Below are 114871 nucleotides of genomic sequence, written 5' to 3'. Positions count from 1 at the left end.
TGATCTATATGAACTTCAGCAAAAGCATTTGACAAGGTTCCTTATGGTAGATTGGTTAGTAAGTTTAGATCACGTGGAATACAGCAAGTATTAGCCATTTGGATACAGAACTGGCTCGAAGGAGCCAGTGGTGGAGGATTGCTTTTCAAACTGGAGGGCTGTGACCAGCAGTGTGTCACAAGGATCGGTGCTGGGTCCACTGCTTTTCATCATTTACATAAATGATTGGGATGTGAATACAGGAGGTATGGTTAGTAAGTTTGCAGATGACATCAAAATTGGGGTGGAAAGCAAAGAAGATTACCTCAGTCTACAATGGGACCTTGAGCAAATGGGCCAGTGGGTTGAGGAGTGGCAAATGAAGTTTAATTTAGATAAATGTGAGGTGCTGCATTTTGGAAAGGCAAATTAGGGCAGGACTTATACATTTAATGGTAAGATCCTGGGGAGTGTTGCTGAACAAAGAGACTTTAGGAGTGCAGGTTCATAGTTCCTTGAAAGTGGTGTCGCAGGTGGACAGGATAGTGATGAATATGTTTGGTATGCTTGCTTTTATTGGTCAGTGCATTGAGTATACGAGTTGGGAGGCTATTTGCAGATGTACAGGATATTGGTTAGACCACTTAGAGAGTTATAGAACATAGAACAATACAGCACAGTATAGGCCCTTCAGCCCGCAATGTTGTGCGGAGCATTTATCTTAATCTAAGATAAACCTAACCTGCCCACCCCTCAATTTACTGCCGTCCATGTAGTTGTCCAGCAGTTGCTTAAATTTCCCTAATGTCATTGACTCTACTACCACCGCTGGCAGTGCATTCCACTCACCCACCACTCTCTGTGTAAAGAACCTTCCTCTAATCACCTTAAAATTATGACCCCTAGTGACAGCCATTTCTGTGCTGGGAAAAGGTCTCTGGCTGGATTAGAGTGGTGCTGGAAAAGCACAGCAGGTCAGGCAGCATCCAAGGAACAGGAAAATCGACATTTCGGGCAAAAGCCCTTCATCACCACTAATTTCCCCAAATTCCCAAGTCTTCATGTCTTCCTCCATGGTAAACACAGAGGAGAAATATTCATTGAGAACCTCACCCATCTCTTGCAGTTCTACACATACATGTCCACTTTCGTCCTTGAGGGCCATATTGTCTCTTTACTTATTCTTTTTCCTTTAAAATATTTAAAATATCTCTTTGGATTCACCCTAATCTTCTCAGCAAAGGCTATCTCATGTCCCCTTTTTCCCCTGACTTCCTTCTTCAGTAAACTCCTGTATTCCCTGTAAACCTCCCAGGATTCCTTTGATCCCAACCGCCTGTACCTGAGCTACACCTTTTTTCTGGTCAAAGTCTCAAGATCTCTTGTCATCCAGGGTTTCTATTCCTGTTAACCTTGTCCTTCACCCTCACAGGAACATATAGATCTTGAACTCTTGTTATCTCACTTTCAAAGGCCTCCCACTTGCCAGAGATCTGTTTGCCTGCAAACAAACTACTCCAATCAACCACTGCAAGCTCCTGTCTAGTTCCATCAAAAGTTGCCTTAGAATTTGAACCTGTGGACCAGTTTTGTCTCTCTCCATAGCTATTTTAAAATTAATTGAATATGGTCACTGGTCCCAAAGTGCTCCCCCACTGTCATCTCCATCACCTGTCCTGCCCTATTTCCCAAGAGTAGATCAAGTTCTGCCCCTTCTCGAGTAGGACCCTCTATATACTGATTGAGGAAACTTTCCTGAACGCATTTAAAAAATTCCACCCCATTTATGCCCTTAATGCTTTGGCAGTCTCAGTCTATGTTAGGAAATTAAAATCCCCTATGACAACCATATTGCTCCTGCAAGTCTCCTGAATCTCTCTGCATATTTATTCCGCTATTTCCCATTGACTATTTTGGGGCTTATAGTACAACCCCAATAACGTCACCATCCCCTCCTTATTTCTTAGTTCCACCCACTTTTGGAATACTGCATTCAATTTTGGTCTCCCTGCTGTAGGAAGGATGCTGTGAAACTTGAAAAGGTTCAGAAAAGATTTACAAGGATGTTGCCAGGTTTGTAGGATTTGAGCTATAGAGAGAGGCTGAATATTCTGGGGTATTTTCCCTGGAGTATCGGAAGCTGAGGGGTAACCTTATAGAATCATGAGGGGCATGGATAGGGTGAATAGCCAAGGTGTTTTCCCTGAGGTGGGTGAGTCCGAAACTAGAGGGCAAAGGTTTATGATGAGAGGGGAAAAATATAAAAGGGACCTAAGGAGCAACTTTATCGCACACAAGGTGGTGTAAGTATGGAATGAACTGCTCGAGGAAATGGTGGAGGTTGGTACAATTACAATATTTAAAAGGTACCTGTATGGGTATATGAATAGGAAGAGTTGAGAGGAAAATGGGCCAAATAGGACTAGATTAATTTAAGCTATCTGGTCAGCATGGATGAGTTGGACCAAAGGGTCAGTTTCCATGCTGTACAGCTCTACGCATCTACTGCAGGACAGCTTCCTGTGACTGTCGAGAAGCACGGAGCAATCTGGCTTCAATGTAGCATTCGGCAACATTCAGGCTTGCTCCTCTCACAGCTGCCACCAGGTCACCAAATCCTCTGTCCATTCGCCCTTCACTTAAGGATGCAGCAACATTCCTTGTCCAATCCAACAACGTACCATCTCGGTAAAAAATATTCTGTTCGACTTTCAGAGACGTTTCAGCAACAGAGGTGATAACAAGTTCAGGTTTTTATGTCATGTATCAAATCAGTCAGTAAGGCTTTAGATGTCACAATGTGTCTATCATTTACACGGTGCTCCCATGTAGTGCCCTTCCCAAACAAGTGCTAATACTTGAATTCAACCCTAGCGCAATTAATCTCTGTCTAAATCTGGGACAGCATCCAGCCCTGAAATTTTCCAGGAACTCTGCGCATCTTTAGGAATGACTTCTTACATATTTCCAGTGATAAATTTCCATGTGAAATCCTTGAAGGGGAACGTGTATTGAGGAGACGCCACAGTCCTATATCACCAATGAAGTGCAGTCTCTTATGAAATATATGGAAAAGCAACAGCGATTTTATCCACAGGATAGTCCCACAAACAGATAAGTAAGCTGTTTTAATGAAATATGGTAAGAGCAATGGCATGTTGGTTTCTTGAGGACAGTTTAGAGAAAATATACAATTTTAAATCATGACAGACAGTCTACTCACAGCAACTTCAATTTGACTATTTTAGGGAATGGATCTATAAATAAAACAATAATGAAGAGAATTCTACTTTGTTTACCATTGATTTGGAGATGCTGGTGTTGGAATGGGGTGTACAAAGTAAAAAAAATCACACAACACCAGGTTATAGTCCAACAGGTTTAATTGGAAGCACTAGCTTTCAGAGCACTGCTCCTTCACAACCACCTGAGAATGTGTCTCTGAAGTTGATAGTGGTGTTGTTTCTATTGGCATTCTGGGGTTTGCTCCTCCTGTTGGTGGACTACTGTTATTTCTAGCAGTTATTATTTCCAGTTTAATCACCAAAAGAGTGAAAAGTAATAAGTGTATAATGTTCAATTTGAAAATCGCTTTTTAACAATCCTTAGTAACGTCTGTGTTAAAGGAATCTGCATTAGGACTCCATTCCTCCACTCCCTCCATTCAAATGCTACCACATTGAAGAATTATTTACATAAGAGTATTAAAACAAAGGAACAACTGACTGATTTAACGACATTTTTAGATATATTTTTTCCAATTACAATTTTATTTCCCTTTCTCTGAATTTCCCACTCACAATCTCTCATTGAACCTATGCCTTCAGCCATTTTTATTGGTAACAATTTTAATTATTTGTAAAACGAATTAAATAAATTTTAACCAAAGTACTTAAAGATTTATTAAATTTGAAGCACAAAATACTTAATTGGGAAACTACAATTCTACAAATTTAAAAAATGAATCAATGAATACCTTTTTAAAAAATCTTTTCACCAAGATAACTGTCATGCTAAATTCTAGGTACATGTTATTCATATGTACAGTATAGTTACATTAACAGCTTCAAATATCTGATAGATGTACTTTGCCTTCTTTCATAAACCTATAAATAACAAACAGCATATCTCCCAAAATGCTTTTTGATTTAATGGATAGGCAAACTTTGCTTGAATGGACAATGCTTCCAGTAACCATTTGCTGCAGAGAGATACACTGTTGGAGGGTTCATTTGATTAGTTTTCTGCAAGTGTATTTCAAGCTGCATTTCTGGGAGTCTGCATTTCTGGAAGATCAGCCAACTGACATCTTGTCAGAGAACAGAATCCTCCAAGCAGAAAAATACACAGCTGTCTTTACAGAGATGAGGAGAACATTTTCCTCAAAAAGATCTTGAGTCTTTGGAATACCCTCAAAAGACAGTGTAAGCAGAGTCTGGATATTTTTAAAGGCAGATTCTTGATAAACAAGGGGGAGAAATGTTATCAGGAATAGACAGAAATTTGGAGTAATTATATTAGCCATTATCTTATTGAATGGCAGAGGTTAAAGGGGCCAGAGGTCTACTGTTCCTAATTTTTATCTTTATATGTTGTTCAAACTTTTTTTTGTTAACATCATTAACATAGCTTATATAATGATGACTAGACTATTGTAGGAACAATAAATAGAGTGCCACCTGTGATGTTCTGCTGAAAGCAATCAGTTCTGAGAATTTTTAGGAAGAGAAAAATGCTTCTTAACCCCAGAGATGTCAGTCTTTACCTCAAAGCTTTCAACTGAGTCTCAGTTTCCTTCATCTCAACCTTTCACTACTTCTATCCTGAAAACTCTGACCTCTCAACCCAAGTATGCCTCTACAATCACTATGAACCTTTGCCAAATTGCATCCATTTGAGTCTGAGTATTTTTGTCCAAATTTAAACATTAAATTTCAATATGTTAGAGAAGATTGGAAACATTTGGCACTTTATAATATTAAGGATGGAATAATTTCGCAAAAACAAGCAACAAAAGAAGAGACAACAATTTAATTAGAATAATGTATTGTTTTATAATATATGTATTGTCAGATTGATACTTTGCAACATTTGTTACAGTTATAATATTTGAAGCACAGGTTAGACTCAGTGTTGACGTCAATCATTTATCAATTAAGTTTTTACTATGTTAGGGGAGGGCACATATGTTCAAATAACTCAAAACAAGAAGCATCACCAGGTGAAATATTATGGTTAGATACAAAGTATCCTTTGTCTCCTCAATGAGATTCAATTCTGACATCATGAAAGCATCACAAACATTATCAAAGTTACATTTTTCCAATTCCCATGTGAACCTTCCATATGAAATTTACAATTTAGTACATACTTACTATATAACCAGAAGTTTTGTATTGTGGACAATATCACTACAAAATTAAATAACTCAAACTTTAATAGGAGACTGAAAAGACTTTAATTCAGCTGTCTGGGATGGATTGAAATCTAGGTCCCAGAGGCAAAAGCAGTAATACCTTCAGCAAATACATTGAATCGAAGATTATCCCTTAATCTTTCTGTGAAAGTAAAATTATGAGGTGGCAACTTTTGCATCATTTCTGCAAGATTAGATTAGATTCCCTACAGTGTGGAAACAAGCCCTTTGGCCCAACAAGTCCACACCGGCCCTCTGAAGAGTAATCCACCCAGACCTATTACCCTCTGACTAACGCACCTAACACTATGGCCAATTTAGCATAGCCAATCCACCTAACCTGTACATCATTTGGACTGTGGGAGGAAACCGGAGTACCCGGAGGAAACCCACGCAGACACTGGGAGAATGTGCAAACTCTACACAGACATTCGCTTGAGGCTGGGATCAAACCTGGGTCACTGGCACTGTGAGGCAGCAGTGCTAACCACTGAGCCACCGTGCCACCCCAATAAGGCACCACTGTATCATTCTCTAGCTATTGGTTCTCTTTCAATCCCAATGTGGATAATGAGACAAAAAAAGTTAAATATCATGGATAGTCACAGGTGAGGTGCCGGAAGACTGGAGGTTGGCTAATGTGGTGCCACTGTTTAAGAAAGGTGGTAAAGACAAGCCAGGGAACTATAGACCAGTGAGCCTGACGTCGGTGGTGGACAAGTTTTTGGAGGGGATCCTGAGGGACAGGATGTACATGTATTTGGAAAGGCAAGGACTGATTAGGAATCTGAAACCAAAAGAGAAAATGCTGAAAATCTCAGCAGGTCTGGCAGCATCAGTAAGAAGAGAAAAGAGCTCACGTTTCGAGTGTCACAGGGTCAGTTAGACTCAAAACGTCAGCTGTTTTCTCTCCTTACAGATGCTGCCAGACCTGCTGAGATTTTCCAGCATTTTCTCTTTTGGTTTCAGATTCCAGCATCTGCAGTAATTTGCTTTTATCGGACTGATTAGGGATAGTCAGCATGCCTGTGCGTGGGAAATCATGTCCCACAAACTTGATTGAGTTTTTTGAGGAAGTAACAAGGAGGATTGATGAGGGCAGAGCGGTAGATGTGATCCATATGGACTTCAGTAAGGTGTTCGACAAGGTTCCCCATGGGAGACTGATTAGCAAGGTTAGATCTCATGGAATACAGGGAGAACTATCTATTTGGATACAGAACTGGCTCAAAGGTAGAAGACAGAGGGTGGTGGTGGTGGAGGGTTGTTTTTCAGACTGGAGGCCTGTGACCAGTGGAGTGCCACAAGGATCGGTGCTGGGACCTCTACTTTTTGTCATTTACATAAATTATTTGGATGCGAGCATAAGAGGTACAGTTAGTAAGTTTGCAGATGACACCAAAATTGGAGGTGTAGTGAACAGCGAAGAGGGTTACCTCAGATTATAACAGGATCTTGACCAGATGGGTCAATGGGCTGAGAAGTGGCAGATGAAGTTTAATTCAGATAAATGCAAGGTGCTGCATTTTGGGAAAGCAAATCTTAGCAGGACTTAAACACTTAATGGTAAGGTCCTAGGGAGTGTTGCTGAACAAAGAGACCTTGGAGTGTAGGTTCATAGCTGCTTGAAAGTAGAGTCGCAGGTAGATAGGATAGTGAAGAAGGTGTTTGGTATGCTTTCCTTTATTGGTCAGAGTATTGAGTACAGGAGTTGGGAGGTCATGTTGCGGCTGTACAGGACGTTGGTTAGGCCACTATTGGAATATTGCATGCAATTCTGGTCTCCTTCCTATCGGAAAGATGTTGTGAAACTTGAAAGGGTTCAGAAAAGATTTACAAAGATGTTGCTAGGGTTGGAGGATTGGAGCTATAGGGTGAGACTGAACAGGCTGGGGCTGTTTTCCCTGGAGTGTCAGAGGCTGAGAGGTTATAGAGGTTTACAAAATTAAGAGGGGCATGGATAGGGTAAATAGGCAAAGTCTTTTCCCTGGGGTCGGGAGTCCAGAACTAGAGGACATTGGTGTAGGGTGAGAGGGGAAAGATATAAAAGAGACCTACAGGGCAACTTTTTCACTCAGAGGGTGGAAGTGTATGGAATGAGCTGCCAGAGGAAGTAGTGGAGGCTGGTACAATTGCAACATTTAAGAGGCATTTGGATGGGTATATGAATGAGAAGGGTTTGGAGGGATATGGGCCAGGTCCTGGGAGGTGGGACTAGACTGGGTTGGGATATCTAGTCGGCATGGACAGGTTGGACCGAAGGGTCTGTTTCCATGCTGTATATCTCTATGACTCTATGACTTGCTGTCAAACTGACCTCAAAGGAAATACAGGTGAGACCATCTGAGATAACCATATTTCCAATCCATACACCCTTGAGTAGGCTCTCCAGTAACAGCAGAGCTTCTAGGTAATCGTGTTATGCATTTTATTAACTATGATTGAAAATAAAATTGAACAGGGTGTATAAAGGGCAGGTAATCCAACAATTTTCATTTGACACATCCCTGCCAAACTTGAAAGTTCCAGTGGTTGGGAATAAGAAGCTTTCACAGCCAGGAGAAGCCACGAATGAAGGTTTATTACTAGTATTCAGTGCAGATTGTTTTGAGGTAATAGAAATATTTAAGGTACCCTGCCAACAGCCCTTTTGATGCAAGCATAAGGATGGTACATTAAGTGCAGCTGCTTCAGTTATTATAAACTTGCAAAGGCCCAACACCTGTTCTTTGTTCAGTGATGTTTGTTACAAAATAAAGACTGAGGGGTGACATTTTGGGGGTTTATAAAATCATGAGGTGAATGGATTGGGTGAATAGCCAAGGTCTTTTTCCTAGGGTAGGAGAATCCACAATTAGAAGGCATAGGACTAAGGTGAGAGGGGAAAGATGTAAAAAGGACCTGAAGGGTAACGTTTTCACACAGAGGGTGGTGTGAGTATGAAACAAGCTGCCAGAGGAAGTGGTGGAGGCTGGTACAATTACATCATTTAAAAGGCATCTGGGTGGGTATATGAATAGAAACAGTTTATAGGGAAATGGGCCAAATGCAGACAAATGGGACTAGATTTATTTAAGATATCTGGTTGGCATGGACAGGTTGGACTGTTTCTGTGCAATACATCTGTATGATTCTATGCTCACTATATTGTAGAAGATGGTGAGACTATCAATGCCGTTGGGACAACTGAAAAGGCTATGCGGAGCAGAGACAGGAATAAGCATTCCCCCAGCTGTGGTCTCATGAGGCAGGGAAAATATTCACAGAATAAAATATAGGCAAAACAGGACAGGGTCCAGAAAGGATTTAAAGGATGTTGCAGGGGTTGGAGGGTTTGAACTATAGGGAGAAGCTGAACAGTTTGGGACTATTTTCCATGGAGTGTTGGAGGCTGAGACGTGACTTTATAGAAGTTTATAAAATCATGAGGGGCATGGATAGGCATAGATAGCCAAACTCTATTCCTCAGGGGTCTGGGAAACCAAACCTAGAGACCACAGATTTAAGATGAGGGGGGAAAGATATAAAAGGATCATGGAATAGAATCCCCACAATGTGGAAACAGGCCATCAAGGCCACACCGACCCTCCGAAGAGCATCCCACCCAGACCCACCCTATCCCTATAATACATTCCCCATAGCTAATCCACCTAGCCTGCACATCCATGGACACTATGGACAATTTATCATAGCCATTCCACATAACCTATACACCCTTGGATGGTGGAAAGAAACCGGAGCACCCAGAGGATACCCACACAGGCACAGACGGTCGCCTGAGGCTGGAATCAAACCCAAGTCCCTGGCATTGTGAGGCAGCAGTGCTAACCACTGAGCCACCATGCCAGCTTGATCTAAAGGACAACTTTTTCATGCAGAGGGTGGTGCATGTATGGAATGAGCTGCCAGAGGTGGTGATGGTGGAGGCTGGTACAATGACAACATTTAAAAGGTATCTGGATGGGCACATGAATAATTTACTCAGCTTGGAATCTGTTATCAATATGGCATGTCTGCCTTGTCTCCCCATTCCCTGGATACTTCCTATTCATCTGCAACTTCCTGGTCTACTTCCATCACTGTCTGCTTCCTCATGAAGGGCACAGACTACTACAATGATGGCAAACATTCTTCAATGGGGTATATTGCATTGCACCACCTTAATGGTCCAAAGATCTGAATCTAATTTTGAGAAGGCCAGTTGATCACCCACGCAGAGGTACATGCACATCATAAGGCACCTCAGCAGCACTCCGCAGATTCGTAATTGGTACTACCATTCAAACCTTCTGGGAATAGCCTTTGACTCCCAGCAATCAGTTCTATAGGAAATGTGTGGCATTAAACACTTCAACCACTTCTGAATGCTCACTAAGTATTACACATTAACCTGGAGATTTTGTCCATTTTGGTCACCAATCAACCTCACATTAATGGAATGTAAACCTTTTATGTTGGCAGCCAATTGGCTAACCTTTGGGTGCTCTAAAGCACCATTTTATTAGTCATTCTCAGAATGTGATTGTTGTTTGCTAGGTCAGCATTACCCACTCCTAATTGCCCTTGAGAAGGTAGTGGTCAGCTGCCCTTCTTGCACTTTTACAGGCCATGTGTGTCAGGACAGACATCCAGGAATTTGACCCAGCAACAGTGAAGGAATGATATTATTCCAAGTTAGGATGATATGTGATTTGGAGAGGAACTTGCAAGTGTTTGTGTTCCTATGATGGCATTGACCTTGTACTTCTATGTGGTAGGGGTTGTAGGTTATTGAAGGAGCCTTGGTGAGTTAATACGGTGCATCTCGTAGATGGGATACACTGCTGCCATTGCGCATCACTGGTTTAAGGAATGAATGTTGAAGTTGATGGATGAGGTGCCACTCAAGCAGACTGCATTGTCCTGGATAGTGTTGAGGTTCCTAATTGTTGTTGTGTTTGATCTCTAGCCCTTGACCCTGAGGGAATCCTGTTCTACCAACAAATTTCGCTGCCCTAACTGCCTGGCTGTCTGCATCCAAATGGATCCTCACAAATTATTGGAAAATTCTGAATAAGACATCTGTGACATCTCATATACTCTTGTGAGCTGCTGACTGGAAGAGACCTCAAAGGTCCTTAGCCAAACCCTGAAACAAGCCTCTGGTAAAGTAGTTCAGGGTCATAGTGACCTTCAAGGCATGGATTGTCCTCTAGTCTTTGCAGTGCCTGTTCTCCTTTAACAGCTGCTATATAGAATACACCACATTCAAAGGGCCCTCCCGAATTCCCTCTTGGTCAGGTGAAGCACCATCTCTATATTCTGTTTCAAACCAATGCTCATCATCACCGTGGAGCCAGGTTTCCTGGATCTTTCCCCTCTGCAAGTTAGTATACTGCCCATGTCTGCTGTTACTGCTCCTATATCCTTCTATTCTAGATCCTCTTTGGCTGCAGAATGGTTAGGAGAAGGACAGGTTTTCCATTTGATCAGAATCAGGTGGTCTGCAAATACAGGGCATTGATCTATCTAGTCAACATATGTTTTGACAGTTTCCCTCTAAATCTCCTGTTAAACCTCTGCGGATTCCTGGACCTAATATTTGTCCTCCTGTTGCCTTGCTATCATAGACCTACCAGTCACTACTCTGCATTGAGAAGATACAGGTAGTTCTTCTATAACGTGGTGAATGCATTCTTGTGCAACCCAGCACTATAGAAAAATCACATTTTAGAAACAGCACTTAAAGTGTTGGCGATGTAATCACGTTACAGCCAACACACATTTTGAAAGTACACACTTCAGAAACAATGCCCCCATTCGTCAATCGCGTGACAGCAAATTCACATTCATGAAACGCATGCTATAGCAGAACAACCTGTATCATGAAACTGGTGATTCCAGTATTGGAGACTGTTGCAATTGCCACATAAGCCCCTTAAGGCTTGCAGCTGACTCCTTCCTTCATGTCCTCATCCATAACACCAAGAACTGGAAGTCAATCCAAAACAGAGTGTGTCTCCAGACTCACATGGAATGTCGTTCTAAGAGGCCTGGAGAAATGCTGGTATATCAAGAGTTTTTTTAAAATTTATTCATCTAGGCAATATGCTATTCATATGCAGTCAGAAAACAGAATGCATGTATTTCTCAGTTCAGGAGAACTGAGTTAGGTAGGAACTCTGACAAGCCAGCCTTTCAATGAGATGCAAATTCACACAGGTTTGTTTCACAAGACATACTGTTGACCCCTCTTTTAAGGTTTGGAGGACTTACTTGCATGGTTTATCCCATGGTCAGGATTCTGAAATTGGCCTCCTGCCCAGTTACATTCCTCTGGCCATTTTCAGCACTCTCTGGGACTTCATGTTTCTACAGCATTTCAGGTTCATGATCCTTCATTTGATGCTCCATGTCTTGCTGGCTAAGCCTATTTGCCCCATGCACTGACGAGCACAACCATCAGCCCTTAAAGAGTCATTTAGTTTTAAACTTGAATTCTTAGGGGGCCAGCCAACTGGACTGCTTTCATGTCCACAGGAAAGTGGGGCCACTACTAGCCTGTGTGAACCTCACCATTATCTCCAAACTGGTAGCCAGTAATCTCTCATCATACCATGAATGCAGTTTAAATCAACTCAGGTCACTCAGCAAGAACTGGTGCTCTGCTAGCTGCCTGCCTGCAAAGTTAAATAAGATCTCTGTTGTTGTATCAAGATAGGAAAGGCATAATACAGGTCCCAATATTAGACACAATATGGAGAGAAAAAACCCAGAATTTTCTGGAAAAGTTCAATATCTGTGAAGAGAAATTAACATTTCAGGTCCAGTATGCTTTCCTCAGAAATGATGGTAGCTAGGAAAATGTCAGTTCATATGTCTTTTGGTTTTTACAACATGGAGAGAAATGGACAACTCAATTACACCTCAAAATTGTACTTTTCCAGATTTGGATCTCTATATTCCATGAGAGCTCCTTCCTGAAACAGATGGGTGCTCTTTCCAGGAACCAGCCAAGATGGCAGTTGAACTGAGGATGTAAGTAACACTAAATCGTTGTCAAACATCTATCAACATATGCCAGCCTGGAGACCCTTAAAGCCTATGTGAGAATTTTAATCCTATTTAGTGTAGTCCTTGTGTATCTGTTAGCAACTTATGAAGTAAGTGTCACTCATTGGCTACACTGCAGCTTCATGTAACCTGACCTGTCTCCAAGTGCTAATTGCTCTGAATATGCACATCTGGAGATGAATTAAAGATTAAATGATTGAATACATTTACTTGCTGACTGGATACTAGTTTCTCTACAAAGTCTGAATAAACTAATAGGAAGTGACTAGTTCTGTGGGTTTATGTTACAAATTTGCACTCCCAACTTGGAGCTTTTATAGAATCAAACATTACAGAAGAGGCTGTTTGGCCCATTGAGTCTGCACCAATAAGAAGATCCACCAAAATGCTACACGAGTGCCACTTCCCAGCACTTGGTCCATTGTCTTGAGTGTTATGACATTTCAAGTGTAATCCAAGTATTTTTTAAAGATTGTGAGGTTTCCCATTCTAACTACCCTCCCATGCAGTGCATTTCAGATCCCCACCACCTTCTGCGTGAAAAATGTTTTCCTTAAATACCCTTCTGCCTTTCACCTTAAAACTGTGTCCTATTGTTGTGACCTTTCAAATTAGAGGAACAGCTTCTTTCTATCCATGCTGGCCTAAACCCTGCATAATCGCACACTCTGTTCTCAAGAAAACAACCCAAGCTTATCTAGCCTCTTTTCATCGTCAAATTGCTTCATCCCATGCAATATCGTAGTGAATCTCAATTGTACCCTCCTCCAGTGCAATCACATCCTTCCTATATTGGGGTGACAAGAATACTCACAATACTCTAGCTGTGGTCTAAGCAAAGACCTGTACAGCTCCAGTATAATCTCCTTACTCTTATAAACTATGCCTCAAGTGAAAAGGCAACTGTCCTGTATGCTTTCTTGACTACTCTATTAACCTGCCCTGCTATCTCAGGGATCTGAGGAAAGGCATCCATTATCCCTCTGTTCCTCAGAGTTTCCTAGGGTCTTGAGGACACTGTTTGCAAGGAACTTACATCAGGAAATCGTATCTGACTTTGTATTTGATACCATTTTTGAATATTATGATCTAAAAGCTTACGCTAACACTTAAAATCTGATTGCTAAAACTCCAAATTTTTATAGCCAATACTTGTTTAACTGTCATATGGATTAGATCTTGAAGAATCTAAGGATAACTGGTGGTAATTTTCTATTCAACCTCTAGGTAGTATTGATGTTGAATAAATTGCCCCAAATCAATTGTTTAAAATAGACAAGCCCCATAACTGGCAGGCAATCCACTCCACATTATTACTGCACAGGGAGATGGGTAGAAAGATACCGCCACAAATTTATAAATAAAACAGCATGTTTAGACCAGTTTAAATTTTACTGCTGCCAAGGTGTCACTGACTTCATGTACATAATTGGCAGGGAAGACATTCGACTATCTGGCTGTTAACTCTCAACAATATACCCTGAAATTCTTTTGTACTGTGGTTCAAAGCATACTTCCAATGATATTGGGACACATTGTATTACAAAGTTATCATCTATTCAGTTTTCTTCAAGGACATAACTTTGATTTGTTACCTTTACGTTAACTGTATAGATTCCCAGTGTCCTTACTAAAAATTAAGGCAAATTGTCATAGCTTTTATTTTATCTCAGCAAATGATTATAAATACATATTTTAAAATTCAGTTTGCGATACCCACTGTACGATAAGTTCACTTTGGGCTTCAATAAGTTGTGATAAATTACAATTAATTTATGTTCAAGTTGCCTGATATGTTTTGGCTGGTTGAAGATTCTGTGAAAAGAGAAATTATTTCTAATGTTAATGTTAAATTTACAAGTCTAGAAAGTAAACTGCCATAATGAGCACCAGTACTTACTGAAATATTTGCATATGTTGAAGATTCATACCTCAAACAGTGCCATTAATCATTAAGATTATAAAATATCTTTGTACAGAATTTGAAGGTACGTGCCAAAGCTTTCAACTTACGTTGAATAAATGTCATGGGGGACTTCAACTTTCCAAATATTGACTGGGAACACTACAGTACGAGTACTATAGATGGGTCAGTTTTTGTCCAGTGTGTGCAGGAGGGCTTCCTGACACAGTATGTAGACAAGGGGAGAAGCCACATTAGATTTGGTACTGGGTAATGAGCCCGGCCAGGTGTTAGACTTGGAAGTAGGTGAGCACTTTGGTGATAGCAATCACAATTCTGACATGTTTACTTTAGTGATAGAAAGGAATAGGTGTATACCACTGGGCAAGAGTTACAGCTGGGGGAAATGCAATTACAGTGCGATTAGGCAAGATTTAGGAAGCATAGGATGGGGAAGGAAACTGCAGGGAATGGGCACATTAGAAATGTGGAGCTTGTTCAAGGAAAAGCTCCTGTGTGTCCTAGATAAGTATGTACCTGTCAGGCAGGGAGGAAGCTGTAGAGCACGGGAGCCATGGTTTACGAAGGAAGTGGAATCTCTAGTCAAGAGGAAGAAGAAGGCTCATGTGAGGATGAGATGTGAAGGCTCAGTTTGGGCGCTTGAGGGTTACAAGGTAGCCAGGAAGGACCTAAAGACAGACCTCAGAAGAGCCAGGAGGAGACATGAGAAGTTGTTGGCGGATAGGATCAGGGTAGACCCCAAGGCTTTCTATAGGTATTTAAGGAATAAAAGAATGACGAGAGTAAGATTAGGGCCAATCAAGGATAGTAGTGGGAAGTTATGTGTGAAGTCAGAGGAGATAGGGGAAGCATTTCATAAATATTTTTCGACAGTATTCACTCTGGAAAACGACAATGTTGTCGAGGAGAATACTGAGATACAGGCCACTAGACTAGGTGTGATTGAGGTTCACAAGGAAGAGATATTAGAAATCCTGCAGAGTGTGAAAATAGATAAGACCCCTGGGCCGGTTGGGATTTATCCTAGGATCTTCTGGGAAGCCAGGGAGGAGATTCCCGAGCCTTTGGCATTGATCTTTAAATCGTCATTGTCTACAGGAATAGTGCCAGAAGACTGGAGCATAGCAAATGTGGTTCCTCTTATCAAGAAGAGGAGTAGAGACAACCCAGGTAATTATAGACCAGTGAGCCTTACTTCAGTTGTTGGTAAAGTGTTGGAAAAGGTTATAAGAGATAGGATTAATAATCATTTGGAAAAGCATAATGTGATTAGGGATAGTCAGCACAGTTTTGTGAAGGGTAGGTCATGCCTCACAAACCTCATTGAGTTCTTTGAGAAGGTGACCAAACAGGTAGATTAGAGTAAACCGGTTGATGTGGTGTATATGGATTTCAGCAAAGGGTTCGATAAGGTTCCCCACAGAAGGCTATTGTACAAAATGCAGAAGAATGGGATTGTGGGAGATATAGCAGTTTGGATCAGTAATTGGCTTGTTGAAAGAAGACAGAGGGTGGTGGTTAATGGGAAATGTTCATCCTGGAGTCCAGTTACCAGTGGTGTACCGCAAGGGTTGGTGTTGGGTCCACTGCTGTTCGTCATTTTTATAAACGACCTGAATGAGGGCGTAGAAGGGTGGGTTAGTAAATTTGCAGATGACACTAAGGTCGGTGGAGTTGTGGATAGTGACAAAGGATGTTGTAGATTACAGAGAGACATAGATAAGCTGCTGAGCTGGGCTGAGAGGTGGCAAATGGAGTTCAATGCGGACAAGTGTGAGGTGATTCACTTTGATCGGAGTAACCGCAATGCAAAGTACTGGGCTAATGGTAAGATTCTTGGTAGTGTAGATGAGCAGAGAGATCTCGGTGTCCAGGTACACAGATCCTTGAAAGTTTCCACCCAGGTTACAGGGTTGTTAAGAAGGCATACAGTGTTTTAGCTTTTATTAATAGAGGAATCGAGTTCCGGAACCATGAGGTTATGCTACAGCACTATTCTGGTGCAGCCGCACTTGGGAGTATTGTGTACAGTTCTGGTCACGCATTATAAGAAGGATGTGGAAGCTTTGGAAAGGGTGCAGAGGAGATTTACTAGGATGTTGCCTGGTATGGAGGGAAGGTCTTACGAGGAAAGGCTGAGGGACTTGAGGCTGTTTTCGTTAGAGAGAAGAAGGTTGAGAGGTGACTTAATAGACATATAAGATAATCACCCTATAGATAGGGTGGACAGGGAGAGCCTTTTTCCAAGTATGGTGACGGCGAGCACGAGGGGGCATAGCTTTAAATTGAGGGGTGATAGATATAGGACAGATGTCAGAGGTAGTTTCTTTACTCAGAGAGTAGTAAGGGTATGGAATGCTTTGCTGCAACGGTAGTAGATTCGCCAACTTTAAGTACATTTAAGTCGTCATTGGACAAGCATATGGACGTACATGGAATAGTGTAGGTTAGATGGGCTTCAGATTGGTATGACAGGTCGGCGCAACACTGAGGCCGAAGGGCCTGTATTGCGCTGAAATGTTCTATGTGGTACTGAAGTATTATTTAACATAGTAAACAATCATGTTGTACAGTTATGTGAGAGCTTGGTGTGGACCAATAGTGATTTAGAAGTAGTTGACATACAATTCTGGTCACTGCATTATAAGAAGGATGTGGAAGCTTTGGAAAGGATGCAGAGGAGATTTACTAGGATGTTGCCTGGTATGGAGGGAAGGTCTTATGAGGAAAGGCTGAGGGACTTGAGGCTGTTTTCGTTAAAGAGAAGAAGGTTGAGAGGTGACTTAAGAGACATATAAGATAATCAGAGGGTTAGATAGGGTGGACAGGGAGAGCCTTTTTTCAAGTATGGTGATGGTGAGCATTAATAGTACCCGTGGCCTTGATAATCTTTTTAAGATGTGCTATCCTTCTCTGCATTTGTTCACAGGTAATGGAAATAATTTAAATATCTATAAGACTGGCCACCATCTTCTGCTAGGAGTGTGGCTGCTCTGCTTCCTGGGAAGATATCCTAACAGATGGTAAAGTTGACAACCACCTCACAAAGCAGAATCTATCTTTGTCAGTCATCAAGCAAGCTTGTTTGCAGTGTTGTTTACTTTTCAGTTATTCAGAGGCAAAATGTCTTACCTTCAGATTTCTTTTCCCTTGAGTGTGGCAGCTGCGTTTTTCTGTCCATTCAGCCTTTGCAGGGGTTGTCAAATATTTTAATTACCTGTGCTCATTAGAATGGCCATGATGTTTTTGCTCTCTCGTGTGTGTATTTCAGTGGCTACATCCTGCCAATTTCTCTTGCAACAAATTTTTAAAGACTCATTGCATATCCTACCCTCGCTGAGGTTTTGCCCACACCATACAACATAGGCAGGGACCTTGTTAGTCGTAGATAGGTGGAAAAATGCGGGATATTCTCACAGCCTGGCTATTGGTTGAAACAGCTTATGGGGTACAGATTGCTAATTTGCTACCTGACGCTTTGCCTATATATTTACTTCTCAAATCGCTTCTTTTGTTAATTAAATCTAGTATTGTCAGCAAGTATAAATAAAAGTAGCAACATGAATATATCACAATGGAAATGAATATCAATGGCTGTGGTTAACTGCTCCAATCCAGGTTTACACATCTGTGCCACTGCCGGTAATAAATTTCTAACTACCTCTTTTACAGGCTCACTGCTCTCTGGGTGAAGGAATTTCTCCTCATCTCTGTTCTAAGTGGCCTATTCCTTATCCTTAGACTGTGACCCCTGATTCTGGACTTGTTGGTCATCAGGAATATCCTTCCTGTATTAAAATTGTATAGGTTTCTATAAAATTCTTCTAACCTTCCGTGAATATAGCCCTAACCAATCCAGTCTTTCTTTATACGTCAGTTCTGCCATTCCAGGAATCAGTCTAGTAAACCTTCACTGCATACCTTCAGAGCTAGAACATTCCTCCTCAAATAAAGAGACCAAAACTGAACAGCATACTCCAAGTGTGGTCTTATCAGAGTCTTGTATAATTGCAGCAAGATATCTTGCTCCTGTACTTGAATCTCTGATTATGGAGTCCAACATACTGTTTGCCTTCTTCACCTTCTGCTGCACCTGCGAGCTTACTTTCAGCAACCAATATATACGAACATCCATGTGTTGTTACATTTCAGCATGGGTTCATCAAGGGGAGGTCATGCTGAAAATCTGCTGAAATTCTTTGAGGAAGTAGCGAGCAGATTAGACCAAGAAGAGCCAATGGATATTATCAATCTGGACTTCAAGAAGGCCTTTGACCAGGTGCTGCACTGGAGGCTACATAGTAAGATATGGCCCATGGTGTTCGAGGCAAGGTGCTAGCATAGATAGATGCTTGGTGGTCTGGCAGAAAGCTGAGAGTTTTGATAAAAGGGTTTTTCTCAGGATGGCAGCTGGTGACAAGTGGTGTTCCATGAGTGTTGGGACCACAGCCTTTCACTTTATACATTAATGATCTAGATGAAGGAACTGAGGGTATTCTGGCTAAGTTTGCAGATGATACAAAGATAGGTAGAGGCACAGGTAGTATAGAGGAGGTGGGGAGGCTGCAGAAGGATTTGAACAGGTTAGGAGAGTTGGCAAAGAAGCGGCAGATGAAATACAACAAGGGAAAGTGTGAGATCATGCACTTTGGTAAGAAGAATAGAGGCATTGACTATTTTCTAAGTGGAGAGAAAATTCAGAAGTCTGAAGTGCAAAGAGTCTTGGGAGTTCTAGTCCAGCATTCTCTCGAGAAACTTGCAGGTTGAGTCAGTAGTTAGGAAGGCAAATGCAATGAAGGCATTTATTTTGAGAGGACTTGAATATAAAAGCAGGGATGTATTTCTGAAGTTCTATAAGGCTCTTGTCAGACCACACTTGGAGTATTGTGTGCAGTTTTGGGTCCCGTATCTAAAGAAGAATGTACTGGCTCTGGAGCATGTTCAGAGGAGGTTCACGAGAATGGTCCCGGGATTGAAAAGCTTAACATATGAGAAACTTTTGAGGATTCTGTGTTTATACTCAGTGGAGTTTAGAAGGGTGGGAAGGAATCTAATTGAAACATACAGAATACTGAATGGCCAGGACGGAGTGGATGTTGGAAGGATGTTTCCATTGGTAGGAGAGACTAGGACCCGAGGGCATAGCATTAGAGTAAAGGGTAGACCTTTTAGAATGGAGCTAAGGAGAAACTTCTTCAGCCAGAGAGTGGTGAATCTATGGAATTCATTGCCACAGAAGGCTGTGGAGGCCAGGTCATTGGGTATATTTAAGACTGAGATAGATAGATTCTTGAGTATCAAGGGGATTAAGGCTTATGGGAAGAAAGCGGGAGAATGACGATGGGAAACATATCAGCCATGATTGAATGGTGGAGCAGACTCGATTGGCTGAATGGCCTAATTTCTGCTCCTCTGTCTTATGGTCTAGTTTCTCCTTTCCAAATCAATCATCAATTAAATAATAATCTGCCTTCCCATTTTTGCAATCAAAATAGATAACCTCACACTTATCCACAGTATAGTTCATCTGTCTTGCCTTTACCCACACATTCAACTTGTCCAAATCATATTGAGGCATCTCTGCATCCTCCTAACAGTTCACCTTCCTAACCAGCTTTGTGTCCACTGCAAACATGGAGATATCACATTTAGTTCCTTCATCTAAGATGTTGGTGTATGTTGTGAATTGCTGGGGTCCAAGCACTGATCCCCATGGTAGGATCTAGATATTGACTCCTGTTTTGGAAAAGGATTTGACTCTTTGTTTCTTGTCTGCCAACTAATTACCTGGAGGTAGAATATTTATTGCTGCAGTCTGCACTCTGCTACTGTTCTGTCTGTTAGCCTCCATTCTACGAGCTTCTATTCTGCTTGACTCCATTCTGTCCACCTCACGTGCTCTCAAAATCAGTGATTCCTCTCTGTTTAGTGCTTCTAGGTATTTGGAAAAAGACCAGGAAACCTGTTGATGGAGAAAAAGTGGAATAAGGATTCTGATCCAGAGCACAAAATCTATCATTTTTGACTAAATAATAAATAAACACACATGCGTTTCAAACACATTTATAATCCAGCAATTGATTTTTTAAAAATATGGGCTATGTAGAAGATAGCTACGAGCTGCTTGGCCCCTGAATAGATCACAGTAAGGAAGACAATGGAACGTTGGCCATAAAAAGCAATGGATTTTCTCTTGAAGAGAACAGGCTGAGGGGGCAATGTAATAGAAGTGTTTATAATCATGAATAGATTTGTTAGAATAAATAAAGAGAATAGTTACAAGTGTGGGAAGAATAAAACTAGAGACTATTAACATACCTAATCACCAAGAAATCAAAATGGGAATAGCAGAAAAAAGTGGAAAACTATGTAGATTCATTTAAGGCTATGCCAAATAAATATGAAGGTGAGGGGAATGGAGTGTTACGCTGATAACAGCAATGAAGGAGAAGCTCAAACAGATGACTTGGAATTTGAAATCATACTGATAATGATACTGATAGTGTTTGTTGTCATCATCTCTTTAAAACTAACAGCTAATTCTGGAGTCCGTATATGTGCAGTTAATCATTAAAATCCAAATGTTGCTATCAGTGATCCTATGCTTCGTCACAAGGTGCACTGTTAAAATCCTGCAGACTGCAATCTAAGTAGAAGTATCTGAACTGATGAGAACTACCTCTTTAGCACTGTTAGTCTTATGTAAACATTGTCAAAAAGTAACATTTTGTTTAATGATTTATTAATCGAGTTATTTAGAAGCATTCTAAGTTTATGATTACAGCAGAAAAATAACTTACACTAACCACTCTGCATAGTTCTGTTACATACTTTCAACACTAACAGTGCACCCAAATTAACAATTGACCCAGCTCTCACCAGAAATATGCATACCTGATGCTATTTGGACATGAAACCACTCTTGTAGCATTAAAAGTACAAATGCTAAGAATCCATATCTTGTGCCACAACAATATGTAGGTCACCGTAATAAACAAACCAGGCTAATAAGATCATCAAAATGGAAATGCAATGAGAAGATTGTTTCAGTAATTTCTTTTTACCTTCTGGCTGTGCCCTGAATCCTGCCAAGAAAATTTAAAGAAAAATGAAGAAATTTAGTTTAAAAATTTAATAAAAGTTTGTGTTACTTTTCAGGTAATTTCAAATATCATATGTTGTGTTTTGTTTAAAGCAAATTTCTATGGCAGACCAAAGCTATTACAAGCTGCAATTTGTGCCTGTCCACCTTCTATGGTACCTTGCATAGGTCTAATAAACATGTTTGTTAAGGTATTCAATGCACCATGGTTTCAGAGTTTTGGGGACAAGTTATGGTTGGGAAATGAATGCCCTAGAGTTCTAATGCTGGGGCAAGTTTGATTAGTTTTCACTTCAGGTTCCTCACCTGATGACCACCTTGACTGAGAGGCTTGGCAGCTTGTCGATCAGGTATAACTGAAGTCTGGGTGCTTTAGTGATGGTGTGGGGGAGAGGGTGACCACCACGATCTAAGTTAAAAATCACACAACAGCAGGCTATAGTCTTAACAGGTTTATTTGGAAGTACAAGCTTTCAGAGCACTGCTCCTTCATCAGGTAGCTGTGGAACAGGATCATAAGACACTGAATTTATAGCAAAAGATCCTAGTGTCACACAAGTGATGCAATATATTGAACAAACCTAGATTGCTGTTAAGTCTTTCATCTTTTAGAATGGGTTGCAGGTTTCAATTCATTAATATGTAAATCCCAAAACTTCTTTCAAGTCACACTCGCGAGATAACTTAAGGTTCTCTAAAAACAGGTGACATCTCAGTTCAGACAGTGCATTAAAGGAATGAGGTTAGAGACTGTATGTATTCCAGTCTTGAGTCAGACTAGGTCTATTTCCAAAGTAGGGATTTATAAAATGTCAAATGGATTGACTGCCTAAAGATTGTGTGTTTTTTGAACAAAATAGATTGTATCCAAACCCTCTATCCCATCCACAATCTCTCCCATCACTAAAGCACCCAGACTCCAGTTATACCTGATCAACAAGCTCCCAAGTTTCTCAGTCAAGATGATCTTCAGGTGAGGAACCTGAAGGGAAAAGTAATCAAACTTGCCTCAGTTAGAACTCGAAGGCATTCAATTCTCAACGATAACTTGTCCCCAACACTCTGAAACCATGCTGCAGAACAGGGTAACAGATTTAAAGTTGACTGGAGCATCTATTGCTAGAAAACTGACTAAGCAAATGCACTTCTGCAGAATTACACATTGCAAGAGTAAAGGTTGACCTCAAGGATGGTCAGTTAGACTGGGCTCCCCACGGAGTTTCCAAAAACACAAGGTCTGAAGAACAGCTCTCACTGAAAGCTGGTTCATTTTAGTTTTGTTATCCAGTGACAAGAATGGAAAATGGATAAGGAAAAATTCCACCTTTAATGAAAACCCCTGAGATCTTTTAGAAGAGATATGGCAGAGGAGGTTGGTCATACTGGAGACGAGGGAATCTTCTCTGTGCAATGGACATGGCAGAAGGAGGTGCACTCAGTCAGAATTCTCTCCTGTAATCTGACATTTTGGAAGAAGACTAGAAGGATGTCTTTGAGCATCAGCAGGACCTTCATCGTAATTTTTACAATTCTGTATAGCCATCTCATGCATTTGACAAATGTTGTATTCCTAACCTCATTCAGCTGCACCTGTCCAACCTCCCTGCATCTTCAAATCATGTTGGTGTAATAGACCACCATAAAATAACTAAAGCTGCCATGGCTGCACACAGAATACCAGGCATCCATTTGGTTGAGGTTCAAGACCAACTATATATTAAGGAATGTCTTTTCCTATTCATGCTCAAGCAACTGATCTCTATCAAATTAATGTCTTAACTGAAGCACCAAAGAACAGGATCATAACCACATATACATTGATCCTGCAGTTTCACCTTTGTCCCTTCCCTCTATCATGGGTGCCAAATACTTCTTCCAAATGAAATAACAACTTCTACTGCTTTCAATTTAACATACTTTATTTCTGTTTCCAGTACAGTTTTCTCTATGTCAGGGAGACTAACTGCAGATGGGGGGATCACTTCATTGTAGTGAAATTGAAAGTCATCACAGACGTGGAGGATGACTGGCTGCTCTCTCATTAGAGTTCAACCTGAGGGTCACCATGCCTCAGATAAGAGGCAAGGGTGAGAAGACAACTTTCATAATGGCTTCAGCCAGTATAGAAGTTGAGTATTCCTGTACACTTGCATGCTCAATCCCAAGCTTCCAGTGGAATGCTGTTTTAATTCTCTGCTCTGTTCTCACTCTTATGTCCTTAGCTTCCTATATTGCTCCAGTGAAACCAAACCGAAGCTTCAGCATGTCCTGAGCTCTTGATCAAATACCTTACATTCTTCTAGTTTCAATGTCAAGTTCAACAATTTCAGGTCACAATCTCTGCTCCCATTTTATACAGGTTGGAAGTACTAAGAATAGTCCTGATCTAAATGTTTAAACATAGCCCCTTTGGACCCATCATTATTACTATACTTGTCTCATTTCCATCCTTCATGCTTTGTAGTCTTATTCCCCTTTGTTATTCAGTCATTTCAACTGGCCACTCTATTGCAGGCCTTTCTCACTGCTCTTTTGTTTCATTGTCGCTACATTTGTTTCTCCCAGATCATTCTTTTTAAAAAAGGTTGGTTAATCTTGAAATTCTTTCACTTCACAATGAAAGGTCATCTACTTGAAAAGTTGGCCTTGGTATTATCCCCTCCATGACAGGCATTGGTGGGAGGGGGCATTGGATAAGCATTAAAAGTCGAAAAACTCAGTATGAATCTCCAACTCGCAGCATATTGCATTTTGTCACCATTTTGTTGTGCAAGAGCTCCATCATGAGGTGAGGATGCACCTCATTAACACATTCATTTCAGATCTCAGAGGGCAATCCGGAGCCTGATTTAAATTTACCTGTTACTGGCCTAGCTTACAAGATTTGGGAAACCCAAAAGAGAAATGGAACTATAAGCACAGAAAGGTAAAGCCCTTGAACAGCAACCTTTGTGGGTCAGGAGGAACAGGTACATTTCGGCTTGTCCTCTGTACTTCCGACTGTATACTGTTCTGACTACACTGTATTTCGCAGCTACACCAAATCCTTGAAACCTCGCCTTTCCCTTCCTAAATGTCCTTGGCTGTGGCACCTTACCACTGGTTTTCCCTTCCAGCAGTTGGACTGTGGCTCAATTTGGCAGGTGTGATGATGCTGTCACTTTAAAAAGGTTATTTTGTCTTGGGTTTTTCTGAAGAGAGGTTTTAAATGCTGAGGTGATGAAGTGGCTATGGGAGACAACCAAAGTCATAGTCAGAAGAGTCCTTTAGGTTTTTTTTAAAATAGCTGTAACAATGGAAGGGGAGTGGCCAGTTCTCACAGTTCCAGGTTTCTAGTTTTTTAACTCTAGCAATCAGAAGCTGTTTAAGTCCAAAAAGAGGTGGAGTTTTAGTAAAATGATTCCCTAGCTGCTATGTTCTCTAAAATCACTCTTGATGTTGTTTTCTCCTGGAGAATTCTAAGATCTGTACCTGAATTTACCTTGCTCCCTTGTGGGATGTTTATATTGGAACAGTTAATTAGTAACAGGTACTGTATCTATTATTTGGTTATGTTTTCCAATTGTTAAATTATTCTAAGTTCCTCTTTCTTTTGTTTGTATTTTAACTATAGTGTTTAAATAAATTGTATTTTGTTTAATGTTAAGTAGTTTGATCTGTTGCATGACATCTGGAACACGTATTTCACATTGACCTTTAAAATAAGAAACAGTTAGGGCCTACGCTACTTCTTAAAATATTTTGAGGGGTCTGGTTGGGTCCATAAAAAATTGGGAGCTTTTGTCAAGATATAATTCTATAATTCCAATTTGGATTTAGGATTATTGGACTCAAAGGTGGTGAGTGGTAGGTGTTATTGTGTTTTGTTTTGTTGAATTTGGTTGGTTTAAACAGGGAGTGCTTTGTGTACTAATAGCTCTATCAGTCACTAAGAGTTTTCTGGGGTGGAAGAAGTGACTTTGGGAGTCTTACAAAGAGTGAGCAAGGCAAAGCTGTTGGAATTGGCAGACAAGCTGGAGTTGGGTTGCCTTTGACTTTGAGAAAAGGAAAGGTAAATACAGCAATGGCTCAGCATTTAAATTTGACGAGAAATGTCATCAGGATCTTTGGAAATAGCTGCAATTCAATTGCAGATGAAACAACTTTAACATGAAAAGGAACTGAAACAGTTTGAATTATGATTAAAAGTAGAGGAAAGAGAAAAGGAAAGAATAGCCCTGGCAGAACAAAACAAAAACGAAAGGATGGACTTTGCAGAAAAAAGAGAAAAAGAGAAGAAAAACAGAAAGAGAAACATTTAAACTCCAGAAGTTGGCAATTGGAGAGGAAAGTTGACTTAAAAGGGTGGAGGTGAAGGCAGAAGGTAGGCTTAGTGAGGAGGATCATGATGATGAGTAAATGCATCATAGCCAAAGGCCTGGTGGGTATCTGTTTAAATATGCCAAAGTATTGCCTAAATTTGAGGAGAAGGATGTAGAAATCTTTTTATTTCATTTGAGGAAGTGACTAAACAAATGTGGCCAGTGACTACATGGCTTTTGTTGATCCAAACAAAATTGGTAGGTAGAGGTAGAGGAAATATCTGGAGAATATGAGGAGGGGGAAAATATCATCTTAAGTGCATTTGAGGCTAGTGCTAGAAGCCTACAGTCAGTGTTTCAGGAACCTAAAAAGGGTACCTGGTTAAACGTCCATTGAGTTTGAAAGGATCAAACAAAGTAATTTTGATAGGTGGATAAGGGCATTAAAATAGATTAAATACATGACGCTCTTAGAGAAACAATTATTTTGGAGGAGTTCAAAAATTCACTTCCTGAAATAGTGAGAATGCATGTGGAAGAGCTGAGAGTTAAAACAACAAGATTACTAGCTGAAATGGCTGATGATTATGAGTTGGTTCATAAATCCAAAGTTGGCTTCTAACATCAATTTCAATCTGTGAGGGATAGAAATTGGGGAAAAAGGAAATCCTCAGGTGGTAAGGGAACGGTAGGTATCCTTTATTGAAGATAATAAAGATAGTTTACTACAGGATAAAAAGGAGTAAAAAGGCTCAGGTGGTTTCACTGCAATAAAGTAGACCACATGATATTGCAGTGTTGGTAGTTTAGAAAAGCACTAGGAAGATGGATGTAAGAAAACAGGATAAACCAGTGAATTAAGGTTTACTTGCATAGGCCAGGAGCAGCAGGTAAAGAAATTACAATTTTAAGAGATATGGGAGCATGTCGATATTTAGAGTCATAGAGTCATAGAGATGTACAGCATGGAAACAGACCCTTCGGTCCAACCCGTTCAAAACGACCAGACATCCCAACCCAACCTCGTCCCACCTGCCAGCACCCGGCCCATATCCCTCCAAACCCTTCCTATTTAAATACCCATCCAAATGCTTTTTAAATGTTGCAATTGTACCAGAGATGAGGAGATATGTAATTCAGAAAGACCATTGCCAGAAAAAGTGCTAATATGTGGAATTCATGGAAAGACAAGAACTTCTCAATTATATAAAGTGAGGTTGGAGTGTCTGGTGAAAAGTGGAGAAGTGATGGTGGAAATACTGGAGGAACTCAGTTCCAGGAATACATTTAGCCCTTGGTAATGATATAGCTGGATCACAGCTGCCCACTGTGGTTGAAAGGCCAATAGAAAATCAGGAACTGAGCTAATTCAGGAAGTATATCCTGGGATATTTCCTGACTGTGTGATAACAAGGTTGAAACAAGAGAAAACAATCATTTGTTTGATTAAATGGTTGAGAAAAAACAAGAACGGGTGGAGGACAAAGTGGAGATTTCAGAAATTAACTGAGTTACAACCGAAAGATGAAAACTGAAGCAATTCTGTATCAAAAAGCATACATAGAAGAAGAATCTGAGTGTATTTCAGAATGTTACTATCTTAAAAATGATGTCTTGATGAGGAAATAGAGACCATCACATTGTATTACCAGTGAGTTACATAAAGGAAATGTTGCAGGTAGCACATGGATTACCGTAGAGTCATAGAATCATACAGCATGGAAACAGACGCTTCGGTCCAGCCAGTCCATGCTGACCATAATCTCAAACTAAACTAGTCCCACCTACCTGTGCTTGGCCCATATCCCTCCAAACATTTCTTATTCATGCACTTATCTAAATGTTTAAACATTGTAACTGTACTCACGTCCAGCACTTCCTCTGGAAGTTCATTCCACACATGAACCACTCTCTATGTAAAAAAATGGCCCCATGTCTTGTTAAAATCTTTCCCCTGTCACCATGAAAATTTGCCTCCTAGCTTTGAAATCAACTGCTCTAGGGAAAAGGCATCCATAATTCATGTGTAGGCTAGACCAGATGAAGATGGCACATTATTGGGTTTGTACAACGGTTGACAAAGTGACCATGTTGTCATTAGGCCAGCTTTCAATTCTAGAATTTCATTGAATTCAAATTTTCAGTGTCTGCCCTGGTGGGATCCAAACTCATGTCTCCAAAGAAAAAAGGCATGGGGGGCTCTGGATTTCTAGACAAGATTACCACAACATCACCACATCCCAGCATTCCTGGAACAGTAATCCACATTGCCTCCTTCACATAAGACAGTAAACTCCTCTGATACAAGGCTGGTCTCATGGAATCATGCAGCACAGAATGAGGTCAGTCAGCCCACTGTGCCCTGTAAAAGTGCTTCCCAATCAGTCCACCTGCTCATAATCCTGCAAGCTATTCTATTTCTCCAATTCCCTTTTGAAAATTACTGTTCAAATGCCATTTCAAGCAGTGCACTCCAGTAGGAGGACATTTAAGGGTAAGAAAAACTCAAGCCAAAATACAAAAACATTTTTACTGGCCTGGACTGCATAAGGATGTAGCTAAATTTTGTCAGGTCATTAGAAAACCTCAGGCAGTGATAAACCAGCACCTTTAATACTCATTCCTGCATTTGAGGAACCTTTTACAAGGGTCTTAATTGATTGCATAGGATTCCTACCTAAAACAAAAAGTGGGAATCAGTATTTGTTGATAATAATGGATTTGTCCATTAGATTTCCAGAGGCGATTCCATTACGCAATATCTTAGCTAAAAGGATTGTTGAAGATTAGTGGGCGGCACGGTGGCACAGTGGTTAGCACTGTTGCCTCACAGCGCCAGAGACCCGGGTTCAATTCCCGACTCAGGCGACTGACTGTGTGGAGTTTGCACGTTCTCCCCGTGTCTGCGTGGGTTTCCTCCAGGTGCTCCGGTTTCCTCCCACAGTCCAAAGATGTGCAGGGTCAAGTGAATTGGCCATGCTAAATTGCCCATAGTGTTAGGTAAGGGGTAAATATAGGGGTATGGGTGGGTTGCGCTTCGGCGGGTCGGTGTGGACTTGTTGGGCCGACGGGCCTGTTTCCACATTGTAATGTAATGTAATCTAATCTAATCTAATTTACTCAAATTTTTTATGAGATACGGATTATCCACAGAGATACAACCAGATCAGGGGTAAAATTTTACATCAAAATTTTTTAAGAAAGGTATGGATAGCTTAGGAATAAAACAATTCAAATCCATTGTGTACCATCCAGAATTACAGTGCCCATTAGACCATGTTGAGGGCTTATAGTCAACATTATCCAGATGATTGCAATAAAGGAATTCCATTTGTACTTTTTAATGTTAGGGATACATCAAATGAATTAACCAAATTCAGTCCATCTGAATTAGTTTTGGGGCATGAGATGAGAAGACCACTAAAATTAATTAAGGAGAAATTGGTGAATCAGAGTTCAGAGACCACATATTTTAAGGAATGGTTAAATAGAAAATGGGAGTTAGCTAGATCACATTTAAAAATAGCATAGCATATGATGAAACAGGAAACAGACCAGAAATAAAGAGTTTGCAATTTTGCTAATGGAGATAATGTGTTAGTGTTACTTCCAGTGATAGATGAACCTTTAAAATCAAGGTTTAGTGGACCTTATCAAATTGAAAAAAGATTGAGTGAGATGAATTATTTGGTAAGAACTCCAGGTTGAAAGAAATCTCAAAAGGTATTTTGATAGGGAAGAAAAGCAAAGGGAGAATGTGTTACTGGTTACAACACAGAATAAAGAACCAAGTTCTGAGAATTCTGCATTGGACATTCTTCAAACTAAACTGGACAATGAGGGAGTTCTCAAAAATTAGGATAAATTATTGAGTTACCTTCCAGAGGAAAATTGAAATGACTTGGAAGAGTTATTACCATCACATGACATATGTGGGAATAAGCTTGGAAATACTAATTTAGTTATGCATGATGTAGATCCAGGAAATGCTGTTCCAATTAAGCAACATCCTTATAGACTTAACCCTCTAAGGTTGGTACAGGTTCAGAAAGAATTTGAACGCATGCTCAAAGACAGCATAATTAAACTGAGTTGCAGCGACTAGAGTTCACCCACAGTAATGGTGCCAGAACCAGATGTTCTCAACTGAACCTGCCTGCACCACACTTCCAGGCAGTGTATTCCAGACCCTAGATACTTGCTATGTGAAAAGGTTCTCACCTCACATTTGTTCTATTTACAAAATGCTTTAAAACTGTGCCCTCTGGTTCCTCATACCTTTACGAGCAGGAACAATTTGTTTATTATCTAGTCTGTCCAATCCTCTTATGACTGAAAAGTTCTATCAAATCTCCTCTTAACCTTCTCCACTCCAAGGAAAACAGTCTCCAATCTGTCCTTATAACTGAAGTGTGTCATGAAACCTTTCTCCTATACATCTCCTGCACTCTTTCCATACACGGATATCCTTCCTATAATGTGCCACTAAGAACTGTATACAACTATGCTTTAGCTGAGGTTTAATCAGTGACCTATATAAATTGATCTTAACTTCCACTTTCTTGTACGCCATACCCCTATCAGCATAGCTTAGAATACTGTTTGTTTTATAAGGGCTCTCTTTACCTTTAATGACAGGCACATATACATCTAGATCTCTCTGTTTTTGTATATACTTTAAAATAGTGCTGTTATTTAACACATTATTTCCCTCTCAATATGTGCTGTCTGACCTGATCGGTTTCAGCACTTCCTGGCTTCATTTCCTGTTGATCCTGTGTTGGTTTATCACTTTCACCCTTTAAGGACAATTGACTTCCACTGGACCTGCTCTCAGGATCAAGAGAAGCTGGCTGAAGTGTACCAGATTTTTGATCCTGAACACTCTGCAAAAATAAAATCAATCAGTTATCTTCAGTGAGTTACTCTATTCTGGACAGGAGTGGAGAAAATAAATAGATAAAGGTTAGCAGCTCACGAATATACTGAAAAATTACATATAATAAACTGAGAGCTTTCACTGTAGAACCTAATTATTCCCTCATAGCCATTATTTATATATTGTTACTTTCTCATTATTCCACATTTCTTCTGTTCATACATCATGTGGAAATTGGGCCTACTAGTTATTTCCAGGCTTTCTACCCCACATTTCTTCAGCTAATTTTAGCAACAGATTGCTGAGATGGGACTGTTAGATCATGTTATGGGAGTGGAAGTAGGCAGTTGTGATGGGTTGATCCATGTTGGAAAGCTCTTCTTGCTATCATGTAGCAAACCACAGAGGCAGTATTCTGGTTTAGCTGTACACAGGTACCTGACAAGACGGAATTGAAGGCTTGAGAATAAAGTTTACATCAGGTAACAAGGGCTGTGGTTCAGTCTTCCCTATATTCAGATAGAGGAAATCTCCACTTATTCAGGGTTGGATGTTGAATAGTTAATCAATAACAGTGGAACAGGATGTAACTGGAGAAACAAAATAAATCTATGTTTTCCTTATCCATTTCTTTCTCAGCATGCTAATTGCATTTACACTTCTTTGCAAGCAGTTTTGGCTGCTCGTCACTCTGTTCAAAGAAAATATATACAACCCCGACACTGTGCCCATTTGTACTGCTGCATATTTGAAAGTATTACTCTGAGTTTATTTTCTACGATCACTATTTATCCATTGTCTCAACATCAAGTGTTAGGGGAAAAATAATAATAAGGATAGAATTGTCAACTAAATGTCAACATGTCATCCTTCAGTTATTTTGCCACTGAGTTGCACACATTGCAATCGCATATACTTGCACCAAGATTTAATTGATTTACGAAAACTGAAATTTATTTTGATGGTCCAATTGAGAGCACAAAAATTCTGTTTAATGCTTCTTTTCTCCTTCTATAAATTCTCCACTTTAAGGGATAAGAAGGAAACCTGTGTCCCAGTTGCTATATTTTGTACCTGGCATATGTGGATGGTGGCGAAGGAAACACTTCTAAGCTTTTCCTGATCTCCTTGAGAAGATTCCTGACCTTTCCCTCGTCCCTAACTGGACCACATAATTTTGAGCTGAACATATGAGTAAGGATGCTAAAACCTGCAGGCAGTGCTATATGTCAATGCTACATCATAATGTGCTGGTGATGTTACCCAATTCCTTTGTGAACACATCAAAGTCATATGTTTTAAATGTTCATGTGTCTAAATAGTGTACTGAAATCAAAGTTTCCACTTTATGATTTAAAGTTAGAACTACAGAGGCATGTGTTCTTTTCCTCTGTCCAGAAGTCAGTTTGATTCAGAAACTTGGTCTTGTATCAGGATCTGGGACAGGAACAAGTAGGGATACTGCAACTTAGGGTAGCGAAAGCAGATGGGGAAGTGGGGGAGGAGAGTCTGAGGGGAGATGGGGCGGGGGGTTGGTGTGCATGGTCAGAATCCTGATGAGGTGATGGTAATCACTATCTGGGGAGTGAATTCAGTGCTGTGATGTGCAGTGATTGGTAACTCCTGGACATAGTAATCTGGGGTGCAATACATGGAGGAGAAAGTGAGGTCTGCAGATGCTGGAGATCAGAGATGGAAATGTGTTGCTGGAAAAGCGCAGCAGGTCAGGCAGCATCTAGGGAACAGGAGAATCGACGTTTCAGGCATTAGCCCTTCTTCAGGAATGAGGAAAATTGGTCCAGCAGGCTAAGATAAAAGATAGGGAGGAGGGACTTGGGGGAGGGGCGTCGGAAATGTGATAGGTGGAAAGAGGTAAGCAATCTTCATTGGGGTGAAGAAGGGCCTTAGTTTATGACACCAGAAGTTCTGATCACAGAGCTTTCTTTAGATCGGTAGAGGAAGTCTGATAGTGCAAAGGGAGGAAGATAAGTACGGTGAAGCACTCAGGCCCTCTTAGTTCACAAGAAGCACTGCGAAAAATGCTTACTTTCCCACAAAGGGGTCCCTTTAACTGCCAGATTTCTTAAACATAGTTGAAGTTAATTACTGTATAAGGCTTTCGGGCTCTTTACAACAGTAAAATTGTCAGTCTATCTTCCGGAAACTGGTTTTGCCCACTTCGCTATGCCAACTCCATTGAAAACCATATTATGTTCCAGATTTTTAAAATGTTAACATCCCATCCATCTAAAAACAACTCTTCTTTTTTGAGATTAGATTTACCTTCAGCTGAATTAAGCTCTTTTCTGTATTTTTACTTTGCATTATTTCTTGTCCCCTTTTGTTCTCTATGCTTTCAACAGCAATACTGCGTCGGAAACCAGAAAATTGAGGCCATAGTTTGAAGAGGATATCAAAAACTGCCATCTGTGAAGTGAAATGTAATTAATATTATGATTAACTATTTCTAAGAAACTGACACATTTATAGATTTCAAAAGTTTAAATGATCAAATCAATGATTAGATTAGATTACAGTGTGGAAACAGGCCCTTTGGCCCAACAAGTCCACACCGACCCGCCGAAGCGCAACCCACCCATACCCCTACATTTACCCCTTACCTAACACTACGGGCAATTTAGCATGGCCAATTCACCTGACCTGCACATCTTTGGATTGTGGGAGGAAACCGGAGCACCCGGAGGAAACCCACGCAGACACGGGGAGAATGTGCAAACTCCACACAGTCAGTCGCCTGAGGCGGGAATTGAACCCGGGTCTCCGGCGCTGTGAGGCAGCAGTGCTAACCACTGTGCCACCGTGCCGCCCAAATGAATTGAGAATATGTGCAGCTAGACTTCTCAATGAGCATTATGTCAGCCTTTTAGAATTTTATGAATAAGTGATTTAAAAAAGATAGACATTGGTAGTAGTAAACTTGGATTTATCAAAAGATCTGCAGCGTAAACTCCTTCCCAAAATGGGGAGTCAGGGGCGAAAGTGGAAAGTACTGAAGCCAAAGTTACTCACAATGCACAAATTGGACTCTATATCAGAAATATGATTTCAAAATTTGCAAGAGATATCAAAAGGTTGGTATAGTTAATGCAGAGGAATACGTCAGCAACTTTAGGGTGATATTAATAAATTACAGAATATTTATGTCATTGGCAACTGCTCTTTAATATAAGTAAATGTGAAGTAGTACATTTTGGTAGTAAGAATAAGGAAACAATATACTCCTTGAAAAGCTAGTGTCTAAGTGATGTCGAGGAGCAAAGGTATTTCCAGATACAGTCACACAAGTCAGTAAAAAACCAACAAATGTTGATAAAGACACAAAAAAGCAAACAATGTACTGGAGCACATTTCTAGTGGAAAATAATTAGAAAGCAGAGAAAGTATGTTAAATTGGCATAAAACCTTGATTAGATCGTACTTGGAGCATTACGAATGTTTCAGATTTTCATTTTACAAGAATAATATAAAGGTATTGGAAATGGTGCAAAAATGATTCAATAGGATGATGCCAGAGCTAAGAGATTAAAACCATCTACACAGATTGAACAGGTTGGGCTCTTTCCCTAGAAAAGAACATTCTGAACAGTGTTGTGTTTAAAAAGGGTCATAGGTTATACATGAAAAGGGCATGACCATTTAAGCAAAAAGACCAAACTGAGTTCTATAAATATTAGTAAACGCTATAAGACAAACAAGAGAAAAACTTCTTTATGGGTAGATGTGAGGATCTGCAAAGGTAAAAAACAACGATGGAAGTTGTGTACAGCCTCTTAGCAGTAATTAGGATGTAGAAAAGAAAAGCCAGTAATCATGAGGTCTTCAATATACAGGTGGCATGGGAAAAGAAGGTTGGTAGTTGATCTTAAGAAAAGGAATTCATGGAAAAAGACTGTCTGCAAGATTTTTTGGAGCTTGTGTACATTCCACTACGAAACAGGCAATTCTGGATTTGGTGATGTGTAATGAGGCAGATTTGATTAGGAAGCTTAAGGTGAAGGAACCCCTGGGGACACTGACCGTAATATGATAGAATTCACACTGCAGAATTAAAGGGAGAAGCTGGAATCAAATGTAATGGTATTACAATTGAGTAAAGGTAGCTACAAAGACACAAGGGAGGAAGTGGCCAGAGTTGTGCTACCTGACCTGCTGCGCTTTTCCAGCAACACATTTTTCAGCTCTGATCTCCAGCATCTGCAGTCCTCACTTTCTCCTGGAAGGGTAGCCTGGCAGGGAAAACTGTGGAGCAGCAATGGCAGGGGTTTCTGAGGGTAATTCAGGAAGCACAGCAGGAAGAAGAAATATGCTGTGGAGAAGGAAAGGCAATCATGGCTGACACAGGAAGTCAGGGACAGAATAAATGAAAATAAAAGCATATAATGTGGTAACGATTAGTGGGAAGTCAAAGGATAAACTAAAAGAGCAATGGGAGATGGGGAAAGAGAGAAGAAATAAGAGGGTAAGTTGCTAGTAATATAAAAAGTAGATTGCAAGATTGTTTCTCAGCTATCTAAACAGAAGGAGAAAGGCAAGAGTGGACATTGAGCTGTTAGAAAATGATACTGTAGAAATAGTAAGGAGGAACAAAGAAATGGTGATGGAACTGAATACGCACTTTACATCAGTGTTCACAGTGGAAAATACCAGTAATATACCAGAACTTCAAAAGAGTCAGGGGTGGAGGGGAATGTACTGGCCATTGCTAAGGAGAATATGCTGGGGAACCGGAAAGGTCTTAAGATGAATAAATCACTGGACCAGAGTTCAAAAGGAAATGGCTTAGGAGATTGTCGAGGCATTGGTGGTGATCTTCCAGAAATCACTGGAATCGGGGAGGGTACCAGAGGTCTGAAAATGCTAATACAGCACACCTGTTTAAGAAAGGAGGGAGACAGAAGTTGGGAAATTATATGCCAATTAGCCTGAACTTGGTCATTGGTAAGATATTAGAGTCCATTATTAAGGATGTGACTGCAGAGGACTTGGAAGTGAGAATAATGCTGAGTCATTAGGGTTTCATCAAGGGGAGGTCATGCCTGACAAATCTGTTAGAATTCTTTGAGGAGGTATTTAACAAGTTAGACAAAGGACAGCCAGTGGAAGTGATGGATTTGGCTTTCCAGAAGGCCTTTGACAAGATGCTGCACAGAAGGCTGTGAAATAAGATAAGAACCCACAGTGTTAGGGTCAAGGTACTGGCAAGGATAGAGGATTGGCTGACTGGCAGAAGGCAAAGCATGGGGTAAGGGTTCTTTTTCAGGATGGGAACTGCTGACTAGTTCTGCAGGGGTCAGTGTTGGAATCACAATTATTCACAGTATACTTTAATGATCTGGATGAAGAAACTGAGGGCATTGTTGCTCAGTTTGCAAATGATATAAAGAAGGTTAGAAGAATACATAGCGTCGAGGAAGGAGAGAGAGAGAGACTGTAGAAGACTTGGACAGGCTAGGAGAGAGGGCAACAAAATTGCAGTTGGAATACAATGTGGTATAGTGTGAGATTATGTGCTTTTGTAGGACGAATAGATGTATAGACCATTTTCTAAATCAATGCTTTGGAAGTGTGAAGCACAAGGGGAGTTGGGAGTCCTAGTTTAGGATTCTCTTCAGGTTAACATGCAGTTTCAGTTGACAGTTAGGAAAGCAACTGCAATGTTAGCATTCATTTCAAAATGGATAGAATACAAGAGCAGACATGTATTGCTGAGGTTATGTAAGGCTCTGACAGAATGTATTTGGAATATTGTGAGCAGTCTTGGACCCTGTATCTAAGGAAGAGTGTGCTGGCATTGGAGGGGGCCCAGAGGAGATTTACAAGAAGGATCCAGGGGTTGACATTTTGTCATATGAGGAGCAGACTCTGGATCAGTACTTGATGGAGTTTAGATGGATGAGGAGGGATGTCATTGAACCAGGAACCTGACAGCACTGGATAGAGCAGATGTGGAGAAGATGTTTCCACCAGTAAGAGGGACTAAGATCCAAGGGAACAAATTCAGAGTGAAGGGACCTCCATTTAGAACTGAGATTAGGTGAACTTCTTCAGCCAGCGGGTGGTGAATTTATGGTACTCAGTGCTGCATAGGTTTGTGGAGGCGAAGTAACTGAGTGTATTTAAGACAGAGATAGATAGATTCTTGATTAGTGAGGGGGTCAAGGGCTACTGGGAGGAGGCAAGATAATAGGATTGAGAAATATATCAGCTAAGATTGAATTGCTGAGCAGACTCAATAGGCTGAGTGGCCCAATTGTGCTTCTAAAGAAGGATCCGGGGGTTGACGTTGGTAGGTGGCACGGTGGCACAGTGATTAGCACTGCTGCCTCACAGCGCCTGAGACCCGGGTTCAATTCCCGTCTCAGGCGACTGACTGTGTGGAGTTTGCACGTTCTCCCCGTGTCTGCGTGGGTTTCCTCCGGGTGCTCCGGTTTCCTCCCACAGTCCAAAGATGTGCAGGTCAGGTGAATTGGCCATGCTAAATTGCCCGTAGTGTTAGGTAAGGGGTAAATGTAGGGGTATGGGTGGGTTGCGCTTCGGCGGGTCGGTGTGGACTTGTTGGGCCGAAGGGCCTGTTTCCACGCTGTAATGTAATCTAATCTAAATCTTATGGTCTTAACACAGAGAGTGGTTATAATGAGGATCTCCTTACTACATGAAATTATTGAAGAGTTGACGTTGATGTATGTAAGGGGTAGTTGGATAAATATTCAAATGAGGAAGAATGAAAATAGGAGGCACGGTGGCTCAATGGTTAGCATTGCTGCCTCACACAGTGCCAGGGACCTGGATTCAATTCCATCCTTGGGCGACTGTCTACATGGAGTTTGCACATTCTCCCCGTGTCTGTGTGGGTTTCCACCAGGTTCTCCAGTTTCCTCCCACAATCCAAAGATGAGCAAGTTAGGTGGATTGGCCATCCTAAATTGTCCATAGTGTCCAGGGATGTATAGGTTAGGTACATTAGCCATGGGCAATGCATGGATAGGGGAGGAGGAAGGATTAGATTACTTACAATGTGGAAACAGGCCCTTCAGCCCAACAAGTCTACACTGCCGAAACGCAACCCATTCCCCTACATTTACCCCTTCTCCTACCACTATGGGCAATTTAGCGTGGCCAATCCACCTAACCTGCACATTTTTGGATTGTGGGAGGAAACCGGAGCATCCAGAGTAAACCCACACAGACACGGGGAGAATGTGCAAACTCCACACAGAGAGTCACCTGAGGCAGGAATTGAACCTGGGTCTCTGGTGTTGTGAGGCAGCAGTGCTAACCATTGTGCCACCATGCCGTGTGTGGTATGCTCTTCAGACAGTCGGTGTGGACTTGTTGGACCAAATAGCCTGTTTCCACACAATGGGGATTCTATGAGAATATGTTGATGGTGTGGGATGAAGTTGAGGATGGGTTCATGTGGGGTAAAAGCATTCGCATGAGCTTATAAAGCTCAAAAGCTTATTTTTGTACTGTAAGCACTTTGTAATGTTGTAAAAAATGTCTTTTTCCTTTTGACTTACCTACATTGCACAAATAAAATGGTTTCCCATTGGGAACCAAATAGTATCAATATACTATGACATGTAGAAGTTTTGGCATCAGTGAGCTAGGTGTGAACAAAAGCTACACAACTAAAGACTAAATGGACTACCCTGCATTACAGTTTATGAATGATCCAAAATGCTGTTTAGCCTTTTTTCTGGGCTCCTTCACATTCCTTTTTGTACCTGTGCTTCTCTGAAGATATATGGACCCTGCTGATCCTTTTGACTAATAATTCTGTTTGCCTGTTCTTCAGGAATATCAATTTGCACAGCTGGTGGAATATTGGAATTGATAAAACAGTTGATAATGACCATGATCTTATTCTGAATGGTTTCCACAGTTGCATGGGAATGGCATAAGTCCTGGAGGAAAAATAAACACAGAAAAGGGGTCTGTACTCTCTCTATGTCAGACAGCTGCAGATGATAAAAGCATGCACATGCACACACATGCAAACAAAAATTAATAGGGCTAGATTTTACAAAAGGCTGCAGTCTCCATGCTCCCATTCTTTGGCAAAAAAGTCAAGGTGGGGAGCCTCAACATGAGCCTGATGGCTGTCCCATAGCAATTTAACAGTGGGGCAATGTAAATTGCTTTAAGTCCCACCTTGGAGAGTTGCCAACAAATCACATATGGGAGATCTCTGCAGTACCTGCAGTACCAGACAGGAGTGCCAGTCACTGCTTGGCTACAGGCAGATGCACCAAGCTGAGACGTCCATATAAGTCTAGAGCTAGGGGTCTCAGTGTGGGGGCAGGTTGGAAGGTAAGTTGAGTGGTCAGTCTCAATTGGCCACTGACATGGATTAAAGGGAGTTGACCCAGGAGCCCAACATAATAACACACACAAACACATATACTCCAAAACTAAAGATGCGGGGATTCCTGCCAGTTGCAGGCAATACCTCACCCAGCCATGAGGAATACCTTTCCACCCACCTTAAAACCACCCACAGACAATGTGAAATGTAATCCATGTACACAATTATCTCAGCACACTAGTTTTTTCAGCAATATTCTTTGTTCAAGTAATTTTGTGTGGGTTAGACATCTGACTCGTTTGGAAGTAGTTTTGAATTGTTACTTAATTCTTTTAAAATCATTCTTCATTTTCTAGTATTTTGTTTACCTTGTATTTTTGAACCTCAAGCCAAAAAAGTACATTATTCTCCATCAGTTGTCCTTTTGTTGATACAAACTTCCGAAATTGAAGTGCCGTTACTGGATTTAACAAAGCTTTACGGAATGCTATGATTTCTTTTGATGAGGCAGTCCATTTGTTATCCATGTGCTGTTGGAAATATAAATATTCATAATCACTTACATAATTCACAGTTTCACAAATCATTCGAAAAGAACAGCCATTCTGTAAACATTTTGCTGCCGGTATTTTCAAACCTGTGCAGTTTCCGTATTAAGATTCAATGAACTCTTGGAAACCGATTCAATAGCATTTGGAAAGAAGCAACATTGTGGCTTTAAAAAGATGAGATTGTAGCCAATGCAACTGAATTATCTCCATATGATGATTGGAGCTTTGAAAATTTCCAGAATTAAAATTAAACTTTTTGTTATTAGTGTTAGAGAGATATATATGATGTTGTGTCCCTGCCGGTCATCAAGCATCTACCATGTATAATTCCATTTTCAATTAACTTCAGATGACAGATCACTGTGTGGAACATAGTGGGGAATATTACCTCCACCTCCAATATTGAATGGGTTTGAATCAGGTGGGATGTTGACATGTAAGGAAATTCAAACTGTAATGCAGTCTGTGTCAAACATGCCCACTTTGGAATAATAGGGAAACAACCAATCTGCTGCCAGAAATCAGCTTGTTATCCAAGTCATAGAGCCATAGAGATCTACAGCATGGAAACAGATCCTTCAGTCCAACTCATCCGTGCCAATCAGATATCCTAAATTAATCTAGACCCATTTGTCAGCACTTGGCCCATATCCTTCTAAATCCTTTCTATTCATGTATCCATCTGAACGCCTTTTAATTGTGGTAATTATACCAGTCTCCGCCACTTTCTCTGGCAGCTCATTCCATACACCCACCACCCTTTGTGTGAAAAAGTTGCCCTTAGGGCCCTCTTAAATCTTTCCCCTCTCACCCTTTAGTTCTGGACTCTCCCACTCTAGGGAAAAGACCTTATCTATTTACCCTATGATTTCATAAACCTCTATAAGGTCACCCCTCAGCCTTCGATGCTCCAGATAAAACAGCCCCAGCCTATTCAGCCTCTCCCTATAGCTCAAACCCTACCACAACGTCCTACCTATAAGAGGGAAACCAGAATTGCACACAATATTCCAAAAGTGACCTAATCAATGTCCTGTACAGCTGCAACATGACCTCCCAATTCCTATGCTCAAAGCTCTGACCAGTAAAGGAAAGCTTACCAAACATCATCTTCACTATCCTGTCGATCTGCGACTCCACTTTCAAAGAATTACGAACCTATAGTCCAAGGTCTCTTTGTTCAGCAATACTCCCCAGGACCTTACCATTAAGTGTATAAGTCCTGCCTGACTTGCCAATCCGAAATGCAGCACCTCACATTTAGCTAAATTAAATTACATCTGCCACTCCTAAGCCCGTTGGCCCATCTGATCAAAATCCGTTGCAAACTGAGATAACCTTCTTCGCTGTCCACTACACCTCCAATTTTGGTGTAATCTGCAAATTTACGAACTATACCTCCTATTTTCAAATCCAAATCATTTATATAAATAACGATCCTTGTGGCATATCACTGGTCACAGACTTCCAGTTTGAAAAGCAACCCTCCACCACCTTCGAGCTAGTTCCGTATCCAAAGGCTAGTTCTCCCTGTATTCCATGTGATCTAATCTCGCTAACTAGTCCACCACGTGGAACCTTGTCAAATGCCTTACTGAAGCCCATATAGATCACATCCACCATTCTGCCCTCATCAATTCTCTTTGTTACTTCTTCAAAAAACTCAATCTCCTTACATTGATTATTAGAATACCATAGAATGAAGCCATTTGGCCTTTAATGTCTGGGCTAACACTTCTAAGGAAATTTTAGTGAGATATGCATGGCTCCAATGTATTTTCATCCTAGAGTTTTTTTAAGATTAGATTCCCTACAGTGTGGAAACAGGCCCTTCAGCCCAACAAGTCCAAAGCAACCCTCTGACTAATGCACCTAATAACTATGGTCAATTTAGACCTGCACATCTTTGAAATGTGGGAGGAAACCCACGCAGAGATGGGGAGAATGTGCAAACTCCACACAGACAGTCGCCCACGGCTGGAATTGAACCCAGGACCCTGACGCTGTGAGGCAGTAAGGCTAACCAATGAGTTACCGTGCCGATGATGGCTGAGTGGTTTTTCAGGCCTTTGAGGGCTAAAGGGAAGCAAGGACTACTTCATGGAAGAGGTAAGTGCTTATCCAGCACTGCTTGTGATCTTGACAAAGTGAACAGGAATGCTTCCCACCCTGTAGCCCCATAGGCAACCCCATTATTCTCCCTAACAATTGAATTTTCACTTTATGAATTAATGCCTTTTTGATGCCTTCAATGGAGCATAATTGTCTTTTGAGTCTCCTAATCTCTCTGGGCTTCTCCATGATGTTCTGTCTCTGAGCTCTCTGACATTTCACCGGGTCACATTAATGTCCCTCAAACTCCAATCCTTCTCAGCACCACCCATCAAATACCTCAGGACCATGATCACTCCCTCCATCCTGTCTTACATTTAGCTGTGGCCATATGATGGGGACTCCATTCCATGCTGCCCTCTCAACACCAACCCCCCCCCCTCCCATTCCAGTGCGCCCTGCTACCCTCCATTCTACCCTGAATCTCCATCTAACTAACTATGGCTGGTAAATCAATGTCAAAATAGGAAGTCAGGTCCTGCTGTTAAATTCAGCTTAAACTGAGGATACCCTGTCCTTCTAGCAGGTCAGGTAGCATCCATGAAGAGAGAGCAAGTTAGTGTTTCGAGTCCAGACGACTGAGATCGCCAAGACGATAGATTGAAGCTAGCATATTGCTCAGCAGTAGGGTGTTACATCCCTACGTCCAAGGCAAGATGTAGTTCAATACTTTCAACTTGGCAGAAAAGGTGCAGTACATTCATCTAGATGCTGATATGCATATCACCTTTCACTCCTCCCGTGTATTAGGTTTAGACTAATTCTATGACTCTATAACTCATCTTGCAAGTGCTACCAGCCCTCTTTGTGCACTTCCTCACATTGTGATGTCTATTCACCAGCAACACTCATCTCAACCTGATGCAATATCATATCATTCCTTCATAGTCACTCTTTACACATAATCAGTTTGGAAAACAGCCATCAATACGGAGTACTCAGTGGTATTTTTCCCTCTTCTTGATATTTTTCCCAGAAATAGGTATATTTATTTGTCATTACTTTACAAACTCCCTCTCAATAGCTTCCATGTTTTCTTGTTTTAATTGGTGAGTTCAAGGAATCCCAGAGAATCCATGGATGCAAAATTAAACTGCAATATTTCTCAAATTGAGCAACTAATGTATTGAAGTTGAAATGCGACCTCTCACAATGAGGTTGCTCACATGTAGTTGAATATATTGGATTGATATACCAAAGTCAGCAGGTTAGAGGCAGCAAGCATTCACATTTTTCTAGGATATCAGTCACTGCCGACACCTAAATTAAAAATGTTTGATTTGCACCCTCTACCAAAAACTGTATAAATTAAAAATTCTTCCATCCTGACCCACATTAATAGAAGTAACAGAGTTCATCTTTAAATTAATATGAAACATGTAGACAGGATGTTGAAGAAGCTGATCTTTTCATGTCTGTCAGTTTTGTATGTTCACGTTTTTTTCATTTCCAATATCAATCTTTGTTTTCCAAAAGTAAAAGGGATGTACAATGAAACAAAACTATTCAGCTTATTGTATTTTCAATTAGCTATATCTCAGATTATCACCATTTGTAAATTCAGACACTGACAATTCAGATAAAGTAATGATTTGTTTGAACTGCCAACATATAACATTGGAGGTGTAGGTTCTCACCTTCATTACATCTCGCTTCTTCCTGCTCTTGTGTAACATCTGGTCCTCTACCACCTCTTGCAATTTTATCTGGAGAACAGATGCCAACCAATAAAATTTCAGGATCAAATTACAGATTTCAATATATTTCACTTAGTCGTGCCATATATTTTGAATGTACAAGATGGCATTGTGTTTAGATATTTTCTAACCAACCTGTTTAGAGATGTTATTGCACAGTTGGAGCAGGTGGGACTTAAACCCCTTCCTCTTGGTCCAGAGTAGGGATGCTACCACTGTGCCACAGAGCCCTGGGAATTGGATGTATACTAATGCTTAAAAAGAGAAAACTTGCAAAGGTAATGGTGTATTGTCTAATTAATAAATTAGATAGCCATTCCAAAGCTCTTAAGCACAGTGGACTGAATGGTCTGTAGTGCCACATGATTCTATGTTGAACAAAACATACAAAAGATATTTTTAAACTTCGAGCTGAAAGGATATTAAATTATGTTTTATTCAGTTACTTGAGACCTTGCACAAAACTACCCACAGATGCAAAATAGGGTATCTGCTTGAGAAGTAGAAATAACTCATTGGTTCAGAAAGACATTCTGCTCCTCACCCCTCTAGAAGATCCTCAGTATTCTAGAGAGGATCAACTCTGTTCTTGTGATGATGATGAAAGCTCTATTTCCAGCTAACTCAGCAAGCTTCTTTTGTCTGAGCTGTGCTGCTCTGTCATTACTACCATTGTTAACTCTCTCTTAAGATATTTAAGTTTATACCTCTACAGCACACTGATAGTCTGTCTTGTCTTATGCAAACAGTATAATAATAACACATCAACTCCTCCTCTATCTCCAAAGAGATGGCTACTAAATCCCAGAGGATGCACCAGCAAGGCTTTCTCCTGCACTCTCCACCAATTTAGAAACTTTCTTCCTTATTGAGTATTCTATCTATATTAGAATCAGGAAAACAATCTGGTGAACACACCACTGACACATCTCCGCAGCTGTTCAAGGAAGAAACTCCTCATGTCATTAGTATTCAGAAGATTGTCAGAGACCAGGCACCTGCTCAAACCCAGGCCGAAGATGATCCCATGGTGTTGGCCACTAATAACTTTATGCAAATACAGTCAGGCAGATGAACAGAAGGTAGGTTTGTCAGAGACATTTCACAAACTGAATCAAAGGTTGGAGGACTCCACCAGCATTATCAGTAGTGTTGCCTCCTACATTTACTGCAACAGCGATAACTCTAGCCTTTGCTGTATCCGTTCAGAATGGGTGCAATGATCCTATTTGGAGAATATCAAAATAAGGATGTGATTCAGAGAAAACATGAGAAGGACAACGTATTGTCTCTATACAGCCTTTGCATTATTTCACCTTATTCAGCTACAGCACAAGCTATTTCACCAAACAATGTTAGGAGGTTATAAGTTTGGCAGAACTACACCCTCATTTCCCCTACAGCTCTCCCAAATACCACCACATCAATACACCAAGAAATGGACCATTGACTAGAACAGACAATGTTCTTACAAAAGTGTACAGAGATAGCAGCTTCAAGGCACTGTGCAGCAACAAGACCTGTTGAATGTGTTTGTGAATTGGCAAAAGCAGGCAACAATTTTAAATTTGCCTGTGATCACATGACCTTTGCAAAGCTCACAAGGTTTCAATTATTATAAGTAAAAGAACAATCATGCTTGCATGAGGCTAAGGTTTCTAATGTGGGCATGGTTGGTTAATGCATGAGCTGCTGGTGAAATGTAGTTTGATGGCAGATGACATCACTGCATCTATAGATGCCTGATTATTGCAGTTTCCCCAAGCAGTGCCTCACGTCACCAACATGTCCCCACTCATTCATACAGATCAAAAAAAAATCTGTCTGCCTTCTGTGAATGTGTTGACAACCATTTTCCTTCTCTAATGCACAGTTGAGGTTTGGTCAAAGATGGCATGTTATCCAGTTCACACTCGTGTGAGTATGTGACAAGCTCTATCTGATAGTCAGGATAAAATCCCTCATGTTCTGCTTTGTGTTCTGTCCGTGACATCCCCATTATCTTTCAGGCTTCCCATGTTCTCTTTCATTTAAATATTCCCAATTTTTCCCCTTTGTCCATGTCTTACCTCATTATCATGCATACTGTAGTGGTCCACTGTCTTCCCATTTGAAGCCAGAATGGTGGTGACTAGTAAAATACCCAACTCCTGCAGTACACGGTAGACTCCTGTGCTACATCAGATTCCACTCTTACGTTTAGAGGTGTCCCCATAACAACATAATGCAGATTTGAGTTTTCCACATTGCTCAAAATTCTATCGACTCCTCCTGATAATACCCCTGACCATTATTGGCCAAACCTCCTGGACTGACCATGTGTCAACGCCAGACTAACTTGTGACAACAGCCCCAGAATGATGTGTCCAACTGACGTACGTGTAGATTTGGACATCAGTCAGGCGTTTGACAAGGTTCTGCAGGGGAGACTGGTTAACAAGGTTAGATTACATGAAATACAGGGAGAACTAGGTATTTGGATACAAAATTGGCTTGGAGGTAGGAGACAGCGGGTGGTGGTGCAGGGTTGCTTTTCAGACTGGAGGCCTGTAACCAACAACATACTGCAACAATCAGTGCTCTGTCCACTGAGTTTGCAGATGACACCAAACTTGGTGGTCTAGTGGACAGTGAAGAAGGTTATCTCAGAGTACAACAGGACCTTAACGAGATGGGCAAATGGGCCAAGGAGTGGCAGATGGATTTTAATTTAGGTAAATGTGAGGTGCTGCATTTTGGAAAGGCAAATCAGGGCAGGACTTATACACTTCATGGTAAGATCCTGAGGAGTGTTGCTGAACAAAAAGACCTTGGGGTGTAGGTTCATAGCTCCTTGAAACAGAATCACAGGCAGACAGGGTAGTGAACAAGGCATATGGTATGCTTGCTTTTATTGGTCAGTGCATTGAGTATAGGAGTTGGGAGGTCATGTTACGGCTATACAGGGCATTGGTTACGCCACTTTTTGAATACTGCATTCAATTCTGGTCTCTCTGCTAAGGGAAGGATGTTGTGAAACTTGAAAGGGTTCAGAAAGGATTTACAAAGGTGTTGCCAGGTATGGAGGGTTTGACCGATAGGAAAAGGCTGAATAGGCTGGGGCTGTTTTCCCTTGAGTGCAGAAGCTGAGGGGTGACTTTATAGAGGTTTGTAAAATCATGAGGGCCTTGGAAAGGGTGACTAGTCAAGGTCTTTTGCCCAGGGTAAAGGAGTCCAAAACTTGAGGGCAAAGATTTCAGGTAAGAGTGGAAAGATTTAAACGGGATCTAAGGGATAAATTTTTCATACAGTGGTGCATATATGGAATGAGCTGCCAGAGGAGGTGAAGGAGGCTGGTACAACTACAACATCTAAAAGGCATCTGGATGTGTATGTGAATAGGAAGAGTTTAGAGGGATATGGCCAAATGCTGGCAAATTGGACTAGATTAATATAGAATACCTGATTGACATGGATGAGTTGGACTCAAGTGTCTGTTTCCGTGCTATTTATCTCTGTGACTCTGATGTATAATCATCAAACTGGTTGGGCCTGACCTGCAGGACTGACCAGGCCCCAATCCCTATGCAGCAATACAGCAGAGTCAATGATCCCCAGTTATTGGAAGGATCACGTGACTGAATGACCTTGACCAACCTCCGTACTGTAATCAGATAAACCCTTGACTGACTATGGTAGGTGGTGGTATCCTTTACTGACAAACTGAATTCCTGACAAACTATCATTTGTGAAACCCATTCAAAGCTTTAAAACCACAAGTTGTTAATCTGTTATTAAAAAAAATCTGTCTTCATCAATCCCCATTTCACCACCTTGCCACAGCCACCCTCTTTATCGGCAACTCCCCTTACACCCACCCCAGTCCTGAAGAAGGGTTACACCTGAAACGACGACTTCTGATGCTGCCTGGCTTGCTGTGTTCTTCCAGCCTCCTGCCTGTCTACTTCAAACTGTCAATCTAGTTATGAACTTCAAAGCTGCTGCCAAACCTTTTAAAACTCAGGTAGGCATTCATTCCAACACCATAACAAGCCTTGGGAAATATATACAATGAACCTGATTGAAACTACATGAAAAAATGGTAATTTTCTGTTCAAACTAAGAGCTTGTTAATCAAATCAGTCCAGCAGACAGTGTTTTAATTAACTCTTTCTGCCAGTTTTAGCCTTTTTAAAATCACATTTAAGATGTGTTGGATTTAAAGAAAAAGCTTCAAATTTAGATATTTAGACAGACTTTACCTACCCTTAAGAATATTTACATGTTATTCATCAATTTGTAACTCCTACGCTATGATCAAGGATCATTTCAAAGATCAGCCAAAACAGCCAAAATGGGATCTTTTGATGGCCCTGAGTTGGGTTTCCCACCTGTGTGACACCAATGCCACCCCTTCCCTCACTGACAAGTTTAGGCCTGTTGGAAATGGGGGCTGAATCGCTGCATCTGGGCCTCATCTGTCATCCACAGAATCTCACTGACTTCATAAAATCTGACCCTTAGTATTGACTTTGAAGTTTGGTAAAACAGTTTTGTCAAATGCAGGACTAACCTACCCGAATCTGATTAGTTTCAGCAAACTCTGGTGTGGATAGGAACATTGGCAGCCATTGTCTTTCCATACGTTCTTTTGCATATCTTTGCACCTCCAGTGCAACTTCTGAAGACAACAGATTGTGGAGCAAATTTTCTTGTCCACCAGCCAATGCCAACACCTAGATAGAAGAATTATATTTATGTTTCTTCATTTTTGCTGAAGTTTACTACTAAACACTTTTCTTCCACAATATTATGCACTTGTACTTCTGTTACAAAGCTTTAGTTGTAAATTCGTGGGTGTGTGACTTTGCACCTATTAACAATAATTGCGTGGACTCAAATTCCCAATATGTGGTCTTGGTACATGAAGCTCAATACGTTGTATTTATCTCTAAGCAGTTAATTATCTGAAGTTTCAGATTTCCTATTAATTATAAAACATTGCATTTCTCATAAAAAAAACAATGAGAATACTTATGCAGGGAGAGGTCAAAACCTTAGGATCTGACTTTAACTTCCAGGAGTGAGGAAAAGCAGGTGGTAAGCCTGAACCATTGGTATCCCACCAATTTGGTGTTCCATTGAAAGCAATAGCAAGGAAAGTCAGATGGCATGTAGAACATCAAAGTTTGCTAATATTTATTTTCCACCAAAACAAATCCTCTATATTTATCTATAATCCCCTCGCAAGCAATACTGAATTGTATGAATTCCTGCCTTTGATGTAGTTTGCATGCAGAGAGGACTTAGAAAAAAACGTGAGCACACACTCTCCCACCTTTACCATATGCTTCAATGATTTTACATCCATTGACTTGCGTGAATACAAAGTCCCTGAATTCCCAGTATGTGTTACCCAGTACATCAAGATTGAAAATTTATGAAATTACCCAACAGTCTATACTTACTAATTGGATATATATCTTGTGAGGAGACTGAGGAGCATTAGGTAAACAGAACTTAGAGTTTCTGATCTGTGTTACTTTATCATTAAAGTGACAGAGATATAAAAAATTAGATCTGAGGAAGCAAAATGTTAAGGATTTCAAGTGACTTCCTAAGGAAGTCAATCATCATGTGTTGGAAGAACAGTACTCTCAGACTTGGGGGAAGGCATTAATAATTCCCCCCAAAAAATCCTGATCTCCTCATATTACAGTTTAATGGATTTGTTTTAAATTTTAAACTAAATTAGGCATAGTCAATTATTAGGGGCCTTTAAGCTTTGTTCCTGAATATTCATCACTCCATTGGCACTTAAAAACTATTCAATGAGTTAAAGCAATGCTTTTTAATAGTTTTAATATCTCCCATATCACAACTGCTTTTCATATTACTCACTCTTGTATTCTAATTTCCCTGTCATTTTGTATAATTTTTGCTCTAGAACTAGAATATAATCTAATGTCCCATCTCCAGACTAACATCATTTGTTTCTAGAATGATTGCTAAGCAAACAGAGAAGTAGGAGTAGGTCATTAAGACCCTTAATCTGAGCCTACCTTTCCTTTAGAGCATAACTAATCTTCAACTCAATTTTCCCACCTTTTTTTCTCATCTCTTGATATCATAATTTTTCTTTAAAATGCCAATCTTAGATCTGAAAATTTCACCTGACCCAGTATCCATAGCCAGTTGTTGATGTCACTTCTTAAAGGTCTTATTTGTCCACATGTTCTGAATTTCCTCACTCCAAGAAATAGACTTTTTCTGTATCAGTCATAATAAATACTGTCAGTATTTTAGTCACTCCCTCAACCTTCTAAACTCAAAGGAATACAATGCAAATTTATCAAATACACCTTAAAATTCAGCAGAAGCTATGGTATAATTCCAATGAATCATTGCTGGACTCTTTCTAAGGCCATTGTACTCTTCCAGCAGTGTGGTGCCCAAAACAGAACACAACACACCTATCTTCAACCGGAGAGTAACTTCCATCCTTTGTATCCAAGCCAACTTGAGGTAAAATTCACCATTGCAATAGCCTTTCTGAATATTTTTGGACATGGTGACTAGCTTTTAGTCATTTGAATATTTGGGCACCTGTTGCTCCTCTGCATTTCTAGTCTGTAGCAATTAGGAAAATATTTCAATTCATCGTTAGCCAGGCTGCAGCACAGAGAGAGATAAGGGAACCAGTCAGAGACATGCTCCTGAAAATGAAATGTTAGCCAGGAGGTGCAGAGACACAGAGGTATCAGTTGCTGACAGGGACTAGGAATGCTCAGTATATAAAAACTGCTGACACTTCAGACTACTCAAAGAGTGTCAGGGGACTCAAGTTGGTGTATAAATAGGTTTTTAATTCAGTTTGTGGGAAAATATATAAGCTCTAGTTTGCAAGAGAACATATGAGAGATAAGTACATTGTTTAATACATTAATAAAGTAACATGTGAAGTTATAAAAATTGACTCCTCTCTGCACACACTAGCAGCCAGCAATTGCTGGATTCAGACAGCAGCTGGTGGTCACTGGACTCAAACAAGTATCAAAACAATTTTATTGATTTCACGGGCCTTTACAGAAGCAGTGTGAAATATCTTGCCAGGGCACCTATCAGAGATTGAAGATTTAGGGGGAGTGGTGAGATAACAGATTAGAGGTTGAGAGTGTAGTGGGAGTGGAATTGGATGTCAAGGTGTGTGTGTTGGAGGATTGGAGGTCTCTTGTTGGGGACCTGATTGTGCTTGGAGTTTGGAGATCTTGTATGGTGGCATGGTGTGGAGAACCAAAGCTTTCTGAACCACTAGTTAATAGGAAGAGAAGACCCATGTTGAAGGTCAGTGAGATTGCCAGATTATAGAGAATAGTTAGCAAGGTTAGATCTCATGGAATATAGGGAGAACTAGCCATTTGGATACAGAACTGGCTCAAAAGTAGAAGACAGAGGATGGTGGTGGAGAGTTGCTTTTCAGACTGGAGGCCAGTGGAGTGCCACAAAGATTAGTGCTAGGTTCACTACTCTTTTCATTTATATAAATGATTTGGATGTGAATATAGGAGGTATAGTCAGTAAGTTTGCAGATGACACCAAAATTGGAGATGTAGTGGACAGTGACCACCAGCTGCTGTCTGAATCCAGCAATTGCTGGCTGCTGGTGTGTGCAGAGAGGAGTCAATTCTTATAACTTCACATGTTACTTTATTAATGTACTAAACAATGTACTTCTCTCTCATATATTCTCTTGCAAACTAGAGCTTATATATTTTCCCACAAACTGAATTAAAAACCTATTTATACACCAACTTGAGTCCCCTGACACTCTTTGAGTAGTCTGAGGTTACCTCAGAGTACAACAGGAACTTGATCAGATGGGCCATTGGGCTGAGGAGTGGCAGATGGAGTTTAATTTAGATAAATGTGAGATGCTGCATTTTGGAAAAGCAAATCAGAGCACAACTTATACACTTAATGGTAAAGTCCTGGGGAGTGTTGCTGAACAAAGAGACCTTGGAGTGCAGGTTCATAGTTCCTTGAAAGTAGAGTCGCAGGTCGATAGGATAGTGAAGAAGGTGTTTGGTATGCTTTCCTTTATTGGTCAGAGTATTGAGTACAGGAGTTAGCAGGTCATGTTGCAGCTGTACAGGACATTGGTTAGGCCACTTTTGGAACCTTGTGTGCAATTCTGTCTCCTTCCTGTCGGAAGGATGTTGTGAAACTTGAAAGGGTTCAGAAAAGATTTACAAGACTGTTGCCAGGGTTGGAGGATTTGAGCTATAGGGAGAGGTTGAATAAACTGGGGCAGTTTTCCCTGAAGTGTCAGAGGCTGAGGGGTGACCATATAGAGGTTTTAAAAATCATGGCATGGATAGGATAAATAGACAAAGTCCAGAACTAGAGGGCATAGGTTTAGGGTGAGAGGGGAAAGATATAAAAGAGACCGAAGGGGCAACATTTTCACACAGAGGGTGGTGCATGTATGGAATGAGTTGCCAGAGGATGTGGTGGAGGCTGGTACAATTGCAGCATTTAAAAGACATCTGGATGGGTGTATGAATAGGAATGGTTTAGAGGGAAATGGTCCGGGTGCTGACAAATGGGACTAGATTAGGTTGCAGATGACACCAAAATTGGAGATGTAGTGGACAGTGACCACCAGCTGCTGTCTGAATCCAGCAATTGCTGGCTGCTGGTGTGTGCAGAGAGGAGTCAATTCTTATAACTTCACATGTTACTTTATTAATGTATTAAACAATGTACTTCTCTCTCATATATTCTCTTGCAAACTAGAGCTTATATATTTTCCCACAAACTGAATTAAAAACCTATTTATACACCAACTTGAGTCCCCTGACACTCTTTGAGTAGTCTGAGGTTACCTCAGAGTACAACAGGAACTTGATCAGATGGGCCATTGGGCTGAGGAGTGGCAGATGGAGTTTAATTTAGATAAATGTGAGATGCTGCATTTTGGAAAAGCAGTTAGACCGAAGGGTCTGTTTCCGTGTTGTACATCTCTATGACTCTAAGTAGATACCGTTAGTGGGAACATGGGGTGGACGAATTTACCTCCTGAATTGCCTTTATGAAGCAGTCAAAATACCCGATTCTCAGGAAATCCATTATTGCAGAGTGAAAGCTGAAGACCTGCACATGGCAAGAAACTAGGTAGGCAAGCAATCATCTGCAAACCACTTTGATTAGAATATTTAAATGTTATCTTCCCAATACCTTGAATCTCAGACTGAAGCACTAAAACATTTAGGCAATTACCTCTTCCTGTTGTGGTTTTGTAGCAGGGCTGCTGAGTCCAAAGAAATACTTTCGATTCATATATTTGTTGATGATATCTTTGGATTTGATATTTTTACTGTCTTTTTCATGGCGAGATATATTTACATAGTGTTCAATGTCCAGCCAGCAGTTGAGATCCATGCTAGAAGAAAGGCAGTTTTCCATATATTGACAATACTGCATTGTTAAAAAAATTATCAAAGCAATAAGGACTGCAATTTTATTACTGCATCAAGTTAAGATGGGGGTGGCATATCATGTTTTAGAGTATTTACTGCACAGTAACAACAACCATTAGCCTTGGATTTGGAATCATATTGAAATACAGCAAACTCTGTTATCTGGTGCTCAGGCAACAAGAATTCTCATGCAACTGGTAAACACTTTTTAAAAAATTACCATTTTTGCATAGTTTCTTCAAAAACATCTGTTTGAACTTGGTGCGCCAAGTTTCAATGCACGTATATTCATGCACTATGTAGCAGTTCTCTAGGCACCACTATCAGCACTGCCTGCATGCAGGCTCCATTACAGTATGGCTAGTTGAATTTGTGATCCCCAACTCCTCACCCTTCAACATCTGCTGCTGCTGCTGCTCAAGATACAAGTGCTAGTTCTGGTGATGACTCTGGTGAAATATTGTCAGAGTTTCCAGAACACAGCAAGTAAATTGCACTGTCCCTTTGACATTTAGATTTAAGATTTTCTTCTATTCAAAAAATATTGAAGTGTTGGGTGTCCACAAGAATATTTTTCATGGAACCATCAGATTCACATAACCGGCACTGCCACCCATCTCTCCCAACTGCCTGCCCCATACATGCCGGATAACAGGAGGTTTACTATAATAACATTTTTGTGAATTTCCATTGGATTCATTGTTATCAAAAAGTTCTGAACAAACAGAAGAATACTTGGTTTTCTAAATAATGCAAAACCATAAACCATGTTAAAATATACCACACTGCTCCAGAAAAGACTTGGTAACTGCCATAAACATTAAAACATGGAATATGACAAACAGTTCTTCCTCTTTTACCAAGCCATTATGATTTGCCTTTAAAGAAAAGTGAAACAGTTTATCATTGGGCATGTATCTCAGTGGTTCTAGAGTGCATGACTGATTGGAACATGCAACAGTTGAGTAGAGAGGTTATGCAAGAAATAGTCTGATGGCAATGTGACATGTTAATGTTTGCAAATGTGCTAAAACGATGATTCTATATACAAACACTCACCACAATCAGGATAGCTAACAAAGACTTGCCATGCCTGTATGAGAAAGTTTACATCGTGCGGCATTCCCTGTAACCCCTCCCCCCTTACAATAACATTCACTGTTTTGTGTTACATAAACATTCTTCGACACTTACTCTGCTAAATTTTCTTTAAGGAATATCTGAAATTGGTCAAGTTCTAAGCGATTGTGAAGAAGCGTTTGAAATGAATAATCTTTGAATTGCTGTGGAACAAATTTCCATGAGGTCCTGGGATCCTCCAAAATTTCTTCTTGGCTAGCTGATTGAACAGGAAACTGCAAAGAAGATTGAAAACACTGGTAACATGACAGATTTAGCTTCATTAACTGGCTGAGTTTCTTAGAAATGCTACCTCTAAGTGGCAGCAAGACCGGAAAGGAAACTGAAGTCAATCTCAAGTGACAACAAACAACTGCCTGTCTAAAGATGGCACTGCCGGATGCAAAATGATGTAGCTTGCACAACTGGATAAAATGAATTTAGTTTGTTCTCTCCTAGCAGTCTCCCTCTCTCTTCCCCACACACCCTGTGATTTCTCAATTTTCCTTTAATCTTCCCATCTCTCCCAAGCAAAAATAGGCTGACTATCAGTGCAGACTCCCCACAGCCTGCTCCTAGTGCAGGCCTCCCCACACCCTGCCCTTGTGCAGGCCTTCCCGTACCCTGCTCCTGGTGCAGGCCTCCCCACACCCTGCTCCTTGTGCAGGCCTTTCCACACCCTGCTCCTTGCGCAGGCCTTCCCATGCCCTGCTCCTTGCGCAGGTCTCTCCACACCCTGTTCCTAATTCAGGCCTTCCCACACCCTGCTCCTTGTGGAGGCCTCCCAACACCATCCTCGCTCTGAAGGCCACCCCACATACAGTCCCAATGCAGGCCTTCCCATACCCTGCTCCTAGTGCAGCTTCCTTCCCCATCTGCTCCTACTGCAGCCGGAGCCCAAGCCTGGTAACTTGTTTTGTGCAGTTATGATGGACTCTTCTCACTGCTTGTCTTCAACACACTGGATACTCAGTGATGAAAAGTGTGGTGCTGGAAAAGCACAGTAGGTCAGACAATATCCAAGGAGCAGGAGAGTCAATGTTGCAGGTGTACGCCCTTTATCAGGGCTTCATGATCATTCCTTCATCACATTCTTGATGAGGGGCTTATGCCCGAAACATCGATGCTCCTGTTCCTTGGATGCTGCCTGACCTGTTGTGCTTTTCCAATGCCACACTTTTTGACTCTAAAATATCGAGCATTTGCAGTCCTATCCTTCTCCTGGATACTCAGTGAACCAAGCCCAAATACAGGAAATCCTGACCCTCTTAATTGCCTGAATGTCAGTCCTGTTGCAGATGAAAGAATGTGCTAATCAGTTACAGTTGGAATATGAATAGTGACAGCTATCTCTCAGGATTATGCTTTCATACAGTCTGTCAGAGAAAACAGGGTTTATGTGCCTATTCTGCATCACTGTCATACAGTCATAGGGGTTTACAGTTTGGAACAGGGCCTTTGACCTCACTTGTCCATGCTGCCCAGTTTTCACAATTAAACTAGTCCCATTTGCCTTTGTTTGGTCCATATCCCTCCATACTGATCCCATTTATGTACCTGTCCAAATATTTCTTAAATGATGAAATTGTACTTGCCTCCACTACTACCTCTAGCAGCCTGTTCGATACATCACCATCCTCTGTGTGAAAACTTGCTTCTCTGGAACCTTTTGTATCTCTCCCCTCTCACCTTAAACCTATGCCCTCTGGTTTTAGATTTCCCTACCCATGCAGAAAAGCTCTTGGCAATCTACTTTATCTACACCTCTCATGATTTTATCGACCTCTATAACGTCACTCCTCAGTCTCCTATGCTAGAGGGAAAAAGGTCCCATATTATACAGCCTTTCCTGATAACACAAACCTTTCAGTAGAGATGGCACTTTTTTGCACTTTTTCTAGTTTAATAATATCCTTTCTGTAATAGGGCAACCAGATTTGTCCTCAGTACTCTAAATGTGTCCTTACCAATATCTTGTACAGCTGCTACAAGAACCCAACTCTTGTACTCAATCTCACACCGATGAAAGCAAGTTTGCTGGAAGCATTCTTCACCACCCTGTTTACCTGTGACTCCACTTTCAAGGAGCTATAAACCCATATTTCTAGATCTCTTTGTTCTATAACATTCCCCAGGGCCAAACCACTGACAGTGTAACTCCAATGCTGCTTTGATTTACCAAAATGCAACACCTTGCATTATCTAAATTAAACTCCATCTGCCAGTCCTCAGCCCACTGGCCCAGTTGATCAAGATCCTGCTGTATTCTCAGATAACCTTCTTCACTATCCACTGTACTGCCACTATACTGATGTCATCTGCACATTTATTAAGCATACCTCCAAAATTCTCATCCAAATCATTTACATTATTGACAAATAAAAGTAAACCCAGCACCAATCCCTATGGCATACCACTGCTCACAGGCCTCCAGTTTCAAAAGAAAACATCCTACCACCACCCTTTGTCTTCTACCTTCAAGCCAATTTTGTATCCAATGGCTACTTCTCCCTGAATTCCATGCAGTACCATATAGACGATGTCTACCACATTGGCCACATGTCACCCCTTCAGAAAACCCAATCAAATTCATATGACATGATTTCCCATGCTGACTATCCCAAATGAGACATTGACTCTTCAAATGCCTGTAGATCCTGTGTCTCAGAATCCCTTCTAAGAACTTACCCACCACAGACATTCGGCTCATCAATCTATAGTTCCCAGGTGTTTCTCTGCAGCTTTTCTTAAATAATGATACAATATTTGCCACTCTCCAATCTTTGGGCACTTCACCTGTGGCTGCTAGTGACACAAAAATCTCCGCTATGGTCCCTGCAATTTCATCCCTAACCTCAAACAAAGTTCTGGGATACATTTCATTAGATCCCGGGGGATTTATCTACCTTAGTGCATTTTAAGATGTCCAGCACCTCACCTTCTGTAATATGGACTCTTTTCAAGCCACATTTGTTTATTTTACATTTCCTAGCATCGATGCCTTTCTCAACAGTAAATACTGACAAGAAATATTCATTTAGGATCTCATCTGTCTCTTGTGGCTCCACTTATAGACAATCTTTAATACCCCTTATTCTCTCCATAGTTACTCTTTTGCCCTTCACTGTTACCAAGAAAATAATCGAGCAGATCATCTACATGTGGAATGGGCCTACCTACATCAAAATAGGATTTCAAATGGTGACACATTTAATTATTCAAACTTTTTTTCTGGAAACATAAGTTACAACCATCAAGTGGAAGCCGAACCCTGACTGTTAGATAGGTGAGTGCACATTGCACACACACCTTCACTCACAAAGTTGACATTTAAGGCCTTTGAAGTTACTATTGTTCATACTCTATGAAAGGCTGACTCAGGACCAGAGCACCAGTTATTCTTGGGGTGGTGGAGGAGAGTGAGGTGCATTAATAATGATTACACATCAGTAATATGTAGAGGGTTCCTATCTCCAAGGATGGCAAAAGTCCTGTAGTATATAGAAATAATATAAATTGTAGCCTTTGGCTTTGGATAGTACAGGATGCTAATCAAATATTTGGAATGTTGGTTCAAGTTGGGTTTAAATTCAGAGTGGTCATTACTGAAAACATTCCAGCATCATATACAAAAAAAAACATTTGTCACTGAGGGTTAGTTAATTAAAAACTAGAAAGTGACTGCTGTCTTGGCTTTGTGTCAAGTGGCCTTCTCCTGTTCCTATGTTGTTTATAAATTAACCTGTTTTTTAAGAACCAAATAAGTAATTACTTCATTGGGCAGAAACTTCCTCTGCAATTCCTGAAGCTTCTTGTAGTATACTGAGTCCAGACGCTCAATCTTCGTTGCCATCGTCACCTAGAAATAAAAGATATTCACTGAGTAGCAAGGAACAACACTAAATACAATGTTCTGAAGAACATTGAAATGAAACTTGAAATGTTAATTCCGTATCTCTCCACACATGCTACCAGACCTGCTGAGTTTCTCTGGCACTTTTTGTGTTTGGTTCAGATTTCTAGCTTTTCTTATAATGTGACAGCCATACCACAGGTTAAGTGGAGAATTTATGCAAACTAGAGACTGAACAGGAGGGAAAGTGTGCACCAAGATCATTTGAAAAATTTGTATATTTTTCTGATCAGTGACTGTCTGTTACTGTCAGAACAAATATTCAACTGTTTGTGCTATACTGTTTTGTGCAGTATTATCAGGAGATTGCTTGTTAATCTTTCTACCCTTCTTCCTCAGAGGACATTTTTTGATTTGCAAACATATAGATGATTTTTCTTACAAATAATGTATAAGTACAGTATATACAAAAGGTTATCATTCTGTTCTGCACAACCTTTCCAACAAGGAAAAAGAAACAGAAATGATACATTGGAATTTTACATCACACAGATCTACTGTGCAAATAACAAGGCTGTTTTATACGATAGAGGAAGAAAGTATTTACAAAATATTTATTTTGAGGGGTCTGACAACTGATTTCTGCTATACTTTGGCAGAAAGACATCAGCGTTGGCAGCCCCAAGCTGCATCCTATAGCATGTAGCCCTGGGCTTTGGAATGTGCCAGTCTGCAGCACACAATCATAGTCAACCCTTTACACTGGAATACCTTGGAGTTTTGGGCAGACCATAAAACATCTTTTACTGGTTGATGATCCTCCAGATCTTTGTCTCAGTGTGCATCCCAGGGAACAGACCATAGAGCAGAGTCCTACATCATGGAGCTGCTTGGGATGAACCTCAACAAAAACCATCTCTCTCCAGATCTGACTCCAGAGATCATATATTGTGACCCTTTAAATAAGCCATTAACATGTACAGACTTACTAGTGAGTCTCTGAGCATTATGCATTCAAAGCTCATTTCAGTCATATTGGCAGTTGGAGAGCAGCCGTTTCATCATAAGGAGGGCTCTGAGTACCTACACTGTCACACTGTCACTGCTGGTTGACTACAGAACACATCTCTGCCCATTTTGCCTTTCACAAAATTGTTTATGATATGGAGAAAAAAGAACAAATATAAAATGTGGGGTGTTAAAGCATATGTATCTGATACAATACTGAGTAAAAAAATGAAATGGACCATTTGGAAAAACTCATCCAAGAAAGCAGTTGGATGTATTGACCTACCTTACTATAACTTGCCATTTCCGCTTCAATCATTTGGATCCAAGGCACCAGTAGCAAGATAAGAATGTGTTCCTCTAATTGATCAAAGAGCTCTTCAAATGGTGGATCTAGTTTGCTATAGATCTCTTTCTTGTTCTCTGCATCCATTTGGATGTCTGCTGGGGCCTCTTCAATAGTGTATGTTGCAAAAATGAACTGAAACAAGTGAACGAATCATGGAAATGTCAGTTTGCTGATGGAAATGCTGTTATTCTAATTATTAAGATTGCAAGAGTCTTGATTGTTGGCAAATAATTGTTTTTTAAATTCTCATAATAAATATTAACTATGTATAGGACAGTACTTCACCTCTATCACAACGCTGCTGGAGAGAACAGGTTTCCAGTAATTGTGTTACACCATTTGCCAACAATGAAGTAGACTATCTTATTTACATATTCATATTAACCTTTTGCAGCACAGAAACTCAATACCCAACTACTGGATATTAGTGGGGTTTTTTTGAAATGGTACAAACAATTTGCATTTTCATCATAAATGATAATATTTACTCTTGGATTGCAGAGTTAGTCCTGACTCATAAAGACTGATAAACACATAGATGCCATCTCTGAGTGGTGAAAACAGTACACATGTGCAAAGAGAAAGCTGATGTCATTTGGTAATAATAGAAGTGTGTATAATTCCATAACTGTGCATCTCTATAATTGTGCCCTACCACAGAACAGGAGTTTACTGTGCAGGCACAAAGCACCAACATTGGAAATGGAGGTCCATGTCAAGGTAAAACAGAACAGCTCCAGAGTTGATTAAAAGCAGATGATGCTCATTGGACTTTGTACTCAAGATTTGAACTCTATAGATGGGGCTAGTGGAGCAATGGACTACAGGTCGGAAGTTTGTAAGTTCAATTTCAACTTGGCTCAAGTGCAATTTGTAATTTTTAGGGCCCTCTTATGATATAGTGGTAAAGTCCCTACTGCTGGATCAGAAGGCGCAGGTTTGAGGTGCAGCTGCTCCTGAGGTGTGTAACTTCAGGCCATGGGCACCAGTTATGCCTTTGCGGGGTACATGGAACATTCCTCATTCCAATCCTATTCTGGCCGCCACCCACAATTATTTCTCCAGTATATCGATGATATCATTGATGCTGCTTTCCTCTCTCGGAATTGGAAAAATTTATCAATTTCACTCCCAAGTTTCACCCCGTTCTCACTTTCACTTGGTCCAGCTTTGACTCTTCCTTTCTTTTCCTTGTTATTTCTGTTTCCATTTCAGAAGATAAGCTGGCCACAAATATCCATTCCAAGCCAACCGATTTCTACAGTAACCTTGAGTATACATCCTCACATTCTGTTTCCTGGAAAGATTCTATTCCATTCTCACAATTCCTCTGTTTCTGTTGCATCTGCTCTGATGACGCCAATTTCAACAAGGGCACCTCCAAAATGTCCACATTCTTCCTCAACTGAGGATTAAGAGTTCAAGAGTCTTGCTTCCTGTGTGGACAGGAATGGGGACTGCTGGGGGGATGAACCAACTGACCACAGCACCATGGTGCAGGGAGCCATTCAAGTGGGGGAAGAGAAGAGAAAAATTGTAATTGGGGACAATATAGTTAGAGGCATAATCACTGTTCTTTGTGACCAGGATCGAGAGTCCCAAAGGTTGTGTTGAATGCCTGGTGCTTAGGTTCGGGATACCTCATCTGGGCTACAGAGGAACTTGTAGAAGGGGGTTAACGATTCTGTGGTCGTGGTCCACATAGATACCAATGACGTAGATCTACCTAGGGCAGAGGTTCTGCTAAGGGGGTATGAACAGCTAGGACCTAATTTAGAAAGCAGAACCGAAAAGGAAATAATCTCTGGATTGCTGCCTGAGCCATGAGTTACTTGGTACAGGGTCAATAATATTAAGCAGGTAAATGCATGGCTCAAAGATTGGTGTGGGAGAAATGGGTTTGAATGCATGGAACATTGGCACCAGGACTGGGAGGAAGGGACCTGTTCTGATGGGATGGTCTTCATCTGAACCGTGCTGGGGCCAGAGTCCTAGTGAATCGCATAGCTAAGGCTGTAGACAGGGCTTTAACCTAAATAGTAGGGGGAGGATTCAGTTATAGGGGAAATTAGAAAACCCAAAATAAAGGATGAGATAGGACTGCAGAACTAAGGAGAGGTTATTAAAATCTCTAGCACAGACACAAATAGAACAGAGTGTATGGAAAATATTAATAATTAAACTTCAAGAACACTGGACAAATGAATGACAATGAGAAGATGGATAGTTAGTACAGGACTGAAGGTGTTATATCTGAATGCACGCAGTATAAGCAATAAGGTAAATAAGCTTGTGGCGCAGATTGAAATTGGCAGGTATGATATGGTGGGCATCACGGAGATGTGGCTGCAAAGGGATCAGGGTTGGAAGCTGAATATTCAAGGATATACATCCAATCGAAAAGATGGGCAGTGGGGGTGGGATTGCCTTATTAGTAAGAAATGAAATTAAATCAATAGTAAGAAATAAAGTAGGGTCAGGTGGTGTACAATCTGTATGGCTAGCATTGAGGAACCGCAAAGTTAAAATAAACCATAGTTGGAGTTACTTATGGGCCTCCAAACAGTAGTCAGGAGCTGGGGCACAAGATACACCAGGAGATAGAAAAGAGGTGTAGGAAATGCAAAATTACAGTGATCATGGGAGATTTCAATATGCAGGTGGACAGGGAAAGTCAGGTTGGTAGTGGATTGCAAGAAAAGGAAATTGTTAAATGTCTATGAGATTTTTTTTGGAACAGCTTGTGGTGGAGCCAACTAGGGAACAAGTAATACTGGATTTAGTGTTGTCAATACGGCAGACTTCATAAGGGAGCTCAAGATGAAGGAACCGTGAGGAGGTAGTAATCATAATAAGATTGAATTTACTCTGCAATTTGAGAGGGAGAAGATAGAAGCAGAATTAACAATATTACAGCTAAATAAAGGCAACTACAGCAGCATGAGGGAAGAGCTGGGTAGAATTGGCTGGAAGAGGAGCCTAGCAGGAAGGACAGTGGAACAGTAGTGGCAGGAGTTTCTGGCAGTAATTCAGGAGACACAGCAGAGATTCATCCTGAGGGAAAAGAAGCATGATACAGGGAGGATGAAGTGAGGACTGCAGATGCTGGAGATCAGAGCTGAAAATGTGTTGCTAGAAAAGCGCAGCAAGTCAGGCAGCATCCTAGGAGGAGGAGAATCGACGTTTCAGGCATGAGCCCTTCTTCCTGAAGAAGGGCTCATGCCCAAAACGTCAATTCTCCTGCTCCTTGGATGCTGCCTGACCTGCTGCACTTTTCCAGCAACACATTTTCAACAGGGAGGATGAGGCAACCACGGCTGACTAGGGAAGTCAGGGATAGCAAAAAAGCAAAAGAGAAAACATATAATGTGGTGAAGGGCAGTAGAAACCAGAGGATTGGGAAGCTTACAAAGACCAACAGAGGGCAACAAAAAAAAAATAAGGAGGGAGAAGATTAAATATGAGGGTAAGCTAGCCAGTAATATCAAGAAAGATTGGAAGTGTTTCTTTAGAAATATAAAGAGCAAAAGAGAGGCAAAAGTGGGCATTGGGCCACTGGAAAAGGATACTGGAGAAATAGTAGTAAGCAACAAGGAAATGGTTGAGGAACTGAATAATGACTTTGCGTCAGTTTTTATAATGGAAGAAATGAGTGATATCTCAAAAATGCAGGAGTGAGGGTTCTAAGGGAGATAGCTGACGCATTGTGTTGAGGCATTAGTGGTGATCTTTCAAGAATTTCTAGAATGCGGAATGAGTCCTGGAGGATTGGAAAATCACTAGTGTGATACCCCTGTGTAAAAAGGGAGTAAAGCAAAAGATGGAAAATTACAGAATGATTAGCATAACCTTGCTCATGGGTAAGATCGTGGAATCCAATGTGAAGGATGAGATTTCTGAATACATGGCAGTGTATGGTAAAATAAGGTAGTCAGTATAGTTTCATCAAGGGGAGGTCATGCTTGAAAAATTTTCTAGAACTCTTTGAAGAAGTGATGAGCAGGTTAGACCAAGGAGAGCCGATGGATGTTATCAATCTGGACTTCAAGAAGACCTGTGACAAGATGCTGCACAGGAGGCTACTGAGTAAGATAAGGGCCCATAGTGTTAGAGGCAAGGTACTAGCATGGCTAGAAGCTTGGCTATCTGGCAGAAAGCAGAGAGTGGGGTTAAAAGGGTCCTTCTCAAGATGGCAGCTGGTGACAAGTGGTGTTCCATGAGGCTCAGTGTTGGGACCACAACCTTTCACTTTATACATTAATGATCTAGATGAAGAAACTGAGGGATTCTGGCTAAGTTTGCAGATGATAAAAAGATAGGTAGAGGGGCAGGTAGTATAGAGGAGGTGGGGAGGCTGCAGAAGGTTATGGACAGGTTAGGAGAGTGGGCAAAGAAGTGGCAGAAGGAGTACAACAAGGGAAAGTGTGAAGTCATGCACTTTGGTAGGAAGAATAGAGGTACGGACTATTTTCAAAATTGGGTGAATATTCAGAAGTCAGAAGTGCAAAGAGACTGGGAGTTCTAGTCCAGAATTATCTCAAGATAAACTTGCAGGTTGAGTCAGTAGTTAGGAAGGCAAATGCAATGAAGGCATTTATTTTGAGAGGACTTGAATATAAAGCAGGGATTTATTTCTGAGGCTCTGTAAGGTTCTGGCCATGCCCCTTGGAGTATTGTGCACAGTTTTGGGCCCCTTATCTCAGGAAGGATATAGTGGCCCTGCAGCATGTTCAGAGGAGGTTCACGAGAACAGTCACAGGAATGAAAAGCTTAACATATGAGGAATGTTTGAGGATTCTGGGTTTATACTCGATGGAGTTAAGAAGAGTGAGGGAGAGGATTTAATTGAAACATACAGAATACTGAAAGGCCTGGAGAGAGTAGATATTGGGAAGTTATTTCCATTGGTAGGAGAGACCAGGACCCGAAAGTTAAGGGGATACCTTTTAGAACAGAGATAAAGAGAAACTTCTTCAGTCAGAGAGTGGTGAATCTATGGAATTCATTGCCACAGAAGGCTGTGGAGGCCAGGTCATTGAGTATATTTAAGACTGAGATAGATAGGTTCTTGAGTATCAAGGGGATTAAGGGTTACGAGGAGAAAGCCATGATTGAATGGCGAAGCAGACTCAATCAGCTGAATGACTTAATTTCTGCTCCTATTATTTATGGTTTTATGACTAACCAGCACCAGAATTGACAGTGCCCTCAGCTGGGTCCGACACATCTCCCGCACTTCAGTCATCTCTTCCCTCCTACAACAGCAGTAAGGTCCCCCTTATCCTCACCCACCATCCCACCAGCATCCACATCCAGAGGACCATTAGCCACCTCCAGTGGGATGCCACCACAAGACACTTAATTCCCCTCCCCTCCCTTGTCAGTCTTCCAGAGGACCATACCCTGGCCAATTCCTCCTTCACTCCCACCACCAACTCCACCTCAGAGTTCTATAGCACTTTCCTCTGCAACTGCAGAAGGTGAGGTGTAACACATGCCCATTTACTTCCTCTGTCCTCAGTATCCAAGGGCCCAAGTGATTTATCTGCACTTCATTCAATCTAGTCAACTGCATTCAGTGGTTACAACGTGGTCTGCTCTACCCTGGAAAAACAAAAGTAAACTGACTGACCATGTCACAGAACACCTACATTCTGTCTGTAAAAAAGACCCTGAGTTCCAGTTGCCTGACACTTCAACACACTATCTTGTTCCCTGGCCAATATCTCTGTCTCAAGCTTGCTGCAATGCTCCAGCGAAGCTCAGTGCAAGCTGGAAGAAACAGCACCTTATTTTTCACTACAGCCTTCTGGACGCAATATTGAGTTCAACAGTTTTAGAACTTCAAACAACTTCTCCCATATCCTTACCCCAACCCCTATACACCAATTAAAAATCACACTACACCAGGTTATAGTCCAACAGGTTTAATTGGAAGCACACTAGCTTTCAGAGCGTCACTCCTTCATCAGACGATAGTGGAGGGCTCAATCCTAACACAGAATTTATAGCAAAAATTTACAGTGTGATGTAACTGAAATTATATATTGAAAAATTGATTGTCTGTTAAATCTTTCATCTGTTTGGATACCATGATAGTTTCACTTTTTTCATGTGTAAATTACGAAACGTTTTTTAAAAAAGTTGCATTCTCAGGTTAGCTGTTAACAATGGTGATAGCTAGACAATATGTTGAAGGTGTTAGCCCCCTGTGTTCTCTGTCTATGCCATGGTGTTTAGATTGATTCTAATCTAAAAAGTGAGATAATGGAGTTTTACATGAATTCATGCAGTTTTTGAGCTCAGAGTTCTACATGAATGCATGCAGTTTTTGAGCAAAGTACAATGTAACCTTCCAAATCACCCTATACACCAGGCCTTGTTATCACATGGTCTGCTATAACACACAACCACTGTTAGCCACTAACAAGCCCCATTAGCAGCATTCATTCTCCTAGGCTGACCATTATCCACTCCTTTGTCTGCCCAACTGTTCTTCTCTCTCTTTGGGCTCTATCTCCACCTATTATTTACACCTTACCCTCACCCGTCCATCTTCTACATAAAAACAGCATTTTCCTAGCTACCATCAATTTTGAAAAAGGGTCACTTAACCTGAAACATTAACTCTGATTTCTGTCCACAGATGCTGTCAGACCTGCTGCAGTTTTCTAGCAATCACTGTTCTTGATTTCGTGTATAATAAGATCTCTGCACAGGCTGATTAGAAAAGTAAGCTAATAATAAAAAAAGGGTTGGATTCTGCCAGAAGTCATTGGAGAGGAAGCACACAGTGTCCACCAATGCTCTCCAGGCCTTTCGAGAGAAATGGGCACCAGGAGAGAGGATTCAATGCTTTATTTCTTTCTCCAACTCCATTTTGATTTAGTCCCTTCTCAGTCTCCCTACCTTCTGTTGATGGTTTGCATTGTTTATAATGAGCGTTGCATGTAAATATCTAATTGGCTACATGGGTGATTTACTGGTGGCGGTTGATACTTAAAGAAAGGAAAAATAAAGTCACGGTGATTTGCTGGTGGGAAAGCCATTCAGTTGTGTGTAAGAGCACTTCTGTTATAAGTAAAAATAAACTGTAATCTTCCCCTTCCAACTCTATTTTGATTTAGCTCCCTACCTCTTCCGACCTTTGGTGCTTCTAATTCTAATTCATAAAGGCTAATTCTAATTCTATATTGCCCTTAACGGGCTTTGCACATAAATTATTCAATTGGAAACACAGGTGATTTACTGGTGGTGGTTAATGGATGAAAGAAATACCAAAACCCACATCGAAGTCTTGCTCCAGAGATGTGTAATAATATCTCTGAACAGGTTGATTAGTAAATGTCCAATAGCTGGTTTCTTGGTTAATAGATGAAGAGATGCTGCGAATGATTTGGTGACAGAGGGGGTAAAAGTGCAAGAGCACGTCAAGTCAGATATTAAAAAATGAGCTGGGTTCTTACATTTCCCTTAATGGGCTTTGCACATTAATTAATTGGAAAACATGATGACTGAAAAAAACATCATGGGTGATTTGGTGACTGAAAAAACATTGAGTAAGATAATTTCTGGATAATAGAAAAAAACTGTTTTCTTAAAATAGGATCTTGTGATCTAATGGTAGTATCTCTACCCCTGAGCCAGGAACGCTGGGCTCAAATTCCACCTGCTTTAGAGGCATTAATTACATCTCTGAACAGGTTAGTTAGGAAAATATGTAAAAGCTGGGTCTTTGCATACTTTGATTAATTGGAAAACATGAATGATTTAATGGTGGTGGATAATAGGTGGAAGGTACAATGGGGGGTTTGATGGTGGGAAAAGCTATTTTGTTGTCTGTAAAAGCACTTTGGATATAAAGAAACTAGTTGGGTTCTTAACGCACATTTAGTACAGTGGTAGAGCCCCTACCTGTGTGCCAAAATGCCTAGGTTGAAGTCCCACTTGCTTCAGAAGTGTGTCATGACAACTCTGAACAGGTTAATGAAAAAATGAAGAGTTGGGTTCTTCCCCATAGGGAGTTGATTTCTAGACAGGGAAAGATGCAAGCTTGTTTTGTGCTAAATCTTCATTTTACAATCAGACCCTTGTAAAACAGGATACAGAACTGGCTCAAAGGTAGAAGATAGAGGCTCGTGGTGGAGGGTTGTTTTTCAGATTGGAGACCTGTGACCAGTAGAGTGCCACAAGGATCGGTGCTGGGTCCACTACTTTTCGTCATTTATATAAATGATTTGGATGTGAGCTTAAGAGGTATAGTTAGTAGGTTTGCAGATGACATCAAAATTGGAGATGTAGTGGACAGTGAAGAAGGTTACCTTGGATTCCAACAGGATCCTGAGCAGATGAGCTAATGGGCTGAGGAGTGGCAGATAGAGTTTAATTTACATAAATGTGAGGTGCTGCATTTTGGGAAATTTATGTGCAATTCTGGTTTCCTTCCTATCGGAAAGATGTTATGAAACTTGAAAGGGTTCAGAAAAGATTTACAAGAATGTTGCCAGGGTTGGAGAATTTGAGCTAAAGGGAGAGGTTGAATAGGCTACGGCTGTTTTCCCTAGAGCATCAGAGGCTGAGGGGTGACTTTATAGAGGTTTATAAAACCATGAGGGGCATAGATAGGATAGATAGACAAGGTTTTTTCCCTGGGGTTGGGGAGTCCAGAACTAGACGGCATAGGTTTAGAGTGAGAGGGGAAAGACATAGAAGAGACCTAGGGGGCAACGTTTTCATGCAGACGGTGGTGCGTGTGTGGAATGGGCTGTCAGAGGAAGTGGTAGAGGTTGGTACAATTGCAACATTTAAAAGGCATCTGGATGGTTATATGAATAGGAAGGATTTGGAGGGATATGGGCCGATGCTGGCAGGTGGAACTAGATTGGGTTGGGATATCTGGTCGGCATGGACGGGTTAGATCGAAGGGTCTGTATCCGTGCTGTACATCTCTATGAGTATATAACTCTAAAATCCCTGAAAATCTTCTGCTGCCTAACTTAACATATGGATATCAGGCTGTTAAACACACAGCAACAACGTAACTGGAGGATACACAGTGCAGTCTCTAACTGGAAAATGATAATCATGTTTCAACATACTTCTGGATCACTCCTTCTTCAACAACAATGATTTTAGGGAGGCAGGGGTGTAGTGAAGAGCATGTGTAACCCCTGGCAGGTGAGTAGCAGGTGCAGCTCTCAGCTATGGCCTCCTAGCTCCAGAAAGGGCCCCTCCAAAGGCAGCATGGAGGCTGGAGATAGCTGGGTAGCCAGGAGTGATGGCAGGGTGATCACTGAAGAACAGCAGTTATTAAAGAAGCCCATTCTGCAGACAGAGCCAAGAAGGGGAAGGTACCGTGGTCAGCCCCAGCCTCTCTAGCCCTCGCATCCTTGCACGAGGGGAGGCTACATGCATATGCAGGCATATCTTGGCATGGTGCCATTAGTGCACTTCTTATGGCCTTTGCAGTAGCTAACATCATGGACCATGTATTTGCATGTGTGGGGGCTGTTTTGTGTTGTGAATAATCACTTTGATTCATAAATAATAGACAAGCATTTTGATGGTCGTAATATCAACATACAGACTGAATCTACAGTGAGGATTGAAGATTTAGGGAGTGACATTCCCTTTCAGCTGCATGGGGCATAACTGTGGAATTGAGAATTGTTGTGCAGTACCTACCAGGCCACACATCAGCACTGGTCGCTTTAAGATGTGCCTTTACTTAGCTCATGGCAATCTTAAAGGGACTGTTCAGGAGCACAGATAAAAATTTGGGAAGGGTACCTGATTGTAGGGAGAGGTTATTTGTGTGAAATGAAACAGGCTAGCTTGAAAGGCAAGGACTAACCATTCCCAGCATAAAGCAGATATGGAAAAAGGCATTTATCTTTTCCATGCTGACTTTTGCGTGGAGTTTGCACATTCTCCCCATGTCTGCGTGGGTTTCCTCCCACAGTCCAAAGATGTGCAAGTTAGATGAATTGGATATGCTAAATTGTCCATAGTGTTCAAGAATGTGTAGATTAGGCGCATTAGTCAGGGGTAAATGTAGGGGAATCGATCTGGGTGGGTTCCTCTTTGGAGGGTCGGTGTGGACTCGTTGGGCTGAAGGGCCTGTTTCACACTGTCAGATTCTGTGTTCTATGTTCTTGTCTCCCTTGTAGTTGGGTAGCCAGCTAACATTAAAGAAGAAAGCAAAATAAAATCTGAAGCAAACAGTCTCATTAAAATATTTAAATAAGGAATAAATTGGTCAGACACAATCCCCCCCCTCAATTCAGTGAAGTTCAGAAGTGATTGGCTTGAACAGGGTTTGAGTCCACTTTTGGAAGTTTACAAATTTTAATATTTCATGCATCAAGAACCCTTCCCTTTTTGGGGTTACAATCATGCTGTCTATTATAATACTGTTGGTCCCCTTATCCTTCTATTTACAATTCTGGCATATTCTATACACCACCAAGGTATGATGATCATCAAAACAGCAAGAATTTCTTGGCTTGCCTGAGCTTGTCTCTTGAGTTTAAAAGGTTGAAAGATTTCCGCATAAAACAGTCGCTGATACTCTTTCAGGTCAAACCACAGGCTCACACTATTCCTCCATAACTGCAAGATAGGAAGGAATGTTAGTTAATATTCTACATGGCAATGACTTGTTTCTAGCAATTCTGAATGGCTATTTGATTCTGAAAGAAGAACACAACGTGGCAGGAGCATCATTAGCCAGAGGACACAGATATTGTCGGGAACAATCATGCAGTGTTAATATCACTGGACCCGCCCTCCACAGCCTCACACTAAGGTTCTGGATAAATGGGCTCAAATTCCACAATGGCAGATGATGAAATTTGAATTCAATAAAATCTGAAATTAAAAGCTAGTCTCTGTAATGGTAACCATGAAATTACTATCAATTGTCAATTAAAAAGTCTGGTTCACTGATATCTTTTAGGGAAAGAAATCTGTCATCCATACTTGACCTAGATGTAACTCCAGACCCACAGCAATGCACTTAACTATTTACTGCACTCTGTAAATGATCTAACAAGTCATTCAAAGGTAATTAAGCATGGACAACAAATACTCACCATTGCCAATGACACCCACATCCCAGGAAAAAAGAAGGAAAATATGTAGAAAATAGGAAAAGAAGATAGATAAAAAGAAGTGAGTGATTGCAATTTGGAATTCTCTGCTAAAAAGATGATGGAAGCAGATTCAAAAAGGAATTGGACAGATTCTAGAAGTGAAAATATATAGGATTGTGAGGAAAGTGCAAGGAGCAGCTCTTCCATAGAATTAGCATGGGCATGATGATCAAATGGACTTCATCTTTGCTGCATCAATCAATGATTCTAATCTGCCAATTTGAAAGTGGTGTTTACATTGATTTTCAATGAGTAATGAAAGTAAGATATTAGCTCTGTTCCCAGGATGAGTTAAAATCGAAGAATAAATTACCCAAGTGTCCAATAATCTGAGGTTTATCTCACTTACTGTATTCCCTGTTTTTTCACAAAAACGTGTGAAGTAGTGTCCAGTTCTGCTTTCATTGTGCAGGGCCTGCAGCAGGTCATCTAACTTAGTATCACATGGAACGTCATGGTATTTTTTGACCTGCGTCTAAAGAAACATACACCATCAAGATTCTATAATTTGGCATCTGTACGTATACATTCACTGTACACTGACACCCAGCTTTACCAAGTGCTGAAGCAGGAATTGTTTCCTTCAACATTACGTCAACAGGGCTGGAACTGTAATGGTTAACACCAATCTAAAATTCTATTCCTTACCATAGATCTCTGCATGCAGTGCCGTCTGTATCTCATGCAGTTCCCTTAGATTAAGACCAATCGAATCCTAAGCCAAATTTCAAATTTCATGCTCTTTTACTACCTCCATGACTGGACACATCATCACTCATCCTTGATTGTATATCACCTCTCCTGTGCTGCTGAAATGCACATCTATACCTTAGCTATCACAAACTTCACAACTCCATTCTCGCCTTGAATGCCTCCAGAATTCTGCCATTCATAAGCTTCAGTACATTCAAACTTGCATCACCTTAATCAACATAAGTCTTAATTCAGCCAACAGCCACTTATTCTTTAAATTAAATCCTTCCATTGCCTGTGCAGCTTCAGCTTTATTATTGTTGATGGAGCAGATTCCACAAGGGTGAGGAGCACGATTGGGTCTTACGTGCCACAGCATCCACTCAGATGACTTAAACTCCCTTGATTCCTTTGCCTTCCCTCAACAGCTGGCGAATGAGTGCAATCCAGTCAGATTTCAAGCCCAGAAAATTAATTTTTTTGTCAAGATTCACTAATATTTTGTATGAAGATCTATGGTATGTTAAATGCCACAAGGTGAGTGAATCAATTGAATGGTGAGTGAGAGTGTGGTTAGAAATAGTTGGGAGCATTTGCACTCCTCCAAGTCCACAATATTTAGATGTGGAGGTACCAGTGTTGGAGTGGGGTGGACAAAGTTAAAAATCACACAATGTCAGGTTATAGTCCAAAAGGTTTATTTGGAAATACTAGCATTCGGAGCACTGCTCCTTCATCAGGTAGCTGTGAGCAGGATCATAAGACAGAGAATTTATAGCAAAAGATCACAGTGTCATGATGCAACTGATACAATATATCGGACAAACCTAGATTGCTGTTAAATCTTTCATCTTTTAGAATCAATTGCAGATTTTGATTCATTACTATATAAATCCTAGGCGTTCTTTCAAGTCACATTCTCGAGATAACTTAAAGTTTTATTAAAAAAAAAGGTGGCATCTCAGCTCAGACAATGCATTAAACTTGTGAGGTTAGAGTCTGTCTATATCCCAATCTTGAATCAGACAGATTCTATTTTCAAAGTAGGACTTTATAAAATGTTACATGAATTGACTGCCTGCAGATTGTGTCTGTACATTGACATGAACCCAAGGTCCCAGTTGAGACCATCCTCATGGGTACCAAATTTAGCTATCAACCTCTGCTTGGCCACTCTGCATGGTTACGTATCCTGAAGTCTGTCTTGGAGGATGGTCACCCGAAGATCCGAGACCGAATGTCCCTGAGCGCTGAAGTGTTCTCTGACTGGATGGGAACATGTCTGCCTGGCGATTGTTGTGTGGTGTCGTAGCGTCTGCTTAGTCTCGACAATGTACCATGCCTTGGGGCATCCTTGCCTGTGAGGATCTAAAATTTGAATTTAGGCAACAAGTATATGTAGATTTTTATTTACCACAAAATGGTTTCTCAATTTAAAAGAATACTAATAAATGGCCTGTGAACCTGTACTGCTCATTTGCAGAATTAAGCTGAAATTCAAAGAGGACAATAGAGTTTTCATAAAATGAATACTGACACATTAATTGACCATTCGAACTAACCTTGAACTGATACATGGCATGACAATTTACGTAAATAAGATATCTTTTCCAAAGAATACCATTGGATTAGCCTGTCTTCAATCATATTACAGTTGATTGGACTTCTCTTGTAATTAAGAACCCTTTCTCAGGAAATACCGTTGGATTAACTTGCTGTAAATCATGTCACCTTATTATGTGTGATTGGTTTTTCTTGTAATTAAGGCTGTACTATTTCTTTAAAAACATGTAAATAATGTGTCATTTTCAAATGTAATTGCGCAACTTCACCACGGAACACAGAAGCCTTAACCTCTGTGTTGCTGGATAGAATTGCATTAAGGTACCTTAATTCAATAAACTAATGACCCTTGCTTTTTGAACAGACCATATTCGTTGATTCTTTTGACAGATCTCAAATCAAGAGGCCTCTCTTGAGGGGTCTTAAATCTTCACCTGCAGCGTATGAGATAGACAATGTTGGTCGAATCACGAGTACCTGCCGCATACATGGTGGTGGTGTCCCCAGAAGCGGAGAAACTATGCCATGTTCTTTGCAGCCTGCAACACATTATCGATGAGGATGAGCACCTCGCCAAGACCTTCCGTACACCTCCACTTCTCGCCTTTAAACAACCGCCAAACCTTAAACAGACCATTGTCTGCAGCAAACTGCCCAGCCTTCAGGACAACATCGACCACAATGTCGACTCTTCTGCTTCTCAGATGCTGCCTCACCAGTTGTGCTTTTCCAGCACCACACGTTTTGATTCTGACCACACAACCCTGCCAGGTCAACCACTGCAAGATGTGTCAGAGTGTCGACATGAATATGACCATTACACATGGGAACATGTACATGGTACACTGGTGGTCAGGGACATTCGGCCTTGGATCTTCAGGTGACCATCCTCCAAGGAAGACTTCGGGATACACAACAACACAGAGTGGCCGAGCAGAGGCTGAAATCCAAGTTTGGTACCCATGAGGATGGCCTCAACCAGGACCTGGGGTTCATGTCAAACTACAGTTGACCCCCTATACTATACAATCTAAGACACACTCACACACATACACATACATGCACACACGCTCACACACTCATGCAGACCCTTTCTCATATGCTCCTTCTCTCTCAGACACACATACATCCCCTGAGAGGTGCACATATACAAACAAATGGACTCACACTCACTTTCTCTCTCACTTTCTCTCTCTCTCTCCCTCCCTCACATGCATGCACGCACACACAAATATAAGTCTATGAGGTGAATTTGCATATGCATAATTGTAATTGCAGATATATTCTATTATGTCCAAAAAGGACATAATCTGCAGGCAGTCGTTTTAGGCAGTCATAGAACATAGAACATAGAAGAATACAGCGCAGTACAGGCCCTTTGGCCCTCGATGTTGCGCCGATCCAAGCCCACCTAACCTATACTAACCCACTATCCTCCATATACCTATCCAATGCCCGCTTAAATGCCCATAAAGAGGGAGAGTCCACCACTGCTGCTGGCAGGGCATTCCATGAACTTACGACTCGCTGAGTGAAGAACCTACCCCTAACTTCAGTCCTATATCTACCCCCCCCTTAATTTAAAGCTATGCCCCCTTGTAATACCCGACTCCATACGCGGGAAAAGGTTCACACTGTCAACCCTATCTAACCCCCTAATCATCTTGTACACCTCAATCAAGTCACCCCTAAACCTTCTTTTCTCTAATGAAAACAGTCCCAAGTGTCTCAGTCTATCCTCATACGATCTTCCTTCCATACCAGGCAACATCCTGGTAAACCTCCTCTGCACCCGTTCCAGTGCCTCCACATCCTTCCTATAGTATGGCGACCAAAACTGCACACAATATTCCAGATGCGGCCGCACCAGAGTTTTATACAACTGCATCATGACCTCAGGACTCCGGAACTCAATTCCTCTACCAATAAAAGCCAGTACGCCATATGCCTTCCTCACCGCACTATTTACCTGGGTGGCAACTTTCAGAGATCTGTGTACATGGACACCAAGATCCCTCTGCTCATCCACACTACCAAGTATCCGACCATTAGCCCAGTACCCCATCTTTTTGTTATTCTTCCCAAAGTGAATCACCTCACATTTAGCTACATTGAATTCCATTTGCCACCTTTCTGCCCAGCTCTGCAGCTTCTCTATATCCTGCTGTAACCTGCCACATCCTTCCTCACTGTCAACAACTCCTCCGACTTTCGTATCATCCGCAAACTTGCTCACCCAACCTTCTAACCCCTCTTCCAGGTCATTTATAAAAATGACAAACAGCAATGGTCCCAAAACAGATCCTTGCGGAACACCACTAGTGACGGCACTCCATGAAGAAACTTTGCCATCAACTACTACCCTCTGTCTTCTTCCATCCAGCCAATTCCTAATCCAAACCTCCAACTCACCCTCAATGCCATATCTCCGTATTTTCTGCAGTAGCCTACCATGGGGAACCTTATCAAATGCCTTACTAAAATCCATATATACCACATCTACCGCTTTCCCCTCATCAACCTCCTTCGTCACCTTTTCAAAGAATTCAATAAGGTTTGTGAGGCACGACCTGCCCTTCACAAAACCATGCTGACTATCCTTGATCACATTATTCCTATCCAGATGTGCATAAATCCTATCCCTTACAATTCTCTCTAAGACTTTGCCCACAACAGAAGTGAGACTCACCGGCCTATAGTTACTAGGGTTATCCCTACTCCCCTTTTTGAACAAGGGAACCACATTTGCTATCCTCCAGTCTTCTGGCACTACTCCTGTAGACAAAGAGGACATAAAAATCAAGGCCAATGGCTCTGCAATCTCCTCCCTTGCTTCCCAGAGAATCCTAGGATAAATGCCATCAGGCCCAGGGGACTTATCTATTTTCACCTTTTCCAGGATTTCCAACACCTCTTCTCTACATACCTCAAAGCCATCCATTCTACTTATTTGTGACTCAGTATTCACATCGACGACAATGCCCTGTTCCTGAGTAAATACTGAAGAAAAGTATTCATTCAGTCAATCCATGTAACATTTTATAAATTCCTACTTTGGAAATAGAACCAGTCTGACTCAAGATTGGGATACAGATGGACTCTAACCTCAATGTTTGAGTTGAGATGTCACCTTTTTTAACAAAACCTTAAGTTACCTCGAGAATGTGACTTGAAAGTAGTTCTAGGATTTACATATTAATGAACCAAAACCTACAACGCATTCTAAAAGATGAAAGACTTAACAGCAATCTAGGTTTGTTTAATTTATTGTATCAGTTGCATGACACCTTTTGCTATAAATTGTGTCTCATGATCCTGCTCCACAGCTACCTAATGAAGGAGCAGTGCTCCAAAACAAACCTGTTGGACTATAACCTGGTGTTGTGTAATTTTTGACAATGTTTAGAGGCATTGTGTTTTCTATTCTGTTGTCTGAGCAGTCTGCTGGAACCCCTTTAAAGACTGCTGTTTAGGCCTCTCGAGATTCAGTAAATCCAGGTGCTTTATGAATAAACAGATGTATGTGCCACTCATTTGCACCTGAAGGCTTCACGACAGTCTTAAAACTGGCATGTGCCCCAATTTAATGTGTATTTAAGTCTTCGTGGGGTAGAGCACTGGCCACACATTGAAAGGACAGCTCACCAATCAAGTCGGGTTGACCTTAAACATGATTTAAGTAAAAAGAAAACAGTTAATCCCTAAAGACAATAATAAGATAAAAATCAGCCACAGGTTTAGTATTATCATTGGCATTCAAATTGCTAGTGCAACAAACTTTTGTCCTAGTCACAAATTTTTCATCACAATCAATGGTTTGACATGACAACTACTATTTGCAAAAGAGCAACACCAAATCACTAGCTGTCAGCTGCAATCTGAGAATAAGACATCTTCACTGTTATTTGCTGAATATAGGTTTTATTTTCCCTCTGGAGAAGTGAGTAGTTGAATGTAAAATAGCTCTTACCTTGTAAGGATTTCCCAATTATTTCCTGTTGGTTTTAAGGTTTTAGCTGAATACTTACTAATGTCTCTAAATTGCGGAGGTCCTTCGTTTTACGTAACTCTAGGTTTTCCAAATTTTCCATAAATTTTTCATCAAATTTTTCTTTTGAGACTTGTGATTGAATTGTGTCGCTTGGAGGTGGAAGTTCTCTGTGGGAAGGGAATTAATGACAACTTAATAGAAAGACAGAAAATAAGTTGTCTATAAATCAGTTATAAATCCTAAAGATATTTTAAAGATACCTTTAATGCTGACAGAATCCTTAACCAGAAGACCAATGCTTCCCAAACTACTTCCCTCTGTCATCCTACTTTACAGTTTGAAAGTTTTGTGACCCTACACTCTCCTCAATGAGAGCTGAGAGACCATGGGGATTTGAGAAGTGAACGGGAGCAAGAGGTGTACACCGAATAGAACAGGTGTGCAGCTGATATAACTTGGTCACAGTTTCACAGTCCCCATTGTTTACTCAGAGGTTTAGACCCCAGAATTTCAGCTTGTGAACCCACATGGGATCCAACCTGCACTTTAGGAAAGTCTGCAGTAGTTGTTACATCTAGGATTATGAGCATACAAACTTGATTCATTGGGACAACATAATGCAAAAAGAAGTAATAGAAAAGGAGTCCAGTATTTAAGCCTACTTCACCATTCAAGAAGATCCTTCACATCCATCAGAAAATCGGTTCCCAGGATGACCAATTCCACTCAGGAAGTCCCAGATGGCCTCCTTCGTCCATGATTGTAACTTCCCTTTCCACGTGGTTGACAATGCCTTCCAGGGCATCTCCTCCACTTCACACACCACTGCCCTTGAACCCCAATCCTACCAATGCAACAAGGACAGAACCCCCCCGGTCCTCACCTTCCACCCCACCAACCTCTACATACATTGTATCATCCTTCGTCACTTCTGCCACCACCAAACAGACCCCACCAGCAAAGATATATTTCCCTCCCTATCCTTATTAGTTGTCCAGAGAAACCATTCCCTCTGCGACTCCCTCGTTCACATCCACATTCACACCTGGCACCTTTCCCTGCCACTGCAGGAAGTAAAAAACCTGCGCCCACACCACACCCCTTACCTCCGTCCAAGGCCCCAAGGGATCCTTCCACATCCATCAGAAACTCAGTGTGGTCTCTTGTACATCGGGGAGACAGGATGCCTTTTTGCGGATCGTTTCAGAGAACATCTCTGGGACACCTGCACCCACCAACCCCACCACTCCGTGGCTGAACACTTCAGCTCCCCCTCCCACTTCATCAAGGATATGCAGATCCTGGGCCTCCGCCAGCGCCAAACCGTTACTACCCGACACCTGGAGGAAGAACGCCTCATATTGTGCCTTCAAGGGCGGAGGATGGCGGTTGGAGGGGCGGGGTTCAAGGGCGCTTGAACCCCGCCCCTCCAACCGCCACCAGGACAGAACCCCACTGGTCCTCACCTACCACCCCACTAACCTCCATGTACAGCGCATCATCCGCCGCCATTTCCGCCACCTCCAAACGGACCCCACCACCAAGGATATATTTCCCTCCCCTCCCCTATCAGCATTCCGTAAAGACCACTCCCTCCGTGACTCCCTCGTCAGATCCACACCCCCCACCAACCCAACCTCCACTCCCGGCACCTTCCCCTGCAACCGCAGGAGGTGCAAGACTTGCGCCCACACCTCCCCCCTCACCTCCCTCCAAGGCCCCAAAGGAAACTTCCATATCCGCCACAGATTCACCTGTACCTCCACACATATCATCTATTGCATCCTTTGCACCCGATGTGGCCTCCTCTATATTGGGGAGACGGGCCGCCTACTTGCGGAGCGTTTCAGGGAACACCTCTGGGACACCCGGACCAACCAACCCAACCACCCTGTAGCTCAACATTTCAATTCCCCCTCCCACTCCACCAAGGATATGCAGGTCTTTGGACTCCTCCATCGTCAGACCACAGCGAAACGACGGTTGGAGGAAGAACGCCTCATCTTCCGGCTAGGAACCCTCCAACCACAAGGGATGAACTCGGATTTCACCAGTTTCCTCATTTCCCCTCCCCCCAGCCTGTCTCAGTCAAATCCATCAAATTCAGCACCGCCTTCCTAACCTGCAATCTTCTTCCCGACCTCTCCGCCCCCACCCCAGTCTGACCTATCACCCTCACCTTGACCTCTTTCCACCTATCACATTTCTGACGCCCCTCCCCCAAGTCCCTCCTCCCTATCTTTTATCTTAGCCTGCTGGACCAACTTTCCTCATTCCTGAAGAAGGGCTACTGCCCGAAACGTCGATTCTCCTGTTCCCTAGATGCTGCCTGACCTGCTGCGCTTTTCCAGCAACACATTTCCATCATCTAATATCTGGGATGGTAGGACTGATATATAAGGAGAGTTTGTATCAGTTAGGATTAATTTCACTTGAGTTCAAAAGAATGAGGGGATCTCATAGAAACCTATAAAATGTAAACAGGACCAGATAGAGTAGATGCAGGAAGGGTATTCCCAATGATGGGGGAGACCAGAGCCAGAGTTAAAGTGTAAAGATATGGGATAGACCATTTAGAACTGAGATGTGAAGAAATTTCTTCACTCAGGGAGTGATAAGCCGATAGAATTTGCTACCACAGAAAGCAAACAAGATCAAACCATTGTATGATTTCAAAAGAGAGTTGGATACAGCACTTGGGGCAAGAGGAATCAAAGGAACTGGGAGGAAAGTGAGAAGAAACCACTGAGTTGGATGATCAACCATGATTGCAATGAATGGTGGAGCAGACTTGAAGGGATGAATAGCTTATTCCTGCCTCTATTTTCTAAATTTCTATACTGTGCTTAAGAATACCAAAGATGTATGGTTTCAAAGATTTGAGTAAAGATATTTCTCCTCTTCTCATTCCTAAATGGTTGAACCCTAATTCTGATACTGTGGTATAGATCTTATTTCGGTACAAAGGGAAAGCACCTTCCTTGTATTGTACCTTGTCAAGTTCTTTAAGAGTTCAGTCTATTTTCAGGAGATCACCTCTCTTTTTCTAAACAGCAGTATATAAACAGTGTATCATGCAATAATGATTCATTCATTCATGTATTTTAAGTAGAAAGCAACATACACTAGCTTATGATATTGTACCAATAACAGGGTAATAGGTATACTATACAGAGAAGGTGTTTTAGCAAATGATGCCAATGAAATAGATAACTATAAGCTATAAAGGGCTGGAGGATGTTTGAGAGTGAGATATATATATATTATCCAATATATTTTAAATATTTTTGCATATAGGTAGTGTCTATTTTCTTAAGAGTTGCAATAAAATACAAGTAAAACATATTAGAGGAAGCCCCATGTTTAGAAATTTGAGCCATTAAAAAATCCTTTAATTTTTAGCCCTGGAAATAAATTTCCTATCATCTGGTACTTTTGTTTTCCTAAATAATTTAAAAAGTAAAATATAGCAAAAATATTCAATCACAACTTTGCCCTTCCTTGAAATCCATAAAAAACCTTCATTCTCCAAACAAAAATATTACATTTCCATTACCATAACATTGGCAGCCATAATGCAAGCTTCCAAGATCTGAAGTTCTGAAATTGTCTACCTAAATCTCTCAGCATTGTTTCATTCCTCACCTCATTTAAGATGCTCTTTAAAACCTAACTTTTTTTTGCCATTCTCTTGGTCACCTGTTCAACAATCTGAGGAAAAGCAGCATTTGGATTCTATTATGATTCTTCTTCAGTTCTGATGTTCTTAAGCAATGTTAACTTTTTTCCACAGATGCTGCTAGACCTGCTGAGTTTCTCCAGCTTTTTCTGTTTTGGTTTCAGATTTCCAGCATCTGCAGTTATCTGCTTGCATTGTCTTCATTTCTCTATCTGACTCAGTATTAACTTTAGTTTCATCATGTTCCTGTGAACCGGCTTAATATTGTGGGCCATTCTGAACACTACACTTCAGGAAAGATAGAATTGCTTTAAAAAGGGTACAGAGGAGGGGTTAGATAATTCAGCTTTGAAAAGAGTAGGGCTATTATCCATGGAATGGCGAAGATTAGGTATTGATCCAATATAAGTTTTCAAAATTATGAGAAGTTTTCATAGAGTAGATAGAGAATACAGAGTGAGTTAATAACCTTGTGGTCAGAGATTTAAAACAGTGTGAAAACACCTAGCGGGGATATTAGGAAAATGTTCAAGATCTTGAAAGTTGTACCTAACAGCATGGCACAAGCTGATAACATAAACAACTTTAAAAAGGGATATGGGACTAATTATGATTGCTCTTTAATATATCTAACACGGGAACAACAGGCCAAATACATCTAATAAAAGCAAATATTACAGATGTTGGAAATTTCATTAAAACATCTTGTTCCCTGCAAACATATCTGACCTAGGCCTGCTATAGTTTTCCAACAGAGCTAGTTAGAGGAACAATATCTAATTTTCTGCTTAAGGACTTTACAGCTTCCAGGACTTAACACTGAGTTTTACAATTTTCAGAGCCATGACCTCTATCTTCCATGTTGATTTCAACACCCGCCCCTCCAACTCCAATCTTGTGTCTTGTTGACTTTGCTCTAAGTATAACAGACCCATTTTCTCCTTTTCACACCTATCATTTCCTTCTATTTTATGTCTCTCTCCTTATCACCATTAGCACTCCCTTTGTCTTTTGTTCTGGACACCCTCATCAGCTGTTCCAATCGCACTTCCTCCCACTGTATCAACAACATAAAAACCACAATTTCCAGCCCCTTTCCATTCTGAAGAAGGGTTACATCACACTTTAATTGTTAACTCTGATTTCCTCTCCAAGGATGTTGCCAGACCAGCTGAATGTTCCAACATTTTCTGTTTTTAGGTCAAATATCCACTCGTGCATATGCTTGGTACAAGGCTTCACATCCTCCTGGACTACTTTGTTGTCAGCCTGTTTGGCTCTTTTTGTCAATGAATACTTGGTGTGACCATGAGTGTTAACCTTGCAAATACTGTTTTGAGCAACTAAATGAAGTTAAAAATCCAAAACAGGCAAAAATCTATTTTTACCCCAACCCAATACACCAATAAACTATTGATAAGACAATCCCAGCAAGTATTGGCATACAAACTTACTTAGCCTCTGGCTTGCAGAGAGCAGTTTTGGACATTGTCCTAGTGCAGTGCCTATTTGGTGATGATCTATTCTGTGGAACTTCTCTTTGGCGTGGCCGTGATTTACACTTCTTCTTTGGCTGTTTCAGCAAATGAATAGAACCGGAGATTAGCAGAAGTCTAATTCAGAAGTCTGAAGTCAGTATTACTATAATACACACAAGAGAGGCTCTATCAAAAGTACTCTCACCTCCAGCACATTGTGTTTCATTTTCTTTTGTTTCTCTTCCTTTCATTTTTAGTTTCTTTTATCACTACCATTAATGTAATATTATCCATGAATTGATTTGCTGTTATAATGAATGGAAATCATAACATCATTTGCTAGCATGTGGAATGGAAATCTACTGGTTAAGTTCATTGGCTTTAATATAACCAGTGGTGTCCCACTATAGAAGCCTCAACTATACAGAATATTTATCCATGATTTAAATTATGGGATAGATTTACAGATTCATCTTTTCACTGACATTAAATAGGCAGCTTTAAAAGCAGTGAAAATGAAAACATAAATGTATACAAATTGTGGGAATGACGGTTCATTGAATTGAATTGAATTGAATTTATTGTCACATGTACTGAGGCACAGTGAAAAGCTTTGTCTCGTGAGCAATACAGGCCGATCACAGAGTTAAGTAGCATAGATAATTAAATAATAGGTAAACAGTGGTAACAACAAAAATACAGATACAGGCGAATGTTAAGAATTTGTGAGTCCATTCAGTATTTTAACAACAGTAGGGTAGAAACTGTTTTGAAACTGGCTGGTGCGTGTATTCAGATTTCTGTACCTCCTCCCCTCTGGTAGAAGTTGTAGAAAAACATTGCCAGGGTGGGATGGATCTTTGTGAATGCTGCCGGCCTTTCCTTGACAGCGGGCCTGGTAGGTGGATTCTACAGATGGGAGGTTAATCTTTGTGATTGTTGGGGCCGAGTTCACCACTCTCAGAAATCGTCTCCAATCTTGAATGGTACAGTTGCCATACCAGGTAGTGATAAATCCATTTAGAATGCTCTCGATGGCTCACCTATAAAAGTTGGCAAGGGTATTCACCATCATGCCAAATTTCCTCAGCTGCCTGAGGAAGAAGAGGCATTGTTGGGCCTTTGTAAACAGTGCGTCCACATGACGAGTCCAAAAAAACTTGTTGTGGATGACCGCTCCCAGGAGCTTGACACTCTCCACTCGTTCCACCTCTGTGCTGTTAATGTGTAGGGGGGCATGAGTAGCATCCCACCCAAAGTCAATAATGAATTCCTTGGTTTTGCCTGCATTTTGCCTTCGTTGCCATCTGAGATTCGACCGACAATGGTGGTGTCATCAGAGAACTTGTAGGTGGCATTAGTCTGGTATTTGGCGATGCAATCTTGAGAGGATAATAGTGTTGAAGGCTGACTGTAGTCAATGAGTAGGATTCTTATGTAGCTGTTCCAGGTGTCAAGATGTTCTAGAGAGGAGTGAAAGGAAAGTGATATGGCATCTGACATGGATCTGTTGGTCTGTTAGGCAAATTGGAGTGGTTCAAGAGTAGTGGGGAGGCTGGAGTTGATTAATGCCATGACCAGCCTTTCAAAGCACTTCATGACCACCGAAGTTAGGGCCACTGGGAAGTAGTCATTGAGGCATGCTGCATGAACCGTCTTCGGCACAGGGATGATGTTGGCCCTTTTGAAACAGGCAGGGACAGTGGTCTGTTGCAGACAGAAGTTGAAGATGTCCGAGAAGACCTTTGCCAGTTGATCTGCGCATTGCCCTGAGTACATGGCCTGGTACTCCATCTGGTCCCACTGCTTTCCTTGGATTCACACAAAGGAAAACTGATCTGACCTCTGATGCAGGGACTGTTGGGATAGGTTTGACAGGACTTGTTGGAATAGGTGTTACCTCTCCGCCGAAATTCTGCTCAAAGCGAGCATAGAAGGCATTGAGATGACCTGGGAGGAATGTCATTGTCTGCTATCTACCACTCGTTATTATCATATCAATAGGCATGAATGTAAAGATTAAATGCATGGTATACAATACAATACAATAAATAGGAGAAGGAGTATGCTGTATAACTTCTGTGATGCCTGATCTGATCTAAACTGCAATTCCACTTACTTGCCTGTTCCTCAAAATGCTTTAGCTCTCCTTCGGTTCAAAAATCTATATCAGTCTATCTCAATCTGACTATACTCAATGACTCATATAATCATATGGAATCATATTGTATAATTTGATTAAATATTATTGTTAGACTGTACATCTTATGCTTGTTAACAGGTTGGATTTTTCCATTCACAATTAAAAAGCTCTGGTAAGTGAGTTTCATGGCAGATTTTACTCTGCTCTGGGGCAAATTTTTTATGTGAAATTCTGCTTTCCATATCAATCCTTAGGCAGTCAACACATTGCATGCTTTTCCTGGAGAATCAATAGGCAACCAACAAACCCATTAAATTCCACTCTGCTGTGCTGCTCTCCCATTATCACTAATGCTAACACATACTTCTTCTGCACAACCTTTTATCCACCTTGCATAACAAATTCCCTCTCTTCTCACACGGCCATAGTTGCACCCAGTGACTTTCCACCAAGAAGAGGACTGCAGTGGAGAGCCTCAGCTCCAGCTCTGACTCTAAGGAGGAAGCGAGTGAAACACCCAAGGTTCCACCAATGAGGCACTGACTTGCACTCTCCAGCAGCACCAGAAGCTTACCTGGTTGGATAGGTTATTCAAATTAGCCTCAGGGGTACAATCTAGTGAACATATCACCCACAAGTCTCTGCAACTATGCTGTTCAAAATCCTGCCACTAACTGTATATTTTTCCTTAACATTTGATCTCCCAAACTGCAGCACCTCTCAGTTATCCTAATTAAACTCCATCTGCCATTTCTCCACCCATATCTGCAACTGTTCTATATATCCTGTTGTATCCTTTGACAACCTTCTACACTATCCACAACTCCACCAATCTTTGTATCCTCTGCAAACTTACTAAACTACCCATCTACATGTTCATCCAAAGCATTTATATATATCACAAACAGCAGAGGTCCCTGTACGGATCCCTGTGGAACACCACTAGTCACAGAGCTCCAGCCTGAAAAAACAACCTTCTACCACTACCCTCTGTCTTCTATGGGCAAGCCAATTCTGAATCCATACAGCTAAGTCACTGTGGATCCCATGCATTTTAACCTTCTGGATGAGCCTACCATGAGGGACTTTGTTGAAAGCCTTACTAAAATTTACATAAACAACATCCACTGCTCTACTCACATTGATCATTTCTGTCACCTCCTTGAAAAATTCAATCAAGTTAGTAAGACATGACCTGCCCTGCATGAAGCCATGCTGACTGCTCTAATTAGGTCATGCTTATCCAAATGCGCATAAATCCAATCCTTAAGAATTCTCTCCAAAACTTCCCAACCACTGAAGTGAGATTCACCGGTTTGTAGTTTCCTGGATTATCCCTATTTTCCTTCTTGTACAGACGAGCAACATTAGCTACTCGTTAGTCCTTCAGGTCCTCTCCAGTGGCTAGTGAAGATACAAAGATCTTGGTCAAGACCTCAGCAATCTCCTCTCTTGCCTTTCTCAATAACCTTGGATAGATATCATTGGGCCCTGGGGATTTATCCACCTTAATCCTCTTCAAGAGATCCACCATTTCTTTCTTGATCTCAAAATGCCCTAGCATCTTAGCATGCTCCACACAAATCTCAGTATCCTCCATATCTTTTTCCAGGATGAATATTGTTGTAAATGACTCATTTAGGATCTCACCCACATTCTCTGCCTCCAAACACAAGTTCCTTCCTTTATTCTTGAGTGGTCCTACCTTCACCCTAGTTATCCTCTTGTTTTTAATGTATGAATAGAATGCTTTGGGATTCTCTTTGACCCTACTTGCCAAGGTCATTTCATGGCCCCTTTTTGATCTCCTAAATCCCTGTCTGAGTACTTTCCTGCTTTCCTCACAGGCCCTGTCGGTTTTAGCTTCATAAACCTTACATATGCTTCTTTTGATTAAATTCATGATCTTCCTCATTATCCAAGGGCCCCTTACCTTGCCATCCTCATCCTTCCTCCTTACTGGTAAATGCCGGTCTTGAACTTTCCCCAGCAGGTCTTTAAATAGTTTCTACGTGTCAGGTGTGGACTTGCCTGATAACAGCTCCTCCCAATTAACACTGTCTAATACAATGTAATTTAGTTGAAGCAAAAATATCCCACGAGACAGGCTACTGCACAGGCACTTACAGGATGGAGGAGTGACAGACAGATGCCCCCTACATTGCATCTTCTCAGGAGGTGCACAACAGAGGTGTCAGACCCCTCCATCTTCTTCTGCCCGTAATTCCAAAATCTGTGGCAGTACAAGTTGAGGAAGTGAGCCTTCACCATGGTAAAGGTTTCTTAGCAGGCCCGGACCTCAACTCACAAGGAGAAGACTGCCCAAGTCTTTTGAGTCAATACGGTAAACCACACAGCAGGTTCCCTCTACCCCAGCTACAGAAGTTGGGCATCTACCTGCCTGGAGTGGGAGACAGAGGAAGAAGAAAACATACTTTGGGCACATTGGTAGTACAGGCATGGAATCATTGGAAAAACATCCCTTTTATTCACAGCTGAGCAGCCTCTTCAAGCATCCCAAAGGGTAAAAGATGCTGTAATTGCCAAGCAATACTCATCACTCACACGTAGCCAGGCATTGTAACATAAAATGGACAACAATGAGGCTAAACACAATGGGCTGTGTACATCATTCTTCACTTACACCCACTTTGTGAGTGAGAATAGGGAATCTGTGATGATTGCACATATCTTACAGCTCTTCAAGGGAGCACTGTGACATTCAAGACTGGAAAATGTACAGTGGGCAGTTTACATATGCACTGTCTGTCAAACAGTTCTCTGCTGAGAAAGGCAGAGTGCTGCCCCTCACAGGTTCAATGCTGTGCTAACCGATAGTATTTCAGGGCAACCTAACAGTTTGGTTATAATGTGGTCTAATTTGGTCCTGCAATTAGTAAGTCGGAAATTAGAAATTAGGACCTCAAAATCAGTCACCCCTAATTATTCCCAGGATCACATGTCAGTGAGTGTTAAAAATCAGAAAATCAGACAGATGAATGTGTAGCTGGTAAGAGGTATGGGAGAAAGGGTTTTAGATTCCTCTGTCAAGGGAACTGATCTAAGACAGATTGCAGTTGTACAAACTGGACAGAGCCAGAACTCAGTTCTTTGCCAGGCATTTTGCTCATGCTGTTGCAGTAGATTTAAACTAATTCAGCAGGGATGTGAGAACCCAGAGAAAACATTAGAGAATAATACCAGGATGGATGAAATACTGGGAGAGGCAGATAACACTACAGTAGAAGTAAGGAAACAGAAACAAAATCCCTACAGTGTGGAAGCAGGTCATTCAGACCATTGAGCCCACACCAGCCCTCCGTACAGCATCCCAAACCCCCAACTCTATCCCTGTAATCCTACATTTCCCATGGCTAATCCACCTACCCTTTACATCATGGACAATTTTAGCATGCCAATCCACCTAATCTGCAAATCTTTGAACTGTGAGAGGGAACCAGAGCACCTGAAGGAAATGGGGTCAATCTGCAAACTCCACACAGACAATGGCTCGAATTTAACCTGGGTCCCTGATGCTAACCACTAAGTCACCATGCTTAAGTATTTCAGGCCAACTTAACAATCTATGCTGTGGTATAGTGGAAGCAGAGTAAGAGAAAGTAGTGAAGTCTAAATCAGGGTTACACTGCAAATATATGAATTCTTATTACATAAAGGTACTGACTGCCTTGTGGAATTATTATGTTTTGGTCATAATGGAGATCTGACTCAAGGAAGGGCAGGTTTAGGTATTAAATATTCCTGGCTACAAGGGTTCATAAGAAAAAGAAAAGGAAGAAAGGTGGCAATTTTGATTAAGGATAACTGGTGAAAAAGGATGTGCTACAGGGTTCAAAAACAAAATTGATATGGCTAGAGTTAAGGAACAAAAAGGCTGAATGACATTGCTTGATGTAATCTATAGACCATTTACTAATGGAAAAGATATAGAGGAATAAATCTGCAAAGAAATTAACAATAGGTGCAAACATCATACAGTAGTTATGATGGGGGACTTTTAATTCCCAGAGTATAAGACTGAAATAATGGTAGTGTGAAGAGTAGCAAGGGACAAGCTTAGGTTGTGATCAGCAGAATTTCCTACAGCAGTCCGTGTCCAGTCCAACAAGAAAGGAGGCACCGCTAGACCTGGTTCTTAGAAATTAAGCTAACCAAGGGGGAGCATTCAGAGGACAGTGATTATTGTATCATACGTTTTAGGATAATAGTGGGAAATGAACAAATAAACAATTTAGGTTAAGAATAGTTAACTATTGGACACCTGACTTCAATGGAACAAGAACGTTGCTCGACCAGATAGGCTGGAACCAAAGATTAGCAGGTAAAACAGTAGCTAAGCAAAGGGCTACCTTCAGAAAATACATGTTTTGAGCACAGAAAACATATATTCCATCAAAAGGGTAAAGTAGTACAAATAAATTGAGAGCTGGAGGTATTAAGTTAATTCTGGGTTGTGAACAGGTTCTGTTCTGGAGTTTGTTGGCAATTCAATTTGGATGCAAGTCAGAACACAAAGCAAGACAATGTAAAATAGCCATTTGTAAGGACAGGCAATATTCATATGCCGGATCTTTAAAATTACAATTATGGCATTGTGTTCATAAGTGTAAGCGGACATAACTTGGACATTTGTAATTTGAGGATCCCTTGTACTTTGCATTATTTTGTTTAGAGCTGAAAATATGTTGCTGGAAAAGCGCAGCAGGTCAGGCAGCATCCAAGGAACAGGAGAATCGACGTTTCGGGCATAAGCCCTTCTTTAGGAATGAGGAAAGTGCCAAGCAGGCTAAGATAAAAGGTAGGGAGGAGGGACTTGGGGGAGGGGTGTTGGAAATGCGATAGGTGGAAGGAAGTTAAGGTGAGGGTGATATGGTGAGGGTGATAGGCCGGAGTGGGGGTGGGGGCGGAGAGGTCAGGAAGAAGATTGCAGGTTAGGAAGGTGGTGCTGAGTTCGAGGGTTAGGACTGAGACAAGGTGGGGGGAGGGGAAACGAGGAAACTGGAGAAATCTGAGTTCATCCCTTGTGGTTGGAGGGTTCCTAGGCGGAAGATGAGGCGCTTTTCCTCCAGCCGTCATGTTGCTATGGTCTGGCGATGGAGGAGGCCAAGGACCTGCATGTCCTTGGCGGAGTGGGAGGGGGAGTTAAAGTGTTCTGCCACGGGGCGGTTGCGTTGGTTGGTACAGGTGTCCCAGAGGTATTCTCTGAAACGTTCTGCAAGTAGGCGGCCTGTCTCCCCAATATAGAGGAGGCCACATCGGGTGCAGCGGATGCAGTAAATGATGTGTGTGGAGGTGCAGGTGAATTTGTGGCGGATATGGAAGGATCCCTTGGGGCCTTGGAGAGAAGTAAGGGGGGAGGTGTGGGCGCAAGTTTTGCATTTCTTGCGGTTGCAGGGGAAGGTGCTGGGAGCGGAGGTTGGGTTGATGGGGGTTGTGGACCCGACGAGGGAGTCACGGAGGGAGTGGTCTTTTTGGAATGCTGATAGGGGAGGGGAGGGAAATATATCCCAGGTGGTGGGGTCCGTTTGGAGGTGGCGGAAATGACGGCGGATGATATGATGTATATGGAGGTTGGTAGGGTGGTAGGTGAAGACCAGTGGGGATCTGTCCTAGTGGTGATTGGAGGGGCGGGGCTCAAGGGCGGAGGAGCGGGAAGTGGAAGAGATGCGGTGGAGAGCATCATCGACTACGTCTGGGGGGAAATTGTGATCTTTGAAAAAAGAGGCCATCTGGGTTGTTCAGTATTGGAACTGGTCCTCCTGGGAGCAGATGCAATGGAGACGAAGGAATTGGGAATATGGGATGGCGTTTTTGCAGGGGGCAAGGTGGGAGGAGGTGTCGTCTAGGTAGCTGTGGGAGTCGGTCGGTTTATAGATAATGTCCATGTTGATTCGGTTGCGCGAGATAGAAATGGAGAGGTCTGGGAAGGGGAGGGAGGAGTCTGAGACGGTCCAGGTAAATTTTAGGTCGGGGTGGAAGGTGTTAGTAAAGCGGATGAACTGTTCAACCTCCTCGTGGGAGCACGAGGCAGCGCCGATACAGTCATCGATGTAGCGGAGGAAAAGGTGGGGGGTGGTGCCAGTGTAGCTGCGGAAGATGGACTGTTCCACATATCCTACGAAGAGGCAGGCATAGCTGGGGCCCATGCAGGTGCCCATGGCTACTCCTTTGGTTTGGAGGAAGTGGGAGGATTGGAAAGAGAAGTTGTTCAGAGTGAGGACCAGTTCAGTCAGTCGAAGGAGGGTGACAGTGGAAGGGTATTGGTTGGTACGGCAGGAAAGGAAGAAGCGGAGGGCTTTGGGTCCTTCGTGATGGGGGATGGAGGTGTACAGGGATTGGATGTCCATGGTGAAGATAAGGCGTTGGGGACCGGGGAAGCGAAAATCATGGAGGAGGTGGAGGGCGTGGGTGGTGTCCCGAACGTAGGTGGGGAGTTCTTGGACTAAGGGGGACAGGACCGTGTCAAGGTATGCAGAGATGAGTTCTGTGGGGCAGGAGCAGGCTGAGACAATGGGTCGGCCAGGGCAGTCAGGTTTGTGGATTTTGGGCAGGGAGGTAGAAACGGGCGGTGCGGGATTGTGGGACTATGAGGTTGGAGGCGGTGGATGGGAGATCCCCTGAGGTGATGAGGTTATGGATGGTCTGGGAGATGAAGGTTTGGTGGTGGGAGGTGGGGTCATGGTCAAGGGGGCAGTAGGGGGAGGAGTCCGCAAGCTGGCATTTAACCTCAGAGGTGTAAAGATCGGTGCGCCAAACTACCATCACATCTCCCTTGTTTTGTTTATACAAGGTGCCTTCCCCTGTCTTGTTGTCAAATTGCTTTTTTGTGTGCTTGTTTGATGTCACATTAGTATTCTTTCTTCAAGGTAGTGGGTCATAAAATTTGTCTTTATTTCATAGAGTCACAGAGATGTACAGCATGAAAACAGACCCTTCAGTCCAACCTGTCTATGCCGACCAGATATCCCAACTCAATCTCGTCCCGCCTGCCAGCACCTGGCCCATATCCCTCCAAACCCTTCCTATTCATATACCCATCCAAATGCCTCTTAAATGTTGCAATTGTACCAGCCTCCACCACTTCCTCTGGCAGCTTATTCCATATACGTACTATGAACTACAATTTAATTGAGGTGTGATTGTTGTACGCTGAAAAATAAATTAGACCATATTTGTTGCAACCAACTGAGAAAATGAGTGGGGTGAGAGATGTGTAATTCCATCTCTTCACCTAGTCATACCACAAAACTAAACTATTTTTACACCAAATAAATCTCAGCACCTCATCACTAATACGTTCAAGACAAAAGAATAGATTAAAAAGTTGGAGCAAGAAAGTCAAAGGAGTTAGCAAATATGTCACTTTCCTCATATCTTTTGATTCCAGCCTCTCTTGGTAATAGGAATAAAAAGTTATAATTTGATTCTTGAGTCAAAAAGCATTGTTATGAGCAATCTTTAACCAGGATAGGCAGATGTCCATTGGAAATAAGAACATTTGTTACAGTTTGAAAATAAAACTTTTAGAAAAGCTCAATTTGTAACCACAACATGATGCCAACCTTGTTTGGAATGCATTCTACCTTGACAGGATTTGGCATTATCATAGGAAATGGGCCTACATCAGACTTTGGTCTCAACTGACGATCTTCCCAGTCTTTCAAGGCAATGCCAGCTTGCCGTATGGGAAATCCTTTATTAATACAGTACCTTGGACCCCTGAAATAGTTTGAAAAAAAAATGAAAATGTTCAGAACAATACATGCATGTTTGTAACAAACATAGGTGGCTATTTCTGTTGCTAGCTTCTCAGGAGTATCATATTCATACTTTAATAGTAGTGAAGAGAATGATCAAAAAAGAATAATTAAAAGCTAGGAGAAAGTGAGGACTGCAGATGCTGGAGATCAGAGTCGAAAAGTGTGGTGCTGGAAAAGCACAGCTGGTCAGGTAGCATCAGAGGAGCAGGAGAATCAAAGTTTTCAGCATAAGCTCTTCATCAAAAAAGTTGATTGGGAATAATCAATACTTACAGATGTTAGTTACCATAGTGTGTCTATTTTAAAGATAGTGTGTCTGTTTTAAAGTATACAACTGTCATAATCTGGACCTGACAGTATCGTGGGTAAACCCATTTCATAACCTGTGCATAAAGCTTCTTTTATGTGATTTGCAGTTAATAGATTCCACTCTATGCAATATATTAATGAAATCTAAATAGATATACATTAAATATCATAGCCTATATCCCCCAGCCTTGTGTCTGTACTCACCAGTAGAGAAGCAGAGGCGAGACTACATCTGACTGAACTTGACTCATGTTTTCTACAGTCCACTGAGAAACAGATGAGAGACCCAGCTTTGCACGTGCCTCCTCATTCATACAGTATTCACCCCCATTAAATAAATATCGATTCCGTATCTTGTTCAGGTAACTTTCAGCCAAAGAACAAAATATAATCAAATACATTGTACAGAACAGAGTAGAGCAATGAAAGCATAAATAGGAGAATAATTTAAACAAACACTATTCATGATACGGAATAACAAACATTATGTTATACATTAACACAAAAGCAGATTAACTATGAACAGACATACATTAAATCTAATTTGCACGCCTTTTAGTAAGTGAAAATTCTGGGACTTAAACTAAGTGCTTTGGGTAGTTGGGGAAGGAGGCATTACTGTGTCTTATTCTAGCCATTTATGCAAGGGGCTGCTTTGTAGTAAAGCTGCTGCTAGTTAGATCTAAGAATGGGCTTAGGTGAATAGTGGGCTTTGTTGAGGAGGGTGAGCAGCAACAAGATAAGGGAAAAGTAATTGTCCCTAATTCTGCTACTTTTTAAATGGGAAGAGATGGCAGTCAGTGGAGTGGTATATTCCTCCCTTCAGATGTAGATCAGGGAACAGTCAAGTGACCCTGGCAATTACGTCTGAGGAAGTGTGTCTGGCTGCAGCTCCTCTCATGCTGCATGGATTTGTTGAAAGAACTGAGGAGCAGATAGGAGGCAGAGAATATGATAGATAGTAGCTTCAGGGAAGGATTATTCAGCGAACTGATATGGGCAGAACTGAGAAATAAGAAGGGGGTGATCACTTTGATGGGATTGTACTATAGGCCTCCCCAGTAGTCAGCGGGAAATTGAGTAGCAATTTGCAGGGATATTGCAGATAGCTGTAAGAATAATGGGATTGTAATGGTAGGGAATTTTAACTTTCCAAACAAAGACTAGACTGAGGGTTTGGATGGGGAAGAATTTGTTAGATGTGTTCAAGAAAGCTTTCTCAATCAATATGTAGATGGCCCTATTAGAAAAGGGGTAAAACTTGATTTCCTCTTGGGAAATAAGGCAGGTCAAATGACTTAGGTGTTAGTGGGGGAGTTCCTTGGGACCAGTGACCATGATTGTCTTAGTTTTAAAATAATTTACAGAAAAGGATAAGCCTGGTCCACAAGTTAAAGTTCTAAGTTAGAGCAAGGCCAATTTTCATGGTATTAGACAGGAACTTGCAAAAGTTGACTGCGGAAGGCTGTTCGCCGATAAAGGGCTGTCAGGCAAGTAGAAAGCATTAAAAAACAAAATAATGAGAGTTCAGGGCCCACATATTCATATTAGTGTGAAGGGTGAGGCTGGCAGGAGTAGGTAATGCAGGATGACCTGGGTCAAGAAGAAAAGGAGGTATACATCAGGTATAAACATTTAGCTTGCTTATCTTCATTGGTTAGATCATTGATTGAGTACAGGAGTTGGGATGTCATGTTACAGTTATATAAAACATTGGTAAAGCCACAATTGGAGTACCATACAATTCTGGTCACCCTGGTATCGGAAGGATGCCATTAAACTGGAAAGGATGTAAAAGATGTACAAGGATGATACCAAGACAGAAAGTTTTTGAGTTATAAGGAAAGGTTGGATAGGCTGGGACCTTTTTCCCTGAAGTCTAGGAGGTTGAATGGTGACCTTACAGTGGTTTATAAAATCCTGAGGGGCATAGATAAGGTGAATAGCCAAGGTCGTTTCCCCAGTGTAGGGGAGGTCAAAGCTGGAGGACATAGGCTTACAGTGAAAGGGTAAAGATTTAAAAGTGACCTGAGGGGCAACTTTTTCACACAAAGCATGGTGCATATATGGAATAAACTGACCGAGGAAGTGGTAGAGGTGTGTACAATTACAACAATTATAAGAAATTTGGACAGGTACATGGATAGGAAAGGTTTAGAGTGATATCAGCCAAACACAGGCAAATGGGACTAGTTCAGTTTAGGAAACCTGATTGGCATGGACAAGTTGGGCCAAAGGGCCTGTTTGCATGCTGTATGACTGTATGAATCTCTATGACTCTAATTGGGCTGGACTGATCAGGAAAAGATTAGTCAACATTTCCTTCGGAATTAGAATTCTTTTAAACCCAGTCACAATTTTTTTTGCCAAAAGTACATCATACTGAAAAAAAAGGGTAGGAAGTTGTTCATGAAGTTAGGAAGAAGTATTTCATTTCATTGAACTTAATTCTGAGGCAGGAAGGAACTGTATACTGTCAGGATGGGCTCCAGCTGAACCTGATTGGGACCAGGGTCCTAAGTAGAAATGAATGGACAGTCATAAGGACAAAGTATTACTGGAGAGTTCCAAATCAGTAGATATCCTCATATTTGTCTACATTGAAATCTATTTACTAGTTTTCATCATTTACTTATTCAATATCTCTTTGCAATTTTATGCTTCTAATTGTACACCTTACAGTATTGAATTATGTAGCTTTCTATCCCATCTCAGGCCATGAATTAATATAGTGAATAAATAAAGCACTTGCACAGGTCTTGCTGCTCAGTCAAACTATTAACCAGGTCAACAATTTGCCTTCAATTCTATGAGTCCAGCTTTGGCTAACAGGCTTGATTTGGGAGATTTTATCAAATGCCTTCTGGAAGTTCATGGAGATAACATTCACAGACATTTTTCTGTCCACCTTTCTGGTCATCAAAAAAAGTCAATCAGCTTTGTCAGACATAACCTATCCTTTACAAATCAAGTCTGCATTTCTCCAATCAGTTGAAAGTTTCTGAGGTGTTCAGTCATCTTATCCTTAATTAAAGACCCTGGCAATTTAGTAGTCATACAACTCAATCACGCAGTTTGGTATCTTTTTCCATAACAATGGGTAGTACGAAACAGTGTTTATATTTAGTAAAGACAAGACTCAATGTTATTTCAATTGTTGCAAAGTAACTGGGAAACTGAACTAATTATTACATGTGAGATGGCATCAGAGTCGAATTGATTCTATTACTTGTAAAATTAGATGGTGATTTATTGTTGCCTGCTGCTCTAGTTTCCCTTTACCAAACCACACTTGTAGCTTTGGGAGGCTTTTATTCAATGAGAAGGAAATTATACTTTCATAAAATTATAGAACAGTTTAGCACAGAAGGAAGGTGGAGTATTTTAGACATTTAGGCAGTATCTGATTCCTGAGGCATTCATGCAGGAAATCAGTTGTTGCGGGTAGGAGGAGGAAGACATTTGGCTCACCAGGTCTTGCTGGATTTTTTGACGAATAACCTATTTAATTCCCCTTTTTTCCACACATTCCTGAATTTTCTCTCCTTCAAGAACTTATCCTGTGGCCTATAAAAATCTCCTGAATCTATGTGAGTCAATGAGTTCAGTTGCCTAAATGACTAGATGTGGTGCAGAATAAAAGTTAAAGTGCAGGTTCAATCTGGCTTTGGTAGTTCAGGAACCCTCCAACCACAAGGGATGAATGCAGATTTCTCCAGATTCCTCATTTCTCCTCCCCCCACCTTATCTCAGTCCCAACCCTCGGACTCAGCACCGCCTTCTTGACCTGCAATCTTCTTCCCGACCTCTCCGCCCCCATCCCGTCTCCGGCCTATCACCCTCACCTTAACCTCCTTCCACCTATCGCATTCCCAATGCCCCTCCCCCAAGTCCCTCCTCCCTACCTTTTATCTTAGCCTGCTTTGCACACCTTCCTCATTCCTGAAGAAGGGCTTATGCCCGAAACATTGATTCTCCTGCTCCTTGGATGCTGCCTGACCTGCTGCGCTTTTCCAGCAACACATTTTTCAGCTTTGGTAGTTCGTGCAAGTTTGATCTCATCTTACCCCACATTTGTGCAGTGATTACTCTCAAACTATACATAATCAATTATCTCTCTCTCTCTCTATATATATATATCTCTATTGAAGAGAGTCGCCTATGGTCCTTTCTGGACTATGGCTCTTTACATTCCATTGAATCTGCGTGGAGAAGGTTGTGCATTCCAAATTTTAATCACTAATGCATGTACAAATAAATATTTTTTGTGTTATCAAATTACTTATCTTTGAATTGGAGTTACCATTAGTATAAACTTAGACATGCCAGCCAAAGTGTACACATCACGATCCGCAAGTGGCAATGAAGACGTGCCAATCTATTTTCTTTTGTAACTTTCATTCCATCATAATGACGTAAAACATGGACTATTGATTTTTAAATTCCATCATCCAATTTAAAACCTTGAACTTTCATGCACTGAAATGGTTTTAAAAAGGGGACAAAACATTGACTTAAAATGACAACAGGCATCACCTGATCCACATTAATTGAAGTGTCATTAAACCACGTGGATTAGTCAAAGCGCAATAGAATTGAAATTGATTTGAAGATGCCAATGTTGGACTGGGGTGTACAAAGTTAAAAATCAGACAACACCAGGTTATAGTCCAACAGGTTTATTTGGAAGCACTAGCTTTCGGAGCACTGCTCCTTCATCAGGTGGCTGTGGAGTATAAGATTGTAAGACACTGAATTTACAGCAAAAGTTTAGTGTGATGTAACTGAAATCATATATTGAATAAAACTGGATTGTTGTTAAGTCTGTCATCTTTTAGAATGATTTGGAGATGCCGGTGTTGGACTGGGGTGTACAAAGTTAAAAATCACACAAAACCAGGTTATAGTCCAACAGGTTTAATTGGAAGCACACTAGCTTTCGGAGCAATGCTCCTTCATCAGGTGGAATGGAGGGCTCAATCCTAACACATAGAATTTATAGCAAAAATTTACAGGGTGATGTAACTAATGTAACTGAAATCTTTTAGAATGAACATGTTGGTTTCAGTTCTTTCATATGTAAATAGCAGAACATTTAAAAGTTACATTCGCAAGTGAACTTTAACAATCGGTGTCATGTCGGCCCAGATAAAGCATTGAAGATGTGAGCTACCCTGTGTGTGAGACTGTCTGTACCACAATGGTCAGACTGATTCTAATCTAAAAAATGGATTTACAGAATTTTAGACGGATTCATGTAGTTTTTGAGCAAAGTAAAATGTAGTTCTGCAACTACAAATTCATCCCACAAACTTATATGTGTATGTGTGCATCTGGGTGGGTGTGTGTGTGTGGGGGAGGGATTATGAGTGTCTGTGAGAGAGTGTTTGTGTGAGTATGAGTGTAAAGAGGTAAAGTCTGTGAGAAGGTGTTTGTGTGAGTGTATGCGTGACCATATGAGAGAGGGTCTGTGTGTGTGTGTGTGTAGTGCAAAGGGGTCACCTGTAGTGTGACATGAACCCAAGGTCCTGGTTGAGGCCATCCTCATAGGTACTGAACTTGGCTATCAGCCTCTGCTCAGCCACTTTTCATTGTTGCCTGTCTTGAAGTCTGCCTTGGAGGACGGTCACCTGAAGGTCCAATTTTGAAGTGTTTTCCCACTGGGAGGGAACACTCCTGTCTGATGATTGTTGTGCGGTGTCCATTCATTCGTTCCCGTAGCCTCTGCTTGGTCTCACCAATGTACCATGCCTCAGGGCATCGTTGCCTGCAGCGTATGAGATAGACAACATTGGCTGATTCGCATGAGTACCTGCCACCTACATGGTGGGACACTCTGACACGTCGTATAGCGTCTACTGTGACAAGGTTGTATGGTGTTGTCCTGAAAGCTGGGCAGTTTGCTGTGAACAATGATCTGTTTGAAGTTTGGTGGCTGTTTAAAAGCGAGCAGTGGAGGTGTGGGGAATGTCTTGGCGAGGTGCTCATCCTCACTGATAATGTGTTGCAGGCTGTGAAGAACATGGTGTAGTTTTGCAGCTCCTGGGAAGTACTGGACAATGAAGGGTATCCTGTTGGTTGTAGCTCATGTCTGTCTCCTGAGGAGGTCATTACGGTTTTTCGCTGTGGCACATCAGAACTGGCGGTCGAGAAGTTGAGCATCGTACTCCGTTCTTATGAGGACATCCTTGAGTACTTCCAGATGCCCGTCACGTTCTTCCTCATCTGAACAGATCCTGTGTATGCATAGGGCTTGTCATTGGGGATGGCTGTTTTAATGTGTTTTGGGTAGAAGCTGGAGAAGTATAGCATCGTAATGCTATCGGTGGGTTTGAGGGAGACTGAAGTGCTGAGGTGCCCATCCTCAATGGAGATGCATGTGTCCAAGAATAAGACAGATAGTAGAGAGTAGTCCCTGGTGAGTTTCATGGTGGAATGAAACTTGTTGATGTCACTGTGTAGTTGTTTCAGTGACTCCTCGCCATGGGTCCAGAGGAAGAAAATGTTGTCAATGCACCTGGTGTATTATGTTGTTTGGAGGTCCTGATAGAGAAGAAATCTTGTATGAACTTGTGAATGGAAATGCTGGCATATTGGGGTGTAAATTTGGTTCCCATGGCTGTTCCATGTGTCTGGATAAAGAACTGGTTGTCAAAAGTGAAAATGTTGTGGGCAAGGATAAAGCGGATGAGTTGTAGGATGGTGCTCGGAGATTGGCAGTTGTTGGTGTTGAGTACTGAGGCTGTTGCCATGGAGCCGTCATTATGGGGAATGCTGGTGTAGAGCGCCAAAAAAATCCATTGTGATGAGGAATGTTCCCAGTTCAACTGGTACGAGGGTGCTGGGTTTCTGTAAGAAATCTGTAGGGTTGCGACAGAAGCTGGGGGACCCCTGTACAATGGATTTCAAGATGCCTTCAACATAGCCAGAGAGGTTCTCACACAGGGTCCCATTGCCAAATACAATGGGACACGTCCTGGTATGTTGGCTTTGTGTATCTTTGGAAGGCAGTAGAAGTCGCCTATGTGAGAAGTACGTTGGATAATTGCACTTAGGGAACTCTGAAGGTCTGGATCTTGTTCAGCTTGGGTTCGTGTCACACTACATGTGACTCCATTGCACTATCCACACACATAGACAGACACAGACATTCCTACACACACACTTCTACAGACCCATACACTCACACATAAGCTCCCACACTCACACATGCACCCTCTCACAGACTTATATCAATTTACACTCACACACATAGGAGAAAGTGAGGACTGCAGATGCTGGAGATCAGAGCTGAAAATGTGTTGCTGGAAAAGCGCAGCAGGTCAGGCAGCATCCAAGGAGCAGGAGAATCGACGTTTAGGGCATGAGCTCTTCTTCAGGAAATGTCGATTCTCCTGTTCTTTGGATGCTGCCTGACCTGCTGCGCTTTTCCAGCAACACATTTTCAACTCACACACATACACAGACTCTCTCACACACACTCATAACCCTCGCATGACCCCCAACACACACACACACCCACCCACATACACACATACACATATAAGTTTGTGGGGTTCATTTGTAGTTGCAGAATTACATTTTACTTTGCTCAAAAACTGCATGAATTCATGTAAGATTCTGTAAATCTATTTTTAGATTAAAATCAGTCTGACCATTGTGGCACAGACAGTCACACACAGGGCAGCTCACATCTTCAATGCATTATCTGGGCCAACATGACACCAATTGTTAAAGTTCACTTGAGAATATAACTTTTAAATGTTCTGTGATTTACACATGAAAGAACTGAAACCAACACGTTCATTCTAAAAGATGACAGACTTAACAAACAATCCAGGTCTTCTTCAATATATAATTTCAGTTACATCACTCTGTAAACGTTTGGCATAAATTCTGTGAATTACGATTTATACTCCTCAACCACCTGATGGAAGAGCAGTGGTCTGAAAGCTAGTGCTTCCAAATATACCTGTTGGACTATAGCCTAGTGTTATGTGATGTTTAATTTTGGAATTGAAATTAACATTTATCTAAAGGCAATTAAACCAGGCAACACTGCAGCTTCCCATGACACCCAACATATTATGAGGAGTGTGAAAATGTCCCCATTTCAAATCTTATTTGCACCATTATGAAGAATTTTTCACATTTGGAAAAGAAGCAAAACTTGTAGCTTGTACTTCAAAGAAGTTATTGAAAAAAAAGGATGAGAGATGTGTTTTGACTGTAGAACTGAAACAGGCTGCCAAAAACCTCCTCTCTTTTATTCTCTCTCCTCAGTCTTTCAAGAAGAAAAGCTAATAACAACACTGATTGAATAGAAAGAAACACCAGGAAGTGGAGAACTTAAAACCTAACTGCAAGATTCTCACCAGCTGATGGTCCCAGAAATCAATTGACCAACTGTGGTCTCAAACTGTTTCACCTCAAGGATGCTCCAGACCCTTAAATGGCGACTATTTTACTATTTTTTGCACTGAATGCTATCCCGTTTTAACTTTGCAGGCAATAAACTTGTTATTTTTTAACTCCACAAAAATTTTACTGCTTCAAGAAAAATTAGTTAATATCATTTTACTTGGAGAAAGGTCTGAAAAAACTTAAACCTTGTTGACCAAAGGGGAGATTGGGAAAAGGGGAACTGATTCATCCATCTCACTTGGTCATAATAGATTGAGAAAACAGTTTTGATCAGGCTCTGGAAGAGGTCCCTGTATTTCATATAGTGTTGTGAGTTCCTCAACTCCCACCCAATCAGTTGGGCAAAACATCAGTCTAACATTGCACCTAAATGATGGGAACTCCAATAACTTCCATAAAGCTTAGATTCCATTATTAGTCTTTTGACTTTAGCAACAAAAACATAAGTTGCTGGAAAAAACTCAGCAGGTCTGGCAGCATCTGTGCAGAGAAATCAAAGTTAACGTTTAGGGTCCGGTTCTGAGGAAGGGCCTCTGGACCTAAATGTTAACTCTGATTTCTCTTTACAGATGCTGTCAGACCTGTTGAGCTTTTCCACTTCTGTTTTTGTTTCTGATTTACTGCATCTGCAGTTTTTTCCGTTTTTATTCTGACTTTAACAACTTGTTAAGGGTGCTAGATAAAAGCAATATTTTGTTATTAAGGGGAGAATACTATCAATTGGATTTAGCTGACGTGGCAAGTCTAAAACAAATTTCAAACTTTTGCATGATTAATGTCACATGTAAAGGCTACATAAAAAACATTTATGTTTTCATTTCAATTGAGAGCTGTTTTATAGAAATAATGACTAAGATAATTGTAAAATCAGATCTTTTACATTAAAACTATGACTAACCTTTGCTTCTTTTTGCTATCCTTGATAACCTTTAATCTTTCAATATCCATCCATAGCCACCAGTATTTCTCACCAGCAGTTCCATGGAGAAATTTCTTGAATTTTTCAATGCCCTTTCGGTTCTTGAAATTGAAGCTATGAGGTGGTTCCACGTAGCAGAAATATCTGATATCACCTTCCTCATTAGTAGAGTCAGATTCCATACTATCTTCACCCATACCATCCGAAAGATTTTGAGTTTTTATAATATCACTGACTATAGATGATTGCTGTACACCCAACTGAGCTGTTTGAGAAATGTTAGACTTTGGTGCTGGGTAAGTATCACTCTCCAAGTGAAGTTTCATTTTCTCATTCTCAGAAAACAGGTTGGTTTCTGTTCCATGAGTTGCTGCTTTATCAAATGTGCTGACCAGCTGTTTATGAGTTCTTGTTTTAGTGTCAATGTGGATCTTCTGATCATGCAATTCTGCTTTTTCATTGACCTTATCTTCATTCAATGGTGCCTTATTATCAGTGCTTACCTCTTTCTTGTTTCTTCTCTTTACTTTTTGGCCATGTTTAGTTTCATCCTCTGACTTTGGTTCAAGGTAAATAATTTCTTGTCCATTTAAATCGTATCCAGGAACAGATTCAAATATCTCGTCATCCACAACTACTGGTTTGGACAAACCAGGAATGCAACTATGTTGTGTACCGCCACTGGCCTTTCTGCTATGGTGGGGTATCTTTTCAGCAACAATACGTTGCATAACTTCTTCTATTACTGAAACACCTAGAGCAATTTAATATTAAGCAGTGTTAATGATAGAGTTATACACTGACATAGTGCAAAAGGAAATCGTACAGCCCATCTTCCCTTGGCCAGCTCTTTGAAGGAGCTATTGAATTTGTCCCATTCCTTGATCAAATAACCCTGTATTTTTTTTATTTTCAAGTGTTTAACCTAATCTTTATTCATTAGTGAATCTGCTTAGCAAACTCCACCCCTTCATGGGCAGGGAAGATCATAATAATCCACTATGTAACATGTTTATTCATATAATTTCTGTTTTTTTTAATAGGCACTGCAAATTTGTCTCCTTTGGTTACCAATTGTTGTAGCAAGGCAAATGGCTTCATCTAATTCATTTGACTGAAACTCTTAATGATTTTGAACACGTTTATTAAATCTGCCCTGAACCTTCTCTACTCTAAGAAGATCACCCCGGCTTCTTGCTCCCCTTTTATAGGAAAAGAATGCACAGGCAAAGTACTAGTATGTTATGACACATATTTATTTCTACCTATATTTCATAGAAGCTTAGAAAATAGGAGCAGGTGTAGGCCATTCAGCCCATCAAACCTGCTCCATCATTAAATATGATTATGGGTAATCATCCAACTAGTTACCTTGTTCCTATTTTCTCCTCAACTTTTAACTCTAAGAACTATATCTGTCTCCTTCTTGAAAACACTGATCATTGGGAACATCTTTCCTGGGTTTATCCTGTCTTGTCCTTTATTTTTTGCTTCTGTAAATTGCAAGTCCCAAAAGGTCAGGACAACTTGGAACATAAAATTTTCCATTAATCATGGCTGTTGGCCTAGAGGGACAGGAAACTCTACAACTTAAGCCTTACGTCAACAGGTTTGGAAGTGGATGTTTTGCAATTTGAACTAACTTGTTACATGACATCGCCACTCCCTGGCCGCCCGATGCCTGTGGGGAAAACGCCTCATCTTCTGCCTCTGACCCTCCAGCCACAGGGCATCGATGTAGACTTCACCGGTATCCTCATTTCCCTGCCCCCGCCTTGCCCCAGTTCTGGCCTTGCAGCTCAGCACCATCCTCATGACTTGTCCCCTCTGTCCATCTTCCTTCCCACCTGTCTGCGCCACCCTGCTGTCTGATCTGTCTCCTTTTCCCCCACCTCATCTGCTTGTTGCGCTTTCAGCTACCCCTCCCAGCCCCACCCCTCCCATTTGTCTCTCCAACCCCGGGGCTCCCGGCCTCATTCCTGATGAAGGGACTTTGCTGCTCCTCGGATTCTGCCTGACCTGCTGTGCTTTTTTAACACCACACTCTTGACTCTGGTCTCCAGCATCTGCAATCCTCACTTTTACCTATCACTTTGAGTCAGAGCACCATTCATCAGACTCAAAATGAACAGTCATCAGACTCAAAATCCAATAGATATGGCCAAGGGGGCTGAGACATAAATATGTGGAGCTGGGGGGAATGTAGCTGGGAAGGCAATACATGACAATGGCATGATGGTGATAGGGTGGAGCGGACAGGTGAGAACTAAGATTGACAGGACAGTTTAAGAAGGCTGTGCTGGAGGGGTGAGGGAAGATGAAGAAACTGGTGAAGTCGACATTGATCCCATATGGTTGGAGGGTCCAAAGGTGTAAGATGAGGCGTTTTTCCTCCAGCTGTTGGGTGACTTGGATTTAGCAGTGGAGGAGACCCTGGACTTGCATGTCCTTGGTGGAGTGGGAGGGGTCTTATAGAGTCATAGAGATTTACAGCATGGAAACAAACCTTTTGGTCCAACTCATCCATGCCGACCAGATATCCCAACCTAATTTAGTCCCACCTGCCAGCAACTGGCCCATATCCCTCCAAACACTTCCTATTCATATACCCATCCAGATGCCTTTTAAATGTTGCAATTGTACCAGCCTCCACCGCTTCCTTTGGCAGCCCATTCCATACATAAATCACCCTCTGTGTGAAAAAGTTGCCCCTTAGGTCCTTTTATATCTTTCCCCTCTTCCCCCTAAATCTATGCTCTTTAGTTCTGAACTCCCTGGAAAAGATTGTCTATTTATCCTATACCACGCCTCTCCTGATTTTATAAACCTCTATAAGGTCACCCCTCAGCCTCCAATGCTCGACGGAAAACAACCCCAGCCTGTTCAACCTCTCCCCATAGCTGAAATCCTTCAACTCTGGCAACATCCTTGTAAATCTTTTTCTGAACCCTTTCAAGTTTCACAACATCTTTCCGATAGGAAGAAGACTAAAATTGCATGCAATATTCCAACAGTGTCCTAATCAATGATCTGTACAGCCGCAACATGACCTCCCAACTCCTGTACTCAATACTCTGACCAATAAAGGAAAGTATACCAAACTCCTTCTTCACTATCCTATCTACCTGTGACTCCACTTTCAAGGAGCTATGAACCTGCACTCCAAGGTCCCTTTGTTCAGCAACACTCCCTAGGACCTTACCATTAAGTGTATTCGTCCTGCTAAGATTTGCTTTCCCAAAATGCAGCACCTCTCATTTATCTAAACTAAACTTCATCTGCCACTCCTCAACCCATTGGCCCATCTGATCAAGATCCCGTTTTATTTTGAGGTAACCTTCTTTGTCCACTACATCTCCAATTTTGGTATCATCTGTAAACTTACTAACTATACCTCATGCTCACATCCAGGTCACCTATAAATGACAAAAAGTAGTTACCCTTGTAGCACTCTACTGGTCACAGGCCTCCAGTCTGAGAAACAACCCTCCACTACTACCCTCTGTCTTCTACCTTTGAGCCAATTCTGTTTCCAAATGGTTAGCTCTCCCTGTATTCCATGAGATCTAACCTTGCTCACCAGTCTCCCATGGGAACCTTGTCAAACACCTGCCTGAAGCCCATGTAGATCACGTCCACCACTCTGCCCTCATCAGTCTTGTTTGCTACATCTTCAAAAAAACCTCAATCAAGTGTCCAGTTCTGGTTACCCCATTACAAGAAGGATATGGAAGCATTGAAGAGATTTACCAGGATGTTGCCTGGTCTGGAGGGAAGGTCTTATGAGTCAAGGCTGAGAGATATGGGTCTGTTCTCCTTGGAAAAAAGAGGGCTAAGAGGGGATTTGATAGAGGCATACAAGATGATCAGAGGATTAGATAGGGTGAACAGCGAGAGTCTTTTTCTTTGGGTAATGACATCAGCTTGTACGACGGGGCATAACTACAAACTGAGGGGTGATAGATTTAAGATAGATGTCAGAGGCAGGTTCTTTACTCAGAATGGTAAGGGTGTGGAATGCCTGCCTATGTAGTTAACTCAGCCGCATTAGTGAGATTTAAACAATCCTTGGATAAGCACATGGAGGATGATGGGATAGTGTAGGGGGATGAACTTAGATTAGTTCACAGGTCGGCACAACATCAAGGGCCAAAGGGCCTGTTCTGTTCTGTGTTCTATGTTCTGTGTTCTATGTTACTTATTGTACTAGCTGGATAATGCATTCACAGGGCTCTGAAGGGGAGTAGTACAAAATGTAAAGAGAGTAATGAATTGAAACAATTATAATTTGTCAATTCAAGCTTGCATGCAAAGATCCTGCAATAAATTCAGAAAAGATTTAAAAGGATGTTGCCAGGGTTGGAGGATCTGAGCTACAGGGAGAGGCTGAACAGGCTAGGGCTGTTTTCCCTGGAGCGTCGGAGGATGAAGGGTGACCTTATAGAGGTTTACAAAATTATGAGGGGCATGGATAGGATAAATAGACAAAGTCTTTTCCCTGGGATCAGGGAGTCCAGAACTAGAGGGCATAGGTTTAGGGTGAGAGGGGAAAGATATAAAAGAGACCTAAGGGACAACTTTTTCACGCAGAGGGTAGTACGTGTATGGAATGAGCTGCCAGAGGATGTGGTGGAGGCTAGTACAATTGCAAAATTTAAGAGGCATTTGGATGGGTATATGAATAGGAAGGGTTTGGAGGGATATGGGCCAGGTGCTGGCAGGTGGGACTAGATTGGGTTGGGATATCTGGTCGGCATGGACAGGTTGGGCCGAAGGGTCTGTTTCCATGCTGTACATCTCTATGACTCTATGACTCTAAGTGAATGGAGCTAATAAATCATACAACATCAAAAATAAACAATCATCAAATTGCATGAAATATTTACAATCAATTATACAATTGCATTTATTACTTGATATAAACATGCTGATTCTTCAAAAAAATCAAAAATACGATAATTTTTTCAAACACAACAGGTTGAATCTTACTTTTTGGCTACTGTATACAAGGGCAAGGCGACTATGATGGAGCAGTAAATAACCTTAGTTAGGCCACAGCTAGGGTACTGTGCACAGCTCTGGTTACTTTATTATAGGAAAGATATCATTGTGCAAGAGAGGGTACAGAAGAGATTCACTAGGATGGTGTTTGGGCTGGAATGATTCAGAGACTGGATAAGCTGGGGTTATTTTCCTTAAGAGCAGAGAAGGCTGAAGAGGGATCTGATTCAGGCAATGTTCTGAAAGCATAGACAGTCGATGGGACACAACTCTTCCCCTTAGTGGGAGTAGGATCAGTAACCAGGGCATAGTATTAAAGTAAGGAGGGGAAGGTTTAGGGCAGGAAAAATATTTTTCATTCAGAAGGTTGTGGGTGTCTGGGACTCACCATGTGAAAGGGTGGTCCAGGCAGGAATGCTCAAGACATTTAAGAGCTATTTAGATGAATACTTGAAATGCCATAGCATATAAGGCTGCAAGCCAAGTGCTAGAAAATGGTAATAGAATAAATGGATGTTTGATGACCAGCACAGATACAGTGGACCGAAGGACCTTTTTACATACTGAAAAACTCTAAGATTCTATAAGTAGAAGTTGTGTTTTTTTAACAAGCTGTCATGCTGAAAGACCCAGGATAATTTCTTGTCATATCTTACCAAACCTGCCTCATTAACTACCTACACCTATCTTGTGACACACTATTCCTGCAATAACTTGCCTCTCACTGGATATCTGCTAAAAGAATTGGCATTCCTTGTGCCTGCACCATCTCTAAAAGACCATTGTTCACCCAAACAAGCACTGTCTGTTGAGAGTTGTCCTGCACAGTTTCTGACATTTGACCTGGACATGGTAGACAGGTGGAAATTGTTTTGCAGACAGGGACCTGGAGATTCTGCTGACTGAGCTGGCACAGATGCAAGATATTCTCTTCCTCTTTGTTATGGACCAGACCAGACCCCCTCAATATATTTCAAGAAAATGGTCTAGGCCCTAACTTTGCTAGTTGTTTTAAGCAGGTGTAACACAGATATTCCAGGAGGGATGTAGCTGGTCAAACCACTTAGTTTTAACAAAACATAATTTATTTAAAAGATTACCCAATGAAACACAAACAAAAGAGAACAGAATGCAGAATAACTTAACATATCCAAAAATCCAACAGATCATCCCAACTTAAAGATGCTATTCCAAAAACTTGCATCAATCCCCTTAAACACACCTTGGCACAAAAGGCAAAATTAAACACAGGGTCATACAGGAGAGAAGTCAGAGAGAGAGAAGGATTAACAGGGACCTGCTTCTTTGGGTCCAGCATTCTAAAATTGCCTGACAGCTCTCAGTGAATAGCCAGACTAAACCAAACTAGAGAAAAGCTGAACTGGGAGGGGGCAACTTTTTCACACAGAGAGTGGTACGTGTATGGGATGAGCTGCCAGAGGAAGTGGTGGAGGCTGGTACAATTGCAAAATTTAAGAGGCATTTGGATGGGTATATGAATAGGAACGGTTTGGAAGGATATGGGCCGGGTGCTGGCAGGTGGGACTAGATTGGGTTTGGATATCTGGTCAGCATGGAGGGGTTGGACCGAAGGGTCTGTTTCCATGCTGTACATCTTTATAACCCTATGACTGTAACTGGCCAGTCCCCTTTCATTGTACATGTTTTATTTTAAAAGCTTAAAAGTCTTTTTCCTGAGGCAGTATCTGTTCGCTATAATCAAACTGGCCCTAAAATCCATCGAAAATCAAACTTTTCAGAACTTGCGTCTTTACAACCTCTTTGAAAAAAACCAAGGACAACATAACCTTGTTAAAGGAGCAGCATCATCTGGCAGTGGAGGCCATAATATCAGAATATGCCAACCTGTTCTAAGGTTGCCACTTGGTTCAGGCAGTCTCAGATATCTGGAGGATTGCACAGCACTGCAAAAAGAGGATAAATGGCCTTCTCCACTCCACTATCTTCCCTCTGATTCCTCATTCTCACTCTATCTCCGCTACTATACGCACCTCTTATCAAAACTCATGCTCTATACAATTGTCTGCAATACTGTCCCCACTTGCTCACAGCTTCCCAATCCCAATGCCGCTAACACTGGCTGTATAACCTTTGAACTCTCTCATTCAGAACACCTCCCACCTACGTCGAGTAACAGCTGTGTCACCCACTTGCACCTCCCTTAAAATCTACCTCTTTCTCATTCCATGAGGAAAACAGCCCACGGCAAGGCAAAAAGACACAAAACACATGGTGAGCTGCCCAACATTCATCTCCTCACTCATTAGGAGGAAAGGGTCCTAACTCTGACCACCCCAGTGGCTGACTGGCTGTCCAAGCTCCTGGACTGGAATGGAGGCTGTCCTTGACTTACTGTACCAGAAATCCCTGATCAAAGGCTACCTCCCTTGGCTTGACTGAAGCTTGCTGACAAACACGATAAGCTTACTTTGTGTCTACTCTAAATGGTAAGACAAGACAGAAGTAATATGACCCTAATATATGTGACTGAGGGACAAAGCACGAAAAAGCAAGGAAAAACAAAACATTGGCAGGAACACTGGAAACTTCCAGATAGGCTCAGGGTAAATGAGTGCATTATGAGAGCAAGCGAAGAGCCTCATCCAGCCTGTGAGCTGGGTGTGTCCCTGAGCATAGTGCCCTTGCTTCAGAATGATAATGATAGTTGCTGGTGTGAGCTGAGGTGCAGAAATATCCTGTAAGTGGATCGGAGTTGTACTATGAGGGTTTTTAGAGACTGGCGTATGTTAGATGCCAGTGTTCATGGTCATGAGGTATTTATGGCTGGTGTCCATACAAGGTGGTGCTATGTGACTTGTATGGAGATCCTTCAGAGCAAACAGCGAGTTGAAGTTGCCAGGTATCCACTCTGATTTCCATAGCAAGAACTCTTGACATCAAGCTTGTTCCACGCCTTTTTGTAAAATAGAATGCTGAATATTTATGAGCTGCTTATAGGCATTAATATGGTGTTTAAAAGCTTTAATTCCTGTTGCTTGGTGAGAAATTTTGCTCACCTTTTCACAAAAAATGTAAAAAATGAAATCAGGTGCAACCAATGTCGAGGTAGGCCTTGACCTATTTTCATTCAATTGGGGCAACAAGGTGGCTTAGTAGTTTGCACTGCTGCCTCATAGCACCAGAGACCCATTTTCAATTTCTTGGGCAACGGTCTGTCAGGAGTTTGCACATTCTCCCCATGTATGTGTGAGTTTCTTCTGGGTGCTCTGATTTCATCCCACAGTCCAAAGATGTGCAGGTTGGGTGGATTGGCTATAGGAAATTATCCCATAGTGTCTAGGAATGTGCAGGCTAGGTGGGTTAGCCATGGGAATTGCAGGGTTAGAGAGATAGGTCCTGAGGTGGGAGTGGGTAGGATGCTCTTCAGAGGGTCAATGTGGACTCGATGGGCTGAATGGCCTGCTTCCACATTCTATGATTGATTGATTCAAATCTGCCACAAACCTCACTATAGTCCACAACACTTAAACTCCCTGTATGATTCCACCTAATCTTTCTTCTGGTTAAAGTTTTTAGAAGTACAAATTTAACTTAATCTTTGAGAAACATATTTTTACATATCATTGTAAAAATTATTTTAATTGATTTATCTGGAGTGTAAAGAATAATTACCGTATTGATGTTTGTTTTGGAAAGTGTTGCTGAAATGTCAGTAAATAATACTGTACCAGTACACCATGACTCCTGGGTTTTTTATGTATGCAAACAAAAGGACTTAACTTCTGATTGAGGCAAATTGTCCATAAAATACTGAATGTTGAGCCAAGAAAATCACTGTCTGCTCCATTGCAGCATCAAAGACTACTGAGAGGTATCCCTTGGTCTCTTCCCAATCTTCCACATACTTGTTGGTATAATAATGTACATGTGCATGTGTGTCTGTCTGAGAAATAAAGGGCTTTGTCTTCACTTCTATTATTATAAATGGGAGTAGTCTGAGAGCACCAGGAAGGAACTTTTAAACAGCCCAGCCTGGCATCTGGCAGCCTTTGTTGCTGCCTCTGAACTCTTTCCGCGATGAAGGGTTTAGATTAGATTGTCTACATTAGATTAGATTCTCTACAGTGTGGAAACAGGCCCTTCGGCCCAACAAGTCCACACTGCCCCTCCGAAGAGCAACCCACCCAGACCCATTCCCCTACATTCACCTCTGACTAATGCACCTAACACTATGAACAATTTAGCATAGCCAATTCACCTGACCTGGGAGGAAACTGGAGCACCCAGAGAAAACCCATGCAGACATGGGGAGAATGTGCAAACTCCACACAGACAGGCAGGAATCGAACCCAGGAACCTGATGCTGTGAGGCAGCAGTGCTAACCACTAAGCCACTGTGCCATGACTCTAGATACTATTTGTCCCTCTGGAACTAAACTCCTGTCATTGCAAGCACTTTCTCCAAGGCTTATGCCCAAACTGGAGTGAAAATCCAGTCTGTACAGTCAATATTTGTTATTGATTGGTGCTTTTCCAGATTACAACAATATATATTACAGCTTGTAATGTAAAGGAGCAGTTCAGGTGATTGTTGCTCAGCCACATTCACAAACATTTAAATACCCTCCATCTAACACTTGTACTACCTATGTGCATTTCTCCTCTGAGCCTTTGTTGGAATTTTTGTGTCTCAATTTAAAATGACTTATACCTGAATGTAAAATAGGCTATGTAAAGATCACAATAACTAATGAAAATTAAACAGTATTGTTACAGGCTGATATGGATGTGTACAACTCCTCCTACCCCTACACCCCCTCAAACCCACTGCAGTTCAAGAAGGCAGCTTACCATTACATTCTCAAGTTTTGGTTTGAACAAGAAATGTTGGCTCGGTCAGTAGTGCCTACATCCCAGAAATATTTTTTTTAAAAAGTGAATCCAATTTTATAAGAGCACATGTGGCAAAACATTGACTCTTGTTCTGAACGTGATGATGTTAGAATGCATATTTCAAATAAATTTAGAAGAAACAGATAAGATCTTAACATTCCCATATAGGATTTTTAGACAATTTAGAACACAGAAGGAGGCCATATGATATACTGTGCCAGTGCAGAGTCTGAGAAAGAGTTAAGCAACTAATACCACATTCCAATTTATGGCCTTGCAGGTTGCTGCAACTCAAATACATATTCAAGTACTTTCTTGGCTGCAATGCATTCTTTTAAGGTTTTAGTGAAGATCTGTAGCTCAGGTTGTGGTTAAAGGTGTTGGTTTGTTCACTGAGCTGGTTAGTTTTCTTGTAAACATTTTGTCTCCCTCAGGTGCTGTGCTGTGTAGTCTCTAGACGGAACAGTATCGTTGTGATCCACTCTGAATTTATATGACACTGTCTGTTATGGCGAGTGGTTTTACTTCCAGTTTTGGACTGTAGTGGTCTGTAGATGGGGTCTATTTCAACATGTTTGTTTAAGGAACTAGTACATGAATATCAGGCCTCCAGGAATTTCTAAGCTTGTCTTTGTTTAGCCTGTCCCAGTGTTGTGAAGTTGTCCCAGTACAATTGGTGTCTTTCATTGTCAGTGTGTATTGATAATTGGGACAATATCATGATGCTGTGACAGGCTAAACAAAGACAAGCTTGGGAATTCCTGGAGGACTGGCATTCATCCACTGGTTCCATAAACAAACACGTTAAAATAGACCCCATCTGCAGACCACTGCAATACAAAACCAGAAGTAGAACCATCCACCATAACAGACAGAACCTTATGAATTCAGAGTGGACCATAACAACAGCCCTTCGTCCAGAGGCTACACAGCACTGAAGATGAAACATTTGCAAGATAAACCAACTGGCTCGGCAAACCAGCCAGCAAAGCATTCCTTCAGACATTGATCACCATTACCTGTTAAATAGAAATAAATCTGCTTAAACACTCTCTAATTCTTGTGTGAATTATTTTTATTCTTGGTCCTTGATTGACCTCTCTGCTAATGGTTTTTGGATCAGAGTGGTGCTGGAAAAGCACAGCAGGTCAGATCAGGAATGATGAAGGGCTTTTGCCTGAAGCAATGATTTTCCTGCTCCTCGGATGTTGCCTGACCTGCTGTGCTTTTCCAGCAACACTCTGATCTAAACTCTGGTTTCCAGCATCTGCAGTTCTCACTTTTGCCTCTCAGCTAATGGAACAGGTCCTTAATCACTGTATCTAGGCCCCTAATATTTCATGGTACCTTGATTAAATCACAGTTCCAGCACATCTTCCTGGTATTTATATTATTTGCCTTCGTTATAGAGGCATAGAGACTGAAAGATGTACAGCATGGAAACAGATCCTTCGGTCCAACTCGCCCATGCTGACCAGACATCCTAAACTAATCTAGTCCCATTTTCCAGCACTTGGCCCTTATCCCTCTAAATCCTTCTTATTCATATACCCAGCCAGATGCTTTTTAAATGTTATAATTATACCAGCCTCCACCACTTCCTTTGGCAGCTCATTCCATTCTGGCACCACCCTCTGTGTGAAAAAGTTGCTCCTTAGGTCCCTTTTAAATTTTTCCCCTCTCACCCTAAAGCTATGCATTTTAGTTCTGGACTCCTCCACCCCAGGGAAATTGATCTTGTCTATTTACTCTATCCATGCCCTTCATAAATTTACAAACCTCTATAAGATCATCCCTCAGCCTCTAACGTTATTGAAGGAAAGTACCCTTTATACTTACTTAACCACCTTATCTACTTTTCCTGCTAGCTTCAAGAGTCTATGATCATGCACTTTGCTCAGTAAAGTTTTTGACATTCTACTTTTAATTATGCAGATTAGTTGGAGCATTGGGTAAATTGAACATATTCTGTTTCCTGAGGAATGGTGTAGGTGAAATTGGTTTTGACAAATGGGACGTTAACAGATTTACCAGCCATGTTACACCATGAGAGAAAAGATGACTGATTATCGCATAAAATGATCCAGAAAACTAAAATGACCTGTATTCGGGATCTGTCAAATATATTCACCGAAAATTCCCTTAAACTTTACATTGGGATTAAAGTGGAGTGAAATTATATTTTCTCAGTTTTTGTTGGGTGGATATATATACTTGTTTGAATAATATTTTGGTAATAATGTCCTTTAAGTTGTGATTTCAGTTTTAAAGCAATATTATTAGAACTCATCATTCCTAAAAACAAATTCACGGTCCACTAACCATTTACAAGAATATTGGGTCACACACCATTTTCAATGGTATTCACCAAATTCCATGATTTGTGACACTTCTTTGAAAAAAACAGAACACTCCGAGTTAAGTCTCTTTGCAGTAACTATAAGCTTAAGTGTCTTACCAGATACAACATTGTCCTCAATCTTCACAGAAGTTGCAGGAGTGGATGAAGCTACCTTAAATTTGGCTACAGTTTCATGTTCAGTTTGGAAGTTAACCATTGGAGCTTCTTCTACTGTATCGGTTTGTACAATGGAAGCCTAGTGAGGCAAATTTGTTTCCTTTGCAATAATTATTTCAGGCAACATTCTCAGAAACAAATTTACAGTTTGTTAAAATGCACTATTCATCTAAGGTAATAGCAATGACTCAATGGAAATATGCAGCATAAATGTGTTTTGAGGATCTGGATCTTTACTTACTATTTCTGAAAGATGGAAATTTTGGACTCGACCCTTAATATGCTCTTCACTGGATGCTCAACACATAGATTTTCCACTTTCCTATCTCTCCCTATCTGTTGTCATTATCTCCTGTGTACCTTAGCAAATTTCCTTTTTATTCCCTAAGTCATTGCCCCTAGGGCAGTTGTGAATTATGCTGTTCCCCACATTGTTATTAACATAAATGGATAAACATTTCCAAATGATCACATTCTGTATTAAGAAAATAACCATTATAAGGATGCATTGAATTGTTTGAGAATACATTGTTTGTTACCACCTCCACTTTCCTCAGAAACATTGAAGTTCTGGAGTGCAAATCCAACAGGAAGGGAACTGAATAAACCAGTTGAAAAGTTGCGTGGAAGCCTATAATGCTGAGCCTTCACCACAAGAATCAACATCATCAATTCCTGCAGGGACAAGTGATGGCAGACAAAATGGGACAGAATTGAGAAATGGGTAGAACTCATTTGATGTTATGTAGTTCTCATTTCCTCCATCCCATTTATTCTATTTTCTTTAGTAAGGTTCAATATTATGATCGGCTCCGGTATGTAAAAACATAGTAGAGTTTGTAAAGTTTTTGAACTGTGACAGTGATTTTGAAAAGGGCATAGTTATTACCTGAGCAGAAGAAACATGTTAGGGCATCAGATAGCATGAAGACCAAAGTGGAAATTCAGTGATTAGCACTAAAGGGAGTGTGGGTTCAAGTATCAAGAAGAGATTCTTATGGATTAGATGTGCCTCAGTGGCGTTGGAAGAGATATTTGAGAAAGAAGGGTCTTCAGGGTTAGCAAAGAGAAGCCCAGGGAATATTTGGTCTAGTGAGCAAGCAGCAGGGGAAGAAACAATAGAAGCAGCTGAACAGATGGCTTAATCCCATCCAATCACAAAGAAGACCATGAACTTCTGTCCATACTATTAAAGGTGAGGGTGGAGGCCACAG

General features: G+C 41.3%; 1 protein-coding gene across 1 annotated transcript; it reads right to left on the bottom strand.

Moving 5' to 3' along the window:
• Nucleotides 1-13106: 13106 nt before the first annotated feature.
• Nucleotides 13107-113697, bottom strand: LOC122549486 (regulator of G protein signaling 22-like). The gene is made up of 21 exons (XM_087985870.1): nucleotides 113598-113697; nucleotides 101243-102017; nucleotides 92125-92286; nucleotides 91414-91570; nucleotides 81664-81782; nucleotides 76568-76697; nucleotides 70633-70758; nucleotides 69640-69741; nucleotides 59068-59262; nucleotides 57693-57779; nucleotides 53996-54156; nucleotides 52602-52764; nucleotides 47900-48058; nucleotides 43284-43352; nucleotides 39352-39513; nucleotides 38403-38582; nucleotides 32938-33081; nucleotides 30509-30661; nucleotides 21437-21457; nucleotides 20160-20334; nucleotides 13107-14263 (listed from the first exon to the last, which is right to left on the bottom strand). The coding sequence occupies exons 1-21, from the start codon at nucleotides 113695-113697 to the stop codon at nucleotides 14217-14219; spliced, it is 3387 nt and encodes a 1128-aa protein (XP_087841996.1). The 3' UTR covers nucleotides 13107-14216.
• Between the last annotated feature and the right edge of the window lie 1174 nt (nucleotides 113698-114871).

Source organism: Chiloscyllium plagiosum, unplaced genomic scaffold, assembly GCF_037043375.1.
Source record: "Chiloscyllium plagiosum isolate Xiang-an unplaced genomic scaffold, Cpla_swu_hap1 HiC_scaffold_4, whole genome shotgun sequence".
Taxonomy (NCBI): domain Eukaryota; kingdom Metazoa; phylum Chordata; class Chondrichthyes; order Orectolobiformes; family Hemiscylliidae; genus Chiloscyllium; species Chiloscyllium plagiosum.
Note: the sequence above shows the minus strand (reverse complement) of the source record. Positions and strands in the feature narration are given on the sequence as shown.

Excerpts from the sequence above, each read along its gene's own strand:
- LOC122549486 (XM_087985870.1), bottom strand. The coding sequence starts at position 113,697 with ATGGTTAACTTCCAAACTGAACATGAAACTGTAGCCAAATTTAAGGTA. Across the intron at positions 69,742-70,632 it reads GTGAAAAAACAGGGAATACA|TTATGGAGGAATAGTGTGAG; the intron begins GTAAGTGAGATA and ends CCTATCTTGCAG. Across the intron at positions 57,780-59,067 it reads AAATGGCAAGTTATAGTAAG|GTGACGATGGCAACGAAGAT; the intron begins GTAGGTCAATAC and ends TTTTATTTCTAG.